Raw genomic sequence first — 144179 nt, 5'->3', positions numbered from 1 at the left:
CTTTTGGTGAACATATGGACTCATTTCTGTTGGCTACATATACCTAGGATTGGTATTGCTGGGACATGGAGTATATATTTGGTTTCTAGTAGATGCCGCCAGTTTTTCAGAATGCCTGAACCAATTTACATTCCCATCAGCAATCTATAAAACTTTCACTTGTTCTACATTCTAATCAACACTAGATACTGTTTATAATTTTAGCTATTCTTTTGCTTGTTTAGTGGTATTATATCAGAGTTTTAATTTGCATTTCTCTGAAACACGTGAAGTTGAGCTCCTTTATATGTACACATTGACCATTTAAATATTCTTTTGTAAATTGTTCAATTATTCTCTATGTTTTTCTACTGGGTTGTGTACCTTTTTCTTATTGAGTTGTAGGAGTTCTTTTCCTTTTTAAACTTTTCTGCATCCATTAAAATAATCATATGTTTTTCTCTCAATATCGATATAACACTCATCCAATCCACAGACTCCACTCAAATTTTACTAAGTATGCAAACTTTCTATTTCAGAATCACGTGTGTGTTGCACTTAGTCATCATATTTTATGAATCTCCTTCAATCTGCAATAGCTCCTCTTTTCCTCTCTTTTACATCTTTGACAGTTTCAAAAAGTCTAGCTCTTTGATTCTTTACGGTGACTTTCAAACTTAGTCCATCCGATATTTCCACAGGACCAATTCTATAACAAGCCACAGAATTGATGCTGTGCTCTTGTGGTAGTCTGAATAATGCCCCCCTCCCTCAAAGATGTCCATGTCCTAGTTCAAAGAACCTGTAAACATGTCACCTTTTATGGTAAAAGGGATTTTGCAAAGGTGATTAAGTTAAGAATAAGAATCTTGAGATGGGGAAATTAACCTGGATTATCTCAGTGGGCCCAATGTCATCACAAGGTCCTTACAAGAGGAAGGCAGGAGGATCAGAATTAGGAGAAGGAGATCTGATGATGGAAGTAAAAGTTTGGAGTGGTGCAAGGAAGGGGTCACGGAAAGCAAGGAGCCTTTAGAAGCTGAAAAAGTCCAGTAATCACTCTTCTCAATGCCTCTGAAAGGAACACAGCCCTGTTGTGACATTCACTTTAGACTTCTGAGAATAAATCTGTGTTGTTTCAGGCACTAAGTTTGTGGTAATTTGTTATAGCAATAGTAGGAAGCTAATAGGTTCTTTTTGGTGAATTATATCAGGAGACACTCTGGTCAGCCCTTCTCACCATTTGTACATATGTATGCAAAATGATTCCTTTTATGGCTATCAGCCAACTTCTTTCCTCAGTGTAATGTTGTATGGAACAAGAAGACAATTAAGATCTCTGTAGAGACCGGGCGCGGTGGCTCATGCCTGTAATCCCAACAGTTTGAGAGGCCAAGGTGAGCAGATCACTTGATATCAGGAGTTCGCGACCAGCTTGGCCAACGTGGTGAAACTCCATCTCTACTACAATATAAAAATTAGCTGGGTGTGGTGGTGTGTACCTGTAGTCCTAGCTACTTGGGAGGCCAAGGTAGAAGAATCGCTTGAACCAGGAGGCAGAGGCTGCAGTGAGCCAAGATCACACCAGCCTGGGCAACAGAGCAAGACTACATCTCAAAAATCAATCAATCAATCAATCAATCAATCAATCAATAAAATCTCCATAGAGTGTATTATGGCAGAAGGCAGTCAAATTGATGTAGTCTTAAGGCAAGATTATGAAGCTTTAGTCATACCAGACAAAAAGAATTTGCTTCTGATGTTTGTTGCAAATTAGTATAAAGAAAAAAATATTTGCCAGCTCAATAGCTGCATGCCACTTATCGGGGAGTTGTGCTGATTTATTTTAGTAAAGTTACTATATCTAGAACAGCAGCTGCAGTTGGAGTTGCTTCCTGATGAAGTTTATAATCTACAGTCATTCTCTAAGATCATTTTGCATAGGCCAACCATGTGACTTAAATTAGAATAAAAGAGCTGTCAACATCTCTACATCTTTTAAGACTTTTATGATGAGGCTAACCTCTACAGTTCTCCCAGAAATCCAGTATTTTTATGATTTACTAACATAGTAGAAAATAGAGATTCCATAGGTTTTCACTTGGCCCTTCCTATAATAATGATCTTTACTCAATTGGTCAGATATCCAATGTCAGTGTCTGCCAGTTGCCAATACAGCTTTTTTCAATTTTTTATTCAGGAACCAGAGAAATAATGACAGACTTACTTGGCCAAAATTCAATATATTACCTCAGGGGTCCCCAACCCCCAGGCTGCCTGATCAGTACCAGTTCATGACCTGTTAGGAACCGGGCCACAGACCAGCAGGTGAGTGGCAGGTGAGTGAGTATTATTGCCTAAATTCCGCCTCCTGTTGGATCAACAGCAGCATTAGATTCTCATAGGAGCATGAACTCTATTGTGAACTGTGCATGCGAGGAATCTAGGTTGCACACTCCTTATGATAATCTAATGCCTGATGATCTGAGGAGGAACAGTTTCATCCCCAAACCGCCAACCCCCCACCCCATTTACATGGAAAAATTGTCTTCCATGAAACCGGTCCCTAGTGCCAAAAAGTTGGGGACCATCATATCACCTGACCTCCATAAGCCACCACCGTGACTGGTGGACCAAAGTGGTGATTGGATTCTCAACAGTCAGTATTTAGTAATTCCTAAAAGGATCTGGGTTCTCCTTTTCTCCATGTATAGATATCTTCTTAAATAGCGACAGGTCCCTTTATGGAAAGCTTAGAAGAATCTTTACAGTGTATACTTGTGACAGAGCAACAGAGAAGATTCTCAAGGAGACCTGACCTCTCAGCACTCAAAGGACTTGGACTGTGAACTGGCTTAGGTGTGGAAACTAGGTTAAAGACAGGGGTTCTTTGTTGAGATGACCGAAGTCAGGTTTCTGACCAACAGAACTGTAGTTTTTCCTGTTATGTAAAGCAAAATTTTAGTGAGCTGCTTCTCTATTTATTTTTTTGTTTTTATTTATTTATATATTTTTTAAGACGGCCTCACTCTGTCACCCAGGCCGTAGTGCAGTGGCATGATCTTGACTCACTGCAACCTCCACCTCCCAGGTGCCTCAGCCTCCCAAGTAGCTGTGATTACAGACGTGCACCACCACATTTGGCTAATTTTTGTATTTTTAATAGAGACGGAGTTTTACCATGTTGGTCAGGCTGGTCTCAAACTCCTGACCTCAGGTGATCCTCCCACCTCGGTCTCTCAAAGTGCTGGGAATACAGACATGAGCCACTGCGCCCAGCCTCTATTGATTGCTTCAAGATTAACTAGCCACTACAAAGTCTTCTGAGTCAGAAGAATTCTGATTACCACTGTATCCCTGTTGCCCATTACAATAAAATCACCCACCTTGTCATATGTGATAAAGCATTGCCAGCTGACCACTTCTATCCTAGGATTCTAACAATCTCAATGAAATCAGAGAGCCCCTCTTAATGGTGGCATCTCCCACTGCAATCACGGGATGATAGGGTACAGATATAGTTCAAGCTGTTAAGGATGCTGCTGCTCCTCCCACTAATGTATTTCTTAATGCCTTGGGGAAGAAGTAATTGCTGTCTGGACCCCATTAAGGGATGAAGTGTAGGGCTTGGTAGGTGTGTAGGGCACAAATGATAAATATTTTTCAGCATTCCTATATCTCCAAACCTTTGGCTTCCTTTCTCTTTAAGCTAGGAAAGATCTAACATCTCACCCTCATTAGACATAGCCCAAGTTTTAATCAATCCACCAAATACCTTTTTAGCACTACTTCTAGCTATACTCTAGAGTATCTGGCAGAAGAACTCATCAATAAATTAGACACAAGCCAAGGTTATATTCCATACTCCTTGATGTACACATTCCACCAATTTGAATTACCTAAATTAGCAAAACCTTGCAATTATCTTAGCGTATAAACTATTTCCTCCCAGGTCAGACTTCATACTTGCCCCCATCCAAATTTGCTGAGATTGGAGTCTATTTATAGGTCTGGGAGCAACATAAGGTCATGGTGGTAAGGCTTTTTGAGTTTTGTTTTGTTTTTAATGAATACATAATAATCGTACATATTTATATGGTATAGTGTAATGTTTTGGTACATGTATATGTTGTGTAATGATCAAATCATGGTAATTAGCATGTCCATCACCTCAGACATTTGTCATTTCCTTGTGGTGAGAACATTCAAAATCCTTTCTTCTAGCTATTTTGAAATATGCAATATATTATTGTTAACTATAGTCACCCTACTGTGCAATAGAACACCAGAACTTGTCCCTCCTATCCAACTGTTAACCATCCTCTTTCCATGCCCTCCTCCTCCCTCCATTCCCCTCCCCAGCCTCCAGTAACCACTGTTCTACTATCCACTTCTATGAGATCAACTTTTCAGATTCCACATGTGTGAGACCATGTGGTATTTGTTTTTCTGTGTTTGGCTTATTTCACTTAACATAATATCCTCTATGTTCATCCATGTTGTTGCAAATGAAAGGAGTTTCTCTTTTTAACTGCTGAATAGTATTCCATTGTGCATATATACCACATTTTTTGTATCCATTCATCTGTTGATGGACACTTACATAGGTTCCATATCTTGGCTGTTACAAATAGTGCTGTAATAAAGATGGGAGTGCAGATATCTCTTCGACATGCTGATTTCATTTCCTTTGGATATATACCCAATAGTGGGATTGCTGAGTCATATGGTAGTTCTATAAAAAGGAACCTCCATACTGTTGTTTGTAATGGCAATACTAATTTACATTTCACCAACAGTGTATAAGAGTTCTCCTTTCTCCATATCCTCACCAGCATTTGTTATTTTTTATTTTTGACAACAGCCATTCTAACTGAAGTGAGGCATTATCTCATTCTGCTTTGATTTGCATTTCCCTGATGATTAGTGATGTAGGACACTTTTTCATATATTCTTTAGCCATTTATATGTCTTCTTTTGAGAAATGTATATTCAGATATTTTGGCCATCAGACTTTTTTTTTGTTATTGAGTTTTTTGAGTTTCTTATATATTCTGGATACTAACCCCTTATCAGATACATAGTTTGTAAATATTTTCTCCCATTCTATAGGTTGTCTCTTCACTCTGTTGATTGCTTTCTTTGCTGTGCAGAAGCTTTTTAGTTTGATGAAATCCTATTTGTCTATTCTTACTTTTGTTGCCTATGCTTTTGAGGTCTTGTTCAAAAAAATCCTTGCTTTGATCAAATAATGAAGTGTTTCCCCTATGTTTTTTTCCTCTATGTTTCATAGTTTCCATTGGGGTGGGTTTTGAGTATAATGAGCATCTAATTAAGGTTATTAAAAGTTCTTCAAGCAAGAGAAGACTAGCTTCCTCAGATACAAAAGGGAAGACTGTTCCCACTGTCAAAGAAGAGTCACAGTGAGTCAGGTTTCAATATGCTGAGATAGCTGAGTCCATCCATATTTACCCATCCTCATGAATCCGTTACTTCCCAATGGATCTATGGGGGCTCAAAGTTTCACATGAGAAACTTGGGGAGGCTATGACACTTCTGCAACATATAGAATTAAGTCTTGTGTTTGGTTTTGAAAATATTGACCTTCTGGCTGCAAAATTAGAGGCTTTTTTAGGGCTCTCTAACCATGATTCAAGCTTAGTGTTTCAACATCTGAGTTTGTCACTCTCTTGAAGTGCTAGAATACACCGACCCACACCCCCTACCCACCCCACACACACTCATATATCACAGTCCTTGCAGGACTTATTATTATGTAACTGCCATAGAGTTAAGTGTATGAGACACTTGATACCCTGAGGCACTTGCTGCACTAGACACACCAGTCCAATCATCACAAATAATAATTTGACTATGAAACCACTGCATTTCATAAATTACCAGCATCTCATTTCCCAAGGCCAGAATCTCAGCACTGAATTCAAGACCAAGGAATTACCAAACCAATGCCAAAATTCCATCTTCAAAGGACTATTTCCTGAGACAATATTGATTCCAATTTCTGATTCAATTCAGTTAGGAGGTCAAAATCACAAGTATTTTTTTTTTTTGAGACAGAGTTTGGCTCTTGTTGCCCAGGGTGGAGTGCAATGGTGCAATCTCGGCTCACTGCAACCTCCACCTCCCGGGTTCAAAGTATTCTCCTGCCTCAGCCTCCCGAGTAGCTGGAATTACAGGCGTGAGCCACTATGCCCAGCTAATTTTGTGTTTTTAGTAGAGATGGGGTTTCTCCATGTTGGTCAGGCTGGTCTCAAACTCCCAACCTCAGGTGATCCGCCCACCTTGGCCTCCCAAAGTGCTGGGATTATAGGCATGAGCCACCACACCCAGCCAGAGGTCAAAATCACAAGTAATTTTAAGAGAAAGGATTTAATATGAAAAACTGTTAATTAGGTATAAAAATTGTTCACTGGGTACATTTAAATGCTTAAAAGTAAACATAAAATTATCACTAGGATAGAAACTGCAGGAAGCAGCTACCACCTCTAGAGTTGGGGGAATGAAGGGATCCAGTTGGAGTTAAACTTAAAAGTTTGAATGAGTGGCCCCACGGACCTGTAGCCCACACCTTTGAGGAGGAAGCACTGCTCAACTGATGCTAGAGTCTCTGGTCTCCAAAAAAGGGCACGTTGGGACTGGGACCAAGACCTCTGAAAAACAAACCTGTTCCATAAATCTATTGTGGTTTTTGAGATGCACCACCACCCTAATAAGTATGCTTAATATATTAGACAAAGAATATGCCAGAACTTGACTTTGTTCAAAAAGCAAACTATGGGTACAAAAAACTAACTAGAGAATTATCTTTTCTAATCAAAAATAGAAGCATGATTACAAATAGGGCTAAGTTTTATGTGATGTGTGAGTCTTTGGAGATGATTGCTATTATATCCAGTGGGAAAAAAGGGTTTCAAGTAATTAGCATTTTATTTTTACCTGTGCTTAACTTCTTTACTCCATAAATACGCTTAAAGACCAAAAGTTGTTTTGCATTTCTCATCCACTTCAGTTTTTAAGGATTATCATTCTAAACATTGGCCATTTTTAAAAATCATATAACAAAATAAGAGGAGTGATAGTCCTAAGTGACAATTAGAAAAAAATACTCTCACAACTTCCAGTGCTTGATAGCATGGCCGAAGATATCACCATCTTTCACTTGAGTTAATGATTTAGCCTCTTAAATGTTTGCCATTCCTACACACTTGTCTTTATTAGTCTATTCTTAATACACTCATCAGAGTGATCATGTTAAGGGAAGAGCTAAGTCACAGTATGGTTACATCTTTGCTCAAAACATACTGATGGCTTTCCATCTTGCTGAATATAAGCTGTATTTGCTGTTCTCATGCTTCTGTGAAGAAATACACAAGAGTGAGTAATTTATTAAGAAAACAGGTTTAATTGACTCACAGTTCCGCATGGTTGGGGAGGCATCAGGAAACTTATAATCATGGCATAAGGCACCTCTTCACAGGGTGGCAGGAGAGAGAATGAGTGCAAGGCAGGGATTGCCAGATGCTTATACAACCATCAGATCTTGTGAGACTTACTCATTATCGTGAGAACAGCATGGGGGAAACCACCCCCATGATTCAATTACCTCTATCTGGTCCCATTCCACCTCCACCCCTCCCAAATCTCATGTCCTCACATTTCAAAACACAATCATGCCCTTCCAACAGTCCCCCAAAGTCTTAACTCATTCTAGCATTCACTCAAAAGTCCAAGTCCAAAGTCTCATCTGAGACAAGGCAAGTCCCTTCCACTTATGAGCCTGTAAAATAAAAAGCAAGTTGTTTAATTCTAAGATACAGTGGGGGTACAGGCATTGGGTAAATGTTCCCACTCCAAATGGGAGAAATAGGCCAAAACAAAGAGGCTACAATCCCCATGTAAGTCCGAAATCCAATAGGGCAGTCATTAAAACTTAAAGTTCTAAAATGATCTCCTTTAATTGTATGTCTCACATCCAGGTCACACTGATGCAAGAGGTGAGCTCCCACAACTTTGGGCAGCTCTGTCCCTGTGGCCATGCAAGGTACAGCCCTGCCCCAGGATGCTTTCACAGGGGGGCATTGAATGCCTGCAGCTTTTCTAGGTGCACAGTGCAAGCTATTGGTGGATCTACCATTCTGGGGTCTGGGATCTGGAGGATGGTGGCCCTCTTCTCACAGCTCTACTAGGCAGTCCCCCTGTGGGACTCTGTGTGGGGTCTGCAACCCCGCATTTCCCATCCTCACTGCCATAGCAGAGGTTCTCCATGATGGCTCTGCCCCTGCAGCAGACTTCTGCCTGTACATCCAGGCATTTCCACACATGCTCTGAAATCTAGGCGGAGGTTCCCAAACCTCAATTCTTAACTTCTATGCATCCACAGGCCCAACATCACATGGAAGCTGCGAAGGCTTGGGGCTTTCGCCCTCTGAAGCAATGGACTGAGCTGTACTCTGACCCCTTTTAGCTATGGTTGGAGTGGCTGGGATGCAGGGCACCAAGTCCCAAGGCTGCACACAGCAAGGGGACCCTGGACCCGGCCCAGCACACCATTTTTCCCTCCTAGGCCTCTGGGCCTGTGATGGAAGGGGCTGCTGTGAAAGTCTCTGACACACCCTGGACACCTTTTCCCCATTGTCTTGGTGATTAACATTTGGCTCCTGATTACTTATGTAAATTTCTGCAGCAGGCTCGAATTTCTCCCCAGAAAATGGGTTTTTCTTTTCTATTGCATCATCAGGCTGCAAATTTTCCAAACTTTCATCCTCTACTTCCCTTTCAATGCTTTGCCACTTACAAATTTCTTCCACCAGATACCCTAAATCATCTGTTTCAAGTTCAAAGTTCCACAGATCTCTAGGGCAAGGGCAAAATGCCACCAGTCTCTTTGCTAAAGCATATCAAGAGCCACCTTTGCCCCCGTTCCCAAGAAGTTCCTCATTTCCATGTGAGACCACCTCAGCCTGGACCTTATCGTCCACATCACTATCAGCATTTTGGCCAAAACCATTCAACAAGTTTCTAGGAAGTTCCAAATTTTCCCATATCTTCCTGTCTTCTTCTGAGTCCTCCAAACTGTTCCAACCTCTGCCTGTTACCCGTTCCAAAGTCATTTCCAAATTTTTTAGTATCTTTACAGCAGTGCCCCATTCTATGGGTACCAATTTACTGTATTAGTCCATTCTCATGCCACTATAAAAAACTGCCCAAGACTGCGTAATATATAAAGGAAAGAGGTTTAATTGACACACAGTTACATATCACTGGGGAGGCCTCAGGAAACTTACAATCATGGTGGAAGGCATCTCTTCACACAGCAGCAGGGGAGAGAATGAGTACAAGCAGGGGAAGTGCCAAACTCTTATTGAACCATCAGATCTCTTGAGACTTACCCATTATCATGAGTACAGCATTGGGGAAGCCTCCCCTGTGATCCAATTACCTCCACCTGGTCCTGCCCTTGACATGTGGGGATTATTACAATTCAAGATGAGATGTGGGTGGGGACACAGAGCCAAACCATATCATCAGGCAAAGTTGGAGTAGTAACATTCAAAGTCTCAAGACTGACATATGTTCCCTCCATCCCTAGGTCCAATGACTGCTACCTCTCTGACTCTGTCTTCTACTCCCCTTCCTCTCACTCTGTCCTTACCACATTGGTTTCTTTGCTGTAACTCAGGGCATTTGCCCTTGCAGTTCCATTTCCCTGGAATGCTCTCCTCAGATAGCTACATGGCTGTCTCTCTCACCTCCTTCAGACTTTTACTCAAATATTGGCTTTTCAGTGAGACTTTTCCTATGGTTCTAATTAAAATTTCAACACATATACAATACTCTCCTTACATCCTTCCTGCTTTATTGTCTGATTACTCCCACTAACATTTGGGTTCCCTAAGGGCAGAGATTTCAATTGCTTTTATTCATTTCTAGATTCCCAGCATCCTCCAGATACCTGGCTCATAGTAGGTCATTAACAAATATTCACCAAATTAATAACTACATGAGTGAATGATATAAATAAAATAAACCCGGGCTTTACATCTAATTGTTGGCTGATTAGAAACAAGCCTCTCTTCATCTCTTTTTACTTGAATTTATTCCTCTGTAAATTAAGGTCATAATACTCCATCAAACTCATGGCTTTCACCATTGATTGTGAATTCGTGACATTTCTTAATCAAAAGCATTGAGAGAGGAGATGTTTATAATTAGAGATAAAATTCAAAATTTTGATCTGGGAGTCAAAAGACCTGGGTTGAAGACATGGAAAAGAGATCTTTGTACTTCATATTAACATAACCATAATTTCCCTCTCTACCTCATAAGATTTTTGTGAACATTGAAAGGAGAGCAGGGAACATAGTAGGTATACAGTCAATATTTTTTTCAATCCTATTTTCTCCCCTATTAGCCAGGCCAAAAAAAGAAAAAAATGTTATAGTGATAATGCTAACATCAATAGGAGCTATTATTACTTTGTCTCTGGGTGGTTACCTTAGTTGTAAGATACTAAGCTTTTGGTGGATTTAGTCCACATAGGCTGATTTGTTTAACTCAATTTCATCTTTATTGACTCTACCCACACCTTGGCCATACCTGACTATTAATGAAGGCTGTGTCAACTCATGCCTTTCTTGTAGTACTTTTAAAAGCAGTCTAAAGTTCAGTATCTGATGACAATTCATTCAGTGATACTATTCTGCCACTAAATTACTTTTACCATTAATTAACTCTGTAAAGGATAAAAGATTTATAACACCTGATGATTAACCTTCAGGAACTCAGAGCATATTGGATTTATATAAAAAGAAGTGCATACTACATTGACTAGTTAGAATAGGGTCCTCTTAAGACAGTTGTCTGGTTACTTGTAACAAGTTTCTATATGCCACATAAGAGGCGTAACAGGATATGTTAATCAGATGTCCTTTTAAAAAAATCCACAAAGACACATTACAAAAAATTCAATCCCATTTGTAGTCACTTTTCCCATTATTGATTATAAGATGGCAACACTAGACTTTAAATGGACTTTGCACAAGTGATTGACATTTGTCTGACTGGCAAAGTCAAGTCAGGCACCATTCTCTGGCCAATACAGCAGAGTGGAGGTGGAGTGAGAGAAACTGCATGCATGTCAGAAGCTGTGGGAGACCAGAGGGACAGGCTAAAAGTACAAAGATAACATTCAGAGAAACTTTTCCCAGATTTTTCTCTTTTTTAAATATTAAATTACAATAAAAAAATGAAAAACATTACCTCTTGGCGGACTCTGACAACTGTAATAATCCTGTGCATTTGCACACATTTATGTACTTAGAGCTGCACAAAACCCATGAAATAACCAGAGCAGTTATTATTCCCATTTTACAGGCAAGAAAATAGAGGCATGGAAATGACAGCTGGCTTGTTAAATTTGTGTATTGGAAAAAGACAAGAGTTTGTGATCATGTTAGGGACTAGGAGAGCAGTATGTTTTGCAGGAGTAACCCAGGAAAACCTTAGCTTTTGCGATCCCCAGAAGTAATCTCCTAGGAAAAACACTTTGCCTGGAGAATTTAACAATAGTAAACTAAACAATGTTCCAGGAATAAACATTGGGTCTATTTTTAGTCCAGTGGTATGCACAAGGCTTGAGTAAGCCTGAAGGAATGTTTTGTGTGATGGAGAATAAACTGAACTTATTTGGTACTGTTGCCTTTTGTCCAAGCCCTTGTCCTAGAGTCCCCAGGACCATTTATGCTTATTAGTCCTCCTTTATCTGGCGTCCTGGGAAGAAACAAGTGGTAAAATTAAAAAAAAAAAAAAAGGCTAAATAGAACATTTTCTTATCTTCAGGGTTAAAATTGTTACTTCATTCAAAGCAATTGGGAAACAGCAGGCCTTCCACCTTTCCTTGTTATCATTATATGTGCAGAAGTAAAGTACTCCTACTACTACAGTAGTTGCTATAACCCAAATAATGTAGTTTCTGTATTTAAGAGTAAAATCAGAGAGGCTGATATGCAAAGAAAATAAAAAAAAACCCAGAAGTTATGAGACCTGGACTCTAGAGCCATTTTTTCCCTGTAATTGTATACCCTTGGGTGATTAATTTACTTTTATTAGGACTCCATTGCTTCGTTTTGTTTTCTTGTGAAATGCAAAGATGGCAGGGGTGGGGAAGGATGGGCACTGAACTAAGTGGTTGCTTATACTTAAGATATAGCACTCTAATTCTTTGATAGTTTTTGCTAGAAGGCTATGGGATGAAGATTTGTCAATTGTCCATTTAAAGTAGAAGCAATTTTCTGAATTGCTTATTTGTGATGAGCAGAGACACACAACCTTAGTGTCTCTTCATTCACTGTTCATACTAAATGAAAGTTTCCTGTGCCTTCTGAAGCAAATAATGCATATCTGATATATTTCTGGTATACTGTTCACCACACTCTTAAAGATAAGTATAAACTTTTTGTAGGAGATGTAGTTATATACACAATAAGTCTGGGTGAAATATTTGCCGTGGTTTGAAGTTTGCATATATATTACTGTAGATTGCTTCTTCAGAGATTAGGAAATCTCTTAAGGAGGAAATGTCTCAAGGAGGAAAGGGAGTCAAGTAACAGGTAGAAATGAATGTCATTAAATAGAAGACATGCCCAGGTACAGAACCCTGTCTCTTCAATCTGTTAATATGCTGTGCCTTCTATTTCATTAACTTACCAGTCAATGTAACAGTGTGTTACATACATTAAATACTATAGGAATCCTGTGGAGGCAGACATGCCTGTCGGCTAGGGTCATCAGAACAGGTTTCAGAAAAGAGAGAATTCTACAAGGAATTTGAAGATCAGCAGAAAATGCATAGATGGAGAAAATAAGAATAATTTTCCAGTATGAAGTATAGCATAGACCCAAATGAAAAAAACAGAGTGTCTCTTTTAAAACCACTGTATATTGATCACATTTAGAAAATTTAACATCGATAAAATCATACTATTTACTATTCAGCCTATGTTCACATTTTATATCTTCTATGTCATTTTTTTCCTCTTATTCAAGACCCAATCCAAGATCAATTTCATTGTTGTCATGACTCTAATTCTTCAACCTTTATGATGTTGACATTTTTGGAGAATAAAGGTCAATTTTTAGAATTTCCTTTAATTTGGATTTTTAAAAAATATTTCTCCATGGTTAGATTTAATTATGAATCTTGAACAGGAGCACTACTTGAGTGATATTTTTTCTTCTCTGTGCATCATATCAGGAGGTACATGATTAATGACATTAACTTTGTGTCACTGTGTGTCTGGTCATTGATGACATTACTTTGACCACCTGATTAAAATGAGATCTATGGGGTTTTCCCAGTTTTCTCTTTGTAATTAATGTGATCTGTAATAAAAGATGTTTTAAAATGATGTAAGCATCCTGTTCCTCATTAAACTTTCCCCAAATAGCTTTCCCATTCATTGAGGAGGCTATTCCTTTGCTTTAAAAATTTCCAGTGGGAGTTTGGAAATTTCAATGTAAACAGCCACATTATTTTAAAATAAATACTTAAATCAATAATCAGTGTCATGCGTGTCCATGTGAAGAGACCATCAAACAGGCTTTGTGTGAGCAATAAAGCTTTTTAATCACCTGGGTGCAGATGGGCTGAGTCCAAAAAGAGAGTCAGCAAAGGGTAGTGGGATTATCATTAGTTCTTATAGGTTTGGGATAGGTGGTGGAGTTAGGAGCAATTTTTGCAGGCAGGGGGTGGATCTTAAAAAGTGCATTCTCAAGGGAGGGAAGAATACTACAAAGTACCTTCTTAAGGGTGGGGAGGGTGTATCGTACAAAGTACATTCACAAGGGTGGGGGACTATCACAAAGTACATTATCGCAAGGGCAGGGAGGGTGTATTTTCACAAAGTCAATTGATCAGTTAGGGTGGGGCAGGAACAGATCACAATGGTGGAATCACAGTTAAGGCAGGAACTGGCTATTTTCACTTCTTTTGTGGATCTTCAGATGCTTCAGGCCATCTGGATGTATACGTGCAGGTCACAGGGGATATGATGGCTTAGCTTGGGCTCAGGGGCCTGACAATCAGTACTTACTCATTTCCACTCCCTGATCCTTTGTTTCTGATTCTTGACCTACTGCTGGCTAGGACTTCAAACACAATGCTGAATAGAAGGGATAAGATCACATATGCTTGCCTTGTTTTTGATTTTAGAGAGAATGCATTCTATTAGCTGTAGAATTTTTATAGATGTTCTTTACCAGATAAAATTCCTCTCTATTTCTATTTTTCTTAGTACTTCTTAATCATCAGTGGGCATTGGATTTTCAAATTTTTACACATCTATTGAGATGATAATATTTTTCCCCTAGAACAACTGTGCATTCTTATAATGCACAGTACCACTTGGTACTGAAATATTTTCCATTTTATATATTGCCTGATTCAATTTTTCAATATTTTCTTAGGAATATTTGTACCTATAATTATGAGGAATAGTGAACTAATGCTTTTTTTCTTATAAGAAATGTACTTGTTCATTATTTACATCACAGTTTTGCTGATATCATAAAACTAGACTTTAAGTGTTCCTTCCTTTTATTTTAGGGAGTGTTCATATGGAATGGTTTTATTCCTCCATAAAGATCATAGAATGTGTTTGTAAAGCCATCTGAGCCAGTTTTCTTTGATGAAAGATTTTTTATAACAAAATCAATCTCTGCTTTTGTTATCTATTATTGTGTAATAAAACACAGAAAAACTTAGTGGCCTAAAACAATAACAATCTATTATCTTTTCTCACTTCTATGAATTGGCTGGTTTTGTCTGGGCTGCATTGACCTGGAGGGTTGGCTGAGCTGTGAACCCCAAGATGGTTCCACTCCCAAGTCTGTCAGTTGGCTCTGACTAATGGCTCAGCCTTTTTCTCCATGTTTTCTTTCATCCTAGGCAGCCTCAGGAAACTGTTCCAAAAGATTGGAGGTAGAAGCTACAAGATATCACTGTGCCAGGCTTCAGAAATTGTACACCATCACTTCTGCCACATTTTGTTGATCAAAGCAAGTCACAGGGACATCCCAGCTTCAGGACAGGGGATAAAAATTCTTTCTCCAAGTAGGAGGAGGGGCATGCAGAATATGCGGAGTTGTTGCAGCCATCTTTGAAAAAAATCTACCACAGCCAATTCAGGCCAGAGTAATTCATATCCCTTCTACATTCTCATTCAATCAGAGCATCAGGCTTAAAATTCTTGATCTCATCATATAAATCCAGTCCAGATACTGATGAGGCACTTTGGATGTAGTTTCTCAAGCACATCTTCTCTGATACCACTCCTCTTAAGCCAGACACCTCTGAACAAAAATGACATCATCTCCTCCAATACATACAATATATAATGTTGAAAAAGTAGTAGGATATTGGCTACAAACACTCCTATTCAAAAGGGGAAGGACAAGAAAATCATGGAATAACTGGTCTATAGAAATTCTTACCTCCAGCCACGGACATGTTGCTAATTTCACCTTCCACAGTAGGGACTATTTCTTGATTAGGGCCCAGTTCTAATCCCTGAAGGTATTAATAGTTCCCTAACCCATGGTTCTTCTCATCTCTTATTTTTCCCCATCTGGGTCTTTCTCGCTCTGGGTCTTGGTTCTACCCTCTGGAACATCTTTTTTCATAAGCAATGGCTGTGTTGGCAGCTGAGTAGCTCTCTCAGCAAACTTTCAGCCTGTAGAAAGTTAGAAGCCAAGAAGTCTCTTTCATTTTGTAGTATCTCTGATGTTTTTAGTCTAATATAATACAACTCTCCTACTTCTTAAAACTTTGTGAGCTTTCTATTATCTATCAGGTTATAGTTCATTTCACAAGACAAAATCCATTCCAACAATTCATTTTTTGGGCAGGTTTCTCTCTACTTTAGACATCATGTCAGGACAATGCCTTTAAAATTCTCAGGAGCTTTTTTGCCAAGCTAAGAGAGTCTAGCAAGCATAGCCATGAATCTTTTCAAGGATTTTAACAAAAGGTTTATAGTCTTGCCCTTGATTTGATCTAGATTCTGAGGCTATCTCTTACTTTGAGAATATTACATCAGTTAGAGAGACAGGAGATGTGAAAAAGTTTCATCTTCCAATCTAGCATAATTGGGGCCCTTCATATTTCTTCTAAATTTTGTTTAGAAACTGAATAGCTACTAATTTAAATTGCCTCTTTCTTCTCATATGTTATACAGCTAAAAGCAAAAAGTACAACAAAATTTCCCAAAACACCTCATTGACACTCTCAACCTTCTGCTTGGATGACCTCTTCTCCTTGCCTCCTCATAGTTAATTATCCACACAAAAGACAAAATAATCCTTATAAAGATCTATGGCAGTGGTCCACCATTATCTCAAGTGGTGTTTCTGAGTGAATTAGAAAAAAAAAATTGTTTCTTTCTTAATATATACTGTTATATCAAGGAAAATTGTAACAAATATATATACCTATGATGACTATAAATGTGAATGGCAGCCCCTAAAATTGCACAGTGCAAATTCTGCATAACTAAACTACCGGCTTTGCCTTGTTCCAAACCTTCTGATGGCTTTCCCTCACAGTTAGAAAATTGTATAACCTATATGAATCTATATAGAATATATAAATACCTCCTACAAACCAGCAATATAATAGGAAAAACCCTTGAACAGACTCTCTACAAAGAATGATATAAAAATGGCCAATGGGCCAGGCGCAGTGGCTCATGCCTGTAATCCCAGCACTTTGGGAGGTCAAGAGGGTGGCTCACGAGGTCAAGAGATCGAGACCATCCTGGCCAACATGGTGAAACCCCGTCTCTACTAAAAATACAAAAATTAGCTGCGCATGGTGGCACATGCCTGTAATCCCAGCTACTTGGGAGGCTGAGGCAGGGGAATCACTTGAACCCGGGAGGCGGAGGTGGCAGTGAGCTGAGATGGCACCACTGCACTTCAGCCTGGGCAGCAGAGTGAGACTGTGTCTCAAAAAAAAAAAAAGATGGCCAATGAACATATGAAAAAGGGTTCAACATTATTAGGTGTCAAAAAAAGGCACATTGAAACCACAATGAGATGGTTCTATGCACTTACAAAAAAAGGTTAAAATTTAAAACAACTGATGACACTAAATGTTGGAGAGGATGTGGAATAACCAGAACTCTGGAACATTGTTGAAGGGGATGAAACATGGATGCGGCATCGGCGGGGTCCCTGTGAGGCTGCTGACGTACTCTCCAGATGCTGAGACCCATGTATCCTGGGCACAGGCTAGCATTGAGCTGTAGTTGGAGTAGGCTGCCTTCCAAAGCAACATCTATTTACAATGAAGTGGCAGTCTCCAGAATTCCAGTCACTTTTCTCAGAAGGATTGATGAGTTTGACAATTTACTTGTGAAAGAGAATCATGAATTAAGAACAGCAGAGGGGGCAGGTGTGGCGGCTCACCCTGTAATCCTGGCACTTTGGGAGGCTGACAAGATGGACAAATTGCTTGAGCTGAGGAGTTCAAGACCAGTCTGGGCAACATGGCGAGACTCCGTCTCTACAAAAAATCCAATAATTAACCAGGCACGGTGGCGTGCACCTGTAGTCCCAGCTACTTGGGAGGCTGAGGCAAGAGAATCACTTGAGCCCAAGAGGCGGAGGTTGCAGTGAGCTGAGATAGCACTACTGCCCTCCAGCCTGGGTGACAGAGACCCTGTCTCAAAGAAGAAGAAAAAAAAAAGAAAAAAGCAGGAGGGCAGGAACAGTGGGGGGTTTATTCAATGGAGTAAAGCCTGGAAATGTAGATTTTGCCAACACTGCCACACCTACTCAGATGAAGACGATGTCTCAGTCAACCAGGATTTGGATAAGAAACAACAAAGGAGAAGAGCACAGAACAATTACTGGCAGGCTTCACAAAGAAAATGTTAAGATTACTACACTACAGATTGATGTTGCCACTGACGGATGATATGCTGAAGTCGAATTCACAACTGACCGGCAGAAAGATGCTGAACACAGGGCTGTCCCTGTAAATTCTATGTTTTTAGATTTTAATGATATCTTATTTAATGACTTTAATGGTTATGGTTTAAAAAATAAGAAAGTTAGATTTGTTGGACATGCCAAACAGAAATAAAAGAGGATTATCTTATAATTTTAAGATATTTCAGGTTTTATAGGAGTACTGGCTTTTTAAAAATACTTGTTACAGATCACAACTGGCTGATAAAATATTCTTACTAATTAAATCTTATAATTATTTACATATATCCTTGCAAATAATAACAGGAACTGCAAATAACATTATTTGGAAAGGTCCAAACACCTTAGAGAATTCAGTGTCAAAATCATATTAATTGCCACAATTTGAATAGGATAAATTAGAACAAAATCCAAATGTTTTCTTTTAACTAAAAATGAAAATTGCTGCAATATTCAAGTTCAAATTTCCAAAATGCTCCAGGAGTTGCAGAAACTCTCAGAGTGTTGATTGCTAAATTAAAATAAGAAACTCATGAGCTTCCACTTAGCACAGTTTGAACTTTCCTCTTAATATTCTTCCCAACTTAGCTAGACCTTCCTACACTTTTATGGGACAATTGTAGAGCAACCTGGTGACCATGGTCCTGAAACTTTGTAAAAACTGCAGAAAATGCAAAACGCTTGGGTGGAATATCAGGAACGAGGATTTGGGTGGAACTGAAAAAATTTTTGTTGGTAACCATGTAAATCATTTGATTCCCCTTATCCATGATCTTGATGTGGCTCCTTACATAGGTTTATCTGCTAATTAAAGTTTAGAAGAGTTTAATAAGGTCAGTAAAAATGTTGAAGGTTTTTCACCAAAGTCAATGACTCTTTTTGCCTCATTATTCAAGTGATAGGACGATGTTGCAAAAGTAGATCTGAGGTCGAAGACTGCACAAAAAAAGAAAAGTCTTGGATTATTTATGTTTAAAAATAGGAAAGATTTAATTAAAGCAACAGATAGTTCAGAACCATTGAAACTCTATCAAGACTTCATTATAGGTTCCAGGGAACATGATGCAACTACTCATGTATGTGAGCTACTGAGGTACCAAGGAGAGCACTGTCTCTGAAAGGAAATGCAGCAACAGTGAATCCCATTTCCTGTAACTGTCATGACATCAGGAAAGTGGGGATCTCTTCAGGGAAAAAAATTGGGGCTCTATTACAACAGCTGGGAGAACAGTGGGAAAAAAGTGGTTTCCGGCTGGGTGCGGTGGCTCACGCCTGTAATCCTAGCACTTTGGGAGCCCAAGGTGGGTGGATCGCCTGAGCTCAGGAGTTCGAGACCAGCCTGGGCAACACAGTGAAACCCTATCCCTACTAAAATCAAAAAAAAAAAAACATTAGCCAGGCGTGGTGGCCTGTGCCTGTAGTCCTAGCTGCTCAGGAGGCTGAGGCAGGAGAATTTCTAGAACCTGGGAGGCGGAGGTTGCAGTGAGCCAAGATTGCACCACTGCACTCCAGCCTGGGTGACAGAGCAAGAATCCGTCTCTTAAAAAAAAAAAAAAAAAAAAAAAGGTTACCAAATGGAAAAAGATTCACTTCTAAATGGCATAAAGAAGACCTAAAACTGGTGTCCATTAAAAGGCAGAACATTTTAAATAAGGCTAGTTTTTTCTTCTCCCTGTTAGTGAGATTTTGGAAATCACAGCAGAATAAAAGCCAGCTTAAAGGACCTCTTAAAGATAAAGGTCTTATTTTGTGAATTATACTTCAGGAAGTAAACTGAAATTCACTTCGTCTTGATCTGATTTATATTACTGAAACAGTTATTTTGAAATAGTTCCAACTGAGAAAAGCATAATTGGCTTCTACAATCTTAATCTATTTAGACGTTTTTTAAAATTTAGTTTTTGCATAACATGGCACTAAGATTGATCTGAAAAAAGTGTTAACTATCTGGAAGCAAAAACGTTTATTAATTTCAATTGAGATAACTGGATTACTTTGTACAATGACTGTCTATGATGTGTTCATTCTTATCTGAATTCCAAAATAAATAAATGAGTGCCTCAAAAGAACTTGAAAAAAGGTACAACTACTTTAGAAAACTGTTTAGCAGGGGGTTTTTTTTTTCATTAAAAGGAAAAAATACACCTGCCCTATGCCTCAGCAATTCCACTCTAAGTATTTACCAAAAGAAATGAAAAGATGTATCAACACAGTGAGTTATATAAAATAATATCTTTATTCATTATAGTCAGAAATTAGAATCCATTCAAATGAATTCCAACAGAAAAATAGATAAATAATTACGGAATGGTCATACATTGGAATATTCACTAATCAGCAGTTAAAAAAAAGAATAATAGTGTATGCAAAAACATAAATAAGTCTCAAAAACATAGTAAACAAACAAAGCCTTACCAAAAGAATGTATACTCTATGGTTTCATTCATATGAAGTTCTAGAATGGGTGGAACTAATTCATGGTGGGGAAAAAAAAAAAACTAGACCATATGCATCAGGAGGCAGAGTGGAGATTGACTGGAAGTGGAAATGAAGGAACTCTTAGGGATAATTGGAAAAAAAAATTTTTAAGAGAGAGATGGAGGGTTTCACTCTCTCACCCAGGCTGCAGTGTTGTGATCACAGCTCACTGCAGCCTCAAACTCTAGGGCTCAAGTGATCCTCCCACCTTAGTCTCTCAAGTAGCTGGGACCACAGGTGCATGCCACTGCACCTGGCTAATTTTTAAATGTTTTGTTGAGACAGAGTCTTGCTATGCTGCCCAGGCTGATCTTGAACTTCTGGACTCAAGTGATCCTCCAGCCTCTGCCTTTCAAAGTGCTGAGGTTACAGGTGTGAGCCACTGCTCCAGGCCAAAATAGAAATACTCTGTATCTTGTTTGAGGTTATGATTACCTGGGTGAATATACTTGTCAAAATGTATCTAAGGCGTGTGATGGCACACGCCTATAGCCCCAGGCACCATGACTTTGTTGGTTGTTCCTCAAACCCGCCAACTACTCTCACCAGTCTTTGTACTTGTTCTCTTTGCCTGAAACACTCTTGCCAAGATCTTTTCATGGCTTGCTTCCTTGCCTCCTTTGGGTTTCTGCTAACTTGTCCTCAGGTAAGAGACCTCTGACCACTCTCTCTGAAATTCTGTTATCTGACTTATCCCCAAAGGCTAGATGTATTTACCCTATTTTACTTTTCTTCTATAATAACTGATATTGTATTATGTGTTCATTTGATTATTTATTTTCTTCTTGGATTAGAATGTAAGTTTAATAATGGCAGATTTTTGTTGTGTTGTTGTTCTTAACTGTATCCCCAGTTCTTAAAATGGTGCTTGGCACAGAGCAGTTCTCGTTAAATGAATGAATGAAGACCCTGTGGCTTATTTGAAATATATTATCTTCTGGTCTGAACATAGCTGGGAGATTCTCTTCCATTGTTCTAAGCTCTTGTTATGTATAGTTGCATTTTGTCTCTCTCTAGAAGGGCCTCCCCTACCTGAAGAAACTTGGAGTAAAATATTTTCTTGCGATGAAATTGTTTTTCCACCCCATGTTGCAGACTATGGTTATTCTGGTTTACGGTTTCCTTCCAGATAGGTATGGATCACACTTATGCAACCCACGGTCGTTTATTCTCACATTATCTGATTTCCAAACCAGTTTAATTCAGATCATTAAGTTGCTGATCCAATTCATTCTTTAAATTAAAATGACTGAAATGATCAGGCTGACCAGACTTTGATATGGCCATTCCATTCTTAAATGTTTAGTTTAAGATAGAGAACAGTGACATACACAAATATTCGTGTATAAAAATAAAATAAAAATATTTAAAATAGAAAAAGACACAATATTTTCACTGGAGACGAAGTGTTGGCCAGTGGCTGTAAGTGATGGAGAGCTGTGGTTGACTTCCTGGGGATATAATCAGTCTTTGTTAGGAAAATGAATGGCTACATAAGCATAGTACTTGTATTAAGTATTCTACGCTCAAGATTGAACTAGATTAATTGTCCGTATTCATCTCAAGCACCTCAGGCTACTTCTTCACATTTCACAGCTAGCACTAGAATAAAGGAAGTGAGACCTTGAATTAAACCTCTTCATTTTATAGAAAGATCTTTCTTGAAAATAATAACTTGTTTTTAAAATTTTTCATTCATGTCTTATAGATGAGATCTATAAAAGTTTTGATGTAAACATCTGAGTTAGTGGCTCCTTGAGGATAGAGAGATAATGGATCAAACACGGCATATTTTTTAAATATGTCAGAAAAATATTTACATTTTGGCCATTTCATAGCATAGGTACATTCTTTGCACTGGTGGAATGAAGTAGTTATAAAAATAAATAACATTGGTGAATATTTGCTTCAAGTTAACCAACATTTTCTGAGCATGTGTTAAGCATTATGCAAGAAACTGTAAATACCAAATAAACCAGGTGTTCTCATGCTTGAAAGGAGCACAGGTGGAAGAGAGTTGTGAGATAAGATAGAAGCATACACAAATGAGTATCATGCTCTAAGGCAAACTTTGAAACACACCATAATCAAATGTAATATTCAATGAGAAAATAAGGCAGATTCTGTTCTTAAGTGTTTTCATCTGGGGCTTAAAAGATATTTAAGACTTAGGACAAGTATTGAATGTCAGGCAGAAGGGACAGCATAAAAAAGGTGCACAGTCAGGAAATTGTGTGTATATTGGTGGGAATGATGGTAGCCTACTATGAGAAGAGCTTAGAATTGGAGGGAAGATGTGATGAAATATAGGATTGGAAAGTTCAGCAGGGGAAATGTTGACAGAGGGCTGAGGAATTTAGGCTTCATTACATTTTCTATAGGGAACCTCTAACGTTTTCTGAGGGCAGTAGTGACGTGATCAGATCTGTTTAAAATAAAGTTACTTCTGCAAAGCAGTATTCGTTAGACTGTGGGAAAGAGAGAATAAAAGGAGTTTCTATAACTGCAACTCACCGTGAGTGGTAATAGTTTTACTATGTGTTTGCAAACATTCTATACTCAGAAGTGCAAAGATACATTTGTATAGGTGTCTTTATACATAGAAGGAGGCATTTACTGCCCATCAATGATAGACTGGATAAAGAAAATGTGGTGCATATACACTATGGAATACTATGCAGCCATAAAAATGAATGAGTTCATGTCCTTTGCAGGGACATGGATGAAGCTGGAAACCATCATCCTCAGCAAACTAACACAGGAACAGAAAACCAAACACCGCATGTTCTCACTCATAAGTGGGAGATGAACAGTGAGAACACACGGACACAGGGAGGGGAACATCACACACTGGGACCTGTCAGGGGTTGGGAGTAAAGGGGAGGGAGAGCATTAGAACAAATACTTAATGCATGCAGGGCTTAAAACCTAGACGACAGGCCGGGCGCGCTGGCTCACATCTGTAATCCCAGCACTTTGGGAGGTCAAGGCGGGCGGATCACGAGATCAGGAGATCGAGACCATCCTGGCTAACACAGTGAAACCCTGTCTCTACTAAAAATACAAAAAATTAGCCGGGCTTGGTGGCGGGCGCCTGTAGTCCCAGCTACTCGGGAGGCTGAGGCAGGAGAATGGCGTGAACCCGGGAGGCGGAGCTTGCAGCCCGAGATCGCGCCACTGCACCCCAGCCTGGGCGACAGTGCAAGACTCCGTCTCAAAAAAAAAAAAAAAAAAAAAACCTAGATGACAAGTTGATAGGTGCAGCAAACCACCATGGCACAGGTACACCTTTGTAACAAACCTGCACATTCAGCATATGTATCCCAGAAATTAAAGTAACATTAAAAAAAAAAAAAAGAAGGAGGAGGCATTTACACACATTCACACAACACACACACACACACACACACACACATACACACATTGGTTTGGCAAAGACTCAGTGAATCTGAGAGAGAGAATATTGTATTGGTTAAGGACATGGGCCTTAGAATCAAACAAAAGACTGGCTCCTTCACTGTGTAACTTTGCTTAAGATAATTAAACTCTAATATAAAATGGAGTTAAAATGTTTACTTTTAAGTTTTGTTAAACATTAAATGTAATAACCTATGAGAAGGATTTAGTATAGTTCTCATCTATTGTATGCACACAATAGCTGAGAGCTAACATTTCTACTATTGCCTTTTTCACTATTGTTGTCAATTTGAGATGTACTTCAAGTCAATGAGTAATTTGGTAATAGCATTAACTGGAAACAGCTTGAGGTCTACAGAGAGAAGAAGATAAAGCCTATCATCTCCAAAGCTATAATTTTGCCATTTTAACAAAAGAAGACCCAGAAACAGAACACAGAATCCTCTAAAGTCTGTTCCAAGTTGCTTTCCCAGAAATTACTTCAATGAGTAAACACTTTCCATCTCTCCTGAAGTTTCACTATATACTTATTAATGCATTATGCTACTCCTGCTCAGGAATGATCTCCAAAGCATTTAACCCAGCAAAGTTTATCAAACACATTGTTCCCAACTGCTTGAAGTTTATCTTACAATAGCTTCTATGACTCGTGAAGAAAACAAGCTACAAGGATTACAAGTGATTTTTTTATTTTTTATCTTGGCAGATGTTAAAAAACAACATTAGCAGAAATAATGACATTTGCAACAAATGAAAAATAAAGTAAATTAAGGGACTCGGAAAAGACAATGAGGGTAATTTGTTCGCAACTCTGGTTGTTGATTCACTGGGTGATTGGTGCCAAAAAGAGTAAACAACCAAATATAGTCACTGAAAACAGTAATACTCCATGAAAGAAGGAAGACTTGTTCTGTGATGAATCACAGAAGTCAGTGTTACACAGAATCATTCAGAGGGTTTAATTAACCAGAAAGCCATCATTATAGAAGCTCATCTATAACAAGTCTAATGGTATGGACATTGAAGACAGCATTGTCCTGGGCTCCATTGTTGGGAAAGGCCTGGTTTCATCCAGAGTTCTACTTTTCAGATAACACCCACTTTTCATATGCCATAAGGGCTCATAGATCTTGGGTTCCCATTCTTCTCCCTGGCTTCCATATTATCTAGATAGATAGGAGGTACTGGAAAGAGAAGGTCTGAGAAATAAAACCTTAGGTCACATTATTGAATATAGTCTGCTGAGTAAATTTCGTCAAACAACAATGAAAAAGATTTTTTCCCACTAAGAAATCCTGAAATACACCAGAATATTCATAGCCTTAAAATTCTTTCTTTTGTGTGTGTTGCAGGATGGGTAGTCTATCGTCTTGCTCTTTTCACTCACTTCTACTTTTCCAGCTTAATCCTCTCCTATATCCCTCATGTACTGCACCATGAACTCTATTCAGCCACCTACCCATGGACATCTGAGCAAAGCTCACATACTTGTAAAAGAACACTTGCCCAGAATTATCTTTTCCCCACCATAACTTGTTGAAAACATTTTCTTTTGAAGTTTCACAGAACTCCAAGAAACCTATCTATATTTTTTCTTTGTAAATATTGCTATAAGATTTTGCTTCTAAAACTTTAGCATTGACATCATTTTGCTTTCATAAATATCTGATTCTCCAAGCATATCATAAGATCTTAAAAATCAGGAACCAAGGTTTTTGTATTGCCTCATCATCTGAAATGCCTGGCATAGTGATTATTGTATCACAGTTGAGAATGCAAAAGCAAATCCTAGTTTTACCACTTAGTACCTGTGTAAATTTAGATGTATTTTTTTACCTCTTTGAATTTCTGATTATGCATCTGTAAAATGGGTATAATAATACCAATTTCAAAGGTTTATGAGGATTACCTATGACAATATACAAAAAGCATCTAAAATGGCACTTGATCCATTGTGTGTGCTCAATAAATAGTAGCTTAAAAATAAACTCGTTTCTGTAACGTTGAGGTATAATAATCTTCTTCAGATACATCACTCAGATTATGCCTTCAAGTTGGCCATCAATTAAAAACAAGCAGCCATTTGTGAGAAAGAATACCAGGCCGGGGGCTGTGGCTCACGCCTGTAATCCCAGCACTTTGGGAGGCCAAGGCGGGCGGATCACGAGGTCAGCAGATCGAGACCATCCTGGCTAACACAGTGAAACCCCGTCTCTACTAAAAAAATAGAAAAAATTAGCCAGGCGTGGTGGCGGGCACCTGCAGTCCCAGCTACTCGGGAGCCTGAGGCAGGAGAATGGCGTAAGTAAACCCAGGAGGCGGAGCTTGCAGTGAGCCAAGATCGCGCCACTGCACTCCAGCCTGGGCGACAGAGCGAGACTCCATCTCAAAAAAAAAAAAAAATTAATTAATTAATTAAATAAATAAAAATAATAACAATAAAAAAGAATACCCAAGCACAGGGCCAGGCGTGGTGCCTCACGCCTGTAATCCCAGCACTTTGGGAGGCTGAGGCGGGCGGATCACGAGGTCAGGAGTTTGAGATCAGCCTGGCCAATATGGTGAAACCCCATCTCTACTAAAAAAATACAAAAAATTAGCCGGGCACGGTGGCGCGCACCTGTAGTCCCAGCTACTCAGGACTCTGAGGCAGGAAAATCGCTTGAACCCAGGAGGTGGAGGTTGCAGTGAGCCTAGATTGTGCCACTGCACTCCAGCCTGGGTGACAAAGTGAAACTCTGTCTGAAAAACAAAAAACAAAACAAAACAAAACAAAAACAAAACAAAACAAAACAAAAAACAAAACAATACCTAAGCACTTTACTACAACTCTAATCATTGGGAAGAACAGTTCTTACAGTGATATATTGTTACAAAACCCACTTGTGTCTGCGAGCAATCTATGATGAGTCTAGATTTACCTGCTGATTCCTCTGGAATTTATTGCAATGATAAACTTTCCAAAAATTAGAAAGTCATTCCAATATCATAAAATAGTCATTTGCATGGAATCATTCTAGATTCTCATCAACAGTGGACCAGATAAAGAAATGTGGTACATATACCCTATGGAGTACTATATAGCCATAAAAAGAATGAAATCATGTCGTTTGCAGCAACATGGATGCAGCTGGGGGCCATTACCCTAAGTTAATTAACGCAGGAACAGAAAGCCAAATACTGCATGTTCTCACTTATAAGTGAGAGCTAAACATTAAGTACACATGGACACAAAGAAGGGAATAATAGACACCAGGGCCTACTAGAGGGTGAAAGGTGGGAGAAGGGTGAGGATTGAAAGCCAACCTATTGGATAGTACTATGCTCATTACCTAGGTGACAAAATAATCTGTATACCAAACTCCAGCAACACACAATTTATCCATGTAACAAATCTGCACATGTCCCCCCTAAACCTAAAATAAAAGCTGGAAAGAAAATAATCACCTGAATAATTATAAGAAAATAACTGATAAGAAAATATGAGTCTTGTTCTAGTCAAATGAATTGTTGAGCTTTCAAGGTTTTTCTCAGCACGGAGATATGGTGCCATTCTTAAGCTGTATGTTACTAACCGTATTATCTGTGACAGGGGTAACCCGCTAATTTAGATCAATTTAATATGTAATCAGTAACTATTAAGATTCACTATCAGGCAAACAAATCCAGCTAAATTGCATTTAACTCTACTAAAAACATTTTTAAATCACCTATATGTACCACTTTAGTTATGGAAATTACATTGCAATTGAACTGGATAGAAGTTGATTTATATATATATATATATATATATATGTATGTATACGTATGACATATATAGGATAGGTATAGGTTTTATATATAACCTTTTTGATATATAATTTATATTACATATAACTTTTTGATAGTGATATTCTGAACCTTTTCTTCTAGAAAAATGGGCACTTCCCCCTCAGTGATTTTGTTGTATCTTTTACAATGTTCTCTCATAGAGCCACCAATATTTTATTGCTCCTAAGGGATGAGAAAGGACTCATATTTATTCATATTTTTAATCCTACTCTTACAGCCTAGCATAACATTGGCCCATGGCGGATGATCAATGAATGTTCTTTCAATCAATTAACACATTTTCTTAGTTTTTCCTACTCCAACTTGCTCTGTAACTTTGAGCATATAATCAATCATTATGGGCCTTGACTCTGTTTCTCCCATGGAAAAGAGACATTAGACACAAAGGGTATCTCATAAATATGTAGTTAGAACAGCTGGTGCTCAGCTTTCCAGATCCCACTCTCTTCTCACCCTTATTACCACCCTTAGTACAGAGAGTGACAGTGTTAGTAAGAGCAAAGATAAAACCACTTTCTTTATTAGATCTGGTAAGGCCAGCAGGCCCAGGAAACATGCAGAGTCAGATCTGCCTAGGTTTTAATAGGGTTAGAGAGCATAACTGGATCTCATCCTCTATTTTTTTAATGGACTGATTACCAGGCCCTGGGATCAAAGACTCCTGTTGTTTATCTTTGCTCTTTTACTTTAATAACTGCTGACACTCCATCAGGGTGTCATGGAGGCCCAGAAGGAGTTTTGATTGCCATTCAAGATGAGATGATATAAAACTCACCAGGCTCTGTACATATCCTCTTATAAGCCTAAGGGGTAGAAAATAGCATTACCCTTGTTTAAAATGATCGATCCTTAATCCTTATTTTACAGATCAGGAATCTAAGGCTCAGAGAGACTAACCTGTTTCCTTGTTCTGGGCACTGATCAAACAGAGAAGAAGAGTTTGCTCAAAATATCAAGAATAACCATTTCCCTGGGGAAAAAAAACAGCTCAGCGAATGTCAACCTTGTATTTCCATCCCCACTGGTGCTTCTTTTGGGTGCTAATAACTTGTCTTCTCCTTAGCACTCTAACAGGTCTAGAAAGATAGAAGGAAGAAAGAGTCAGCTTTATTGATGGCTGTTCAGCAAAACAAAATACAAAGCTTCTTGGTGAAGCTGGATTTGAGATTGTGATTGGAGTTGACCTGTGACCATCTTTATACCTCGCCCTAAATGTGGACATTGGCACCAATGGGTGGGAACATTTGAGCCCAATTTACTCACCCAAAAATGTCGAGGAGGAAGCTGAAGAATAGCCCACCTCAACCAAGTGGGAGAACAACTGTCCCTCTGCCTGCTTCATAATGGGAGGAAGAGGTGAAAAAGCCCTGTTCCTTCTTATAAAACCCAGGGCAGAAAACACAAAAAGCTACAAGAGAAATGTGCTCATATTGCCATTCAACTGAATAAACATTCTTTAAGTGAAGTTACCCTATAGGACATGAGGTGCTCAAATTTCAAGTCATCTACCTCTGCTCCCTGAGCTGGAATAAATATAGGTGTAGATGGAGAAACTGGAAGTATTCACTTCAATATTATCTTCTCTATGAGGAGTACAGTACATTTCCTTTATGGAAATGTAAGGAAGAAAGAATAAGTTCTTCCATATAGAAGCTTTTAGTTTAAGTCTCCATCATCTTCCCACCTGCACTATGGCAATAGTCTCTTAATTAGTATGTTGGTTATCATTCTTTTCATTTATGTTTTTCACAACATGAAAGATGACCTGTCTTTTAGAAGATTAAACTGTGACTCCAACCTTTTGCCAAACCGTTAATATTTCTTTGAGAAAATCACCCACTCTTTCCATGCTGCTATTTCCTTTTTAATAAAATGAGGAAGGTCGGGCGCTGTGGCTCACACCTATAATCCCAGCACTTTGGGAGGCCAAGGTGAGCGGATCACCTGAGGTCAGGAGTTGGAGACCAGCGTGGCCAGCATGGTGAAACCCTGTCTCTACTAAAAATACAAAAATTAGCCGGGCATTGTGGCAGGCGCCTGTAGTCCCAGCTACTTGGGAGGCTGAGGCAGGAGAATCGCTTGAAGCCAGGAGGCAGCGGTTGCAGTGAGCTGAGATCACGCCACCGCACTCCAACCTGAGCAACAGAGCAAGACTCCATCTCAAAATAAATCAATAAAATAAAATAAAGTAAAATAAAATAAGATAAAATGGGGAAGATGGTAATTGCCATGCAAGCTTTTGGTGATAGATGAGTTCACATCATAAAGCACTAAAATTATTGCTAGTTATGATTCTCATCTATTTATCTTTCTCTGCCTTCTCTCAGCTGCCCTAGCTCAGTACGTGGTATTCCTGTTGTTAGGTACATCACTGCCACAGTTCTTAGACTAATATGGGCTTGAGGCTGGAAGTACTCAGCTAATTCATTTAACTTAATACCACCTAATGAATCTGGGCTGACTCAGGACACAAGGCCCCAAAGATGACCATTGGGTTCTCCAGTTGGGCCCTAAGCTTTTCTTAAAACATGGCCTAGGCTATGTTGGTACAGAGCTACTTACTGATTATCCAGAACTGAGCATTAGAGAGAGAGGAGGACTGGGGATACAAGTAGCAGATTTAATCTTTTGGAAGCAATCACTGCAATTATCATAAATGAGTGCAAAGAAAAAAAGAGCCAAAGACAAATATGTAAAGAACATCTGTATTTAGGGCAGTTGCCTTTAACCATCAATATATCTTGAACCCAATTATGAATATTGTCTCAAATGTTCCCACAGCAAAATTATGAGACGTGAAGGTGATGTGGTGATTATGGCATTATAAAATTGAGTCATTACAGCTTTGAGATTAAATGATTTGTCTGCAAACAGAACCCACGTTCCCTAAACCTCTGCTAAAGAAAAGCTACTACAGTCAGGTATGGTGGGAATGGAGAAAGTCTTATATTGGCTGATGCAAATCTTGATGTGAACTTTCAAGATTTGGCCTTCAGAGAGGAAATGCCTTTTACTGCTTACCTCACTACTTTTTTAAGCTCTTGGCAGAAAGACCCCGAAAAAATAGAAAATATTATTAGTGTTAGAAAAGTGCCAGTTTCAGCTAAGCTCTGTTGAGTCAGTAATTCAACATAAGAGGATTGGTAGAGAGGGTAAGAATAAATAACTTCTAGGGTTGTCTGAGCAGTTGGAATTTATGATCTATAAAACTCCATCCATAAAAGGGAAAAAATTTGAACATATAAAAATTATAAGCAAGTTCTGCACAGAGCTCAGTTATAGGAAAAATAGTTTTTCCTAAATGTAGCATTTGGGTTTTGGGGGATTTTAGCAGACATACATGTTTCAAATTTTATGGAACCTTACTAAATGGAAAGCACTGTGCAAAGAACTGGATAGATACTGTTCCTGACCTTATGAAGCTTAGAATCTGGAAGAGGGAAAATTCAACCCCGAAGGTTATCTAGTAATACATTTTATAATTTTTCTTTTTTCCTCAAGTTACATTTATGTAAGACAATGCAAACCTATACAAGATGAACTCGATCCTCTATCATGCCTACTGAATGCCTTAGCTAATGTATTCCTTAAATTAACAATCTTTTTCTCTGTGAAGAATATTGGTTTCTCAGTGGAGTGGAAGTATATAAACAATCCCAAATCAAGACATAGATTTGCTCTGTCTTCAAGGAGTTTACAAACACATCAAAAAAGAGAAGATATATTTAGACCTTTTTAAAATTTTTTAAAGTAATAAAGCCACAGTGAAGAAAATGTAAAGAAAAGAGAAAAATCAACCCCAATCCCACCACTCTAACAGTCTCTGGCCATGTCTTTTAATAACTTATGCTGATCCCTCCTTTTCTTGTGGATTCTTAATGTATCAGAACCCAGGGTTTGGTCCTTGGACTTCTCATCTTTTCTATCATTTCTATCTTCACTTATCCCAAAGTGATCTCATTCAATCTTATGGCTTTAAATGCTATCTGTATGCTGATGATTCCCAGATTTATAACTCCAACCTACATATTGTGCTACTCCTGTGGTTATACGGAGCTGTGTCCTTGGTCTTCAGCAACCACTATCTCTAGCTCTATAATTTTGTCGCTTTGAGAATGTTATATAAATGGAATCATACATACAATCATGTACAGTCTTTTGAGATTGACTTACTTTCACTCAGCATAATTCCTTTGAGATCCATCCATGTTGCTACATGTATCGATTGTTGACTCATTTTCTGTGCTATGTATATACCACCATTTATTTAAACATTCATTCATTGAAAGGCATTTGAGTTGTTTCCAATTCTTGGCTATTACAAATGAAGCTTCTATGAATATTCACATACATGTATTTTTGTGGATGTATGTTTTCATTTTTCTGAGATTAACACCCAGGAACATGATTTCTGGGTTGTATCTTAAATATATATTTAGTTTACTAAGTAACTGCCAAATTATTTTCCAGAGTAGCTGTACCATTTTGCAGCCCCATGAGCAATGTATGAAAGATCTAGTTTCTCCACATCCTTCCCAACACTGGGTATTGCATGTCTCTCTGATTATAGCCATTCTAGTGGGCATGTTGAACATCATTAATAATTTTGCATTCATATATTCTTGATGTAATGCCTTTCTTGTCTTTTGCCCATTTTCCAAATTTTACTGTTGAATTTTGAGAGTTCTTTATATATTCTACATAAAAGTCTTTTGTTAGGTATTTGGTTTGCAAAGATTTTCTCCATCTGATCTTGTTCTTTCATCCTCTTTACAGGGTCTTTTGTGGAGCAAAAGTCTTTAAAAAATTAATTTAACTACATTTCGACATTTCTCAGTTGATTTGACCAAGATTATCTCTTTTTTTGGTCCATAATTCACATGTTATAGATCACAAGTGTTCTGAAAAACACATACTTGAAAATGTTCTAGAAAGTTCTTGACTTTTACTCCCAACATCCAAGTGTTCTCAATTCTCTCAGAGTTCTACTTTCTACTAAGGATCAGAAACTACTCTAAGAACAAAATTTATGGCAATGAATGCTATAAGAATGCACCATTCTCCTGACTTGCATATTGGTACTTTGCTTGGGGCTTTCTGGGGACAAATGTAAAACAAGCAAGAAGTGATTTTAAGGGTGGGAATTTTCGTCTTTATGGGAGTTGTTTGGAAAATGCCATTATATTGCTAACAGATGGCCACTAGACATGGATTCTAGCCTTGGATTTACCATTAATTGTTTGTGTAACTTTGGATAGGCCACTGTATTCTGAGCCCGAATTTCATCATCTGTAAAAATGAAGAATCTGGAGCACATTTAACATCCTGTAATTCTAACCCATATCAGTATTCTATCCAGTTGCAGATGGGAATCTCATCTGTGATGAAAGTGTTGCAGGATACTGATTGGGAACACTAAACAATAGGTATGATTTGAGCACTGGGTGTGTTTAAGTGATCCCTAAAATTTCACTAGGATGAACACATTTTTTGCAACGTCTTCCTAATAAAAACACAAGGTGTTTTCTGCTTTTTCTAGAATCAAAGTGTTGAAGCAGTCCTCCACTGCTCCAGGTTTCCTGTGTCAGAGTACTCTGAAATCTACATACCAGTTGTCTCATCATTTTCTTTCTGATCTCAATCAAAACTGAAAATCAGTGATCATGATCCGAAATAAACTAAGACAGATAAGGCCATTTTTCTTGAGACAGAGTCTCACTCTGTTGCCCAGGCTGAAGAGAAGTGGCACGATCTCAGCTCACTGCACCCTCTGCCTCCCAGCTTCAACCAATTTTCCTGCCTCAGCCTCCCATGTAGTTGGGAATACAGGTACACGCCACCATGCCCAACTTTTTTTTTTTTTTTTTTTTTTTTTTTTAGTAGAGATAAGTTTTTGCCATGTTGGGCAGCCTGGTCTTGAACCCCTGACCTCTGGCAATCCACCCACCTCGGCCTGCCAAAGTTCTGGGTTTACAGGCGTGAGCCACTGCACCTGGCCAAGACCATTTTTCTTTTTATTTATTTATTTATTTATTTTTTAATTTTATTATTATTATACTTTAAGTTTTAGGGTACATGTGCACAATGTGCAGGTTAGTTACATATGTATACATGTGCCATGTTGGTGTGCTGCACCCATTAACTCGTCATTTAGCATTAGGTATATCTCCTAAAGCTATCCCTCCCCCCTCCCCCCACCCCACAACTGTCCCCAGAGTGTGATGTTCCCCTTCCTGTGTCCATGTGTTCTCATTGTTCAATTCCTACCTATGAGTGAGAATATGCAGTGTTTAGTTTTTTGTTCTTGTGATAGTTTACTGAGAATGATGATTTCCAATTTCATCCATGTCCCTAAAAAGCACATGAACTCATCATTTTTTATGGCTGCATAGTATTCCATGGTGTATATGTGCCACATTTTCTTAATCCAGTCTATCATTGTTGGACATTTGGGTTGGTTCCAAGTCTTTGCTATTGTGAATAGTGCTGCAATAAACATATGTGTGCATGTGTCTTTATAGCAGCATGATTTATAGTCCTTTGGGTATATACCCAGTAATGGGATGGCTGGGTCAAATGGTATTTCTAGTTCTAGATCCCTGAGGAATCGCCACACTGACTTCCACAATGGTTGAACTAGTTTACAGTCCCACCAACAGTGTAAAAGTGTTCCTATTTCTCCACATCCTCTCCAGCACCTGTTGTTTCCTGACTTTTTAATGATTGCCATTCTAACTGGTGTGAGATGGTATCTCATTGTGGTTTTGATTTGCATTTCTCTGATGGCCAGAGATGGTGAGCATTTTTTCATGTGTTTTTTGGCTGCATAAATGTCTTCTTTTGAGAAGTGTCTGTTTATGTCCTTCGCCCACTTTTTGATGGGGTTGTTTGTTTTTTTCTTGTAAATTTGTTTGAGTTCATTGTAGATTCTGGATATTAGCCGTTTGTCAGTTGAGTAGGTTGTGAAAATTTTCTCCCATTTTGTAGGTTGCCTGTTCACTCTGATGGTAGTTTCTTTTGCTGTGCAGAAGCTCTTTAGTTTAATTAGATCCCATTTGTCAATTTTGGCTTTTGTTACCATTGCTTTTGGTGTTTTAGACATGAAGTCCTTGCCCATGCCTATGTCCTGAATGGTAATGCCTAGGTTTTCTTCTAGGGTTTTTATGGTTTTAGGTCTAACGTTTAAGTCTTTAATCCATCTCGAATTAATTTTTGTATAAGGTGTAAGGAAGGGATCCAGTTTCAGCTTTCTACATATGGCTAGCCAGTTTTCCCAGCACCATTTATTAAATAGGGAATCCTTTCCCCATTGCTTGTTTTTCTCAGGTTTGTCAAAGATCAGATAGTTGTAGATATGCGGCGTTATTTCTGTGGGCTCTGTTCTGTTCCATTGATCTATATCTCTGTTTTGGTACCAGTACCATGCTGTTTTGGTTACTGTAGCCTTGTAGTATAGTTTGAAGTCAGGTAGCATGATGCCTCCAGCTTTGTTCTTTTAGCTTAGGATTGACTTGGCGATGCGGGCTCTTTTTTGGTTCTATATGAACTTTAAAGTAGTTTTTTCCAATTCTGTGAAGAAAGTCATTGGTAGCTTGATGGGGATAGCATTGAATCTATAAATTATCTTGGGCAGTATGGCCATTTTCATGATATTGATTCTTCCTACCCATGAGCATGGAATGTTCTTCCATTTGTTTGTATCCTCTTTTATTTCGTTGATCAGTGGTTTGTAGTTCTCGTTGAGAAAATCTAGAAGAAATGGGTAAATTCCTCGACACATACATCCTCCCAAGACTAAACCAGGAAGAAGTTGAATCTCTGAATAGACCAATAACAGGCTCTGAAATAGTGGCAATAATCAATAGCTTACCAACCAAAAAGAGTCCAGGACCAGATGGATTCACAGCTGAATTCTACCAGAGGTACAAGGAGGAACTGGTACCATTCCTTCTGAAACTATTCCAATCAATAGAAAAAGAGGGAATCCTCCCTAACTCATTTTATGAGGCCAGCATCATCCTGATACCAAAGCCGGGCAGAGACACAACCAAAAAAGAGAATTTTAGACCAATATCCTTGATGAACATTGATGCAAAAATCCTCAATAAAATACTGGCAAACCGAATCCAGCAGCACATCAAAAAGCTTATCCACCATGATCAAGTGGGCTTCATCCCTGGGATGCAAGGCTGGTTCAATATATGCAAATCAATAAATGTAATCCAGCATATAAACAGAACCAAAGACAAAAACCACATGATTATCTCAAAAGATGCAGAAAAGGCCTTTGACAAAATTCAACAACCCTTCATGCTAAAAACTCTCAATAAATTAGGTATTGATGGGATGTATCTCAAAATAATAAGAGCTATCTATGACAAACCCACAGCCAATATCATACTCAATGGGCAAAAACTGGAAGCATTCCCTTGGAAAACTGGCACAAGACAGGGATGCCCTCTCTCACCACTCCTATTCAACATAGTGTTGGAAGTTCTGGTCAGGGCAATTAGGCAGGAGAAGGAAATAAACGGTATTCAATTAGGAAAAGAGGAAGTCAAATTGTCCCTGTTTGCAGATGACATGATTGTATATCTAGAAAACCCCATCGTCTCAGCCCAGAATCTCCTTAAGCTGATAAGCAACTTCAGCAAAGTCTCAGGATACAAAATCAATGCACAAAAATCACAAGCATTCTTATACACCAGTAACAGACAAACAGAGAGCCAAATCATGAGTGAACTCCCATTCACAGTTGCTTCAAAGAGAATAAAACACCTAGGAATCCAACTTACAAGGGACCATTTTTCTTAAAGTTCAGTGGTGTTTGGAGGTAGAGGGGAGCAGGAATGAGAAAGAAGGAGGAAGAAGCTGATGAATACGCCTGTGATGATTTATTAATCATTTGGCAGATACGCATTCATCCAGTAAGAAGAGTATCATTAAAACTGGGTTATAATTAATTGCAACAGCACCGTTGCTTAAAAGGAACTTCACAAAGAAAAGTACATCTCCTAGGCAATTTGGAAATCAGTTTAAAAGATGCTTTTCTCCTAACCTGTCATCCTACGACTAGGGAACAAGGAATAATCTATAGATACAGAGAGAAGAGAAGGATAAACGTAGTAGTCAGCCAAAGAATGCTGATATCCTGGTGTTGGAGGAGAGAGAGGCAGAAAGGTAAGTGCAAGAAAGAGGTAAGTGTGTCTAAGAACACAGTGATGAGGGTGGGTAAGGAAGAGCATAGTCACAAAATCACACCGATATTTAGAAAACAACTTGTTTAAGTGAATCAACAAAAGTTTAACAATATCAAGTTTGGAAAGGATTTGAAAGGTAATCTATTGCCAACCACCTTTCCCTTTTATCTGTGCTCAAATTTCTTTTTCATCATAATAATTCACTTTCCCATTTACTCAGCACATATATTTTTTGAGGTTTTATTATGGGCCTAGTATTGTCATGGGTCTGGAGAACACCAAGATGATTCAGACAGCATCCTTTTCATCAAGGAGCTGACATTCTTGTCTAGGCTAGTCTAATTAGGACAACTAAAGAAGTAGTTATTAAAGAATAAGATGTGGTTTTTTGGAGATATGTACTAGGGGTGATTTAAAGCAAAAAGGAGGAATGCTTATTTCTATCTGGGCAAGTGAAAAACCCACAGGAGGGGGACCTGGGGTTGGGGAGGGCGAGATCAGAAAAGACTTCATAGCCAAAGAGGATTCTTTAGGGTCCTCTTTGGGTTCTTCATAGTCAAAGACGATTTTTAAGGGTCTCATTTGGGGATCTAACATCACCAGTTTTGTTCTTTCTGAGATACAAAGCTCAGATGTAGGGTGGGAAGTAAGGTGGATAGAGATCCCCAGACTCCCAGCCTGCCATCAAACGCCCAAATTTTTCCCTCTATTTCCATGTTACTACTTTTTTCACACATTTAAAATTAATCTTGTTTTATGTTCTCTTTTGTATCTATTTTGCTTTTAATCCAGGGGACTTTAGTTGAAAACAGCACCATAGAATTTCAACACTAGAAAGTATCTCACAGAATGTAACTAGAAGTGACATTTCCTGGAAGGAAACTGAGGCCTAGACAAAGATACCAACACACACTGGAATATTGTAACACAGCTGGGTCTAAACTTCTAATCCAGTTCTTTTTTCTTTTTTCCATTCTGTCTCCCGCCTACTTCTTTTTCAGGCTATACTTACAATCTCCCTAGGGTGCTAGATAATACTTGTATATTCCAGTTATTTTAATTTTTGCATAATTTTCCCATGAAGATTTTGTCGTTTCCTCTTTCAGACATGACCCAAGAACCTCAGTCTGGCCTAATTAGCTGATCCCTATGGCACCTTAAAAGACAGTGCTCCCTCAGGAGATGAAGGGCTCAGGATTGCTGGGCCCCAGCTGCTGTGTTCCCACCAGCTCAGGCCCTCTCAGCACGGCTAGGATGCAAGCAAGTTTGATCCTACATTGAAAAAAATATGAATGTCTGTAGCTGGTCTGGTTTCTTCCAATGCCATTTACAACGTTTGTGGTTTGAATCTGTTCATAGAAGAATTAGTTGATGGTTTTGAATGTTATTAGTGAAGAACCCCAACTAGTTTCTCAGGGCATTCTTCTGGGAAAACCACAGCTTAATGAAGATAGTATTCCAGATCATCTCAAGGAAACAACTTGTCAAAACAATGCCCTTTTCAGAATTTACTTGTGGGTGGATGGAATATGGATATAAATCTGGAGTAAATAGAAATGCTTAAACGTGGCAAAGCCCTTTCCCCTTCTGTGTCTTTGTACAATGACTCATTCAGGATCCCAAAGCCAAAACTGGTATTGTACACAGAGGCGGAAACATTTATATGTGATTTGGGAAAGCTAAAAGCTAAAAAAAAATCTGCTAAAAAGTTTCTCTCCACTGAAGCTTCCTGTGGTTTGGCCTGATAAGTTTTTCTATTAGCTGTTCACCTTAAGTTATTTAACCAAAACATCCACACCCTTATCTTCAAGAGGAAAATGCTAAAGTAAGTGTGTCTTTGTGTGTGTGTGTGTGTGTGTGTGTGTGTACAATTTTTTTTTGAGCCAGTGTCTCTCTGTTGCCTAGGGTGGAGTGCAGTGGTGCAATGATAGCTCACTGCAGCCTTGATGTACCAAATTCAAGCAATCCTCAATCCTCTTGCTTCAGCCTCCCTAGTAGCTGTGACAACAGGTGTGCCACCATGCTTGGCTAGTTTTTTTTTAACTTTTAGTAAAGACAAGGTCTCATTATGTTGCGCAGGCTGGTCTTGAATTCCTAAGCTCTTGTGATCCTCCCATGTCGGCTTCCCAAAGTGCTGGGATTACAGGCGTGAGCCACCATGCCCTGCCAAAATGAATATTTTAATACATGTAAAATTACTAACATAATGCTAGGCAAAGAGCCAAGGTGTTCCATGTATATAACATGATGATGATGCTAGTTTATTTCTTCATTTTGTCAAACAAGGTACCTGACCTCCCAGTTTACATCAAGCTTGTAGTTAAAAGATAAAATAAGACACAGTCTTAGTATTTTTTTTTTTTAAGACGGAGTCTCACTCTGTTGGCCAGGCTGAAGTGCAGTGGCGTGATCTCGGCTCACTGCAAGCTCCAACTTCCGGGTTCATGCCATTCTCCTGCCTCAGCCTCCCAAGTAGCTGGGACTACAGGCATCTGCCACCAGGCCTGGCTAGTTTTTTTTTTTAATCTTTTTTTTTTTTAGTAGAGACGGGGTTTCACCCGTGTTAGCTGGGATGGTCTCGATCTCCTGACCTCGTGATCCGCCCACCTCTGCTTCCCAAAGTGTTGGGATTACAGGCGTGAGCCACCGCGCCCAGCTACACAGTGTTAGTCTCTAAAGATCTCACAGTCCCTGAGGAAAGACAGATCCATAAACAACTCACAATACAGTATGGTACACAATTTTAATGGAAGGAACCACAGGTATGTTGAAAGAACATCAGTACAGCTGGAGACAGGGAGGGACCATATGATATATAACTCCTAAAAGCCGGAAGGAGTTATTATCACATAATTTCTGGGTGCTACAGAAGTTTTTCATCACTCACTAGTATTACATAATTTGCTAGGAATCTATTAAGAAACTTCGAGTAGCCTGATCAGAAGAAAAGACATTAGGAAAACCAAGTCTCAAGAGTTGGAAAGAGGAAAGAACATGGCATCAGCAAATCCGGAGTGGCTGGCAGCGGGGGCAGAGGGTTGCTAGAGAGGACTGCAGGTGGAGAAGGAGGTACTGAGGTACTGAGGTAACGTACTGACTGTATCCTCTTCCAGGAAGGCAAGGTTCAGAAGTAAGAGCTGGAGAAAGAGGGCCACATGCAAATTCCAAAATAGAACCCTGAGGGCACCCTCTAGATATTCAAAATATCCCCATGCTCCCCTATGATCATAAGCAATGATAATCCATATAAATCATTTCCATTTCCAGTGTTGTATGTAATACAGGGATATAGAATTCAGATTCAAAGCCTATGCTTTTTTCTCATGATGCCGTAACACTGCATGAGCCTTGAGTTTGAAATTAATTTGGATTTGAAGTAATAAAAATAAATTTAGGTCCTGAGTGATTTTTCTTTTTGCTTCTCTTGCTTTACAGTCAATTGATGAGATCTTTGGATGGTTTGCATCATTTTTTAATCCTATATAAATATTTGTTTCTTTCATTTGCCTATTTTGGCTTTCTTTAGAAAATGGTCTTAGTTTACTGAAATTATCGCCAGTGCTTTAAAGAGTATGACTTCCAGTCAATTCAGTTCCACAGTTTTATTGAGCAAATATCATGGATTCAAAATTAGTGCACACTCTAACCCAAGGTCATATAGAGTGGTATAAAGGACTTTACAGACTCAGCAGGGGGAGGGTGCGAGGTAGCATAGAGATAAAAAATTGCATATTAGGTATAATGTACTCATTACCATAATGTAATGGGTGCACTAAAATCTCAGAATTCACCACTATATAATGTATTCATGTAACAAAAAAAAACCACTTGTACCTCAAAAGCTATTGAAATAAAAATGAAAAAAAAACAATATTAGTGAACACTCTAGATATTCCACTTGCTTTGATTCATATTTTTTACTGCACTTAACCACTACCTAACATGTCATGTATTTGTTCTTTTGATTATCGCCTGTTTCCTGTACTAGACTGTGAGCTCCATGAGATCAAGAACAGTCTCGGTTTTCTTCAAAGATGTGTCCTCAAAAACTAAGTAGTCCTGGAAACTTGTAGGTGCTCTACAAGTATCTGTTTAAATGACTGTGTGACCATGAAGTGCTGACAGGAATGAAAGAATGCATAAGACATTTGGTCTCAATGTGTGCATCTAATTGGAAACTCAAGATACAAATGAATGAAGTTGACAATACAGTGGCAGTTAAGCTTGTATAAATCTGAGGCCTCAAATTCAGATGTGATTGAAATTTAACTTTTGTATTTTGACTTAAACTGGATTTCAAGCTCAGATTCTGCTGGGATGGTACAAACTTTGTGTGCTTCCTCTTCTTTCCCCAGTTTGAATCTAAGATTAGTTGGGGAGCTTATATAGGCCAAGACTGGTAGGGATGCTGTCTGGACCTCATGCATCCATCCACACCAGTCATCACTGTGATGCCCATGGTCCTCTCTCAGTGGCTCTTCTAGGTATGGCAGTTTTCTCTACCCCTTCCTTCTCATACATAAAGACACAAGAATTCTTGTGCTACTTTTCAGCCATCTCCTAAAGATTGCCTTTTGTCCTCCCTGCATACATAGTCTAAGCATCTCCATTTAGAAAACTAGGTCCATCCTCTGCTCTTGAGACCACCACAGACCTCAAACCACCTTCCTGGGCTTACATCAGAGAAAAAAAGGAAGACAGTCTTTCTCTTTCTTGGGTCCACAGAACTCTCTGTTCTCAACAACTCCCTTCTAGTACCCTTTCCCTTCCCATACCTGGAGGAATATTTTTCTAGTGTGCAATGGGAAACGCCTCACTCCTCAATCTGTATGTTTCCCAAACATTTTGGATCCCCTCCATTCTTTCCTGAAAGGCCTTTGAAAAACAAACCAGGATCAAGAGGCTCACAAGCTTTTTGTCCTTTCCTAGAATGACAAACACAGATAACTGTTGGCTTATATAGAACTATTAGCTTGTAAAGAAAATGGGAACACATGGTGGAGGGGAAGGATAATATTTCAAAATGTTATTTTATTATATTCTTCTCTTAGTAAATCTTTGCATTCCTATTTTTTTTTAAAGTATTTCTCATTCAGTTTTTCAACCTCTCCTCCCTCCTCAAGGTGGGATGATCTAGGTCTGTGTAACAAATTGGCATCTAGGACAATGATATTCTTGAGCAAAGCAATCCACACAATATCAGATAATCTACTCCATAATGAAGGTAACAATCTAGAGGCGAGGAGGCAGTAGTCAAATGGGCTGACATGGTTAGTACTGGAATTGAGAAGCCAGTCTATGTTCTGGGAGAAGAGCTGATCACACTGAGTTTTGAAACTTTTTACATTACTGTTATTCACATCAAAGTTCTTTCTGACCCTAGGGATCTCCATGGGCTGGCGATTCCTGCATCTATTTGAGTAGTGGTAAATTCTCTACTGGGCATGGAGGTGCAATTAATTTCATAAACTGGTCGGGCAGCATCTGACTGAAGCTCACCTCTCAGCTAAGTCTGCTTCCTACCCACACCCAAACCCACATCTTATGAAATAAAGAACCTCGGGGACTTCATTGCTTGGGCTTTATAGCTTAAACCCTTTTCATGCAGTCTGGGCAGCTGTAACTTGCTTAACATTTTTGCATCTTACAAAAGATCTTCTGTAATTTCTGCAATTTCAATTTTCTCCTGGCTTGCCATCTATGGGCCCACTCTATCTAAACTCATGGTAATACGCCCACTAGGCATTTCCCTAAGAGAGGACCCTTTCCTGAGTGTTTCAAATATTCAGCCCTGTCCATATTCAAGAAGGAGTGTTGCTTCTTCAGATTCTTGAACTAGGTTCTTTTCCCCTTCGAAGCTCTCTGAAAATGTTTTTTTGAGTATTTGAATCTCCCATTGTTGGAATGTTTTCTCTCCTAATGGGCAGTGCCCTCAGTTAATTATTAGGCTAAGTATAACTTAGTTACCATTTGTTAACACCTGCCATATTCTAACCACTATTACTGGGTAGGAAAGGAGCCCCAACAACTCCCAAAGACCAATCCCATTCCTTCACTGTTTTTGTCATGGATGAACTCCAGTGGCAAAAATTATAGGAAAGTGGAAAAGAGGATTAAATCTTTTTTCCTGCCTTAATAGTTATGTTCAATCAAACAGAAGAAAGAAATTACCATAATGTTGTCTAAAGCAGGGACTCTCAGATTCTTGTTCCCAGAAAGATTTGGTGTTTTCAGAATATTTTGTTTAAATTATTATCAGTACTTTTGTCTTTGAGAGGAAATGAGAATCATGAAAGAGATATGAACAATAAGACCTGAACCATCCATTTTTTATGTTGTTTTTAAGTAGGATACTAGATGCTCCATGCCTTATTTCCTGATCCTGTCACCTGACATTTTTGTCCAGGTGTAATTGAGTTAAATTGAATATTAAGAAGCACCTATGGTGTATGGCTGAGGGTTGGTTCTGCTCTTTACCTTGGAGCAGCTGAGGGGGGTTTTGACTGATGTATGTATGTAAGCCTTTCATTTTCTTTGGCACAAACTGGGGGAAATTCCTTTCTTTAATCATTGCCTCAGGGAAAGCACCCCTTACCTAATAAGAGGTCTTAAATTTCACATTTATATTATTGTTTTGTTTGGTTTAAGGCATTATATCTTTAGAGTACCCTCTGCTAAATGTGTGCCCCAAGGGGTACGATTTCATCTCAGCTAAGATAGTATGTTATCCTGGAAAGAACATGAGATCTGAAGTCAGAAAATATGGGCTTGAATTCCAGCTCTGTCACTTACTAACTTGAGTGATGTTTGTTTGGCAAGTCCCAAATTCTATCTCAGTTTCCTTATCTATAAAATTAGACTAATAGTCATATCTACTTGATAGATTGTGAAAATTAAGTGAAATCATATCTGTGAATACCACACTGTAAACTCTAAGTTGAATAAAAGCTCTTTTGTTCATTATTTCCCCTGTATTCTACACCCCACACATTTCATCCTTGAGCATTCTAGTGTGACTCAATTTTTATTTCTGTCCCAACTCCTGCCAAGATCATTCATGATTGTATCATGCACATGCATGACTATCCAACAAACTTATCTTAAACTTTTTGACCTCAAAGTCCTTCTTCCACTTTAATAATTTAAACACATTGCTGAATCTGGACCTTGGAGTACCCTCATCTCTGAAGTGGTAAATTCCAATATTTGAATATCTGATTATGATCTCCTATCCTTAGAGTCATTATATTTCCCTATGTCAACCTGCTCTTTAACCTCATTGAGACTTAGTTCTTTAAATCCTCCTATTTTCTCCCAGTTCATCACTCTCCTGATGACTTCTTTTTCTAACCAATCTTGATCCATGGTGAATCTCCTACTCTCACTAGCACTTCAAAATCCATAGACCCTTACCCCTCTGAATCCACCTTGTGAATTTACCTCCGTAGTAAACCCAGCCACATGCCTTCTCCACTTGTGCACTTGGAATGCTGATCATTGCAAAAGCATATTACATACTTGTGTATATTACTGCCCCTAGAAATTTGTGGACTCCAACTCAGTAGTATGTCCTGTACTGTTTGACAATCCTTTCACCATCACTGCTTCAGTGTCTTTTCTGTGTCTCACAAAGGTTAGTCCATAGTTTCCTTACACTTCGTAAACTCTTCAGTGTAAAGATGGATACCTACTGCATCTCTGCTGCAACTTCAATGACGATCATATCCCTTAAGTTCATAGGGGAAAAAAGGCCAGTAGACAAGAACTTCCTTACCATCTTAACTTTGAGCCTACAATCTTAACATTTACTTAAATATATATTCATCCCCACTATTTTCATTTCTATATCAAAGGAAGAGGTTTCTCTTTTTACTTCAATGCTAATTTATTTCCATATTTCCTACATCTGCTCTCCTAGTCTTGTAAGGCAACTTGTACCTTTATCATCCTCTTCTAACCTGCATTTACTATTCTTTTCTTTTTAAACTCCTTTCAAGTAGGCTATAAATAATAATAGTAGTAATAATACTAATAAATCTTCTTTTTGAACTTTGCATCCTTCTCTAACTAAACCCCTATATCTCTCCTTCCTTTAACTCAACTGTTCAAAAGATTATGTATTCTTTTGTCAATGCATCTCAACCTCTCAATCACTCTTCAGGGTTCTGTTCCCTATCCTTTGGAAACTGTGACTCATTTCAAATTGAAAGGCTCTTTTCAGGTTTCAGTTCACTTATCCTCACTCTTTCTCTAAAACTTTTCCACATAATCATCTTTTTGTTCCTGTTATGGTTGATTTTTCCCTACCTCAATAACCACTTCCTTTTCTGGCTTCTCATCTTCTTGCCTACTTGTTAAAAGTTAGCCATTCCAAGGTTCTCCATCCCTGGCACTCACTTATTTTTATTATTTATGTTTTCTTGGCCTTCAATCAACCCCCAAATAAATACACCTGTGCAGATTACACTTTCAGCCTATACTTGTCCCTGTGCCCTAGAGTTATCAGCCCAACTGCCTACTGGACTCCAGGTGGAGGCTGCAACAGTCTCAACATCCAGGCCAGCAACAGTTCAGTGTTGAACTAATCTCCTACAGCACTGCCACCCCATCAACCTCAGAGGGATCTGCTCCTCTGTTTTTATTACAACCCCAATTTATGGCAAGACCCAGACCCCGGCATCTAAGTTAGAAAAGTAAGGGTCACTCTAATCTCCTCCCTACCACTTATCCCCTCTCACATTCACTCATTCATCAAATCCTATATATGTTCTCTGTTTAATATGTCTCATATTCACTCCCACATTCATTCCACTACTACCTACTTAGTTCGGGCCTCATCATCTCTTTTTTGATTCTTGCAATTGTCACCTAATTTGTCTGTATTACTCTGGATTTGCATCTCTCAAATCACTATAAGAATGATGTTTCTAAAACACCATGTTTTTCTTCAATAGCTCCCTACTTTTTATAGATAAAGTTCTAACCGTTTAGGTCATAAAGGGCTTTTATAATCTATCTCCATGCTTTGCCTCAATGTTTTAATGCCCATACCCCTCAACTCTGCCTATTTAATGCTTATTCATTCTTCAAGATTCAGCTCAAAATTCACTTTTCTCTGTGAATTCATATGTCACTCCATCTACCACAGAGCCTCTCTCAGCTTCCTCAGGTAGAATGAGTCATTTTATTTTTTGTACTAATAGTTTTCCTTGTCTGGACTTATTTCACTACATCTTTGATCCTTCACTGCATTTAGCATTTATCTCCCCCTCTTGATTGCATGGAAAGAGAAAGCAGAGGCATACCTTATATGCTCAATACCCACTATAGTGCCTGGAAAATACCTAGTTCTCAATAAGCATTTTTAAAGAAATGGTAAAGCAGTTGGAAACTTGAAAAGTGGGCCTTGAAAGGTGAGTGAAATAATATCATATTATAAAAAATAGGGTTGAAGGTGCTCCAGAGAGAAAGAGGGAAAGAACAGTTGTAAAAATTGTGCACTCCATAATTCTAGGAAGTGCCATTTATATGGTGTTATGGAGTGAATGTTTGTGTCCCACCCAAATTCATGTGTTGAAGCCCTAACCCTCAATGTAACAGTGTTTGGAGGCAGGGTCTTTGGAAGGTATTGGGATTAGATGAAGTCATGGGGATAGGGCCCTCACAGTGGGATTAGTGTTCTTCTAAATGGAGATGCCAGAGAACTTGAGGGTGTACATGCTCTCACCCTCTCTCTCTTTTTTCCTCTCCATGTGAGAAAACAGAAAACAGCCATATGAAAGCCAAGAAGAGAGTCCTCACCAGGCACCTTGAACTTGCACTTCCCAGACTCCAGAAATGTAAGAAGTAAATGTATGTTGGTTAAGCCACTCAGTCTATAGTGTTTTGTTATGGCAGCACAAGCAGATAAAGACATGTGAGGGTTGTGATTTGAACATTGAGCTTCTTTGGTAATTTTAACTCATAAGTTATTTTTCCATCCTATGCAACCCTCTCATGCCTTTCCCCTCATGTCTATATGTCATCCAAATTGAAAGCATCTGGATGCCCAGGATTGAGTCTGATTATAAATTGTGCCCCCTACAGTTGAGCAGCTCACAATCTATATACCACACATGGCACTCCTATTGTGAGTCTGCTCCAAAGTTGCAATATATACAGACAGGTTAGTGTCATTGGGAGATCATTTGAGTTTTATAAGGGTTAGAGAGTGGGAATACAAATTCAAGGGCATAGGTCATAAATAGAAATCAGAAGTGAAAATGACATTTTCTGAACTTTTTTTTCTGTGTTGTGGATGGTAGTCTGAAAAGAATACTTCTTAAGTTACCTAAGTGATGCCTACCCTTCATAAATTTCATTCATTCACAGATGTGCTTCTAACCATATTTGGCAAATTATTCAAGGAGCTGAATAATAAATTTTCTCCAATTAAAATAATAGCTTGCTCCCAGGTGATTTATAAATAACTATACCTTATCTGACCCAACTGGTTTGCATTCTTTTAGCAAATATGAATGAGATTTGGCTGACATTTCCCCCACCTCCTAAGGTTTCTGTGGCTTTACTAGATAACTCAAACATTTTATCTGCTCAGCTCCTAATAAGGAAAAAAATGTGTAAATGAGACACTAAACATTTTGCTGGTAGGGTTATTAGCCCATCTCCTTTTTAAAATACACAGTTGTTCCAGACACAAACAATACCCTCCTTATTGGGACAAAGCAGTGTTTTAACTATAGCAATTACTTACTGGCATAAGAAGAAGCATGATGCACAGAACCCAGAGCCATGGGATTCTTCCCTATAGCCAGAGACATACATTAGAGGTGACTTCATTCAATATTTTCATTTTGCAGACTAGAAAACAGGTGTGAGAGTTAAAGTGACTTGACTAAAATCTCTGTTGACTATGTCTTATTTTCTGTATTCTTGATGGTCTTGCATTTAAGGCCTTGATCCTGGAGAGACTGTTCCACCGAGGGCTAGCTAATTCCTAGAGAAAGCAAACTCCCCAGCATATGTGCCTTGGATATTTAAACCTACCAATCCAGAACCCACATCCCCAACTCTATGTTTTATCAAACTCTCACATGCCAAACCAATATCCCCCCTGTCCTAAATCACCTCAGGACCACCTACCTGACAGCTAGGCACCACTACTACAGCCCACAACTTACCAAAATTACTCAAACTATCCAATCTTAAAGTGTTTCCTTGCCCATTCATTCCTGAGAAAACACCAATAAAGGCTCTGGGCAATGCTCTTCCCTCTCTTCCTTCTGCCTTCTGACTGGTCTAGGTGTTCTTTCCTGTGGCCCTGCATGGCATGGTGTGTCTCTTATTTTTAGGAATTTGTTAGTATACTTCTTTCTCATGACAATCATTTCCATGTCTGCTGTCTTACCATAATCTGAGGTACATTTTGAATAAGGTCAAATGTGTTAGTTGTAAAAGTTAAATGGGTAGGACCAGAGACTCCAGATCGCTAGACCTCTATGCTGTCGACTACTCCCATGTAGCATCATCTCCTGCAGTCCTGAAAGGAATAAAGACCAGGGATTGTATCTCTGGAGAGAACCAAATTTGCTTACAAAGATAAATTGCTCTTAGAAAATAATTTTTTAAGTTCTATGCAAATATAGTATATTACAACTGTTTGTGGGGCTATCTAAAGAAATCTAGGAAATATTTATGAGTGTACACATATATGAAAAGGGGTTAATAAAAAATTGGGCTGGTACTAGAGAAGGGCACCTCAGTTTGCCCATCTGTATTTATTTCTTAGCTAATGGGTGTCTGTGTAAGGCATGGTGCTAAGCATAGCTGCAAACAGAAGGTCAATGGATCCAGTTACTTTCTATGGGGGCTTTCAGCTTAGATAACACATATGTATCTCTCCAATATAGCAGGGCCAGAGGGGTTTAAGAGAAAAGACACTACAGGATTCAGTGGGGAAAAAAATTCTGGTTGGGACAATCAAAGAAAGTTCTATGTTCATTTTTATGCACTCTAGGGTTGGTTATGGGGCCTGGAGACATGTTATTTGAGATTGGCTACATATTAATTTTCTTATCTTATCATCAAAGTAGGACCATGCAACTATTATGTTATTACTAAATCCATTTAATATATGAAGAGAAAAAGGGAATTAAAGATTTTAAATGCCTAGAATTTAAAAATCACAGTTATTACTAACAAAACAAGCTTCAGTTTTCCGACTTCTGATATACTATTCACTTCATTTGGTTTTGTTTTTAAACTATTATTTGGAAGACAAAAGAATAATCACTAATCTGCATGCATATAAAATTGAATTGACTGTCTTTTCTAGAATGATCTCTTTCCCTCAATAAATTGAATGAATAAACCATTTATTTTGATATTATACAGAATCTGTCAAATCTAACTGGAAAGGCAGACATAAACTTAAACATAGCAATTAAATAGAAGATCTCTATTATTAAACTCTAAAGAATTCACAGCTCCTGTTAACTCATTTTTTTTCCTAAGACTAAGTCTCACTGTCACTCAGGCTAAAGTGCAGTGGCATGATCACAGCTCACTGCAGCCTTGATCTCCTTACATAAGTAGTATATAACTATTTACAACTTCATGAATATAGAGTCGGCATATATGCACTTGGGGTCACTTCCTCTAATCGCTCAGAGATGTTTGAATTCTTGACACAGTTCTTTTTCTTTGCCTGAAGAGTTCATAAGGGGCTGGGCATGGTGGCTCACACCTATAATCCCAGCACTTTGGGAGACTGAAGCAGGAGGCTCGCTTGAGCCCAAGAGTTAGAGACTAACCTGAGCAACATAGGCAGAACTCATCTCTATTGAGAAAAAAAAAAAAAAAAAAAAAGCCAGGCCTGTTGGTGCACATCTATAATCCCAGTTACTTGGGAGGCTGAGGTGGGAGTATTGCTTGAACCCAGAAGGTCAAGGCTGCAATGAGCCACAATTGCACCACTGCAGTCCAGCCTGGGCAAGAGAGAGACCCTCTCTTTAAAAAGGAAAAAATAAAAATAAAAAAGAGTACACACGGACCTTATAACTCTGTAGTTAATTAAATTTGTGGAAGCCAGAAAATGAATTTACCTGTTGAGAAGACAGATTACTGAGAAAATAAATAAAACTACTGACAATCCGTCCTACAAAAGTATTTTTTTAATTCTAAAGTTTTCATTATTAATGAAATTCATACATCTGTTATTTGGATGTTTCTCCTCCAACGATAACAGAAAATTCAAAATCCTCTAGGGAGTTAGGCATCTAAATTTCCCATGAACTTTTCCTTCTGAAAGTAGAATTAATCAAGTCAGACAATGAGGAAGAAAAATAATCACTCTACAGCTCAGTCTAAATATGCAGAGCCAGACCTGACCAGAGGCCTTGGTCTTTCCCATTCCTTGGGGTTTTTTAAAGCTTTTTAAAATAGATACAGCTTTGTTGAGGTATAATTTAAATATTTTATCCACTGTAAGTATACAATGCAATGATTTTTAGTAGAGTTATAGTTTTGCATTATCATTACCATCCAGTTTTAGGACATTTGTTATTGCCTCCAAATTTTCCTAAAGCCCATTTGCAGTGCACCATACCCTCTGTCTCCAGTCAAGCACTTCTTTCTGCCTCTATAAATTTGCCTTTTCTGGCCATTTTATAAAAATGGAACCATAGAATACATAGTCTTTTGCATCTGGCACCCTTGACATAATATTTTTAAGGTTAATTAATTGTTTTGGACTGCATGTTTGTGTTTCCTGCAAACTAACCCCCAATGGAATGGTACTAAAAGGTGGGGCCTTTGGCAGCTACTTAGATTTAGATGATGTTATGAAGGTAGAGCCCCCATGATGGAATCAGTGTTCTTAATAACAAGAAAGAGAAAGAGACTCGGGCTCGCTGTCTCTGCCATGTAAGGATACTAGTTGATGGCCATCTGCAAACCAGTAAGAAGGCCCTCACCAGATAGAGAATCTGCTGGCATCCTGATCTTGAACTTTGCAGCCTACAGAACCATGAGAAATAAATTTCTGTGGTTTAGGCCACCCAGCCTATGGTATCTTATTAAATCAGCCCCAATTGACATCAATGTTGTAGCACGTGTCACTCTTTTACTTTTCATTCCTGAGTAGTATTTTGTTGTTTGGACACACCACATGTTAATCACTCACCAGCTGATGGACATTTGGATTGTTTCTAGTTTTAGCCTATTATGAATACTGCTGCTATGAACATTTGCATTTAAGTCCCTTTGTGGGCATATGTTTTCGTTTGTCTTGCTTAGATTCCTGGGAGTAGAATTGCTGGGTCATATGGTAAATTTATGTTTAATGTTTTTAAGACACTGCCCAACTGTTTTCCAAAGTGACTGCAGCATTTTATATTTTCATCAGCAATGAATGAGAGTTCCATCTGCTCCATTTCCTCAACAATGCTTTGTATTGTCTTTTTTATTTTTTTATTTTCCTACCTTCCTTCCCTTCCTTCCCTTTGTTCCTTCCTTCCTCTCTCTCTGTCTCCCTCTCTCTCTCTTTTTCTTTTTTTCTTAGGTGAAGTCTCACTCTGTCACCCAGGCTGAGGTGTCTGTGTTTTTTATTATAGACATTCTTGTGGGTGTATGGTGGTATCTTGGTGTGGTTTTAATTTTATTTTCCCTAATGACTAATAATGAGGATTACATTTTCTTTCATATATCTTTTTTGGTAAAATGTCTATGCCTACCTTTTGCCTATGTTTTAGATTGTTTACCTTCTTTATATTGAGTTATAAAGATATGTATGCTGGATACAAGTCCTTTTCAGTTTTGTGCTTTGCAAATATCTTCTGCTAGTGTGAAGTTTATCTTTTCCTTTTCTTCATGGTATCCTTTGAGGCACAAAAGTTCTCAATTTTAATGAAATAAAATTCACTAATTTTTTTCTTGTATGGCTTCTGCTTTGGTCATCTTATGTAAGAACTTTTTGGCTAACCCAAAGTCACAAAGATGTCCTCCTATGATTTACTCTTGAATTTTATAGATTTAACTTTTATATTTAGCTCTATGACTCATTTTAGTTAATTTTTGAATAGAACATAAGGTAGGGGCCTAAGTTTTTTTTGTTGTGGTTTATATTTAATTATTCCTTCATCATTTATTAAAAAAGAAGTTATCCTTTCCCCTTTGAATTGTCTTGGCACTGTTGCTGAAAATTAACTAACCATAGATATATGGGTTTATTTCTGGGCTCTCACTTCTGTTCCACTGATCTCAACTCTTTTTCATTTATCTATATACCTATCTTTATGCCAGTACCACACTATTTTTATTACTACAGCTTTATGATAAGTTTTGGAATTTGGTAGTATAAATCACCAATTATTTTTCTTTATAAAAATTGACAGGTCAGGCACAGTGGCTCACACTCGTGGTTTTGTTTCCATTCATTCACAATATTTTAAAATATTCCATTGTGATTTCTTTTTTGAATCATGAGGGGTTTTTTTCATAAGTATGTCATTTGATTTCCATATACTTGACATTTTCCCAGATTTGTTTCTATTATGATCTCCAATTTAATTTTGTTGTGGTCAGAGAACATACTTCATATGATTAATTTTCTTCAAAAAAAAATGCATTGAGACGTATTTAGTGGCCCAGTACATCATCTATCTGCAGAATTTTCCAAATAAACTTGAAAAGAATGTGTATTCTGAACTCTTTGGGTGGAGAGTTCTATAAATGTGAGTTATATTAAGTTGGTTGATAGCATTGCTCAAATTTTCTTTACCCTAGCCAATTTACGGTCTAGGCATTCTATCAATTATTAAGAGTGGGTATTGAAATCTCCAGCTATTATTGTTGTCTATACTTTCAATTCTTAGTTTTTTTGCTTCACATATTCTGGGACACTGTTTTTAGGTGAAATACACTTAAAATTATTATATCTTCCTGATTATTTGATCTTTTATTTTTATGAAATATTCTAGTATATTTTAACTTCAGAACTTCCAGTTGGTTCTTTTATATGATTTTTATCTCTGCTGAAATTTTCTATTCATTCGATCATTGGGGTCATTGCTATCATACTTTCCTTTAATTATTTAAACATCATTTTCATTAGTTCTTTGAATAGTTTCTTTGAAGACTTTTTCTTCTAAATCTAACATATAGGACCACTCAGAGACAGTTTATATAAACTGTTATTTTTCCCAGAGTATGTATCACACTTTCTTGTTTCTTTCTATCTGTCTTGTTTATTGAATATAAGACATTTCAGATAATATATTGTATATCAGTATCTTGGGATCTTTATTTTCTCCTCTGAGATTTGTAGTTAATGTTTTGCTTGTTTAGTAACTTGCCTGGACTAAATTTGGGAAATCTGATTCTCTGGAATGTATGGTTGATAATGTCTTTGGGTTTTTTCTTGTTTTTATAGTTAAGCCTGGCTTACTAAGGTCACCATTGTGCCTGCATAGCTTAATGTTTAGCCAAAGATTGGTCACAGCCAGTAAGGTGTCTAGTCTCTGCTGATGGATTTGTGTGTGAATTGGCGTGGAAATAAAAATACATTTGGTCTTGGCCCCTGGTTCCTTACATAGAGCTCCTAAACCCTTAAAATTTCCTGAGTGATAGGAGTGCCTTTGTTATCATAATGAGCCCATTTTGATAATGACACCTCAGTGTATGCTAATCAGGTGATAGAGTGGGACTACCAGATAGCCTCAGAATAGGGCTGATTACCAGAGAGACAAGAAATTAGAGGGTTGGAACTTTCAGCCCCACCCACTGACCTCCTGGGAAAAGAGAAGGGAGCTGGAGATTGAATCTATAAAACTCTTGAGCAATAAGATACAGAGAGCTTCTACGTTGGTGAATGCATTCATACGCCAAAAGGGTAGCAGACCCCAAGTTTAGGGAAAAGAAGCTCCTGTGCTAGGCTCCTTTTCAGACCTTGTCCTATGTACCTTTTCATCTGCTTATCCATTTGTATCATTTACAACAAACTGGCAGGCAAATATAAGTAGAGTGTTTTCCTGAGCTCTGTGAGCTGTTCTAGCAAATTATTGAACCTGGGGATGGATGTGGGAACTCTCAGTTTATAACTTGTTTGTCAGGATACCTGGCCTGAAACTTGCAACTGGCATTTGAGTTGGGGGCACTCTGTGGGACTGAGCCCTTTAAGTGAGGGAACTGAAGCTAGCTCCAGGTAGATAGTGTCCAAATTGAATTGAATTGTTGGACATCAAGTTGTTGTGAGAATAAGATAATTGAATTGGTTAGTGTTAAAAAACACCTCAGAGCTAGAGATGCATTCAAAGTTAAAGGTGGCCTGGTATCACTTACAAGGTGGCTCACACTTGTAATCCCAACACTTTTGGAGGCCAAGGTGGAAGGATCGCTTGAGCCAACGAGTTCAAGACCAGCCTGGGCAACATAGGGAAACTCCATCTCTACAAAAAATGAAGAGTTAGTGGGGCATGGTAGTGCACACCTGCAGTCCCAGCTACTCAGGAGGCTGAGTTGGGAAGATCCCTTGAGCCTGGGAGGTTGAGGCTGCAGTGAGCTGTGATCATGCCAGTGCACTCCAGCCTGTGAGACAGAGCAAAACCCTGTCTCAAATACAAAAACAAAAAAGTTTAGGCTGTTCTCAAGTCTTCTCTGGTTTTTATTAACCCCTAACTTTTCACACATCTCCTCTGTCTTTGTGCATGGCTCTGTATTCTAGGGATGTATGGTAGGCTTGAGCCCATTCCAGTCCCTGCTACCCATGGTCTCTGATCAACCTAGGACATTCAATAAATCTTCTTAGCGCCCCCAGGTTTAGCTTATGTCCAAGATTTCACTGTTAAATGTCTGGCAAATCTGCTAGTCCATTGCATGGTCCCCAAACAGGGCTGTAACATCAGCCTAGTGAAGATGCTGACTCATCCTGTTCACTCTTAAGCATATGAGATCAACACTTTAAATGACTAAAGTCCAGATTAAGGGGGACACCTTCTAGCAGTGGCAGCTAAGTTGTTGATTTTCACAGCCTGTCCTACTCTGGTTGAATTACTGTGCCAACAAAGCTGATATAGTAATTTTCAAGAATAAATGTCAAGACTAAATGTTATTCAGTTTATTGGAAACTTGGGTTATTTCCAGAGAACTGAAATGGTTATTTTTTTACATCTCTTTTCAGCTTTATAATTGCTTTTTCAGGAGAGGATATGTTAATCTCCCTACATCATGGCAGAAATAGGGCTAATTTGAATAAAGATTAAAGAAAATAGATGCTCAGGATATATAATAAGTAAGGGAGGGAGGAAGAAAGGAAGTAAGGAAAGAAATAAGTAAAATTGTCAAACCATGTATGTGGAAATTGTAAGGGCTGGTTTTGAGGGATAGAATTAGATCAGGCCCTCAGAGCCTCCAAATCCTCCAAATCAAGAATGGGTACACAGATGCTTAAATAGCTCATAAAATAAGAGTCTACCTCCTGCATTATTCTGTGGCACATTCTTTTTTTTTCAGAGTTTCACTCTTGTTGCCCAAGCTGGAGTACAATGGCGTGATCTTGGCTCACTGCAACCTTCACCTTCTGGGTTCAAGCAATTCTCCTACCTCAGCCTCTGGAGTAGCTGGGATTACAGGCATGCACCACTATGCCCAGCTAATTTTGTATTTTTAGTAAAGACGGGGTTTCTCCATGTTGGTCAGGCTGGTCTTGAACTCCCGACCTCAGGTGATCTGCCTGCCTTGGCCTCCCAAAGTGCTGGGATTACAGGCGTGAGCCACCGCACCCAGCTATGTGGCACATTTTAATCCATCCCAACCATAAAGAATTTCCTGCTTCCTGTAGAATTAAAAAAAAATAATTACTGAGAGGATAAAGATACTCATGACAACACTTACTGGGTATAATACTCTCAGTTATGAGTTGTGCAGATAGATATATATTTAAATTTTTTTCATAACGATGCTTATGTTTGTATATCTAATTGCTATAAGTCTGTAACTAAAACCAAGATTATAGTAGATCAACAAATAGAAGCTAAAGATAAGTCAATTTTGTAGATTTGCCTTGACTTTTGTTTGTTGGTTTTTATATTACTTAAACATTTTTAAAGGTTAATGAATGGCTGTCCATGTCCATTATTGTCTGACCTAGAACATTTAAACTGGCTGTCTTTTGACTCTAAGTCTCTTGGCCGTAAGCATCCCAACAAGGGACAAGATGAATCTGAGGCCAGCAGCTATGCCACCCTGGCAATGCTACAGGACAAAATAAAAATTTGGTGGCCATTAATGTTGACTCTGACAAATCTTGGCCAGAAGGGGAAGACTGTAAACCAAAAATAAAATTCCAGCCTTTTGAACCTACCCCTCCTCTCGGCCAAGGGCATTCCAAAATTAACCTGAGAAACTAGTACAGGTCATGACAGGAATTGGGAGTCAGACATGCTTCATTATATCCTCCTCCCTTTTGGACTTCAGAAAAAGCTGACCAGGATTAACATCAACAAAGACCTTTAGTCTGATAAGAAACATTTACAATCTACTCTCTCTGAAGCCTGCTACCAGGAGGCTTCATCTGCATGATAAATTTTGGTCTCCACAACTCCTTACCTTAACACAGACATTCCTTTCTATTGATTCCAGGTCTTTAGATAATAACTTAACTCTTTCAACCAATTGCCAATCAGAAAATCTTTAAATCTACCTATGACCTGGAACCTCCTGCTTTGAGTTGTCCCACCTTTCCAGAGAAAACCAATGTACATTTTACATGTTTTGATTGATGCATTATGTCTCTCTAAAATGCATAAAAGCAAGCAGTGCCCCACCCATCTTGGGCACATGTCAGGACCTCCTGAGGGCTGTGTCATAAGTGCATCCTTAACCTTGCCAAAATAAACTTTCTAAATTGATTGATACTTGTATCAGATACTTTTTGGTTCACACTATTAATGACAACTAAACCCCTGGCTCATCCTTTAAAATGTAGGACATACAGGGGATTAAGGCCTTTTGTTTTGGGTTAAATGGGTGTTGCTAGGTGAAGAAAGCTAAGTGAAAATGTTATATAAACTGGATGATTTTTATAAATGGTAGTGGTTCTTCTGTCCAGCCCATAACCACTGTGCCCTTAATAAAGTCCAATCTAGTAAGTCCTGTGTCTCATTCATTGTCTCTGGGTCTCTTCTTTGGCCTCTGAGACATGGTGCCATCCCTCTTTGAATCAACAGGGGTCCAACATGAGAGGAACACAAATAGATAATTCAAAGAAATCAAGGAAACAATTCATGATCCAAATGAGAAATTCAATGAAAAGATAGATATCACTAAAACACCAATCAGAAATCCTGGAACTGAATAATTCAATGAATGAAATTAAAAATATAATTGATAGCTTCAACAATAGACTAGATCAAGCAATAGAAAGAATTCCTAAAGTTGAAGAGAGATCTTTTGAAATAACCCAGACAAAAAGAAAAAATAAATAAAAATAATAGAGAAAGCCTACATTCTGAAATTTTAAACATTTGCAAAAAAAATGCAAATGTTTAAAATTTCAGAAAAAGAAGAGATGGTAAAGGACATAGAAAACCTATTTAATAAAATAACAGCAGAAAACTTTCTGAGTCTTGCAAAAAATATAGACATCCAGATACAGGAAGCTTAAAAAGTCCCAAATAGATTAAATCCAAAAAGGTCCTGTCTGAGGCACATTATGGTCAAAAGTCAAAGACAAAGATAAAATTCTAAAAACAGCAAGAGAAAAGCATTAAGTTACATATAAGGGGATCTCCATCAGACTAACAGATTTCTCACCTTACAGGCTGTGAAAAGTGCTGAAAGAAAAAACTGCTGGAAAAAAGTACTATACCCAACAAATCTATCCTTCAGAAATGGAGAAATAAAATTTTTCTCAGAAAGTAAAAACTGAGAACAATCATCATTAGACTGGCCACTAAAAATGCTTAAGGGAGATCATTTTCAGGACCTGAAAATAAAAGAATGATCTCTATTATCATGAAAACACAGAAGTATTAACTCACTGGTAGAGCAGATACACAAATGAAAGAAGGGTAAAAAATCAAATGTTATCACTACCAAATCACAAAGACAAAAAATTAGAGTAAGAAAGGAATAAGAAATATATCAAACAATTAGAAACAAGTTAACAAAGTGACAGCAGTAAGTCCTCACCTATCAATAACAACCTGGAATGTAAGTGGTTTAAATTCTCCAATTAAAAGATATAGACTGGCTGAGTGAATTAAAACACAAAACTCAAATATATGCTGCCTACAAGAAACTCACTTCTCTTGTAAATATACACATAGACTGAAAGTGAAGGAATAGAAAAAAACATGTCATGCAAATGGAAACCAAAAGCACCCAGGAGTGGCCATACTTATACCAGATAAAATAAACTTCAGGTTAAAAGGGACAAAGAAGGTCACTATATAATGATAAAGGGGGTAATTCAGCAAGACGCTATAACATTTTAAATACATGCATCCAGAGATATAAAGCAAATATTATTCGAGCTAAAGACAGAGCTAGACCCTAATACAACAATAATTGGGGACTTCAACAGCCCACTTTCAGCATTTGACAGATAATCTAGACAGAAGATCAACAAAGAAACATTAGACTTAAAGTCTACTATAGACCAAATAAATTTAGTAGACATTTACAGAACTCTTCCTCCAACAGCTGCAGAATACACATCCTTCTCATCAGCACATGGAACATTATACAGGATAGACCATGTTAGGCCACCAAACAAATATTAACAAATACAAGAAACTGAAATAATATCAAGTATCTTCTTGGATCACAATGGAATAAAACTAGAAATCAATAAGAAGAGGAACTCTGGAAACTGTACAAATAATAGAAACAGAAAAAAATATGCTCCTGAACAACAATTGAGTCAATTAAGAGATTAAAAAGAAAATTTTAAAAATGTATTGAAACAAATGAAAATAAAAGCACAACATATCAAAACCTATGGGGTATAGCAAAAGCAGTCCTAAGAGGAAAGTTTATAGCACTAAACAACTACATCAAAAAAACTGAAAGATTTCAAATAAACAAGGCACCTCAAGGGATCAGAAAAGCAAGAAGCAGCCAACCCCAAAATTTGTAGAAGAAAAGAAAGAGTAAGTTCAGAGCAGAGCTAAACAAAACAGGGACTTTAAAACACAACACAAAAGATAAATAAAATGAAAAATTGGATTTTTGATAAGATAAAGAAAATTGACAAACCATTAGCTTGACTGAGAAAGAAAAGAGAAGATAGAAATAAAATCAGAAATGAAAAAGGAGGGATTACAACTTGATACCAGAGAAATACAAATGATCATTAGAGAGTATTATGAAAAACCACACCAACAAATAAGAAAACCTAGAAAAAATAAATAAATTCCTGGATACGTATAACCTACCAAGATTGAACCAGGTAGAAATAGAAATTCTGAACAGAACAATAATGAATAACAAAGTTGAATCAGTAATAAAAAATTTCCCTTCTCCCTGCAAAAGTCCAAGACTGGATGGCTTTACTGATGAATTCTACCAAATGTTTAAAGAAGAACTAATACCAATTCTTCTCAAATTATTCCCAAAAATTGAAAAGGAGAGAATACTTCCTAAATCATTTTAGGAGGCCAGCATTATCCTAATACCAAAACCAGACAGGCACAAATTTAAAAAAACAAGCCTACAAGCCAATATTCTTGAGGAACACAGTTGTAAAAATCCTCAACAAGTTGCTAGCAAATGAAACTCAATAACATCAAAAAGATAATACATCAGGGCCAAGTGGAATTTATCCCATGGATGCAAGGATGTTTCAACATATGCAATTCAATGAATGTGATAAATCACATCAACAGGATGAAGGCCAAAACCAATATAATCATCTTAATAGATATGAAAAAAAATTTCATAAAATTCAATAACTTTTCATGTTAAAAACTCTCAAAAATTAGCTATAGAAATCAAAAAAGGAATCTCATTTGTAATAGCTTTAAAAAATACCAAGAAATAGATTTAACTGAAGAAGTGAAAGATCTCTACAAAGAAAACTGTGAAACACTGAGGAAATAAATTAAGAGCACAAAAAAAATAAAAAAAACTTCCCATGATCATGGACTAGATGAATCAACATTGTTAAAATGATCATACTAGCAAAGCAATCTATAGATTCAATGCAATTCCTACCCAAAGTAATCTATAGATTCAATGCATTCTTCACAAAAATAAAAAAAATCCTAAAATTTGTATAGAACTGAAAAAGAGCCTGAATAGCTAAAGCAATATTGAACAAAAAGAACAAAACTGGAAGGATCACACTATCTGACTTTAAAATATACTACAAAACTGGGTTAGTACATTTGCATTAGTATAAAGAAATACCTGAGACTAGGTAATATGGTTTGGTTCTGCATCCCCACCCAAATCTAATCCTGTAGCTCTCATTCCGATGAGTTGCGGGAGGCAGCAGGTAGGAAATGATTGAATCATGGGGGTGGGTCTTTCCTGTGCTGTCCTTGGAATAGTGAATGGGTCTCATGAGATCTGATGGTTTTAAAAATGGGAGTTTCTCTGCACAAGCCCTCTCTTTGCCTGCTGTCATCCATGTAAGATGTGACTTGCTCCTCCTTGCCTTCCAACATGATTGTGAGGCCTCCCCAGCCATATGGAACTGTAAGTCCAATAAACCTCTTTCTTTTGTAAATTGCCCAGTCTCAGGTATGTCTTTATCAGCAGCATGAAAATGGACTAATACATTGGGTAATTTATAAAGAAAAAAAGGTTTATTTTGGCTCCTGGTTCTGCAGGCTGTACAGGAAGCATGATGCTAGCATCTGCTTCTGGTGAGAGCCTCAGGAAGCTTACAAGCATGGTACAAGGCAAACAAGGAGCTGCATATCACATAGCAAGAGCAGGAGCAAGAGAAAAGAGGACGAGGGGGCCAGCCAAACTCCTTTAAACAACCTGCTCTCATGTAAACTAACGTAAGAACTCACCCATCACAAAAGGGATGGCACTAAGCCATTCATGAGGGATCCATCCCCATGAGTCAACACCTCCCACTAGATCCCACCTCCAACATTGGGGATCATGTTTCAACATGAGATTTGCAGGGGGCACACATCCAAACCATATCAAGAACTATAGTAACCAAAAGATCATGGCATTAGTATAAAAACAGATACATTGACTAATGGAACAGCATGGAGAACCCCCAAATAAATCCATGTTTGTACAGTCAACTTATTTTGGACAAAGGTATCATTAACACACATTGGGAAAAGGACAGTGTCTTCAATAAATCATGCTGGGAAAGCTGGATATCCACATGCATAAGAATGAAACTAGACCCCTATTTCTAACCATATACAAAAATCAACTCTCAGAGTGAATTAAAGAATTAAAGACCTGAAACTATAAAACTACTAGAAGAAAACAAAAGGAAAATGCTTTAGAATATTGTTGTAGGCAAAGATATTATGGGTGAGACTTCAGAAGTGCACGCGTGCGCACACACACACACACACACACACAAACAAAAATAGACATATAGGACTATACCACACTAAAAAGCTCTGTACAGCAAAGAAAGCCATCTATGGCATGAAGAGACAACTTGTAGAATTGGAGAAAATATTTGCAAACTATTCATTTGACAAGCGACTATCAATATCCAGAATATACGAACAACTCAACTCAACAGCAAACAAACAAATAAAAATCTGATTTTAAAATAGAAAAAGATTTGAATAAACATTTCTCAAAGGAAGACATATAAATGATCAACAAGTATATTTTAAAATGTTCAACATTACTAATCATCAGGAAATTAAAACCACAATGAGATATCATCTCCCCCCAATTAGGATAACTATCATCAAAAAACAAAAATATGCCAGATGTGGTGGTTCATGACTGTAATCCCAGCACTTTGGGAGGCTGAGGCAGGAGGATTGCTTGAAGCCAGAAGTTTAAAACAAGCATAGGCTAAGTGAGATCCTGTCTCTACGAAAACATTTTTTAAAAATTAGCCAGGCATGTTTGCACTTGCCTGCAGTCTCAGCTACTTAGGAGTCCGAGGTGGGAAAATCACTTGAGCCCAGGAGTTCAAAGCTGCAGTGAGTTATGATGGTGCCACTGCACTCTAGCCTGGGGGACAGAATGTGACCCTCCTGTCTCTAAATAAATAAACAGATAAATAAATAAAAATTGAAATATTATATTTTCCAAGAATCCTACTATTAGATGACTGGGTACATATCCAAAGGAAAGGAAATTAGTATATCAAAGAGATACCTGCACTCCCATGTTTATTGCAGCACTATTCACAATAGACAAGATATGGAACCAACCTAAATGACCATCTACAGATGAACTGAATAAGAAAATGCGGTATATATACATAATGGAATACTATCCAGCCATAAAAAAATGACCTCCTGTCATTCATGGCAACATGGATGAGACTGGAGTACATTATGTTAAGTGAAATAAGCCAGGCACAGAAAGACAAATGCCACATATTTTCACTCATATGTGGCAATTAAAAAAATGAGCTCATAGAACTAGAGAATAGAAATGTGGTTATTAGATCCTGGGAAGGAAAATGGGGAGAAAGGAAAGGGGGAGGTTGGTTAATGGCTAACAAGTTATAGCTAAATGGGAGGAATAAGTTTTAGTGTTCTGTAACACTGCAGGGAGAATATGATTAACTATACTTTAGTGTATGTGTTCAAAATCCTAGAAGACAGGATTTGAATGTTTGAATGTTCACAACACAAAGAAATGATAAATGTTCAAGGTGATAAATATACTAATTATCCTGATTTGATCATTACACATTGTAAACGTGTATCAAAATATCACTCTGCAGCCCATGACTATGTACAATTATGTGTCACCTAAAATGGAATAATAATTATCTCTTTACTTATGATTATGATAATAGTACAGATTCTGTGATGGGCAGCCTCTAAGGTATCTCCCCTATCATTCCTGTATCCTGATTTCATACCTCCATGAAATTTCCACTCCGTGAGTGTATGTAGAATCCAGTGACTTGCTTCTATACAATAAGATATGGCAATGGTGACGGGATGTCACTCTCATAATTACATTACATTATTTAAGACTTGATCTTCCAGCAGGCTCACTCTAGAGACTCTCCTAATTCATCTAGAGCCTTGATGAATTAAGCTGCCATGTTGTGAAAACTCAACATTGCAAGGAACTGAAGACAGCCTTTAGGAGCTGAGGGTAGCCTCCAGCTAAGAGCTAATAAGAAGCCAAAGCCCTATTTTCCATAACTGCAAGGAGATGAAACTCTGTCAATAATGAGTGTATTTGGAGGTATTCTTTTTCCAGGCAAGCTTTCAGATGAGAAAGCAGCCTGGCCAACATCTTGAGTGCAGTCTTTGAGACCCTAAACAGAAAATTCAGCTAAGCCATATCCAGACTCCTGACCAACACAAACTATGAGATCATAAACGTGTTATTTAAGTTGCTGTTTATGGTCACTTGTTATGTAGCAATAAAAAATTAACACAGCATTCCGCAATGGGCTTAAAAAATGTCACGATGAATTTTGGATCTTTTTCTTTATGATTAAATAGTAGCTTGAATTCCTGTTTTAAGAGAATCTGACTTATAACTCTTTTGTTGTTACATAATAAGTGAAATCCTTGGCCCAACATTTCACTTACCGGTTTATTCACCAACTGTGCCCATTAGATTTGTTAGCCCATCTCTTGTTATCATTCAGCAACTATATGCCTCATTCATAAAGTCCCTATCTGATTCTTTTTCATAGCTATCTATTAATGCTCATGGCTACAGAGTCACCTACTCTAAGTCTTAAGATACTGCTCACTTATTTAGATGTGCATTTTAAATGTTTGTTGTTTCAGTTTCACAGTGCAGACACTATTTAAATATCTTTTTCTTCTTACTGTGAGCATATCTTTTCCACTGAGATTACCAGCATATAAAATTCATGAATGCATATAAAATTCTTAAGTCTTCGTTTCTTTCTCTCAGACCCTTTATGGACTGCTACTATGTTCTCATAATGAATAGAGCTTTAGAGAATCCTGGGGCCAACCCTATGCTTTTTGCTTTGTAGGTAACTTTTGTTTCTGCTGTGCAGGTAATCTATGTCTTCTGGATGGGCAAGACATCAAGTATCTCCAATAGGATCTGTCCTCCCTCTTTCCTTTCCTCTTACCCTCTCCAGCTCCCTCTCTTTGTCCCTCCCTCTCTCCTCCCCGCCCTCCCCCTCTTCCCCTCTCTGTTTCATTATTTCTTTCAAGTTCAGGTTATTTCACTAGGATACGTCCCATGGTAAATGTATTAGTCCATTTTTATGCTGCTGATAAAGACATACCCAAGACTGGGTAATTTATAAAGAAAAAGAGGTTTAATGGACTCACAGTTCCACGTGCCTGGGGAGGCCTCACAATCATGGTAGCAGGCAAGAAAGAATGAGAGCCAAGTGAAAGGGGAAACCCCTTATAAAACCACCGGATCTCATGAGACTTACTCACTACCATGAGAACAGTATGGGGGAAACTGCCCTCATAATTCAATCATCTCCCACTGGGTCCCTCCCACAACACATGGGAATTATGAGAATTACAATTCAAGATGAGATTTGGCTGGGGCCACTGCCAAACCATATCAGTAAATTATTCTGTATTAACTTTTCCTTTGACAAGCTCCCAAGGACAATCCCCTTTAAAGTATTGATATGGGCTGGGCACAGTGGCTCATGCCTGTAATCCCAGCACTTTGGGAGACCAAGACAGGTGGATCACTTGAGGTCAGGAGTTCGAAACCAGCCTGGCCAACATGGTGAAACCCTGTCTCTACTAAAATTACAAAAATTAGCTGGGCGTGGTGGCAGGCACTTGTAATCCCAGCTACTCGGGAGGCTGAGGCATTATTTGAACCCTGGAGGTGGAGACTGCACCATAGCACTCCAGTCTGGGTGACAGAGCAAGGCTCTGTCCCAAAACAAAAACAAAAACAAAACAAAACAAAACAACAACAAATCTATATATAAAAATATATAAAAACATGGTTCAGCTCTGTGTCCCCACACAAATCTCATGTGGAATGTCAATTCCCAGTGTTGGAGGAGGGGCCTGGTGGGAGGTGATTGAATCAGGGGAGCGAACTTAACCCTTGCTGTTCTCTTGATAGAGTTCTCAAGGAATCTGGTTGTTTGAAAGTTTGTAGCACCTTCCCCTTCTCTCTCTCTCTCTCTCTCCTGCTCAGGCCATATGAAGACCGTGCCTGCTTCCCCTTTGCCTTTGCCATGGGTAAGTTTCCCAGCGCCTCCCCAGAAGCAGAATCCTGTACAGCCCACAGAACCATGAGCCGATTATATCTCTTCTCTTAATAAATTACCCAGTCTCAGGTATGTCTTTATAGCAGTGTGAGAACAGACTCATACAAGTATTTAATTTATGCACACACACACACACACACACACATGCACACACACACACACCCCATTATATATACATACATATATATACACACATATATATACATATACATATATACACATATATATACATATATACATATATATACACATATATACACATATATACATATATACACATATATACATGTATATACACATATATATACATATATACACATATATATATACACATATATATACATATATACACATATATACGTATGTATACACATATATACATATATACACATATATACACATATACACATATATATACATATATACACATATATATACATATATACACATATATATACATATATACACATATATATACATATATACACATATATACATATATACACATATATATACATATACATATATACACACATATATATACATATACATATATACACATATATATACATATATACACATATATATACATATATATACACATATATACATATATATACACATATATATATATATACACATATATATATATACAGTCAGTCCTCCGTATCCATGTGTTCCACATCTGGGGATTCAACCAACCATGAATCAAAAATATTTGGAAAAAAAACCCAATAAAACAATGACAAAATAATGCAAATAAAAAACCAGTACAACAATTATTTAGACAGCATTTACATTGTATTAGGTGTTATAAGTAATCTAGAGGTGATTTAAAATATATAAGAAGACGTGCATAGGTTATGTGTAAATACTGCCATTTTACATAAGGGACTTGAGCATTAGTAGATTTTAGTATCCTTGGGGAGTAGGGAGTAGGGAGAGTCCTGGAACCAATCTCCCACAGAAACTGAGGATGACCATACACATATGTGTATATATCATGTAATTACATATGTAAATTAATTTATGCACATATAATATACAGTATACATGTATATGTAAAGTCTCATTATTTTTTCCTATTTTATCTTTTTCTTATTATTTATATTTGATGTCATTCATCTATTTTATAAAATGATTATCTCCCTAATCTCATTTTCCTTTTATTGTTTCTTGTTTTATTTTATGGTATTTTATCAAGCATACTCTTTTTATCAATGATCATATTTTCAAAAACAATTTGGATACTTTCTGATGCTTCTTCCCTGACTTTCTTTTTGGTAATGTTTTATTTTTATCTCCCATTTTTTCTGTAATCTCTGCCAGCTCAATACTCATTGTCTTTAACTTCTTATTTTTAGCTCATATTTGCAGTACCATATGCAAATTCTTTGGAACATTTAGAAAAAAAAATTTTAAGTTTTTGTTCCTTTGAGAGGGGATAATGTTATTCTATCCTTTACTTTCATTCCTTTCTTCAGAGTAATTATACATATTCCCTGTGCTGTTTATAGCTTATCTTTGAACAGGAAATATATTTTGTGAAAGCAAAGTGTGTGAAGTGTGGTCAATCTGAGAAAGATAAAAGCTTAAATGTAGGTACTATTTCAGAACACTTTTTCACAAGATCTTCATTGTTCCTCTGCTCTCAGAACATATCTCTCAGTTTTCATTTATTTCCTGTGCAATAAGTAAAAAATTAGTAATATTGTTCATACTGAAACTATGTATGCCAAAGTTTTCCTATGGAGAAATTTTCTGATTTTTGGTCAATAACTGCAAAATTGTTTGTGTTTCCCTTCTTACCTTTACTTTGCCTCAACACTTGACAGTTTCTCTATGTAGAATGCTAGGACAAAGAAAATAGCAGAACAGTTCCCGCTTTGAGCTTTACTCTCCTTATAGCCTTTATCTGGAAACTGGGCTTTGTAGAGATACTCCCAGGCCTTCACCTATTCCCCCACCCCTGCTACTCATGCTCCTTCATGCACTCACACTCCTGGCTCTCACTGGTTCATTAAAGAATCACCATGAGCTTTTAGGACCATGCCATTCACTTCCTAAGTAAATTTATACACTGGCAGATGTCTAAAATAATGGTTATCCACTCTCAGCCTGTGGAATGGACTTGTTTGGCCCATGCCATTGGATTGTATGTTACGACTGGTGGCTAAAAGCATGAAGTTTCTGAGATAAACTTATTAGTCCTTTTGGGCCAAAGGTCCACCTGCCAAATTTCTTCTATATGCTTTCTGGATGGGTAAGACATTATGTTTCTCTTTAATATGACTCCTCCAATACTACCTAAATTAACAGAATATTCATTCAACCTATTTACATCTTTGGGTAATTCTGCTGGTGGTGTCATATTTGGGCAGCCACTTTGCATGAACTTTATTACATTTCACCACAGCTTTCTCATTAATTTGTCCTAATGTTCCAGCATTGAGTGGATTGCCTTTATATTTTAAGGTTTCCTTACAGACTTTTCTTCAGTTATGCTACAATTTAGTTGTAATTTGCACTGCATTCCCTGAAGGGAGACCTTTAGTCTGTCATTGTAACTTGGAAGTCCCAAAACTGATTTTTAATATTTCTAATAATCTTGATAGTTGAGCATATTGTAAAACATACAGCCAGAAAACATATTAATTTTTTTCTAGAAATTAGATAAATTTAAAAGCACACAACAGTTTTTATAAGGCCTTTCTTGACCGTGGTACTTTTCACTTTTTTTTTTTTTCAGGTAATGGATACTGTAGAACCTACAAATTTAGATCCAAAAAAGTACTGAACATAAAGCTCTGAAGTTACATTCAATAATTCTCTATTGTATTTAAACAAAAAGATATAATAATCTGCAAATGGACTTCAGGTAGTTGGGAGAGAGTAGAGAGGGAAGAGTTTAAGACAAAGTTTTGACAATGTGGTATACTGGAAAGAGCTCTGGATTGGGAGTCACTGTCAGTCATCTATTGTTCCACTGTGCAACGTGTTGTGCAGCACATGGTTCTGCAAGATTACCAAACATGCCCCTATGATCAAATCCAACTATGATTTTCAAAATCTTTTTGGACCTCTCCGAAGCATTTGATGTTAACTACTCACTTCTTGAAATTCAATTCTCTCCTTCAGCATAAATACAAATGCTCTATTGATTCTTTTTTTCCTCTCTGATCATTTCTCAATAAGTATGTGTTTGTATATGTTTTACAGGCTTTTAGCAGGGCCAATAGTCTTCATTATTTATATAACCTTTTAGTGATCTCATCCACTCTCATCATTTCAACTAAGTTGCTGACTCCCACATATATCACCCTAGTCTTACTCTATCATGAACTTTAGCCTCACATGTCCTTCCGCACATATCAACTTGGATGCCACACAGGTACCTCAAACTCACTGTGTTCAAATGGAATTTATTGTTTTATTACAAATGCAATCTATTTTGCTCCAATACTTAGGCAACACCATCTGTACTCAATTAGAAACCTAAAAGTAATAATAGACTCCTCTGACAATTCTCATCTTTCTCGAATCTTCCCCTTCTTGGCATTTTTATGTTGGTATATTCCAGTATGACCACTGTTCTAGATCATGGCCTCATCACCTCTTTCCTGGGCTACCCTAGTTACTTCCTAAGCAGTCACCTTTTCTCCATATTGCAACCAGAATATCAAATAAATTCACATTTATATTCTCAGTTTTGAAATCCTTTGAATGTCATATATTACTTTTATGCAAAATAAAACCCAAGTGCCTGTCAATGTTTCCCTGTAAGACTTAGTTCCTACCTAGCAAAGCTCTTGCCACTTCCTGCCTCCACCCTTTTCTGCTTGTTTGTTCATATATACACAATACCCCTACACCTTTGCTCCTGCAGTTATCTTTCTCTGAAATGCCCTTCCTACCTTTCTTGGTGTGTCCAACTCATGTGCCATCTCCTCCAGAAAGGATTTTCAGAAATAGCAAATCAGATACTTTGTATACTCTATCATTGTACTATAATACCATACTAAGTTTTCAAATCTAGAGAACGCATGAAATGAATGGCTGTCTAATGAGACAGTAAGATCAAAGGTAGGATTCACCTTTTTAAATATCTTTGTTCCCTGAATTTCTAAGAACCTGTCACATAGTAAGTGCTCAATATATTTCTGTTCCATTAAACTGAATTGTGATATTGACTATGACCCAAACTAATCTGACTTTGAAAAAGTCAATCTTTCTGAATCTTATATTTTATAGTTTAAAATGCTATGTTTGGGTTAATTTATCTTTCAGGTCCCTTCCTGATATAAAATTCTGATTATATAATTTCATTATCTTCTAGCTCCGTGCAACTATACGCCATCTCATATTGATACAGGAGCTAGAAATTATTTAGGCAGATAGTGAGGGTAAGAGAGCCCTCGGTAAGGCTTCCAATTTATAAAAAGCAGCCCCCAAATAATTTCTTTTCTAACAAAAAGCAGCCTGAAAAATCAAGCTGCAAGCATAGGTAAGCAAGCTAAAAGCCTGCATAGGTAAATGCTGGCAGCTATGCCAATAGAAAAGGGATACTTGGAAGCCAGGTATATTCAACATGGAGGTTCCCTCTTCCCTTTTCTTTGTTGCCACATGTACAGTAAAAAAGCAGGCAACATGAGACCCCTATCTTTATAATAAAAGATTAGGGTGGGATAGCCAACTTCTTTGTACACTATGCAAACAGCACACCTGGTCTGACCAATCTCTCATGCCCTGTGTAAATCAGACACCACCTCCTCAGGCTCCTCTATAAAACCCCATGCATTTCACCACAAAGCAGAAGACACACCTGGGAGCACTTCTCTCACTGCAAGAGAGAGAGCTTTTCTCTTTTCTTTCGCCTATTAAACCTCTGCTCTTAAAGTCACTCCTTGTTTGTGTCCATGTCCTCGATTTCCTTGGTGTGAGGCAATAAACCTTGGGTATTACCCCACACAAATGACGCCTCTTCAATATTTAATCTTACAAACAATATCTGACCATTGTTGCTTTCTGTATAATTCTTGCCAAAACTATTGCATAACATTTCTTCATTGTTTACCAAGGCATCTCAGTGTGTTTATAGAGAAGTTTCTTTAGAATAATCTAATTATGCCTTTATTTGTTGCCAGCAGGGGTTTATTTATTCTCTTATAATAAACCCCACATTAATATCACATTTTCTCTCTCATGGCAACCAGTCCATATTTAGGGATCTTGTCCAGAAGACACATGCAGCTCATACCAAAAAAAAAAAAAAAAATGAATATTTCAAAGATCTCACACTTTAGGGCTTCCATAGTTAGAAGAAAAAAGATCAGATTTCAAATATCAGAAAACGTGCTTCTCTTGATTCCTCTTTCATATCTTCACTAAATAGAGGATACATTTGATATTATATGAGATTAACCAGTCTAAAGTATTTTATTTATAACACAATCCTAAACTTGGTGGTTACAATAAGAAATATTATTTGAAGTAAATTCTTTGGATTTAGCATTAGAGAGAAAAAGGCCAACATTATTTGTAAATGCCAACCACAGGAGTTTAATAATTTAAAATAACAGGACAGTTTAGTCAAACTGTTCTCCTACTACATAGACTTTACTGGTTTAATTAACTGAATCAAAAGATTTTGTTTATATCATGTGAATCCCCAGTACTGCAGATAGTTTCATCATTTCAGGGCATCCATTCTAAGAAAGATACATAAGCCCACTTATTAAAAAAAAAAAGGTTCTCTGTAGAATCATAAAAACTCTATGCTACTTCATGTCAAATCTCTAATGAAGCTTCCTTATTTTATTTAATGTGTTTTGAATTTTTGTGTTTGCAAAAATTATAACAGTGAGAAAATTATGGCGGCGGGCAGGGGGGTATCTATCTAGCCAACCCCATCATGCCTTTACCCTTCAAGCTGTCCTTAAGTATTCCTGGGTTTATGGCAAGCTAACTTTGGGAGCCATTTAGTTTATAGTTTAAGTGGTAATAGTACTTACCCCAAACTCAACCACCTTTGTGAAGTTAATGACAGACTACCAGGCTAGGAGGGGAAAGGAGCCATAATTCTGCTAATGTGTAGATATAAATGACAGCCGGCCATGATTCTAGAGGTCACAAGATATGCAACTTCCCCAATTACTTCAGCAGGTAACATCACTATTATAGAATCTAAGATTGGCCTTTTGAGATAGCATTTCAGTTTTTTTGCATGTCTGACAACGGATAGCTCCATCTGGACGCACCAACCACTCCTGTGGCCCCACCCAGAAGTGGCTCAGTGAAAGAGGCCAGCTTAGACTCCCTATGATTTCATCTCTGACCCAACCAATCAGCACTCCCCATAGCCTAGCCACTTGCTCACCAAGCTGTCTTTGAAAAACTCTCCAAGTCTTTGAGGAGATTGATTTGAGTAATAACTCCATTTCCTGGGTGGTGTGGCCAGCCTTGTGTTAATTAAATTTTTCTTCACTGCAATGACATGATCTCTGTGGCAATTGATTCTGTTTGTGCAGTGGGCAGGAAGAACTCGTTGGGATAAAAGGCATAGATTTGCCAATATAATTACTTTTCAAGCCCAAATAGAAATGATTTTTTTTTTTTCATTTTCAACTTTTAAGTTCAGGGGTACATATGAAGGATGTGCAGCCTTTGTTACACAGGTAAACATGTGCCATGGTGGTTTGCTGCACAGATCATCCCATCACCCAGGTATTAAGCCGAGCATCCATTAGCTATTCTACCTTATCTTCTCTCTCTTCTACCCCCCACCCTCTGACAGGCCCCAGTGTGTATTGTTCTCCAACATATATCCATGTGTTCTCATCATTTAGCTCCCATTTATAAGTGAGAACATGCGGTATTTGGTTTTCTGTTCTTGCATTAGTTTACTAAGAATAATGGCCTCCAACTCCATCCATGTCCCTGCAAAAGACATGATCTCATTCCTTTTCATGGCTACATAGTATTCCGTGGTGTGTATGTACCACATTTTCTTTATCCAGTCTATCATTGATGGGCATTTAGGTTGATTCCATGTTTTTGCTATTGTGAAGAGTGATGCAATGAACACACACATGCATGCATCTTTATAATAGAATGATTTATATTCCTTTGGGTATATACCAGTAATGGGATTGCTGGGTCAAATGGTATTTATGCCTCTAGGTCTTTAAGAAGTCACCACACTGTTTTCTACCATGGTTGAACTAATTTACACTCCCAAGAAGAATGTAAAAGCATTTGTTTTTCCTCCACAACCTCACCAGCATCTGTTATTTTTTGGCTTTTTAGTAATAGCCATCCTGACTGTTGTGAGATGGTATCTCAATGTGCTTTTGATTGGCATTTCTCTAATGATCAGTGGTGTTGAGCTTTTCTTCATATGTTTGTCGGCTGCATATATGTCTTCTTTTGAGATGTTTTTGTTCATGTCCTTTGCCCACTTTTTAATGGGGTTTTTTGGTTTTCTAGTAAATTTGTTTAAGTTCCTTATGGATGCTGGATATTAGACCTTTGTCAAATGGATAGATTGCAAAAATTTTCTCCCATTCTGTAGGTTGTCTGTTTACTCTATTGATAGTTTCCTTTGCTGTGCAGAAGCTCTTTAGTTTAATTAGATCCCATTTGTCAATTTTTGCTTTGTTGTAATTGCTTTTGGTGTCTTCATCAAGAAATCTTTGCCACTGTCTATGCCTGAATGGTATTGCCTGGGTTGTCTTCTATGGTTTTTATAGTTTGGAGTTTTACATTTAAGTCTTTAATCCATCTCGAGTTGAGTTTTGTATGTGGTGTAAGCAAGGTGTATTTGTTCATTTTCACACTGCTATAAAGAACTACCTAAGACTGGGTATTTATAAATAAAAGAGGCTTAATTGACTCACAGTTCCACATGACTGGGAAGTCCTCAGGAAACTTACAATCATTCCAGAAGGTGAAGGAAAAGCAAGGCACATCTCACATGGTGGCAGGAGAAAGAGCGAGGGGAGGAAGTGCCACACTTTTAAACTATCAGATCTTGTGAGAACTCACTATCATGATAACAGCAAAGGGGAAACTGTCCCCATGATCCAGTAACCTCCCACCAGGTCCCTTCCTTGACACTTAGGGATTAAAATTTGAATTACAATTCGAGATGAGATTTGGGTGGGGACACAGAGACAAACCATATCATTCTGCCCCTGGCCTTTCCCAAATCTCATGTCCTTTTCACATTTCAAAACACAATTATGCCTTCCCAACAGTCTGCCAAAGTCTTAACTCATTCCAGCATTAACCCAAAAGTCTAAGTCCAAAGTCTCATCAGAGATAAGGGAAGTCCCTTCCAACTACGAGCCTGTAAAATAAAAAACAAATTAGTTACTTCCAAGATACAATGGAGGTACAGACATTGGGTAAATGTTTCTGTTCCAAATAGGTAAAACTGGCCAAAATAAAGGGGCCACAGGCACTTTGTTTTCAAGTCTGAAACATGGCAGGGCACTCATTAAAGCTTAAAGCTCCAAAATAATCTCCTTTGGCTCCATGTCTCACATCCAGGGCACAGTGATACAAGGAGTGGTCTCCCAAGGCCTTGGGCAGCTCTGCCTCTGTGGCTCTGCAGGGCATAGCCCCCACAGCTGCTTTCATGGGCTGGCATTGAGTGCCTGTGGCTTTTTCAGGTGTACGGGGCAAGATGTCAGTGGATCTACCATTCTGGGGGCTGGAGGATGGTGGCCTTCTTTTCACAGCTCCACTAGGCAGTGCCCCAGTGGGGACTCTGTGTGGGGACTCCAACCCCCCATTTCCTTTCTGCATTGCCCTAGTAGAGGTTCTCCATGAGGGTTCTGCCCCTGCAGCAGACTTCTGCCAGGACATCCAGGTGTTTCCATACATCCTTTGAAATCTAGGCAGAGGCTCCCAAAGCTCAGCTCTTGTCTTCTGTGTACCCACAGGCCCAACACCACATGGGAGCTGCCAAAGTTTGGGGCTTACGTCTGAAACATGGCCCAAACTGTACCTTGGTCCATTTTAGTCATGACTGGAGCTGGAGCAGCTGGGATGCAGGGCACCAAGTCCTGAGACTGCACAGAGCAGCAGGGCTCTGGGCCTGGCCCACGAAACCATTTTTCTCTCTTAGACTTCTGGGTCTGTGATGGGAGGGGCTTCCATGAAGCTCTCTGACGTGCCCTGGAGACATTTTCCCATTTGTCTTGGCTATTAACATTTGGCTCCTGATTACTTATGCAAATTTCTGTAATAGGCTTGAATTTCTCCCCAGAAAATGGGGTTTTCTTTTCTATTGCATGGTCAGGCTGCAAATTTTCCAAACCTTTATGCTCTCTGTTTCCTTTTTAAACATAAGTTCTAATTTCAAACCATCTCTTTGTGAGCACATGTAACTGCACACTTTCAGAAAAAAATGGGTCACCTCTTGAATGCTTTGCTGCTTAGAAATTTCTTCCTCCAGATACCCTAAATCATCTCTTTCAAGTTCAAAGTTCCACAGATCTCTAGGGCAGGGGCAAAACACTGCCAGACTCTTTGCTAAAGCATAGCAAGAGTCACCTTTGCTCCAGCTCCCAATAAGTTCCTAATCTTTATCTGAGACCACCTCAGCCTGGACTTTACTGTCCACATCACTATTAGCATTTTGGTCAAAGTGATTCAACAAGTCTTTAGGAAGTTCCAAACTTTGCCACATTGTCCTATTTTCTTCTGAGCCCTCCAAACTCCTCCAGTCTCTGCATTTTACCTAGTTCCAAAGTCACTTCCACATTCTCGGGTATCTTTATAGGAGCACCCCAGTCTACCAGTACCAATTAACTGTATTAGTCTGTTCTCACACTGCTAATAAAATAAATCTTTATTAGCAGTGGAGGTATTCAAACTGAAAAAGATGCTTTAAGGCAAACATTTAGAAACCTTCTTGACTGGCTGCCCTCCAAACTAAAAAAACTAGTTTATAATTTATACTAACTATTAACCTTTTCCTTTTGTTTTCATAAAAATGGCCTAGGTCATGGGATAATTCACCAACTCAGTTTCTGGATTGTGAAACTTCTTGGGAAAGTTTATACCCTTAAAATAATTATTTGATGTTATGACTATTATATTCCTCATTTAACAAGGTGGCTGATTTTAACCTTGGCCATCTGATTCCAGAGAAGCTGACATTAACCACTACACGATATTGGTTCCCAGATGAGTACATGCAAATTGTTCTCTCTCCCTACGGTCTTCCTCTCTCTTTCCAAGATTCTTTATACTTTTTCTACCATCTGTTTATCCCCACACCCAATGCCAAGTACTTGAATCCATCCTGAACTGGAATCTTCAAAGGCATCAAGGTTTTAAGCAAATATCCTGGCTTCAGTTTGTTGGGTGACATCAGATTGATATTGTGAATCTTCAAGTGAGGCTTTGAAGCCTTAATTTCCTCAAAACATGGTATTTATAAGACCAAAATCCCTTACTCTTGCTAATACTGACTGCCTGTTATTATGCTAAGTATCAATCTTTTTTTTTCAATCAACTCTCTGTTTTCACAGAAATGGGCAGAGCACAGACAAAGGAGTGAGAGGAAAAAAAATTTATCCTGCTACAATATCTGATGACAAGTTCTTAGGTTGGCATCTTAGCCTTATGATGCTTTAAAAAGTCCAATCTGATATTTCTTATTAAAGTTCCAGTGAAGCCAACTTAAAAAGAGCCTTTATGGTTAATCACTACTCTTGCTACACTTATGTAAATAATCAGGACATGATGACAGTAGACTTATTTTGTAAACTATTCTTACTGCAACTATCTTTGGCAGAAGTAGGGGTGGCTGTAGAGAGAAAAATTATGTTCCAATAGAAAACTATAGTACACCTGTTATTAGACTCTACTCCTGTTTATTGTCTTTGAGGTTTTGCTGTCTACCTGTAAACTTTAACTGACCCCGAATTTTTCTAGTATTTGGCTAAGACTTTGCAAACCTCTTAAAACTAACATTTCAAATTTTCTTCCACCTTTCTGACATGGAATCACTAAAAATAAAGACTGCCCCTTTACTAAAGCCCTGTGAGCTAAAACTGGACTACTTGATATAAACTGCGGATAGATCATAACAGCTCATGTATGGACAACCTTCATGCTTGTTGCTGTGGGCCACTCAGCCATCACTGGAGGTATTCAAACTACAAAAGATGCTTTAAGGCAAACATTTAGAAACCTTCTTGACTGCATTCCAAACTAAAAAACTAGGTTATAGTTTATTCTAACTATCAACCTTTTCCTTTTGTTTTCATTAAAAAGCCCTAGGTCATGGGATAATCTACCAACAGTTTCTGGATTGTGAAACTTCTTGGGAAAGTTTTAAACAGGAATATGGCAGTGCTCAAGGTACACTACCCCAAAATATGACTGTAGAAGAACAGAATATGCCACCCTAAATCTTTGACATATTATTTTGAATGAGTTATTTTGAGAAACACCAGACACAGGATTGGCCCTAAAAAGTTACTTTTTTAGAGAGAGAAATTTACATCTGTAAAAGGAATCTTTATTTGCAAGAGTCTTTCTCCCTGCATCAGGAAGAAAAGGACACTAAATCACTAATGACTCTTGAACAAAATGGAAAAGGTATTGACTTAAATTTGCATAATCATCCTTATCTGTTGCAGATGGTGACTATCTGGGGCCGGTGTCAGATGGGTGGTTAAAATAATTTACCAAGACAGTTGGAGGTAAAGAAAGGCAGATTTATTAGAGAAGGTAGGAAAATGCATCCTAAGAAAGCCACGGGCAAATCAGCAAAAGAGGAGCTGACTACAAAGAGACAAAGACTTGTTGGTGATTTTATAGCATGGTGCTTGTGCTGTGTGCTGAAGAGGGCTTTGTGCAATACAGATAATGCGTCAAGGTTTCAGTGAGCTAACTTGCATTTTTTGATCAGTAAAGAGTCCGGTGATAGCTGGACACACGAAGATTGTGAGTTATTTGTGTAGGAGAGCTATGTTTCCTGGACCATGAAGAAAGGTAGACTTATACCTTATCTGCTTTTTCTTTTTGCTTTCCCTTGGTCCCACCAGCCTGACTCCCTTTCCCCAATTAGGATTCCCCATTACCTTTGTTTAAGATACTTTTCCTAGCCATCTCCTCTTAGCTGGGTCTTTCCCTACATCCTTCTTTCTTGTTTCAAAAAACAATGGCATTTATCCTAAAGTTTAAACTTTCTTTGAGATTTGCTCCACAGTTGTACTCATTTCTCTGTTATCTTCTCTCATGTAACATGTAACATGAAGTATACATTTTAATAAACTTCTGCTTGTTAACCTGTCTTTTGTTACAAGGAATTTCAGTTAAGAACTACAGAGTAGAGAGAAAATTAGTTTTTCTTCTCTACAAGAACAAGAAACAAAATGAAATATATTCCCAATAGTTTCACAAAACAATTAAATCATAACTAAATTTATAACAAACAAATTATTTTTGAAGACATTCGTAACAATAAAGGTAATGTATTGTTTTATCTTTTTAAATTTTTTGAGCTGGGAATTGTTGACTGCCAAGTCATTAGGGAATATCTCCAAGACTGCTTTTGTTTGAAAACTGTTGACTTGTTTCTCTGAAAGAAAAGTACAGCCACTATTGTTTACTATTGATAGGTTTGTAGGACTTTTCATTCTTTAATTTCCTTGTTTGATATAACAAATATTTATTTGAACACTAACAATACACAAGGCAAAATGCAAGGGATGGAGGGAAAACAGGACATAGAAATATGAAATATGTATTTTATATATATATGTGCATATCACTTCATTTGGAGTGATAGAGAAGACATATGCATGTATACAAATAAAGATAACTAATCATATAAAACAAGTTAAATTCCAAATTACTCTTGTAATTGTGTAGGGGAGAGAAAATTTTCTATCCTCTGAAGGTTCAATAATTGAATCTATGAAATAAACTGACAGTAGACAGTTTAGTAGGAGAAAAGCTATTTTAATTACACACAGGAGTCCCACAAAGTAGAGGACTTGAAGAGGGGCCAGATGATAGAAGTTTTTATAGCATCCTGAGCTAAAGAAAGGAGTAGGGGTTGGTGGTTTATGGGGGGTGGTGTCTATACAAGTTGCAGGGGAGTAAGAGGAGGGAATGCATGGAGAACAAAGGTTGTCTTGTTATACAGATAACATCTCTCAGGTAATAAAAGTTGTCTCCAAGGATCTCATCAGAAGAAGAGGTAATGGATAGTTTGTGACAAAGTCTTTCTGGAGTATGGTGTCTCCTGTGAGTTAATCTTCCTTCACTGATGAGATTCCCAGGGAGGATACCTATGACAATTGTGTTACTTTTTGGGGGCTCTATCTTCAGCCACTTAAGGGAGTTCAGAGAGAGCCCTTTCTTGTATTTGCTGTTTCCCAAGTGCCCTCAGTTTGAAATAATTAGCATACCAAAATGCTACATTTTGAGGTTTTCTGAGTCCCAACAACTACTACTATGCAGGTTAGGTAGATAATTACCTTGAAGATGCTGGAAATAAAATAAAATCCATGCTTGCCTTTAGAGAACAATCAAATTTCTGTGATAGAAGCACATACATGAGAGGATGGCCATTTGTGTTTCTCACAGCCCTGCCTCTTAAATTCAAACACTGTTTCATGGGAATTGTTAAGCCAGTAGTATGTTGGGGGTAGGCACTGCAGAGATGAGAAAAGGAGCTGAATAGTATAGACATGTGAAACACGCAATTTAAGTATGCAGTGCAGTTTTACAACCTTATAAGAACAAATTATACTATTATACAGGAGGAGTAAATTTGAGCAACAGTTCAGTGTTTAAAATGTTAGTCTTCTGTCCTTTATTGCTGTATTTTATATATTGGGAGGAAAAGGCTGTGGAGAAGCCAGTTGAGGAATGACAATCTAAGTGCCTACCTTGTACTTGCTTGTCTTTTCCAAATTTGGAGGGCTTCAGCTATACCACAAAAGAGCAACAATGAAAAACTCAGGGAGTCCATTGAAGACAAATGGAGGTAGTCTTTGGCAAGGACTTTTGGTTTTGCCTTCGTTCTGCCACCATAAGCTAAGTATATTGTGAAGGTCCCTTAATGTCTGAATCTGAGCTGTCTCATTTGTGAAATGAAGATAATAATGTCAACACAGGGTTATTATTGTAACAAACAATTGAGAAACAAGTGAAAATGCTTTGAAAAGCTGGAAACACATTATATGTGAACGTGCTGCTGCTTTGTGTTGTTGACAACTCGAAAACAAACACTGGGATATTTTCTCATGGAGGGAAACTATCTTTGGGTCATGGAGATAAAACATTCTGAGAAATAATAGTTTAAATTCTCTGTTTTCTAGTAGCCAGTACTACAGTTTCTGAGGAAAAAAATCATTTCGATCAAGTAGATATTATTCTTTCCTGACTGAAAGACAAGAATATACAGTTTTCTTTCACCAGTGGTGCCCCCAGTGTTTTGTCACAATTTTTCTCTCCAATTATTCTGAGAATATTTTGGAAAGGTACCAGAAATTAACCTTTCTAAAATGACTCGTGTGTTTTCTTTTAAAAAGGAGTACACATTACTACAGGGTATTAGGTCCTACTTTCAACTTTATAGCTTTCAATGCTTGCTTCATCTATCATTTACATTTATCATTAACTTTCATGTTTCCCGAGGTAAACAGTGAAATTATCTCTTTTCCAGAGAGGCAGAAAGATGAGCAGAAAAGAGGGGCTCACTCTGATATATCATTCCTGAAGTGTGAATGATGTTAGTGAATCCCATGATGGTCTGAGGCTTGGAGAAAAGATGAGATAGAGGGCAGTGGTCTTGTGATTCTCACCTCAGTCTCACTGGGACGGAAGAGTGTCCTCTTGCAGGTGGAGGTCACCAAAACAAATGAGAGCTAAGTTCTAAAGCAGCCTAATCTTCTCATTGTTCCCAGACATTGAGCCCAAGATGTTTCTGTTCTGAATAGGATTGATTGTATTTCTATCCTCTGTGATTTAGCTTCCATCACTTTCTCCATCTTACTTTAAATTCAAAATATCTTTCAGTGCTCAAGTACTAACCAGGTTATCAAGTCCTAAACCAAATCATTTGATAAAAACGTGTGATATGCCTGACCATTTTGTTCTTCTTTCATGTTGCAGCCTTAATTTTCTAGCGGCTCTTTTAAGACTGAAGGTACTCCAATAGTTAACAAGTGATAGCTGTAATTGGCCTCAAGAGGATTCATGAGTCTCATGGGAGATTCTGCTTGGCGAAGGGGAAGGTCACCTTCATCTAATCTGAAATAAATCTGAGAGTCTCACAAACATGAATCCAGAATATTAATAAAAACAAAGAAAGAAGCACTGCCAAAAATGTTACCCAAGCAAATCTCTCAAGGGCTAGTCTTCTGGGACTGATAAAATCACGTACATTTGCTTAAAGCCTGTAGGAATCCTAGTGTGTCACAGCTGTGCACTTACCAAGTGTATTGACTCTGAATACAAAGTGAGAATAAATCTAAGATACAGCTCACGTTGTGTTGTGCATAGGAATAAGTCTGAAAGCAGGCTACAGGTCTGGTATGGGAAGACAAGGGAATGAGTAGTTCTTCAGCTGCAAATCTATTTTAGATACTCAGCAATGAGGTTGAGGAGAAAATATATGAATAAAGGCGGGTACTGGTGATAATTCATTTTTGAAAGAAAAATGTCAAAATAGGGAGGCATTATCTATAAACACATAATTTCAGCAATGGTGGTTATTTCAGCCTTTCACAGGGCACAGGACACTTTGGATAACTGTTCCTCTAGGTGCTATCTCAGAGAACAAATTTATCATCAATCATTGTGGCCTATTTTAATGGACAAAGACACAACCTGAGATAGAGGAAAAAATCAGAATTCTAGAGGAAAAAAATCAGAAACGGGCAATTATCCAGAATGAGTCTTTTTTTTTTTTGAGACAGGGTCTCACTCAGTCACTGAGGCTGGAGTGCAGTGGCACCATCTTAGCTCATTGCAGCCCAGGCCTCTTGGGTTCAAGTGGTCATCCCACTTCAGCTTCTTGAGTATCTGGAACTACGGGTGCGTGCCACCACACCCAGTTAAGTTTTGTATTTTTGCAGTGATAGGGTTTTACCATGTTTTCCAGGCTGTTCTCAAATTCCTGAGCTCAACCGATCCTCCCGCCTTGGCCTCCAAAAGTGCTGGGATTAAAGGCGTGAGACACCACGCCAGGCCCAGAATGAGTCTTTATAAAGAAAAAAAATGAGCCTATTACTGCTCAATTCTCCCCTTCACTCTGGCTTTCACAGGCCATAAGCCCCCATGCTTTGTTATTCCTTTAAGTACACAGGATCCGTGAGACTCCCTGGTTCACCTGCTGAGCTAAATTCTATACTATTTGGTCAGGGTGTAAATAATTAAATAGAAATTCTTGTTTTCACTTCATAATTATCAAAAGATACCCCAGCTTTTCCCAGGGTTCCTGGTTTAACCATGTGATATTTCAATTAGGAAGAAAATCTAACTTTCTCTAGTATTGAAGAAATCAAGTTAAAGTGAGTATTTGGACCAAATTTTCCAAATATTGGCTTTTTAATTTTTCCTGTTTTTTTTTTTTTTAGTTCAGATAGATATGCTGTTTTTTATTTTAAGAAAAAGATTTTTTTCATAAAAAAAATATTTTGAAAAACATTTTTTTGAATCTCTTGGGAACATCTTCACCTGCTACAATAAAATAAGATACTCTGAAGACTAGAGAAGAATAAGTAATAAGTAAACAATAACTCATGTAGCAATTAGTCTTTAGTGAGCTCCCAATATATGCCAGGTATACAGTGGTACTTATAACTTCCAAGCATAATGAGAGCATTTGTAGTCTTTTGTATATGCAAGGAAACTGAGTTTCAGATAGGAAATAACTGAAGATCATACAGAAGGAGAATGTGGATTTGAACCCAGAATCTTTTCATACCTAAGCTTGTGATTTTCCCACTTACCTGTATTTCCTTTTCACCTAATATGTTTCTTAAGCTATGTGTTAAAAACAACACTAATAGCCCAAGTTTTTCTTGGAAGTCATTTGTTTGGGATGATTCTTTACACTCTCCCTTGTTGCTACTGGTATGCATTGTCACCCTGGATCAGAAACCTTCAAGCATCAAATCAAATTCTTTTGCTTATTCAGATTTCTAGCCTTCTTCCCTCCTACCTCTGGCTCCCTTGGTATGGTCCTGCCTTCCCTTTCTAATATTTTCTGCTTTAATTTCCCTTTACCCAATCAAACCACAGTCAAACCAAATGACTAGCTGTCCTCTCTTCCTCTGTGCTTTCCCATCTCCATGCTTTTACTCAAGCCATTCACTCTACTGGAAATGACCTTACCCCTTCCTGGCACCAAATTCAGAAGCCTTGATCCTGCCATCTTTCTCAGGCCAGCTCAAGTTCTTCTCTTGCTTTTGTGGCTGGAAGTAATTTCTCCCTCCTGCAAACCTTTATAGCACTCTCTTAGTATATTTCTCATGAACTCATCACTTTTTACTTTGTAATATCATTATTAATATTTGACTCTCATTTGCCCCTCTAGACTGAGTGAAGGATCTATGACTGATTCACCATTTTGTCTTCCACAGAGCCTAGTTTCTATATTGAAGCTAACATAGATGTAAGAATGCTAGATTTTGAAAGAACACATAGTTAAATTTTAATTTCAAATGGATAACAAATAATTTTTAAGTATATTTGGATATTTTTACATATTCAAATATTATATGGAACATACTTACATTAAAAAATCTTCATTCTTTATGTAAAATTCAAATTTAACTAAGTGTCCCATATTTTATCTAGCAATCCTCCCAACAAACCCTTATCAAGTAGTTTTTAAATAAGTGAATTGCATCTCAGTGGTTCAAATCTGCAACTATGGTATCATTAGCACTGGCTGAAGTAACTTCAAATAGTAGTAAATTAAGATAGCTTTGAAAAGAATCATAGTGGTAATTTAGTCCAATCTTCTAGCTTGTGGATTATTTTTTTAAAAAGAGATCTCTCAGAGTCTTGCTCCAAATCACACAACTAACACTCAATTAATTACACACCTCTTTAAAATTGGAACTTAAAAATACAAAGTAGAATCATCAAAACGTCAGAGAGCTATAAGGATGAAGAGAGCTTCTGTATTTGCTTAAACTGTATTTCTTAAACTGTACTTCTGTATTTGCTCATTCACTCATTTGAGACTGGCATTAGCAGCTCTATCAGTCCTTGTTTTACTGGTATACAATCAGGGGTTCCCAAACCCCCAGCTGCAGACAGGTACCGGTCTGTGGCCTGTTAGGAACCACGCCACACAGCACGAAGTGAGTGGCGGTGAGTGAGCATTACCACCTGCCTGAGCTCCATCTCCCATGAGATCAGCCGCACATTTGATTCTCAAAGGAGTGTGAACCCTATTGCAAACTGCTCATGCGAGGGATCTAGGTTGCACACTACTTATGAGAATCTAATTAATGCCTGATGATCTGAGGTGGAACAGTTTCATCCCGAAACCAATCCCCCCACATATCCAACACCCTTGACATCCAACTCCTGCTCCCCCAACCCATCCCATGGAAAAATTGTCTTCCAAAAATGAGTCCCTGGTGCCGAAAAGGTTGGAAACCCGCTGGTCTACATGTCTCTCTATACATTTGTACACATTGTTTCAAATTGCAAAGTCTTAAGAGTCAGTGACTGTCTTATCTGGTCACTGATTAATCTTGCCTGGTTAATGAAATGTGATTATAAAAGGACCCCCAAGATATATTCATAGAACCAGGGAAGACATAAGTAAAATGATCTAGGTCAGAATTTGTATTTCCTGCACTTCTGGCAGCAATTTTCTTCCCTAAATCGCTGGTACTTCTCCTTAGGATACTCAGGGGCTCCTGCCTGTCAGGCTTCTTTCCTTGCAAGGCCTTCTCTCTCTGGCACTTCTTCCTTTCATCAGAACTTTCCTGTCCTGCTCTTATCTGCTCACCAGGTGGGAAAACAGCTCGAGAAACTAATCTGAGCAAAGGTGTTAAAGGCTGACATGGATTTAATAGGTTTAATATGCATCTCCTCCAAGAAGCAGGTCAAATGTCATACTTTCTGTGAAGATTACTCATTTCCAAGGAGGCTAACTGCTTCCTCCTGCGAGCTACCACCACACTTCTATCAACCTTCTAGTAAAGTACTTCTCTGGCTGAAGTTTAATTCACTGTATATTAATATGCACACACAATGTCTCTCTTCATGTTTATACTGCCAGCACCTACTATAGCATCTACTTCATAATAGGCAATCAATATATATTTGTTAAATAAGTGTTTTGTTAACTTGATTTAAACAGGTGATCCCTAGATGTTTAATAGTCAATACAATGATTCTTCAATGATTACCAGGGCCACACATTGGGAATAATCAGTAAAGAAGTTTTTAAGGTCTTGGTCTAACAAGTAGTCTTCAATTGTGTGCAGCATTTCAGTAATAGCATTATTATTGGTTCAACAGTGTTTATAAGACAGAGCGTTATAAAACTTGAACTACTTGGTTTCTTCTACTTATTGTCTCCAACCATGCTATCTTAAACTTTTCTCTCTCATTTTCTTTAATGCCATCCTGGCCAGACCATATAACTTTCTGGTTACTTATAATAATTAAAATATAGATTTGTCTAGTTTAAAACAGAAGGGGAGAAGGTAAAGTATGGCACGCTTTTTCACTCCTTCCTTCCCTCTTTCTAGGTCTGTTTCTCTGAAGTTAGGGGCAGGAAGGAGGAACAGAAAAATCATAGGTCATCTTACAAAACCATCCATATACTGGACTGAGATGTAAGGCTTTTCTGGAATGATCCTGGTCTGGAATTTTGGAATGGCTGTGTGCTGTCCTGGTGGCTTCTGTTGGTTTGGTGGTCTCTGTAAGGACAGAGTGCTCACTTTCAGAAGTGTCTAGTCATCCTAAAGCTACTAGCTCTCCATCCCTGCTGCAATCTTTTTTTCCGTGTGGGGGTTCCCTCTCTTTGCCCTGTGGCTGTATGAGCTGCTCTAGAGATTCCGCACCCCACCCAACCACTGTATCTTTTCACACAGAGCTTCAGAAACTATTGGTTCTTTTTCAAGTAGTCATTACTTTGGTGGCTTGCAGCCCTACACACTACACTAGGAAGCTTTCTGCCTGCGGAACATCTAAATGATTAATAAGTACTTTCCCCCATGTTTGCAAACACACTCCTCCCCCAAATTCCTTGACAAGCTCTCCTAAGGATTCTCTCTTCATGCTCCACTGTACTCCAATGGGAGCTCTACAGTGGGCCTGCAGGTTCTACAGATCAGAAAGGAACAAGAAGAAAGACTCTCCCTTTTGTTGGCATCTCTATCTACTATGATTCTTTTGTAGCACATTCCTCTCACTTGACTATCCTCTTAGCCAACTGTTCTTAAGTAGGGTCACTAGTCCTCAGCTGGTCAGCTTGGAGAACTGCTACAAAACTGTGCTCCAGGGTGCACCTTCTGCTGCTGGTATATAGCTACCTTCAGATCTGCTATGGAGTCTATAACACAGATTATTAAAAGTTGGCTATACATCTGTTTCTTATTTTTTTAATCTTTTTTATGACTATACATCTTAAAGTTTCACCATTAGAAAACTATCATGTTATCTGAAAACTTGGGGCTTAGGCACATTTTAATCATTTCTACACTGCTATTCTGTTATTCTCATTTCAATTTTATCTTGTATATTCACTACATGCACAGCTTTAGAATTCACAAACACTGTCAGTCCTGGGTAAATGAGGATAATCCTCTATGTGCTGTTGACTGAAACCTTACCTTCCTCTGTGAGAGACCCGAAGTGTCACCAATTCAATTAACTTTCTCCTTTTTCCCTCTGAAGATATCCAGACAGTGCTTTTTAAGCACTCTGTTTCTAAGAAAAATAAAATGAATCACATGTACTCAGCATGTTGCACTCAAAGAGCATTGGTAATATAAAAATAAGTAATTAGTACTCAGTTTTCAAAGGAGGTAAAAATCCAGGAATTGCATTTTGTTCTGAGGCAAGCTGGTATATTTGTCCTGGTTTGAGCCATCAGGTTATTTATATAGATCCTGCCCAGGAAGGCCTCTGGCTCATGATGCTGTGAGCCATGTTTTATGGGTTGAATTATGTCCTCCAAAAGAGATATGTTGAAATCCCAATCCCGAATACTTCAGAATGTGACCTTATTTGTAAATAGGGTCTTTGTAAAGGAAATCAAGTTAAACTGAGGTCATTAGGTTGGGTCTTACTCTAATATAATATGACCAATGTCCTTATTAAAAAAAGGAAATTTGGACACAAAAATACACACAAGAATGCCATGTGAAGATAAAGGATATTGGGGTGATAAATCTACAAGCCAAGGAATGCCAAAGATTGCCAGCAAACCACCAGAAGCCAGGGAGAGGCATGTAACCGATTCATCCTCACAGCCCTCAGAAGGCATCAACCTTGCTGATATCTTGATCTAGTACTTCTAGGCTCCAGGACTGCGAGACAATGAATTTCTGTTGTTTAAGCTACCTAGTTGGTGATACTTGTTATGGCAGCCCTAGCAAACTGATGCATTATACCTTAATTCTAATCTCCTAATTTCTGAATTATATATATTCTGAATATATAAAAAGGGCTCCCCTCCCACTTGGGAACAACTCCTATAAGAGGTGAGGGCTGAAACAGAGGGAAGACATACTGAGATTCTGATATGGGATGAGGTTCCTCAAAACATGGTTTTCCTGCCCTTAGATCTCTAGCTGCTATCTCTCTCTACCACATCCCTCTTCTAAGTCAAAGAGATGACAATGTCAAGTAAAAATTGATTCTAGTAGATCCTCTACTTATTTTCTTCTCTGAAATGAAATAATTTTCTTCCACATAAATCTAGGGGTCTACATTGCCAAGTGGTAAAACAGTTGGAGAACTTAACAATGTCTTCTCAATTTTGTGTGACATGAAAGTGAGAACTTTTTTTTTTTTAACAGAAAGGAAATATCAAATCATGTAGAAAAAGTCCCTCATTTTACTAAGCAGGAATCAATACCCAGAAGATTTCTAGTCCATTAATCCTTCCACTGGGTCCCATGCCGGTTAAGGATGGGAGACACAGAAGCGTGGGGATTAGGAAAGTACTGTACTTCTGCAACTTAATGGCAAGTGAGATAACTTTGGCTTTAAGAGTAATTAAAAAAAAAGGAGCTTTAGTAACACATGATTGGTTCAGTGATGAGATCTGCAGCCAAAAGCAATGTCTAGTACATGAATCAGAAATTCTTGATACTACTCATCACTGAAGTACAACCGAATTTCAAAGGAAAGAAAAGAAGTAAATTAATATTTATTGACCACCTTCATTGTAACACTACTTTATATCCATTATCTCATTTAAACTTCACCACAGCAGCCTTATTAGTAACCTTATTTTATAGAAGAATAAACTGAGACTTAAAGATGTTTAGAAACCTTATCCAGAAAACAATGAGCAGTAACTGGCAGAAATGAGATAGAAACTTACATCTGTATCAGCCTGCTAGGATAGCAGTTGTTCTTAACTCCATGAACAATCTGCATCCTAATCACTTGCAGAACTACTTTAAAGTGTGAGTTTAAAGTTCCTAAACCCAGAGATCCTGATTCAGTTGGTCTGTGGGTGGGGTCCAAAAATTTGAGTTTCAAACAAGTTCAGCATCACATTTAATTTTTACACAAGTCAGCAGTGTGCTACATTTAAAAAAGTTATTCTTTGAAAATGATTCTCAAGTGATTCTTAATCTTTTACATATTAGTTCAGATTAGTCACTATACCATAGAAACTGTGCCATTCTAAAATAGAATGAAAATAACCCCTCCCCATTTCAGTGTTTACCAGCATATTGTGTGACACAATAAGTAATAAGTTCCAACTATGAGATTATTTGAATAAGTACAAGGAAAAGTTAGACATTGACACAGGATGGACAATGCTGTACTTTGACAAATAGAAACATTTAAAAATTATCATCTATTATAATCATCTAGAAAAAGAGATAACTTGACACAAAAAATATAGGAAAGGCATAATATTAAACTGTTTTATAAGCCAAATAAATTTAGTTTTATAAAAAACTTACTTCACTGTCCTTATTTTTCTCATTTAAATTAACAAAACTTCATCAGGAACCAAAACAGGTCAATGGATTGAGCCATGCCAATAGTTCACTGTCACGAGAATAAAAAGTCCAAAGAAGACTCAGTCTTTGACTTTAAAGGTATTGCAATTTAATTGAGATAATCAAATTTACCTGCATGAAATGACTCAAAACCAATATAAAATAGTATATAATTATGTACAGGCATACCTCAGAGATATTGCAGGTTCAGTTCCACACCACTGCAATAAAGTGAGTATCACAATAAATGGAATGACACAAATTTTTTGGTTTCTTAGTGCATATAAAGAGTTATGTTTACACTACAGTCTGTTAAATGTACAATAATATTATGTCTAAAAATACACAAATCCTAAGTTAAAAATACTTTATTGCTAAAAAATGCTAATGCTCATATGAGTCTTTAGTGAGTCATCATCTTTTTGCTTATAGAGGGTCTTGCCTTGGTATTGATGACTACTGACTGATCAGGGTGGTGACTGATAGGCTGGGTGCAGTGGCTCATGCCTGTAATCCCAGCACTTTGGGAGGCTGAGGCAGGAGGATCACTTGAGCTGGGGAGATAGAGGTTACAGTGAGCTATGGTAGTGACACTGCACTCCCACTTGGGTGACAGAAAAAAAAGCGGGGGTGGTGGTTGCTGAAGGTTTAGGTGGCTGCAGCAATTTCTTAAAATAAGACAACAAATGAAGTTGGCCACATCAGTTGACTTTTCCTTTCATGAAAGATTTCTCTGTAGAATGTGATGGTGTTTGATAGCATTGTACCCATAGAACTTCTTACAAAATTGGAGTCAGTACTCTCAAACCCTGCCATTGCTTTATCAACAAAGTTTTGTAATATTCTAAATCCTTTGCTGTCATTTCAACAATGTTTAGAGAATCTTTACCAGCAATAGATTCCATCTAAGGAAACCTTTTTTTTTCCTTATCCAAAAGAAACAACTCCTCATCCATTCAAGTTTTATTATAATATTGCAGCAATTTAGTCACATCTTCAGGTGCCACTTCTAATTCTAGTTCTCTTGCTATTTCCATCACATCTTCAGGTGCTTCCTCCACTAAAGTCATGAAGTCATTCATAAGGCCTGGAATTAACTTCTTCCAAATTCCTATTATAATAAATTGACATTTTGACCTCCTCCCATGAATCACAAATGATCTTAATGGCATCTAGAATGGTGAATCCTTTCCAGAAGGTTTTCAGTTTACTTTGCCATATCTATAAGAGGAATCACTGAAGCAGGTCTAGCCTTATGAAATATATTTCTCAAATAATAAGACTTGAAGTTTGAAATTATTACTTGATCCATGGGCTGCAGAACAGATGTTGTATTAGCAGGCAAGAAGCAATATTAATCTCCTTGTAAATCTCAATCAGGGCTCTTGGGTGACTAGGAACATTATTAATGAGCAGTAATATGAAATAAATCTTTTTTTTCCAGTCTCAATAGGGAGCTTAAAATATTCAGTAAACCATGCTTTAAATAGATGTGCTGTCATCCAGGATTTGTTGTTCCATTGACAGAGTAGAGGCCGAGTAGATTCAGCAACATTCTTAAGGGCTGTAGAATTTTCAGAATGGTCAGTAAGCATTGGCCTCAACTTAAAGTCACCAGTTGCATTATCCCCTAACAAGAGTCATTCTGTCCTTTGAAGCTTTGCAGCCAGGCATTGACTTCTCTTCTCTAGCTATGAAAGTCCTTAGATGGGCCGGGTGCGGTGGCTCACGCCTGTAATCCCAGCACTTTGGGAGGCCGAAGCGGGCAGATCACAAGGTCAGGAGATCGAGACCACGGTGAAACCCCATCTCTACTAGAAAATACAAAAAATTAGCCGGGCGCAGTGGTGGGGGCCTGTAGTCTCAGCTATTCGGGAGGCTGAGGCAGGAGAATGGCATGAACCCGGGAGGTGGAGCTTGCAGTGAGCAGAGATTGCGCGACTGCACTCCAGCCTGGGCGACAGGGCAAGACTCCGTCTCAAAAAAAAAAAAAAAAAAAAGGCCTTAGATGACATCTTCTTTCAAAAGGTGTTTTGTCTACATTGAAAATCTGTTGTTTAGTTGTTTAGCGTAGTCACTTTCATCATCTTAGCAAGATTTTCTGCATAATCTGTTGCAGCTTCTGCCTTAGCACTTGCTGCTTCACTTTACACTTTGTATTAGTCCATTTTCATACTCCTATAAAGAACTGCCTGAGACTGGGTAATTTATAAACAAAGAGGTTTAATTGACTTACAGTTCAGCTTGGCTGAGGAGGCCTCAGGAAACTTACAATCATGGTGGAAAGCAAAGGGGAAGCAAGGCACCTTCTTCACAAGGCAGCAGGAAAGAGAAATGCTGAGCAAAGGCGGAAGAGCCCCTTATAAAACCGTCAGATCTCATGACAACTCAATATCACAAGAACAGAAGGGGGGAAATCACCCCATAATCCAATTACCTTCACCTGATCTCTCCCTTGACACGTGGGGATTATGAGGATTATAATTCAAGATGAGATTTGTGTGGAGACACAAAGCCTAACCATAACACACTTGTATGTTATAAAGATGGCTTCTTTCCTTAAGCCTCATAAACCAACCTCTGCTAGCTTCAAACTTTTCTTCTTCCTCCTGTCTGTCTGCCTTCATATAATTAAAGAGAGCGAGTGCCTTGCTCTGGATTAGGCTTTGGTTTAAGAAAATGTTGTGGCTGATTTGATCTATCCAGACCACTCAAACTTTCTCCATATCAGCAATACGGCTGTTCTGCTTTCTTATCATTTGTGTGTTCACTGGAAAAGCACTTTTAATTTCCTCCAAGAACTTTTCCTTTGCATTCACAAATTGGCTGTCTGGCACAAGAGGCCTAGCTTTTGGCCTATCTTAGCTTTTGATATGCTTTTCTCACTAAGTTTAATCATTTCTAGTTTTTATTTTAAGTGAGACATTTGACTCTTTCTTTCACTTGAAGGCTTGGAGGACATTATATGGTTATTAATTGGCCTAATTCAAATATTGCTGTGTCTCAGGAAATAGGGAGGCCCAAGGAGAGGGAGAGAGATGGGAAAATGGCTGGTCAATGAAGCAGTTTGAACACGCTCAATATTTACTTATTAAGTTTGTTCTCTTATATGGGTGTGGTTCTTGGTGCCCCAAAACAATTATAATAGTAACATCAAAGATTACTGATTGCAGATCACCATAATAGATATATAATTAAAAAGTTTAAAATATTGAGAAAATTACCAAAATGTGACAAAGACACAAACTGAGCACATGCCACTGTTAACAATGGCACTGACAGACTTGCTCAATGTAGGGTTGCCACATACCTTTAATTTGTCAAAAATGCAGTATCTGCAAATCATAATAAAGTGAAGTGCAATAAAACGAGATATGCTTATATATAATTGATATGGTTTGGCTTTGTGTCTCCACTCAAATCTCATCTTGAACTGTAATCCCCAGGTGTTGAGGGAGGGACCTGGTGGGAGGTGGCTGGATCATGGGGGTGGTTTCCCCCATGCTGTTCTCACGATAGTGAGTGAGTTCTCATGAGATCTGATGGTTTTATAAGGGGCTCTTCCCCCTTGGCTTCCTTCACTTGCTCTCTCACCTGCTGCCATGTAAGACATGCCTGCTTCCTCTTCCACCATGATTGTAAGTTTCCAGAGGCCTCCCCAGCCATGCCGAACTGCGAGTCAACTAAACCGCTTTTCTTTATAAATTACTCAGTCTTGGGCAGTTCTTTATAGGAGTGTGAGAACGGACTAATACAATAATTATGTGGGACAGATAGTAGTTATATGTAATGGGAGACTAAATAAAAGAAAGATCTGTATGAAGTGAAGTGGAAACTAAAGGATTGGTGAAAGAAGTGGTAGCTGAACTAAATTTGGCTAGGTTGAAAAGAGGGCAAAGGGAATCCTAAATGGAAAAGGAGCAAGGCGCACAGGGTAGAAGTAAGCTACTGAAAACGACAGTGATATGAACCAGGATTGTTTAAGGAAACTAGCCTGATTAAAGCAGAGAATACATTTTAAACAGTACTGGATGATTAGGTTAGATAAAAAAGGTAGATTGTGATGATGTGAAAAATGGATTAGTAGACAGGAATCTGGACTCCAGCAGACATAAGAGCATTATAGTTTCTCACACAGGGAAGAATCCAAAGTGAAAACATTATTTTGTACTGGTAAGTAATCTGTCCTAACTTTTGGTTGTAAAAACACAGGGTCTGACAAGTGCATGTATTCAATGAATTCTGGTTGATGGCATGATGGCTATTGTATTTGTAATCCACACAAAACCTCTGCAATACCTGCCAAGTCTGATTTATCTTGAGATTAGAATCTTAGTTTAAACTTCTACTTTCTACTTAGCTAACCACCTGCATGGTTTACCATTCTACTTTCTGTCTTTCAACCTAAAATAAAAATATAACAGGGTGAAATAAAATATACTAATTCCCCATATAACGTTACACCTGAGCTGTGGTAAGGGGATAAACAGTGACTTCAGATAAATAGTTCAATATCAATTGGGGTAGAAATGTCTCTTAACACAATATAGTCTGGTTTATTCTAAAGAAATAATGTCAAAATTATGTTATTATAAATTCCTCATGCAGAAAAAGTTATTTTCTTTAAAAAATTAATCCTCAGGGTAGAATATGTGGTTAAATGTGTTTTGTTTTAGTTAATACTAACTCTAGGAGAAAATCTTCAGAAAAGCCCTAGCCAATGAACAGAACTAGAGGCAACTAGCAATCAACAAATCACTAAGCTGTGAAATATTTAACACAAAGGAAGAAAACTGAGAGAGAACTTTATTCTTTGGAGTGATAGGAGATTTCTAGGAAAGAAAGGGATGGGAGAGACCCTAGAGGCTTCCAGAGGAATAAAATAGAGTCAGGAATGAGACAATACATATGTAGGACATCTCTGAAGGCCTAGAAGGTCTGTGTGAGACTGCCAACCCACCCAAAGGCTTATGGAGGGAGAGAGACACATAATCCCTTGAACAACAAAGCATAGCAAAGAAATTCAAAGTATCCAACCAACTAAATCCTTCCCCACAGAACTGAGGAACCCTTCATAGGTCTATGTATTTTGTGTTGTACTGTAGGGAAGTGGTAGAATAGTAGGTATCTAAGGATACAATCCTTTCTAGAAGGATTCAGGGATAAAATCTGTAGAACATAAAAAGGGTCTGCTGCACAGGTTACAAAAATTAACACTGCCTCCACCAGTGTAAGGGTTTGAGATTAGGAAGCACAGTAGAGGAGCTAGGGACAGAGCTTCTAACATTAATTACTTGGGTTCAACTTTTGTCTTCCTGGTTTCCTAGATATGTGACCTTGAGCTAGTTGTTCCAGTTTTCTTAAAGTAAATAAGATATATGTGTGTCTGTGTGTGTGTGTGTGTTTATAAATGGAATATGAAGAGAAACTACTTCATGCAGTTGTTGTGATAATTAAATGAGGTAATACATGTAGAAGACCTGGCATCTGGTACATCTTCTGCAAATATGCACTATCATTATTATAAAATATTGTATAAAGGTGTATAAATGGAAATTATCTTAATGGATTGTCCTAGGAACAATATTCAGGTATTAATTTTGAATATATATGGTCAAACTGTGTTTACCAGGTTGAATTTGCTTAATAAAGAGTAAAGAAAAACTGGCAGTTGATTTTTCCAAAGACTAAAGATGAAATGAGATAATATTACTTGGTACTTAATATAGAAATGCATAGACTTAGACCCCTTTTTGAGAAAACAGGATTAGAAAAAGATATAGAGAACTTAGAAGTGATTTTCTCCCAGGGGTCCATATTAGAAAATGTACTCTAGACAATATAAATCACTATCATAAAGAATTCATAAGAATGATAACATGGCACCAGAACTGTGACAAAACACCAACAAAACAACAACAACAAAAAAAAAAACTTACTTATCCCCAAATTTTTCCGATTTATGATAGCTATTATGAGTTTCATTTTTTAAAAATTCCCCTTCTGCTATGGCATATTTGTGTCTCCCCAAAATTCATATTTTGAAATTCCAACTCCCAAGGTGATATTAGGAGGTGGGGCCTCTGAGAAATGATTAACTCATGACAGGGGAGCCTTCATGAATGGGACTAGTGCCCTTAAAAAAGAGATCCAACAAAGCTCATTCATGCCTTCCATTATGCGAGGGCACAGCTAGAAGATGCCATGTATGAACCAGAAAGCAAGCCCTCACCAGACATCAAAGCTGCCACAGCCTTGATCTTTCCAGCCTCCAGAACTGTGAGAAATACATTTCTGTTGCTTGTAAGGTACCCAGTTTGTGGTAGCTTGTTACAGCAGCCTGAACGAACTAAGACACCCTTCTAAAATGTGTTATAACTGACTAATTAAAAATTAGAGTACAATCACTGCTCGGGTGACAGATGTACTAGTATCTCAGAAATCACTAATAAAGTATTCAATCATGTAACCAAAAATGACCTGTGCCCCAAAAACTATTCAAATAAAATTAGACTGCATTAAGATCAGTATTTTTCCTGAGAATCTTATTAACTCATTTGAAATAACTGAAAAATAGCACTGGATATTATAATACTAATATTGAAAATATACAGAATATAAAAATTGAAGTTAGGCCGGGTATGTTGGCTCATTCCTGTAATTCCAGCACTTTGGGAGGCCAAGACAGTAGGACTGCCTGATGCCAGGAGTTCGAGATCAGCCTGGCCAACATACTGAGACCCCATCTCTACAAAAGAAAATTGAATTTTAAAAAGTCGCATTGAACAAAAAATTTTAAGAATATCTAATTTGTTTCAGCTGATAATTCCTAAGGTTCTCTATACTAACTATATTAAAATAATAGAGCTTGCTGTGAAAGTTGGGGAAATGATACTAGAGAGGTTAGAGTTTAATATAGCAACTTTTTGCTTTCTTGGATCTTGTTTAGAGCTCATCACAAATTAGCAAAGAATAGGTACTTTATAGTTCCAAACTAAGAATTCCATGCGAGTCCTTAACAAAGATACTGTATTGCAAATGTACAGCTCAGTTCTGAAATCCACTAATAAAGATGAACACAGCTGAGAAGTCAAGTGGATTAACAGGCTTGTAATGATGAAAGGGTAATAAAAAGCAGATAGCTATTTTGAATTCAATGCTATTTTTCTTCTTAACCCTGGGCTCTAAACACGTATTCTAAGGCCAATAAATTTAGAATCTAATTTTTTTCATCCAGAACATTGTGTTCAATGTTTATCACTCTAATTTACTTTTATGAATGAAAATGAAATAAAACTTTCAAAATATGTAAGGTTAACACTAATGCAACAGCGCCACCCAGTGAATATGCTGTATATTCAAAAGTGTTACTAAAATTTACCATTTTCTTTAAATACTAGCGTACTTTCAAAATATCTATGGCCTCAACCATTTATATAAAATTATACACTACAATACTAACTCAAAAATATATAAAAGCATTATGCATTTTTACTTACCCATTTATAACTACAGTTAAGATGTGCTTTCTGATATTTGTGATTAAAGGGTTTTGCATATTAAATGCTACCTATGTCAGCAAGCTAGAAATGTTGGCTGATATGAGAGATGTATCATTATTTCCTCTCATATGAAACATTAGGCAGGTATAAAACAATGACACTTGTTTGCTTTTGTAGATTTTGTATATATCACATAATACAGTACATAGTTTCAAAGATATTGTCTCATGCCCTTAATATAAAATGTGTGTTCATAATTTCACTTCATCTTGCTATTACTATTCATAATTCATATAAGTGAATTGAATGATGGTATCAATAATACAACCATAGAATTTGTAAACCAATCAATAATGTAATGTGGTGCTTCAGCACAGGAGTTTGAGGCTGCAGTAAGCTATGATGACACCAGCCTGGGCAACACAGTGAGACCCTATCTCAAAAAAAAAAAAAGCTAATATGATATAATATCAGATAGCATTTTAATATTCCACTCTATAGTGACTAGAACATAGTTGGAATATTGCTTTCGGTATTAAGTCCACAAAAATCTAATAGAACACTTTTTATGTCATCTTTTTATTTCTCAGGAAATAGAAATACATTGGAGGAAAAGGCAAAAAGAACTAAAATATATTCAACAAAAAGAAAATTTCTTTTTCACTCTGACCTGCTAGTTTCCCTCCTCAGAGGCTACTACTATTACTTTGTTAGATGCATCATGTCTGAAAAGGAGTTCAGTTCAACAACAAATACTAATTGAGTGTGCAGTTTGTACCAGGCATGGTGTTAGGTGTTAGAACATCAAAGGTCATTAAGAACCAGCCCTGTGTAATAGTGGAGACAGGCACAAAACAGATCATTTCAATATAACATAAACTTTTTTTTTGTAAGTATGCAAAGAATCCATCTCAGACCTCTCTTTTTGAGTTTCAGAATCATTCATCCAATTGCCATGTATCTGGACATTGTCATGTGTATGTTTCACAGGCATGTTGAGCTAGACATGTTTAAAACTGAATCACCAGTTACCTCCCAAGTGAGTCTGCCTCTGTGTTACCTAAATCAGAGACTGGCATCCCATTTATCTGGGTACTCAAGCCAGAAAATTTCACTCGTACTTATCAAGCATCTCCAGCATATAAAGATTTGTGCTAAGCTGTGGATACATGACAGCAAATAGGGTAGTCCCTGTCTTCACTAAAGCTTGTTTAAGAAACTCTATCCTTGATTTCTCCCACTTCTGCCCTCACAATTCAGTCACCAAGTTTTGCCACTTCTACTTCCTAAAATTCTTCTGAGATCTATTTCTATCCACACTGGCAATGCCCCAGTATAAACTGCCATCTTTCTTTCCCTGGATTACTACAATTACCTCCTAACTGGTTTCCTTCTTGCTGGTATTGCTGCCCTTTGAGTTCTTTTTCTCAGAGTAGTGATTCATCATCTAAATACTAACCTAATCATGTTGAAACCATTCAAAGTTACTATTAGCCTTAAGAAGGAGTCCAAACTTTGTGACATCATCACTAATGTTCTTCATGATCTGGTCCCTGTTTACCTCTCCACCCCTGTCTAGAATCTCTCAGTTCCTAGACTGTGTTCTTCTTCATAAACATTGTTAGCCTCTATCTAGAATACTTGTTTTTTACCCTCTCAATTCCTAGCTATTATCAAGTGTGGAGCCAATAAGACTGAACTGCCTTTTTTTTTTTCTTTTTTCCCTATGAGAATGTAAACTCTGTCAGGAAATTATTAGATTGGTTATTGCCATATTTGCTTGTTCATTATTATATTTCTAGTATCTAGCTCAGTGTCTGGCACAAAATAAGGGTTCAATGAATATTTTCTGAACGAACCCACAAATGTCAAGAAAGCAGAGAGAAAAGTCAACTAACTCAGACTATGGAACAAGGAAAGGCTTCTTGCAAGAGCCCTAAAAAATTAGTAAGGATAAGGAAGAGTCAGCCAAAGAAAATAAAGACAGTCCAGACAAAGTCAACAAGAATGCAAAAGGTCTCAGGTGTAAAGCAGCCTCATGAATGCGAAGTGGGTAGGATGGGAGATGGTACTGGAAAGGGAAACAAGACTGGGAAGGAAAACAGTGGCAAGATAATGAAGACCCTAGCACACCAGGCCATGGAGTTGGACTATCTTGAAGGTGACTGCAGAGGAAGATTAGAAATTTAAGGAGGCAAGTGAAATAGATTTACATTTGAGACTGGTCATTCTGGCTGCTACTTACAAGATGGATTTGGCGGTGTAGGTGGGGGTGGTAGTAGTTACAGCTGAAAGCAGTGAGATGAGATAGAATTGAGAGTACAAATGAAAGCAAAGGACAAATTAGAGTTTGAAGGGCTCGTGAGCCTCCCAAAAGTCAGAACTTCAAGGAACAGGTCAGGAATAGCAGTAGTTTTAGAATCCATGAGCAAATAGGTTAAAACAATGAGTGGACAGTGCTCACAGGGAAGATACAGACAGAAAACAACTCAAGGTTGGAATTTTGGGAAATACTATTTAATGGGTAGGCAGAGAAAAAAAGACCCCCAAGAAGCATGAGACAGGTAGAAAAAGATGGGAGAAATGCAAAACGAGTTTCAAGGAGGGTTTGATCAATGATACCAAATGCAGAAGAGAGGTCTAGAACAAGAAACAGTGGTCATACATTGGTGGAGGAAGTACATTTCATTTTCTGAGACAGACAAATAAGACAGGTGGATATATGTGGCATTGACAGAAGTGGAGAGGGAGGAAGTTATATATTGTATGATGGCTTTAATTTTCTCAATCAACTGGGAAAAAAGTACTGGGATTGTGTGTGGCCCCTATGGAATCTCTATTCATAAGAATGGGTGCCTGATGGGAAGTAGAGTGTAGGATCCAGTCTTAGTATTTCACCTATTCCTACCACATTAGACCAAGTGAATCAACTTTTTGTCCCTATTGATCTGTTAAAGTAGAAATAACAATTTGGAAACCCTGTCACTTAAAAAAAGAGATTTGTTTAAAGCACTAGATATCACAGCATCACCACTTGCATTAAAGTCCTAGCTACAGGCTGCCATGGTCTCTTTGGAACACCCCCATCTTGTCACTCAAAGGTCCACTCAGTCCTGATAGGTCTGTCATCCAGAATTTAAAGTGCAGTCTAGAAAAGGAACATGAAATTAAAATTAGAAAGGCAATAGACACAACAAATTGCAGATGCATACGAATGTGTTATGTGCTTGAAACACACCTTTAAGACCACTCTGGTCACTTTCTATTAAAGAGAGGAATTTAGGTTGGGAAGAGGAATGAAGAAAGGGTAAAGTTTGTGAGAAATCACTGAAAGTTACAGGACAGGGAAATTACTGATGATAAATTAAAGGATTGTCAGGAATCAGGGAAAGAGCTGAAGATGGAGACTGACAATCTGTCATATGTCACTTTGTGTCATTTTCTCCAGTGTTTCCAGCTAAGGATTTATAGACAAGATTCAGGGATAAGATTTTGACAGGCACCTGGGTCAGAGGAATCAGACACAGGAAGTTTGGATGCTGATAAACCATGCAGTCTAGGCTGTGAAGGGAGGTATTAGCAGGAGGGCTGTCAGGGAAAATGAAATAGTAGGGCAAATGTAGCACATGTGAGGGTATAAAATTATGATGCTACAATCAGAAAGAATACTAAAGTTTTCTGTAATAGTCTGTGTTTTTATGGGTGATAACAAAACTCTTAGACTAATGTCTAGGGTGAGAATTCTGATGTTCCACCTTCTACCTTACACTGACCAGTATCAGGCAACTAAAAGTTTTAAAAAGTCAGATTTAACCTTCTAATTAAGGTAATTTGAATAAACACTCATTTTTTAAATAAATAATTTACTTCTAATATAACTCAATTTATCACATCAATAGTGATATTAACCCCCAAATAAACAATATTTATTGTTGATACAACAAAATGGTTGTCTTGCTCTTTTCTTCCTTTGCCTCATTTTTCTCTTTCTCCATGGTCCATTCTAATCTTGGCTTTCACATAAATCGCTTGGTTTTTTTTCTAGATTCTCAACAACAATTTAGACATTTGTTGAGCACTTGCCACTTGCAAGGTATTTTCCTAGGGACCTTGTATAAATAATAATAGTCAAAATAACAGCTAATACTTTTCAAGTACTCACAATTTTGCCAGGCACTTAATTAAGCACTCTACAGGAACTAATTCACTTAATCTTCATGATACCCTATAAAGCAGATAGAACTGTCACCCTATTTTAAAGATGCAGAAACGAGCTCGGTTAGGTTAAATAGCTCGCCTAAGTCCACCTAGGTAGTAAATGGTGTGATCAGGGATTTCAATCCAACTCCCTTTGACCGTAGAGATGTGCTCTCAGTCACTACGCTATGGTTCCCTTCCCTGCCTCTAAGGACATATAATTTGGTGGAAATTATGCACGTATCAGTAATCAATTTGATTTGGCAAGTGTCAATGAGACAGGTCTCTTTTTTCTGCTTTCCTCACTGACTCTAATATTTTTTTAAAATCTATTTTCTTAATCTCCTTTTGGGTCTTACTAGATTCCGACTTTGAGACTTACATCAGTAAATAGACATTGAAAGGAAAGACAAAAGCCCTGAACTAATGATATGAAATGTATTTTTATTTAGAATTGGTATAGACTTCACTATCAATAGGTTTAGTTCTTCAGGACAGGACAAAGCACCGGAATTTGTGTCTACATTCAATAGCCTCTTTAGCACTTTTTTCACATAATTCAGTTCAGGTTCCCCATCCAACACACGACTGTAACCAGATGATGCTCTACTCTGTGACCAGATATAAGTCCTATTACGTCTTCTCGTGTCCCAAACCTCAATAAAACTTAATGGCTTTCTCCCCTGACAACTAGGCCTGCCATGGCTTCCTAACTTGTGTTAAATGCAGTGTTTCCACTCTTGCCAAAACAAACAAACAAAATACCATGTAAAAAAAATACAGATTTCAGGGCCCCTTATCTGAAGAATGCAACTCACTCAGGAATGTGCAAATTTGGGGAACAGTTCAGAGGTGGAAAGCACTGATCGAAGAGGGAGAAGCTAAAATCAGGAGACCTGGTTTCTACTTTACAGTCCCACTTACTGTATAACTTCTAACAAATCACTTCTCTCTGAGTCCAGTTTTCATATCTGTAAAAGCGAGAGGATTTTACCAGATGAACTGTTATGTTCCTTCTACCTCTTGAAGTCGTGCTTATGAGCACAGTCAGAGGATGTGTGTTCATATCCAAGCTATGCTACTTGTGAACTACTGTGCGCAGAGAACTGCATTCTCTGATTCAGAGCCCTCACCTGAGGGGATGATAGTATCTCTCCACTCTCCCTTTTCTCCCCTTTAATGAAGTCTAAATGAGATGATGCTTATAAGCATCTAACAAAACCCGGCACATAATCAATGTTCAACAAGTTATTATTACTCTGGAATTCTATAAATTACCTCTGTACTTCCTCCCTTGTCACCCTGAACTTAGTGAAGTTTCCTTCACTTGGTTTTGCTCTTCAACTCGGACCCCGAAAACGCTCTAAACGCTGGCGGAAATCACGCTGAGCTAGGCTAGACGCTCAACCCCGGTCTCTTCCCCGAAACCGCGGTGCTCCCACTTCCTGCAGTCCGAGGTTCCGACTCGACGCCAGCTCCGCGAGCAATGGTTCCGCCCTGCGCCCTGCCCCTTCCATGACAACTCCAGTCCCACCTGCCTGGCGTCTCTTGAGCCCAACCGGCATCCGTTGTGGTTGGACGTGGGCTTGGCGGAATGGGGCGGGACTTCCAGTAGGAGGCGGCAAGTTTGAAAAGTGACGACGGTTGACGTTTGCTGATTTTTGACTTTGCTTGTAGCTGCTCCCCGAACTCGCCGTCTTCCTGTCGGCGGCCGGCACTGTAGGTGAGCGCGAGAGGACGGAGGAAGGAAGCCTGCAGACAGACGCCTTCTCCATCCCAAGGCGCGGGCAGGTGCCGGGACGCTGGGCCTGGCGGTGTTTTCGTCGTGCTCAGCGGTGGGAGGAGGCGGAAGAAACCAGAGCCTGGGAGGTGAGGGGCGGGCCCATCGTTACTTTTTATTTGATTTTCGTCCCAGAAACAACCAGAGCTCAGTTCCTACTAAACTAACGGGTGTTTTCTGGTGCAGCATAGACCGAAGAAGACGAGCTTGAGATGAAATTGTTCAATTTAGGCATACATTTATGTGTGATTTTTGGAAAGGCGGTGGTAATGTGGTTTATTTGGCTGCAGGTGCTTGTCAGCTTTTTACACATCTCCGTTGCCAAACGTCTTAACCAAATCCAAAACCATGAATGAAAAGGCAAAAATATCACACCTAATCCAAAATTCAAAGGAAAAGAGCAGCGCATATATAGCACTACGCATGCGTAACGCCATCGTTGTTCCCTTTAAAAGTTCAAGGAACGTTTTACTTAATTCATTGAAGTTGGGAGCCATTTCTGTTTATTTTTGTTTAATCTCTGCCTCGTGGAACTGTGATGTCCACAAATAGTTTATTTTAACAAAACGAAGTGTGTAAAATTTAACAGAGTACTTTTAGTACCTACTTACTCTGCTCAGCATCGTGGTGCTGCAAATAAATGAGAAACCAGATGAGTAATTAGCGGTTAATCTTTGCTACCCGTTAGACAGAGTATTACTGCATATATATTAAGTCATTTATATACTTTATCCCACCTAGGAGCTCAAACTATGTAGTTGGAAAGTGTCTTTCTTCATCTCTCGTTAATGAATAAATTGTAACTGAAATTGTACTTCGAAAGAATGATAGAATTTGGATATTGGAGGAGGTTCCAAAAGGAAATACTGGAAGTTTGGGAAAGTTAGGAGACTAACTTGGAGCAGAAATTTCATTCAATTATTAAAGGGTTTAGAAGCCTAGCAGAAAAATTTGAATTTGATGTGGTGGGTAAGGTGAGTAATTGAAGTATTTTCATACAAATATTATATGATGCGTTAAGTGTTTTTATAAGGATTAATCTGATAGCAGAGTGCCAAACATTAGAGAAGAGAGGAACAAGTGATAATAATTATGAAGATACTTTACACCTACGCTTTCTATTGCAATACTCTCTAATTCAGATGCAGCTTTTTTGGAAAAGTGACTTTTTCTGAAGTCTTTCTTTGGTCCAGTCCTTTTATGAACAGTTTTTAAGGCTGTGACTTAGATGAAAATGTAGAATGCATATTTATGCTGAAGGGAGCATCTGATATGTGATGCATCAGAATCTGGATTCCAAAAGATCCCAGCTCTGTGGCCTGGCAAGGTGGTTCATGCTTGTATCCCAGCACTTTGGGAGGTTGAGGTGGGAGGATCACTTGAGCCCAGAAGTTCAAGACCAGACTGGGCAACATAGTGAGACCCCATCTCCACACACACACAAATTAACAGGGCGTGGTAGTGTGTGCCTGCTGTCGTCGTGGCTACTTGAGAGGCTGAGGCAGGAGGATAGCTTGAGCCTGGGAGGTCGAGGCTGCAGTGAGCTGTGATTGTGCCACACTGCACTCCAGCCTGGATGACAAACTGAGACCCTGCCTCAAAGAAAAAAAAAATAGACAAAACGTCCTAGCTCTAAAAGGAAAGCTTGCAATCATGAAATTTAATGGTAGAAAGTACAAATCCTTGCTTAAGGTTCAAATAATCAATTTATACAACAAGAACACAAGTGACACAGCAGATGTGACCAAAAAAAAAGAGAGGAAAAGGGGGAAAAAAAGAACAGGGAGAAGCCGCCTTGATACAAGACGGTCATGATGAAGTTCTTGGAGTTTCAGTTGATCAGTAAGTGCTACAGCAGAGGCCATTAATACTGTGCCCTAGACCAACCATATCTGGAATGTCGTGTTCAGTTTGGGCACTACATTTTAAGAAGACATTTACAAAATAGTGTGTGTTAGAGGAAGATGAATAGGATGGTAGTTTCTAAAACAATGTCATATAAGGAGTATTTTGAAGTTACATATAGCCATACATAAAGAAATTATACTTACTTTAAAGAAGGGAGGGCTTAGCAGAGGTGTAATAGCTTTCTTCATGTTTTTGAAAATGGTGTCATGTAAACAGAGATTAATATATTCTATTTAGTTGCAGTGACTGTACATAGGACCAGGAGGTAAAATTACCACAAAACATATTTCCACACACTATGAGGAAGAGTTATTTAATTTGGAACCATAATAAAGTGGGAAAAAGTTGCATTGAGAGTGAATTCTGTGATGTTGTCACATGTTCAAGTTGAATTGGGAAGTTATTTGTTAATGGTTGTTTAGAATTGCTTCCATTTATTAGAGGTTAGGCAAGTTGCCAAAGCTCCCCTTTTTAACCCTAAAATTCTAAAAAAAATTAGGAGCCTAAAGAAATAGATTATCAGAATTGTGGCCCATTTCAATTTGTTTGCAAAATTGAATATATGCACATTGGGTCTCCGAGATCATTTTGCTTCACTGGAGAGTAGGGGATCTGAAGGTAACACAACAGGTATTTAAGGGAGTGGCTGAGAGCAGTAGCAGTGGCTGCTATTGCTGCTCATTTCTCTCTTGCTGTTACTACTGCTATTTTTGTGGTTACAGGGAGAGATATGAAGAAAATGAAAAGATCCTTACTTACCGGAATCTCACAATGTGGTGTCAGAGTTCTTTAAACATAATTCCAGTACATTGCAACAAGTATTATAACAGGGGTAAATGCAAGGCTCTAGGACAAGGTTTCTTTTCTCTTCTTTCTTTCTTTTTTTTTTTGACACAGGGTCTCTGTCACCCAGGCTGGAGTGCAGTGGTGCGATCTCAGTTCACTGCAACCTCTGCTTCCCAGGCTCAAGTGATCCTCCCACCTCAGCCTCCCAAGTGGCTGGGACTACAGGCATAGGCCACCATGCCTGGCTAATTTTATGTGTTTTGTAGAGATGGGGTTTCATCATGTTGCCCAGGCTGGTCTTAAACTCCTGGGCTCAAGCGATCCACATGCTTTGGCCTCCCAAAGTGCTGAGATTACAGGTACAAGGTTTTTTAACATCAGCATTTATTGACCTTTTGAACTGGATAATTCTTTGCTGTGGGAGGCCACCCTATACATCGTAAGATGTTTGGCAGCATCCCTGGTCTTTATCCACTAGATTCTAGTTGCACCCACACTCCTGTGCTGACAACCAAAATGTCTTCAGCCATTGCCAGATGTGCCCTTGGTGATAAGGTTAGAGAACTACTACGCTAGGGGGACACAGGTAGGAATAACTCACTAGGTGAAGACATTAGGAGAAATGGTTTTTTGTTTTCTTAAAATTCTCACTCTGGTGATAGGATTTCCTATCAATTATATCATCTCTTCTTACTCAGTTTTTTTTCTCTCTTCTATTTGCATCTACAACCTTATTAGCCATCTCACTATATATGTAATGAATAGGATGTCAAAACTGAATACAATTTTTTATGCCCTATATTACTGTTGTTTATATATAGCTTCTGCTGATGATGTTGCCTATATGCCTTGCTTTGAGAATTAATTATTAGGATTGGTCTTGTTAAGCTCCGTGGCCCTCAAATGTAAAAGAGAAGCACATGGTTTCTCATCTATCTAGTCAACCAAAGTCCTCCTTCCCAAAGGTGTTGTTCTCTTCCTACAAAAGAGAACGACACTAGAAAATTAGCAGAAAATAACTGTGTCACCTTAGAATAAAAGTAATTTTAGGATACATATATAAATACTTGTCTTTATCTTACTAAGATATGTGATGATAGTTAACACTACTATGAATAGTTCAACTTTGGCTCGTTCATTTTGTCATTATGTTTATTAGTTTCCAGATAATGAGAACTACTGATCATGTGGTATTTCTCATTGTTTTTTCTTCCTTCAGATTAACAGGAAACTTCCAAGATGGAAACTTTGTCTTTCCCCAGATATAATGTAGCTGAGATTGTGATTCATATTCGCAATAAGATCTTAACAGGAGCTGATGGTAAAAACCTCACCAAGAATGATCTTTATCCAAATCCAAAGGTAAAAGGTGGTTATGTTTGCATGTGGATAATGGTATTTAGGGAAAAAGTAAGCTACTAGGTCTATTGTGTGGCAAGAAAGGGATATGGCCTCCTATTTGATGGAGACCAGTCATTTTCATTGAGAGAGTATCTCTCACCTAGCATAATTTAAAAATAACACCAAGTTTATATGTGTGGTGACTTCTGCATTCCCATTAGGATCCAATTCTTTAATATAGTCGTTTTCTTAAAAAAAAAAGCTTCTAAACCATATTAAAGTATATTAAATTTTTTATTATTATTATTGGAATGGTGGTCTGAGAGTATCATTTATTGATAGGGCTTGAAGGAACTTATTCCAAGTGGTTTTCAACCACAAAAAATGCTTAGAAATAATCCTCTTTGGAAGCCTACAGATTAATTTTCATGCATTATGCCCCAGGGGGAATTGACTTGTTTTGACAGGTATTGTTTTTTATATCTTTAGTTATTAAATACAAAATGAACTATTTGTGTGTCACAGAAAATCCCAAAGTCTCCTTCCAGTTTCTTGTGTTGGACTTGAAGTGATAACGTAGTAAAACCTGCTGTAATGGTGTAGAACTCAAACTTTCTGATGTCACTACCCTCTTTGATTCTTGAAAATGGAAGAAATACCTTAGAATAACTGATGTCTTCAAACTGAGTAAATTCAGCTTTCTTAAAAGATTACCACGTTTTCCCTATATTTCCCGTCTTAATGCTCACCCAATAAACTTGTATTAATATATGGATCAGAACAGATTCACAGGTCAGCATTTAGGAACTGCTGTTTTAGAAGATCCGGTTTTTAAAATTCTATATAACCCTATTACATTTATACCTCCTGATCAAGTGTTCCCTTAAACTTCAAATCTAAGGAAACCTTAATATCTATGGCAGCAAACAAGGTTTCCTGTGTTCTTTAAAACACACACACACACACACACACACACACACACATTTTCCATGTGCCATTATTTCTGCCACATGCCTGACAGCCTGTTCTGAAAGATTAACTCTTCTTCTTCCATTTCCTAAGGTGGATGGGTTGCTTGGATTGGATTTGGATATACTTGCTCTCATTCTTAAACAGCTGATCCCATTGACCACTTATATATGAGCAAACTAAGCATCATAAGTTGTTTTAAAATTTGGAAAAATTAAGGAATATTTCAAGGGAAATGGAATAATTTTGTTGCCTTTTTCTTCTTTGCTTTCATCGATTATAATATTGTATGGTAATGATGATAGTGACATAGCTTTAGATATGCATCGGAGTATTCAAAGTTGTTTTTTGCTGTAGCCTGAAGTCTTGCACATGATCTACATGAGAGCCTTACAAATAGTATATGGAATTCGACTGGAACATTTTTACATGGTGAGTTTAAGATGAGGCAAAATTATGGGGTTTTTTTTGTTTGTTTGTTTGTTTGGTTTTGCTGCAGTTCTGCTTACAATGCATACTGGCTTTTAGGATAGGAAGTTCTTGACTTTATTTTTAACAAATTCAAAGACATATAAAATTAGTGTCACTTACAGTGGGATCTTATGCATAATAATGGTTTATATCCATAGCTTTAGTAAGATGAAAACCATAGTAAAAGACTTAAATGACACAGATCATTGATGCTATGCAATTGTTATAGATTTATAGGTTTGTTTTCAGAGACTACAATAAACAATAGCTAAGTCTTCATATTGTTCTCTTTTCAGGAAGAACTCCCAAATTAGAGTAGAAGATATGCAGTAAGATTGAAACAATTGAAATGAGGCAACTGAGCTTTTAGCAAATTATTTGCATAGTACCTGATATTTAGTAAATGCTAACCTTATTCCATTTTTAAAATTCATTTAAAAATCTTTATTAAGCACCTACTGTGAACCTAGCATTAATAATGATGAAAACTCTGTATTTATACTAGGATATGTATTAAGGTTTTTAATTTAATGATAGTGAGTTAATATATTTTGATCTTGGTTGAAGATTTTTCTCATTTTGTCTAATCAATGTGTAATGTCGATTTTGTGGTTTATTGCATTTAGATGCCAGTGAACTCTGAAGTCATGTATCCACATTTAATGGAAGGCTTCTTACCATTCAGCAATTTAGTTACTCATCTGTGAGTAAAGAGTGATTTTATTGTCTTCGTCTACATTCGTATTTATATTACATTAAGTTTTCTTAATGACATGGTTTTCTTTGGTAAGGAATACCTACTATGTTCCTTTTCATTTCATCCCATATACATTCATTCAAACTTTCAAAATTGTAGACTGTCATCAAACAGAACTGCCTCCAACTGTGCCACTTTCTCAGCATATTTTCAATTGAACTTCTAAGATACTGTAAGTCTAAAATTGTTTACCGTCTTTGTGAAGAGGTTTGAGTTCTTAAAAGAGTCTTAGTGTCACCAAGTTTATGTACTATTTATTAGAATCTGTAACTATACTTTAGTATTGCATGCCTACATGATTAATACACAGAAAAAGTAGATTTCAGTGCTATAGGGTTATACATTATAGTAGAATTCTGGCTTCGTCCACTGACCTTAAGAAATATATCCAGAAATCTCTTTCTGAAAATAAGATGTTTACATCCTATAGCTTAGCATTTAATGTGCAAAATACTTTTCAATAGTCTTTTTGTACTTCATCTTCAAGGGACTCATTTTTGCCTATCTGCCGGGTGAATGACTTTGAGACTGCTGATATTCTATGTCCAAGTAAGTGAGAATTTAAAACAGTTTTAATATCTGGCTTCGATCTACCATTTCACCTTTCCATCAGTAAATGTAAAAAAAAAAAAAAAAAAAAAAAAGGAAAAAAACAACTTCAAGGAAATTGGCTTTAAAAAGTATATCCCATTTTTAAGTATGAATTTTTAATATCTTGTTGAATTTCTTTTTTTCCTTTTGAGAGCCACAGAGAAGCTGTTTTTCTGATGTTTTTTTAAAACTCCTTCCATTTAAAAAGTGGTCCATAAATTTGGGAATATGAGTACAAATAATATGTAAGTATGGTTTTGCATAGTGGATTCATCATACCAATTTTATCAAATGTAACAATTACTATTTACCATATAGAAATTATCTTTTATCATTAAAAGAATAGTCATAATGTTATATTAGAATGTAAAATTCTAGCTTTAATTGTCCTTTAATTCGACTTTGATATTTATCCATCAAGTTACTGTAAGTTAAGAGATTTGGTGTGTATATTAGGCTATTCTTGTATTGCTATAAAGAAATAACCTGAGACTGGGTAATTTATAAAGAAAAGGGATTAATTGGCTCACAGTTGTGCAGGCTATACAGGAAGCATGATGCTGGCATTTGCTTGCTTTTGGGGAGGCCTCTGGAAGCTTAGTCATGACAGAAGGCAAATGGGAGCAGACATGTCACATAGCCAGAGCGAGCAAAAGCACAAGGGGGAAGGTGCCACACACCTTTAAGTGACCAGATCTTGTGAGAACTCACTCACTATAAACAGGACAGCATCAACCATACTCTTAACTTTACAATCCAGCAAACATGCTCCTTTGTATTTACCCAAATGAATTGAAAGCTGATATTCACACAAAAACTTACACACAGATGTTTAGAGCAACTTTATTCATAATTACCAGAACTTGAAAGTAGCCTTGGTGAATGAATAAACTGTAGTACATCTAGAGAATAGAAGTTATTCAACACTACAAGGAAATTAGCTAGCAAGCTATGAGAAGACATAGAGGAACATTAAATGCATATTATTAAGTGAAAGAAGCCAGTCTGCAAAGCCTACACAGCTATATATCATTCTGGAAAGGGCAATATTGTGGAGACAGTGAAAAGATCAGTGGAAACCACTGGTTAGGGGTGAGGGAGGGATGAATAGGATCCCTTTAGCACTAAGGATTTTTAGGGCAGTAACAATACTCTGTATGCTACTCTAATGGTAGATACTTGTCATTATGCATGTGTCGAAACTCAGAATGTACAGTACCGGGAGTGAACTCTAATGTAAACTGAATTTGGGATGATAATGATGTGTCAGTGCAAGTTCATCAGTTGTAACAAATATACCACTCAGGTGAAGGAAGTTGGTGGAGAGGAGTTTTGTACATGTGTGGGGACCCAAGATATGTGGGAACTATCTACTTCCTGTTTAGATTTACTTTGAACTTAAAACTCCTTTCAAAAAGGAAGTCTATTAAAAATTAATTGACTGTATATTTGTCTATTTTTGAGCTCGCTATTCTACCCCATTGATCTGTATGTCTATGTTTATGTCAAGCGGTACTTTGATTATTTAGCTTTACAGTAAGTTTTGAAATCAGTGTTACTCCTCTTTCTTCAACTTTTTCAAGATTATTTTGGCTATTCTGGTCCTTTGCATCTCTATATGTATTTTAGTATTTCCAGCTTGTCATTTTCTACCCTTCTTCCCCTGAAAAAGCCATTTTGATTGAGATTACTTTTAATGTATTGTTCATTTGGGGGATATTTGACAATTTAATAATATTGGGTCTTCTGACCCATATGCATGCTGTATCTCTGCATTTATTAAGGCTGTTAAATTTCTCGTAATGATGTTCTATAAATTTCAGAGTGCAGGCCTTGTATAATAAATTTTGTTAAATTTATGCCTAAATCAAATTTTTAGTGGTTCTGTAAATTTAGTTTAAATTTTCTGATTAGTCATTGTTAGTGTAGACAAGTACAATTGATTTTTATATATTGACTTTGCTAAAATCACTTATTATTTGAGTAGATTTTTTTTTTGTAGATTCCTTAGGATTTTCCTTATTGACAATTCTCAATTTTTGTTTGAGGACAAAATTTTTTTCTAATCGAGATGCCTTTTATTCTTTTTTTTTTTTTTTACGTTTCTGCACTGGCTAGGACTTTTAGTATAATACCGAATTGAAATGATGAGAGCAGTCATCATTACCTTGTTTCTGATCTTGGGGGAAACCATTTAGTCTTTCATTATTAAGTATTCGTTGTAGGATTTTTCTTAGATGTTTTTTATCAGAATGTACAACTTTTACTTCATTTCACTGAGAGTTTTTATCATGAAGGGTATTAAATGCCTTTTCGGCCTCTAGTGAGATAATCATGGGTTTTCTCTTTTTTAATCTACCAAATTACATTACTTGATTTTTGAATATCAAGCCAACCTTGCATTCAGGATGTGTCCTGATTGGTTATGATATATTTTTAATATATTGCTAGATCTGAATTAAGTTTTTTTGTCTGTGTTCATGATGGATATTGTTCTGTAGTTTTTTTGCAATGTCACTGCAGTGACTGATCTGAGTATCAGGATATACCAGTCTCATACAATACATTTGGAAAGATTCCCACTTCCATTTTTGGGAATTGTTTTATAAAATTTGTATTATTTATTTCTTTTTTGAATATTTGGTAGAATTTACCAGTGGATCTATCTTGGATTGCAGTTTTCTCTCTGGGATAAGAATTCAAAGTCTTTAATAGATTAAGGGCTATTCTGGTTGTTTATTGTCAAAACTCCTGAGTGAGCTTTGGTGATTTATTTTTTTAAAGGAATTTTTGGGTTGGCAAATTTGTTAACATAAAATTGTTCATTATATTCCCATATTGTTTTAATGTCATTGGGGTAGGTAATAACATCTTCTCTATCATTTCTGTCATTAATAATTTGTTTATTCTTTTTTTTCCCTAACCAGTCTGGTTATCAGCTTATCACTTTTCAAAGAACTAGCTTTTGACTTAATTGACTTTTCTATATTTCTGGTTTTTGATTATTATTGAATTTTGAGCTTATTGTTATTCTTTCTTCATGGTTATTTTGGGTTTCATTTACTCTTTTTTTCTAGTTTTTTTTTTTTAAGGCAGTAAGCCAAGTCCATTAATTAGATACCTTTCTTCTTTCCTAATATAGGTATTTATTGCTGTAAATTTCCCTCTAGCACTGCTTTAGCTGCATCCCCCAAACCTTGATATGTTGTATTTTCATTTTTATTGGGTTCAAGATATTTTCTAATTTCCCTTTTGATTTCTTTTTTCTTGTATGGGTTATTTATAAGTGTGTTGTCTGCTTTCCAAATATTTGGGGATTTTCCCACAATTTTTTCTGCTACTGATTTGTAAGTTATTTCTTTTGTGATCAGAGAATATACTTTGTATCATTTGAATCCATTTAAATGTATTCACACTTATTTTATGGCCCAGAATATGGTCTATATTTGTTCACTATGGTGGCTGTAATAAATCACCACAAACTTGGTGACTTAAGATAACATACATTTATTCTCCTATAGTTCTAGTGGTCAGAAGTTCAAAATTGGTTTCACTGAGCCAAAACCAAGGTGTTACTAAGGTTGCACTCCTTCAGATGGCTCTAGGAGAGTCAGTTTCTTTGCCTTTTCTAGCTTCTAGGGTTGCATTTCTCAGCTCATGACCTTTCTGTCTTTGAAGCCAGCAGTATAGCATATTTAAAACTGTTTCTACTTTCATGATCACATTGCTTTCTATTTTCTGTGTATAGTCCAATCTTTCTCTACTTTCCTCTTATAAGGACACTTGTGATTGCATTTAGGGCCCACCTAGATATTCTAGAATAATTTTCTCATTTCAAGATCTTCAATTATACTTATAAAGCCACTTTGCAAATAAGATAACATGCACAAATTCCAAGGAGTAGGACCTGAACATCTTTGGGTGCTATTATTCAGCCCACCACGTGGTCTACCCTTGTAAAAGTTCCATGAGGACTGTTGTTGATGAGTGGAGTGTTTTAAACATGTTAATTGGATCCAGTTGGTTAATAGCGTTGTTCAAGCCTACTGGGTCCTTACAGACTTTTTTCCTGGTTGTTCTTTGAACTGTTGATAGAGAGATGTTAAAATCTTCAGCTGTGATTGTGAGTTTGTCTGTTTTGTCTGTTCTTTTAATTTTTGTTTTATGTACCTTGAAGCTCTAGTTTTAGAAGCGTACACATTTAGAATTGCTATATCCTCTTGATGACATAGTCTTTGTTCTGAAATATACTTGATTTTATATTAACATAGCTACTTCAGGTTTCTTTTCATTAGTATTACCATGCCATATTATCCTTGTAACTTGTGCCTTTGGATTCAAAACGGGTTTCTTGTAGACAGCATATGGTTGGGTCTTGCTTTTTAAATTCAACATCACTATCTCTGTCTTTTAATCAGAGTCTTAGACCATTTACATTTAATGTTATTATTGATATGATTGGGCTTAAGTCCACCTTTATACTATTTGTTTTCTCTTTGTCCTGTTCTTTAGTCCTGTTTTCTCCATTTCTTGCCTTAGTTTGGTCTATTAAAATAAATTTTATTTTATATAATACTATATATGAAAAAGATATTCTACCTTGTCTGTTATTGGCTTATCAGCTATTTGTCTTTTTAAAATGGTATTTGCTCCAAGTTTCAGTATGCATGTATATATCTTTAACATACCATTGTCTATCTTCAAATATATTATACCTTACAATAATATACTTTTATTTTCTCCACTACTGGTCTTTGTGCTATTGTGTCATAAATTTTACTTTTACAGATATCATAAACACCTTAATCGATATTAGATTTGTGTGAAACAGTTATCTTTTAAAGGATTTTCTATTTTGACATTTAAAAAATAGATGTAGTGGGTACAAGTCCACATTTCTTACATACATATATTGTGTAGTGGTGAAATCTCGGCTTTTAGTGCACCCATCACTAAAGTAGTGAACATTGTACCAAATCAGTAATTTTCCAACCCTTGTCCCTCTCCTACCCTCCCACATTTTGTAGTCTCCAGTGTCTGTTCTACTTTGTATGTCCATTGTACCCATTGTTTATTTCCCACTTATAAGTGACAATGTGCAGTATTTGACTTTCTGTTTCTGAGTTATTTCACTTAGGATAATGGCCTCAAGTTCCAACCATATTGCTGCAGAAGACATTATTTCTTCTTTTTTAGTGGTTGAGTAGTGTTCTCTGGTATATGCATACCACATTTTTAAAATCCAATCCTCCACTGATTGACGCAGGTTCATTTTATATGTTTGCTATTGTGAATAGTGCTACAATAAACATACAAGTGCATTAATCTTTTTGATATAATGATTTCTTTCTTAAAGGGATTTTTTATATGAGGAAAAATGTCTTCTATATTAACTCACATTCTTGTAAGTACACCAAATTTCCATCTGGTATGATTTTTCTTAGACATGAAGGATTTTATTTAACACTTATTGTAGTGCTGTTAAAAAGCCTTTATTTCACTTTAATTTTTGAAAGGTATTTTTCTTGAGGCCAGGTGCAGTGACTCTCACCTGTAATCTTATCACTTTGAGAGGCCAAGGTGAGAGAATTGCTTGAGTCCAGGAGTTTGAGACCAGCCTGGGCAATATATAGCAAGATCCTTTTTCTACAAAAAAATGTTAAAAATGAGCCAGATGTGGTGATGCATACCTGTAATCCTAGCTATTCCAGCAGCTTAGATGGGAGAATCACTGGAGAACAGGAGTTCAAGGCTGCAAGGAGCTATGATCGTGCCACTGCATCCCAGCCTGAGCAACAGAGTGAGACCTGCTTCTTTTTGAGAAGGAAAGAAAGAAAAATGGATAAATAAAAGGTATTTTTCTTGAGCACTCGGTGGATATGAAAAGTCAACTTTTCAATCCACAGTTGGTTAAATCTGCAGATGCAGAATGCACAGATATAGAGGGCTGACTGTACTATGCCATTTTTTTGTGTGTTTGTCTTGTTTTGTTTTTTGTGTTTTTTTTGTTTTTGTTTTTGAGATGGAGTCTCGCTCTGTCACCAGGCTGGAGTGCAGTGGCACAGTCTCGGCTCACTGCAACCTCCGCCTCCCAGGTTCAAGTGATTCTCCTGCCTCAGCCTCCTGAGTAGCTGGGACTACAGGTGCGTGTAACCACACCTGGCTAATTTTTGTATTTTTAGTAGAGAAGGGGTTTCATCATGTTGGCCAGGATGGTCTCAATCTCTTGACCTTGTGATCCGCCCACCTCGGCCTCCCAAAGTGCTAGGATTACAGGTGTGAGCCACCACACCCAGCCACTATGCCGGGTGTAAGGGACTGGTGCATCCACAGACTTGGGTTCTCTAGGCATCTTGGAACCAATATCTAGCAAATACTGAGGGACTACAGTATAGAATTCTTAGTTGACAGTTTTTTCAGTGCTTTAAATATATTGCTCCATTGTCTTCTGGCTTACATTGTTTCTGATGAGAAGTCTATTGCTTTTCTTATTTTTGTTTCTCTCTATATAATGTGTTTTGTTTTCCTCTGGCTGCTTCTAAGATTTTTTTTGCCTTCTAAGCTAGTTGTTAGCAGTTTGAATATAATGTGACTTTTAGGTGTTTGTTTTTGTTTTTGTTTTGTTTGTTTGTTTTTCTGTTCTTTCTTCCCTCCCCCTACACCCCTGCCCGCCATTTACGTTTGTTCACTTCCTTGGATATGGTTATTGTTTTTATACAATTTGGAAAATATTCAACTATTCTGTAAAAGTCTTTTTGTCCCTTTTTGTAGGATTCCAATTACACATTAGTTATGCTGTTTGATATTGTCTCTCAGCTCACAGATATTGTATTCATTTTTTTCTCTCTGGACTTCATTTTAGATAACTTCTATTATGTCTTCAATTTCATGAATCCTTTTTATTTTAGGTCTGAACTACTGTTATTCCCATCAGTGTAATTTTTATTTCAGGTATTTTTCAACTCTAAAAGCTTAATTCAGATCTTTTTTAAAAAATCTTTGCTTTTATTTCTTCATATTGCTGATTCTTTTCTCTGCCCCCTTTATTTATTTATAAAGGCTGTTTTCACATTCTTATCTACTAAATCTACCATGTATGTTATTTGTGTTATATTTTAATATGTTTCTGTTGATTGATCATATTTTCTTATTATGGATCATGTCCTTTTTCTTGGCATGTCTGGTTATTTTTAGCAGATGCCAGACATTGTGAATTTTACCTTGTTGGTTGCTGGATTTTTTTTTTTATTCCTTCAAATATTTTTGATTGTTTTCCTGGCCTTAGTAGTTTCTTCATATTCATGAACTAATTAGTACTTAACTGAGAACCTGAGGGGATTCCTCTACAGATTTCCAGAACTCTTTCTCTTTACAGCTTCCTCATCTTAATACTCAGTTCCATAAATCCTAGTTGCTTTGGCTTCTGCAAACTCTAAACTCTGTCTTCTTGACCCAGCAAGATGTACAGGTTTTATTTGTGTTCTCTTTCTCTGGAGTACAGCCTGAAAACTCTTCAGTCATGGGCTGGTGCAGTAATGGAATTCACCTCATTTGTTTCTCTTGGAGATTGCTGTCCTATATTGCCTGTTATCCAGCATCTAAAATTTGTTGCTTCGTGTGTTTTTGTTTTTCTAGTTTTTTAATATGGGAGGGTAATTCTGGTTTCTGTTATTCCTTCATGACCAAAAGTGGTTTGCCTTTTTTTTTAAAGTTATTAATACAAAGATAATTTTTACCTTTAAGTTAGAGCAGATTTTCTACACTTTGTTATATCCTATACAGTTTTATTTTATATATTATGAGCAGAATATATAGTAGAAGAGGATGAATTTTCATTTTCATATTATGTTAGTTCAAAGGTTTATTTAAAGAGTCTTGCTTTCTATTTTAGAAGCAAAACGGACAAGTCGGTTTTTAAGTGGCATTATCAACTTTATTCACTTCAGAGAAGCATGCCGTGAGACGTATATGGAATTTCTTTGGCAATATGTAAGATTTAAATATGTTTTGGGGTTACATGCCAGATCAGTAACATTATTTATGAACTTATAATCTGTTTTGAAATGATTGTCATAGACAGCAAATTGCTGTATTGTCTTTAGAATTGAACTCATTTTTATATTTATATTAACTTGCAGATTTTAGTTACTGGATAGCATATCTCAGAATCAGATTTTCTTTGAAATTTGGTAACACTATGGAGAGGCTGAGTTGTGTTTGTTTTAAAATCTTGTAGCTGAGGCTTGTTTTCCTATATTAGGAAATGTTAGAGAATATTGATATGTTTACATTTTTTTCTTTGAAGTTTGCGTAGATAGTGTAGCTTTTATTAAATAACGGACATATTTGAGGTTTATATTTGCCTTTTAAATAATGGCATAATTGGACTGTTTGTGGTGGTGTTTATCATGCTTGCCCAGATTCAGTCCAAGGCAATCTCTTTAACAGACAGAAACTCATTTTCCTTTCATCAACAATTTAGAGAATTGGGGGAGATTATGGGTCATCTGTGTGATTTTTCCCATTTGCCTTCAGTAATGGGGTACCATACTCTTAGAAAAACACCAGAGTAACTCCAAACACTTAGACCCTAGGCTTCAGCTTTACTGAGCTATGTAGATCCGTACTTCTTTGCACAAATCATGCTAACCTTATAACTCCTAAACATCATATAATCTTCAAAGCTTACCACATTCATGTGCCAACATACACACACTCTCATAATTTTGCTTGGTTAATTACTATCTTTAAGACACACCTCAGACATCTATCACCTCTACGATGTCGTATCACCCTTCTTCCCAGCCATTACCCAAGTTGGGTTAGATGTCACTCTTGTTGGTTCCCATTATATTAAAAATAACAAGCTATTTTGTGGGGTTTTATTCTTGTATCTGGCTCCTCAAGGAGGCTTAGCTACTTAAGGTCAAGACCTATAAGTTAGTCTTCTTGAGAATTCTCAGTACCGAGCTCAGTGCCTATGATGAGAGTCCAGCATTTGTGTTGAGTAAAGAAATTCCTAATTCATTTGTCATGAAGGCCTAACTCTATCTTAAATTTTTTATTTCTGATGGTTCAAACTATAGTATGAGTAAGCATTTTGGACACAGTGATTGTGTTGAAATGCACTAATATGAGATGATTAAAATTGCTTTAATAGAAATCCTCTGCGGACAAAATGCAACAGTTAAACGCCGCACACCAGGAGGCATTAATGAAACTGGAGAGACTTGAGTAAGTGGGAGATTTACAAGTAAAATAAATGCAATTTCAAAATGCAAAATGAATTGTAAATAGTATTTTACAACCCTATATTCCACCTTAAGTCTCTTTTATCTCCCTTAATAGATACCAGAGTATTTGAGTTTGCCTTTTCTTAAAAAAAAAAAAAAAAAAAAGGAAAAACTAGTTTTTCTTCTAACTCTTAATTATGTAATACATCCTTTGGCTTTTTTTGTTGTTGTTGTTAGTGTGTTAGCCTGATTTGTTTAAAGCCATTAGCTTACTGTCCTGATTTATGTCTGGAATATTGTCTTATGTAGGTAAGCAGTAACTGCCTGGACTATCTTCCTTCAGATCAGTTGATTCCATCAAATGTTTACTCCTACAACAGAGTTTTCATTTATTTGTTTTGTTTTTGACTTATAGGTAGTGTAGGGAAAAGAATCACTCAACAGTTGTGATTTCTTCGCCTTCCTTATATATATATATTGATTTTGAGCAGGATTTTTTAAATCTCTTCTAATTTATAGATGTCTTTGAGGTTATCTGTTTTAGATGAGAAATTTTCTAACCTGCCCCTGGTTAAAATTGCCTTTACAGGCAGACATTAGAATATAACAGGGTAAAAGATGCCACCAACTAAATCAAAACAAGAATGACAAAGTGGAGAGAATATTTGCAGCACATGCCACAAAGCCTTACCAACTCTAATAACAAAACCCATGTAATATTCGTAATATACAAATATAATATACAGAACTACAAAGCAGCCCTGTAAACTGACAGGAAAAATGATAACTTCAAAAAAATAGACAAAGGCTTTAAACAGGGAGTTTATATAAAAATAGCTAATATATCAGATAGGCAAAAACTAAATTTGAAAACGTTCTTATAGAAGAGACTTGAACATGTGTAAGTGTTGTAAGGAAGGACTAGTAGCGGAAGAATGGATGGTATGGGAGTAAGAGTTGTGAGGCAATGATAGCCAGTGCAGAGGTAGAGAAATCAGCATTACCAGAAGGTATACAATATTCATGTTATTAGGAGTGAAGTTAGAAAGGATAAGTATGTGTGTGGATGGATTCTACTTTCAAATCCATAGATTTGATAGTAGAAAACTGAAGGAGCTCATTTGATTTTTATTTTCTGCCTGTAGTAGAGGCCAGATCATTCATTTCAAATGATTGCCACATGAAAGGGTGTAATTCAGAAACATAAAAGTAGACAATTTCTTCATCTCAGTTATTTGAGGACAGGTATTTCATTTTAGCCTTTCAAAAGTGAAGAGCAGTATTTTAATCTATTTTGCTGTGTTAAGTTCTGTTCCAGTTGAAGAGCAAGAAGAGTTCAAGCAGCTTTCAGATGGTATTCAGGAGCTACAACAATCACTAAATCAGGATTTTCATCAAAAAACGGTATCTGTTGTGAGGCACCTTAAACTTTAAAAAATAAAATTTGTTTGTAGATGTGGTGGGACATATAGTGGAGGTAACAGCACATTGCTTTCTCTATTACCAAAGAAACAGAATATATTTCTGTGCCCATTTGTGCCCCTTATAATGGATACATACTTCTCTCAACCATCTAGAACCGTGATGGTTTTTGTTGGCAAAGTTTTTTGTTGTCTTATTGAATAGAATTTTTTAGGGTTTTCCTAGGTTTAATTTCACTGCTTCCAAACCATGCACTGTGGCACCCTGGATACTGCAGTAAACCCTCAAGAATGCCTCAAAATATCTTAAATTTTCAAGGGAACCACTGTAGTACTCAGCATCTGTCATATCCTTTTTGAATTCAAGGTAGTTCACAGTTTCAGTTTTTGGTCACATTCCTTTCATATCCTTGTGCAGCTGGGATTTTGGCATTTGCTGTGATAAAAGCAAGTACAATGTAAAAATCACTGTGACACAGGAAATGAGAATGTCTATATCCAATCTGAAATATACGCTCCAAGGTACGTGAATTTATGCAGTGCCCGATAGGTACATACATCTAATTAGGAAGTACTCGAGGTTATTTAAGAACAAAATAAAAATTTTTTCTTTCGACTTATATGTATTATTTTTCAAAGGGCTACAATGTTAGGACATAAATACTAGGCCATTATTTGGAGTTAACTACTTAGTAAAGGAACTCTTAGATATTTCTTTTGGCTTAGGAGCATCATGAACAGAGAAAGTTTGAAGAATATCTGATCTAACACATTTAACTCCTTTCTTACCTTAATTTTATGAGACAGCAGTGAGTGGCTAAATCTAAATGTTTTGAATCATTATAAAATGTGTTTGCTTTTTCCCTTAGATAGTGCTGCAAGAGGGAAATTCCCAAAAGAAGTCAAATATTTCAGAGAAAACCAAGCGTTTGGTAAACATCTTTTCTTTTCACTAGCATTTAAAGTTTGAATATATTGTGTGGAGGAGTATTTTAGCTGTGTGTGTTATTATGGTCAAATGTTTCTCCCTTTTTCCCTTCAAAATGAAACAATCTTTTTCAACTTAAATATAATAGATGACTATTGTTTTAAAAAATATCGAAACACAGAAATGTATGAAGAAAGTAAACATCACCTGAAAGCTCACTATACAATCTGATTTATATCAAAGATTGTATTTGCTATGCAAATGTAAATATGCATGTGTAATTTTACATAAATGATATTAGGCTCAATACATCTTACCTGCTTTTTTCTCCACTTAGCAATATAATACAGTTATGAATTTTAAATAGATCCTCATTATATTAATGCTTGCATCTAGTTGAGCATTATATGTATGTGCTGTCTTGTAGATCCTTTTAATCCCCTTCTGATAGACTTTTACATAGATTCTAATTTTTTGCTATTAAACAGAAATATATGTATGTGTGTATCATATGCATACATATGTACATACATACATTTCTGCAACAGGCTGCTTTTATTTAAAATAAATTTTTTTGTTTAGGATTTCTGGGTCATAGGAAATACACATGTAAAATTGACCACTGCAGCCAAGCTGATTTCTAGAAAGATACCAATTTATATTCCTACCAGTAGAACAAGAGACTGTCCCTTTCCCTATACCCTGGCCAAAATTGGATGTTTTCAGGCTTTTAAAATCTTTGTTACTGTTACATTGAAAAAAAAATCTCATTTTATTTGTATTTATTTTATTTTTTAGTTTTTTTGAGACAGAGTCTCACTCTGTCACCCAGGCTGGAGTGCAGTGGCGTGATCTTGGCTCACCGCAACCTCCACCTCCTGGGTTCAAGCAATTCTTCTGCCTCAGCCTCCTGACCAGCTGGGACTACAAGCGTGTGCCACCACACCCAGCTAATTTTTGTGTTTTTAGTAGAGGCGGGGTTTTACCACATTATGCAAGCTGGTCTCAAACTCTTCACCTCGTGATCCACCCGCCTTGGCCTCTCAAAGTGCTGGGATTACAGGCATGAGCGACCACACCAGGCCAAAAAAATCTCATTTTAATTTAATTGCTTTAATTCTAGTGATTTTGTCCATCTTGCTTAGTGATTTCTTGTTATTTCTTATTTTGTATATTGTTTGTGTACCTTGTTTATTTATTTTATTTATTTATTTATTTTTTGAGATGGAGTCTCACTCTTTTGCCAAGGTTGGAGTGCAGTGACATGATGTCAGCTCACTGCAACCTCTGCCTCCCGGGTTCAAGGGATTCTCTTGCCTCAGCCTCCCAAGTAGCTGGTATTACAGGCATCCACCACCACTCCCGGCTAATTTTTTTGTATTTTTAGTAGAGATGGGGTTTTACCATGTTGGCCAGGCTGGTTTTGAACTCCTGACCTCAGGGGACCTGCCCACCTCGGCCTCTGAAAGTGCCAGGATTACAGGTGTGAGCCACCACACCCGGCCACTTATTTATTTTTCAAGAAACTCCATGAATTAGGGATTTTAGCTCTCCATTTATTTGTCTGTCAAATTTATATATTTTTTGCCCATTAAAAGGTTTATGTTTTTATGTAGTAAAATTTATAGATACGGCCTTTATGGTTTTTGGCTTTAATTGTGCACATAGAAAGGACCGTCCTATTCATCAGATTATTTTTTAATGCTATATTTCCTCATTGTACTTTTATAGTTTCCTTATTGTTTTAACATGTATACTTTAGATCCTTGAGAAACTTACTCTGGTGTTATATTTCCCTTATTTTTCTATCTTTTTTTTACTGGGAAATGCTTTCATCTGAGTAGTACTTACTATGGCTCAATTTTATTATTTATTTATTTCTGTCTCATTTAAATCCAAGTTAAAACAAGCACTTTGTAGTTACTAAGTTTAGACCTTTTATAAAGAGGAGAAAAGTGATGAAAGTTAACACTATTGTAAGGAAAATAACCTCTAATCTTGTAGAGCATTAAAAGAGTAGATAATGTGGTGGTTTGCAGAACTCTTAAGAATGAAATAACAAAATATACAGAAATTACAGGAATGCATTATATCTAACATTCAGTTTTGGCCTCTGAGTTAGCTGATCAAAAAGTAAGAATCTTTTCTTTTAAGTTAAAAATATTTAGACAAATTACACAACACAGTAATACATTCCTGTTATGAAATATTCTCTCTTTACATACACACACCCACACATACATATATATATATGTATGTATATAGAGAGAGGGGAGTATACACACATATAGAGAGAGACAGAGAAGGGTACGAAATGTGAAAGGCCTTCTCTCAGCTCATTTTACCTTGAGGTAATACTATTCCCTTCCTTTTTCCAACACCACATGCATACACATATAGAGGCACATAATCATGTGTCACTGTTTTGTTGTTCTGTTTTTATAGAAATGTATTTATGTGTTATATGTTGATCTGTGAATTGGTTCTTTCACTTAATATATCTGGAAAATCTTTCCTGTCAGTACATAGAGTCATAGAGGGTCCCCAAACAATGTAAATACAACTTATCAACAAATATCTGAGAAGAAAATTCATAGGAATTTTTTTGACATAATTTCAGACTTACAACAAACTTTCAAGAGAATTTCCAGCTACCCTTCACTTTGATTCTTCAAATAGTTACATTCATTTTTGAAATTCAGGAGAAGGGAATTTGTTTTCATTCAGCAAGCATGTAGTGAGCACCTTCTCAGTGCTATAGCTTTGTTTGGGTACTGGGAAAACCAGGATACATTTTCACAACTCCAATTTGCTCAGTCTTATGAAACACATATTAAGTACATAATTATAGTATAGAGTTGCATGTACAAAAATTGTACTATTTAAAGAAGAAATGTAGAGAAAATGGGAGCAGGATTTTCAGGGATCAGTACAAATTTAGCAGACAGGAGTGGGATAATGATATTCTAGGAGGACCCTACTGGTCAAAGAAAGATCACTTACACTTGTCTAAACATAAGATCAGAATTACCAGATTGTAGGGTGCAGTAGGGAACTGGTGGGAGATGAGACTAGACAGGAAGAGAGTTAAGAGCCATGTAATGAAAGGCTTTGAATGTCCTGCTAAGGAGCTTGATCTTTGGCCTATAGACAAATGTGAGCAATTAAGTAGGTAAGTGATGTGTTCAGAATTTAATTTTACCCCCATTACAGAGAACGTGGACCTAATTTCTTTGTTCTTTCCCATTACTAGAATGGTAAATCACCAAGTTTATTATATCTAATATATAAAAATGTTTTCTCAACAGAATGAACTAAAATTGTCGGTGGTTTCTTTGAAAGAAATACAAGAGAGTTTGAAAACAAAAATTGTGGATTCTCCAGAGAAGTTAAAGAATTATAAAGAAAAAATGAAAGATACGGTCCAGAAGCTTAAAAATGCCAGAGTGAGTTTTCTTTTTATTTTAATGCTTTTGTATCTAAAAAAAAAAAAAATTAGCAAATTCTTGTTTAATTATGTGTTAATTTTTGGATTTCTGAATTATCTATACTTCTCTTCCTCTTAAACTTTTTTGACCTTATTTCTAATCTGTAGCTTTTCTCTAGAGTGAATATGGGGAAAATAAATATAATTTCAAGACATTTGTTCAATTATGCAACAATTTTTAGAGGCTTTTCTCTGGGAGATCAAAACAGAAATGCTGGGTCGTGAGATTTAATTACTTTATTACAAGGGAGGAAAGTATTAAGTAATTTTACAAACAATTGTAATTATAAATTACAATATATACTATAACAAAGTATAAGGTATGCATGTGTGTCGATAGGGGTATATGAGAAATCTCTGTACCTTCTGATTAATTTTGCTGTGAATGTCTAACTGCTTGAAAAATTAAAATCTATTAATGGTATCAGAAAGAGGAAAGAAAGTATAGAGTGCTTTGAAATAATGTAATAAGGGGAGCCCAGTTTAGTATTGGGCTGGAAGTACAGGTGGAAGAGGGAAGGAAGAATGCTACCATTCTTCAGATGGTAGCATAAAAAAAAAAGACGCTTTTCATTTTAAATATAGGAGTACCAAGGCCCAATTCATTGTGTATGGAAGAACATTAAAGGCAGAGGGAGCAGCGTATGTGAATTCTGTGGGGTAGTGGGGAGTAAGGTGTGTTCAAGATTATGGGTTACTGTGGGAGATGGATTGACGTGGTGCAATACAAACTTAGAAGTGGGTAGACAATTTACCATCTTTTGTGAAGCAGTGTTTTTAAACTATTAATTTAAAAAACATATGTGGTTTGTCTTTGAATTTGTTATCCAGTTCATTCTTGACAATTAAGATTATCACACTAGACTAGACAAAGATCACCAGAACAGAAATGAGAACCCAGAAATAGATTTGAGTATTAATGAGAAAAGGATGATTTATTTAAGAAACAGTTCTGGCTCAATTAGCTCTTCATCTGGAAGAAAAGGGTGTTGGGCCTACCCTTTGCTCTTTTACAAAAATAAATTTTGTATGTATTGAAAATTTACCTTAAAAAATTTAAGTTTTACAGATTTTAGGAGAACACTTATATAATCTTGGACTGGGATAGATTTTTGAAATTAAGATTGGAAACAGAAAATCTATAGAGAAAAGTAGACACATTAGAACGTAATTACAGTGCATATGACAGGTAGAGGGATTATATCCATGATTTGCAAAGAGTATTTACCAATTAGTAAGAAAAAGAAAAAAATAAGGTAGAACAAGGGGTAGGCTAGTGAGGACAAGGGAAGGAATCTTTGTATTGTTACCATGGTTGTAGTAAATGTAGTAAATATCTTCTAAAATTTTGTAATTTTAGAAGATGAGTTAATCTTTTTAAAAGAATTAGCTGTAGTAGTCGTTATTATACAAATGAATGGGAAGATTATAAATGAGTAATACGATTGATTGCCCAGGAGTAATCAGAAATAGTTTGAGTATTAGCAGAATGAACTATTTTAATATCATCATTATTAACTTTTGGAAGGTATTTCATTGAGTAGTAAAATTATGGCACTTTTCCTTTGTTTGAAGATACTTGGCAATTAAAAAACAATTATTTGTGCTTAAACACATGTCAGTAATAGTGCTGTATTACTGACCTAGAAATTTAATTGTTCCCTGCTCTTAAGGTTTCAGTATTAAATGCGGAAATTATTTAAGAGCAAACAAATTGATATTACTGCAGCTTCATAAAGAAGAATATCAAACTGTGGTCTTTGTTTTTTGTCTTTCAAAGCAAGAAGTGGTGGAGAAATATGAAATCTATGGAGACTCAGTTGACTGCCTGCCTTCATGTCAGTTGGAAGTGCAGTTATATCAAAAGAAAATACAGGACCTTTCAGATAATAGGGAAAAATTAGCCAGTATCTTAAAGGAGGTTTGTATTGTATGGAATTTTGATGTCTTTATTATATAACAGCTTACTATAGTTCCTTATATTTTGCTTTCACTTTTCATTATGTTTTCCTAAAGAAAAACAGGGTCATTCTACAGTGTAATAGATGTGGCAGTGTATGCTATGAAAAAGACACTTTTCTTTTTAAACATAGCAGTAGCAAGACCCAATTTTTAACCTTCCGATGAAATTAATAATAACTAACCCAGCACATTGCTGTGTATATTTTGGAAAATAGTACAGTAGCTCCCCCTTATCCTTAGGGGATTCATTTCAGGACCCCCAGGGGATGCCTGAAACTGTGGATAGTAACAAACCTTATATATATATATATATATATATATGTTTTTTCCTTTATGTACATACCTATGATAAAGTTTAATTTAAAACTTAGACACAGTAAGAGATTAACAATAATTACTAATAAAAGAACATTTATAGCAATATACTGTAATAAAAGTTATGTGGTCTCTCTCTCAAAATATCTTATTGTACTAAAGTCAATAAGTTTAGTACAATGATGTGAGATGATAAAATGCCTACATAAAAAATTGAAGTGAGATATTGCTAGGCTACTGTTAATCTTCTGACCATACATCAGAGTAAGGATCATCTGCTTCAGGTGATCCTAGATCCTCAAGGCACTATGATGTCGACAGTTGGATGTTAATGACTAAAGAGCAAGTGGTGTATACAGCATGAATCTGCTGGGCAAAGGGATGATTCACTTCCAGGGTCAGGGCTGGGCATGGTGGCTCAAGCCTGTAATACCAGCACTTTGGAAGGCTGAGGCAGGAGGACCATTGAGACCAAGAGTTGGAGACCAGCTTGAACAACATAGCAAGATGCTATCTCTACAGAAAATTTAAAAAATTAGCCAGCTATAATGGTGTATGTCTGTAGTCCCAGCCACTTGGGAGTCTGAGGTGGGAGGATCACTTGAGTCAAGACTGCAGTGAGCTATGATCATGCCGCCGCACTTCCAGTCTGAGTGATAGAGTGAAGCCCCATCTGAAAAGCACACACACACACAAACATCCAGGGTGGAATGGAGTAGGATGGCTCAAGATTTAATCACACTACTTAGAACAGCACACAATTTAAAACTGATGAATTGTTTATTTCTGATACTTTCCATTTAATATTTTTAGACCACAGTTGATCAGGGGTAACTGTAACCATGGAAAGTGAAGCCATGGATAAGGGGAACTACTGTCATGGGATTTTAAATTTGTTCTACCAGTTGGAAATGATCTTAGCATCAGAAAGTTCCAACTTAGTGCCCAACACTGTATCTACGACCTATAGAGAGATTTAAAGTTTATTACATAGTCTGCCCTGAAGAAATGAGAGCTAATGGCGGTTTCTCGGGCTACAGTCTTGAAAATCCTTTTTTGCTTCTTAACTTGATCATCTTCATCCAGGCTGCGCCTCCAGGATAACTAACATTACATTTGATAAACAATTTCTTTTTTGAGATAAGTAGAGATTAGAAGGTGAGATTGCCCCAGGTATTCTTTCCCAACTACATAGTCCCCTCATCTGCCATCGTGTTACCCAAAAAAGATGTGTATCTACTGCTTTGAATTGTTTCTAGCACCTACCCTTTTCCCTTTATTTTTACTACTTTAGTTCAGATCCTAACCCCCTCAACTCTAGTCTCTTAGCTAATCTTCTTAACATGTCTCCCTTTCAGTCTGTGCTGATAGAAAACACCTCTCTAGTTGTCATGTCCTTTCTCAGTATCTCTGATGCCTCCTTGTTGTCTCTTCTGGTTCATCTGCATTTTTCTGCTGGACTTTCAGGCTTTAAAGAGTTTTGTCTCTTTTTAAATTTGTGTTTAATTATAGTTCATCCTAGAAAATATTCTTTCATTTTATTTGTAAATCCTAATTGGTTATGTTGACTTTAAATACTTCTTATAAAATACAGAGCCTGAACTTGGAGGACCAAATTGAGAGTGATGAGTCAGAACTGAAGAAATTGAAGACTGAAGAAAATTCGTTCAAAAGACTGATGATTGTGAAGAAGGAAAAACTTGCCACAGCACAATTCAAAATAAATAAGAAGCATGAAGATGTTAAGCAATACAAACGCACAGTAATTGAGTATGGAGTTGTTTTCAATTTTAGTGTATTAGAAAGCAATTATGAAAAACAAATACATTTTTCCCCCAGGATTTCAAAACCTCGGTATTTTCCAAAAGAGTTTAAACAGTTTTATCTTTATTTCACCTTTAGTTGACTAAAACAGATGAGTTAATTATAAAACTTATACTGCTAGTTCTAGATTTAGAGATGTCTTAGCTACTCTTTTCCTGGGTATACAGTTCCAATTCCTTTGCATCATTCTTCAGAAGGGTTCTGATGCTACTGATTATTTCATTGCACTTTAGAGATAGTGGTCTAGCTTGCATCAGAATTAACTAAATGGCCTATCTTATAGTCCAGCTTGTCTGTAGAGTTACAGCATTTGTGTTTTGAGAAAAAGTCATATATTCAGGTAAGAAGTAATACTTTCCTAAGTATGTAAGTATGTTTTTAGCCGGTACGTTAGGGTACTTTATTGGTAAAATACCCATCAGTTCTAAGAATGTGTTTTTAAAATACCTGCCCCAGATATGTCTATAATCTCATTCCTTCAGTTCCTAAAAGGTGCGTCAGAGATCATCTGAGTATTTCCTTCATACTTCCTCTTGCAGATGAAAAAGGGCAGAACCTAAGGATTTTATATTTGTTGCCAAACTGCCTTGTAGAAAAGTTAAACTGATTCACATTCCCACCAACAGTACCTAAGTGTGTACAACTGGGGAAATGTAACTTAAAAAATCTTCATTTTAAAAATTTATTTATTGATTGATTTACTCATTCACTAACCCACCAATGAGGGAAAAAAAATCTCATTAATATATTGAGAGAAAGAGTTCACACTATGTTATGATGTGATTATAGTACCACACTTTGGGGTTTTCATTCCTTTGCTTTTATATCTTGAGAAGAGTTTTAGGTTTGTCAAATACTGACACATGGTCACTTTGGAATCAAAACTAGAATTGTGTTTGCCTTTTTAGTTGCTGAAGAGGATTAAATATTAGCTGTCTCGATTTTCTTTCAGGGATTGCAATAAAGTTCAAGAAAAAAGAGGTGCTGTCTATGAACGAGTAACCACAATTAATCAAGAAATCCAAAAAATTAAACTTGGAATTCAACAACTAAAAGATGCTGCTGAAAGGGAGAAACTGAAGTCCCAGGTGAATATGTGTTCATAAGAAGTTAATTTCAGATAATCTGTCATGTATTTGAGTTGTTAACTGAAACAAAACAGCTTACTTGGTCTCTGTGTGTAATGAGACTTTTAATGATACCTAAAATTATTTACTCTTTATTCTTTTTTTGAATATATTTACTGTAAAGCTTCATAAACAGTCCTAAGTTTAATGAGAACAGGCGTCTTGTCTCCTACATTTTTATCTTTAAAAATGCTAGTACAGTGCTAAACATAAAATGTTTACCTGTTTCTATTCTTTTAACTGCCAATGTCTCTAACAAGTAGTCTATTCCTAATATATTTATTAAATATTTATTGTCTCCTTATCTTTTGAAGTTTGATTTATATCTTCAAGAGTGTTCTACCAGAACAATAGTTCAAACTGCTCTGCCAGAAATCACAAAAAATTGCTATTTATTATGCAAAATCCCTTAGCCTCTTTTTTTTTCATTCTTCACCTTGTCTACATTGACAACTTAGATCGTGGTTTCTAAAACCGCTGATACCTGATAAATATTTAAACATTTGCTGCCATTACTTTCCGTCATCAACACCCAATTTGTAAAAATTCTTAATACTAACAGAGCCACAGTAGACAATTCCCTTATCTGTTCTCAGTACCTTATCCCCCAGAAAGATTATGTTGTTAGCACTTGCACATGTGAGCATTATCTTAAGGCTACTTTAAAAGGAAGGAAAGGAAAGGTAGTGGAGTGAGGAAAGGAAGAGGGAAACTGGAAGGAAAAGAAATAAAATGGTTGGGATTTCACGTCGATGGTCTTCCCAATACCTGGCCTGCTCTTTGCTGTTTTGTTTTGTTTTGTTTCTATACCTCAACTACTTTTATTTTTCCTGCCTCTTAACTTGATATTCACCAAGAGTCAGTCTCTCTAGTATGGCAATTAGAAAGACTTAGCAGATATTGGCTGGGCGCGGTGGCTCATGCCTGTAATCCCAGCACTTTGGGAGACCGAGGCGGGCGGATCACGAGGTCAGGAGATCGAGACCATCCTGGCTAACACCGTGAAACCCCGTCTCTACTAAAAATACAGAAAAATTAGCCGGGCATGGTGGCGGGTGCCTGTAGTCCCAGCTACTCAGGAGGCTGAGGCAGGAGAATGGCGTGAACCCGGGAGGCAGAGCTTGCAGTGAGCTGAGATCGCGCCACTGCACTCCAGCCTGGGCGACAGAGCAAGACTCCGTCTCAAAAAAAAAAAAAAAAAGAAAGACTTAGCAGATATTTAATCCTGCTTCTTAACCGAATCAAATCAATAAATATTTATGTGTTACTACATGGTCTAGGAACAGTTAGTGAACCAGTTACTAACAATTTAGTAACTAGTTACTAACTCAAATTCGAGGCACCTTTGTCTATCAGTCATAAGAGATACCCATGCCTACCTTATATTACTTTGAGTTTTATGCATATATGTCTTGCCAGTTACATTTTCCATTTCTTAACAGTAGCAATTGTCTATTGTTAACCTTAGCATATCATGTCAAACCATGCCTAGAATGGTGCCTTATGTGTAGTATGCTTTCCATAAATATTTATAAAATTAAAAGGTCATCTAGCATGGTGCTTCTTAAAACTAGCTGTGTATTCGAATTCAGTGAGGAATTTTAAGATGAACAAATCCTCACCCAAACACATTGATTAGCATCTCCAGCAATGGGGCCCATGAAATTGTGTTTTTTAATGTGGCATTTGAGAACCACTAATAGGCTTGGCTTAATTGTGTTCAGTGGTATAGAGTTTTCAATAGATATGGCCACCCAAGCTGTTCTACTAGGGCAGCTTTAATTGTTAAAATTCTGTCTCTTATTTTGAGTTTAAAATATTTATTTCTGTACTCTATAGTCAGCCCAGATCTTCTCTGTGGAGCAAATGTGTACCCTTTTCTGCTTAATAACCCTTCAGACATTTGAGGATAATGATCACGGTTTCTTTCAGCCTTCTCATATTCAGGATAATTAGTCCTAGTTTTCCACCATTCTTTATATAGCTTCATTTTCAGATTTATTACTATCCTATTTACTGTCATCTCTATTTCCTATTTGTCATTATTCTGCTTAAGATTTAGAACCCAGTGCTAAACACAGTCTTCCAAAATAATGATGTGACCAGCCAGACCCAAAACACATTTTTAATGAAGCATAATATTGGGGTAGATTTTTAGCAGCAGCATCTTGCCCTTGACTTATATTGACCTTGTGATCAGTTAAAGGACTCCTGTCTTTTCCACATACAGTTCTGCCTTGTTAAGAGTTTTTCACCATACTTTAGCGCAACTGTTACTTTTAATTCAGAATTTTACTATTTTAGGTTTTATTTCAACCTAGATTTCAAAATGTCAAGGTTAGTTTAAATCTATCATTCTGTCTTCCACCTTAACTATTTCTCATTGCTTAGTGTCACCTGCAGATTTGATCAGCATGCCTTTTTCTTCAAAATAAAAATGTTTACTAGAACAAGGTCCTTTGCTGCATTATAATTTTTTCATCCTAGAGGCGTAGAACTATTGATCAAAACTTTGGGTACAATTGTTCAACTTGCTAAGTTGTTCTTACCTACCTTGATTCAGGCTACGTTGTGATATCTATTTGTTACACAAATGGGAAGGTCTCTAAATACTTTGGTAAAATCAAATACTTTTTGTCAAAGAACTCTTCTTAGCTTACTTTATAATCATCCTTCATGAAAAGAAAAAAGGATATGTTATGATTGCCAAATTGTTCTTTGTGCAGTTCTGTTGCATTTTGTGATCATCGTAGTCTTTTTTCTTTAAATGTTCTTTCCCATAGATAATTTATCTTCTAGTTTCAATTATTATCTTCATTTGGATAGCTTTCAAAAATCTATGTTTCTTGTTCTGTCCACTCACAACAAAAATAATATTTTAAAATTACATTCAACATTTTCCCACATCTGACCTTTTCTTCACTTTCTTTCCCTTTTCTTTTTCTCTCTTTTGCTCAACTTCTTCATAAATTTCTTTGTATTTCTCAATTGCATCATCATTTTCTATCACAAAGCATTGAAATTTTGGACTTGCTTTAGATAATCCTGACATCCAGATAATCTCCAAGTTAATTTCATGATTGCTTTTACATGGTGGTACTCTTCATACATGTACATAGCCCTTCATACATACAGCACTCTTACTATTATACGTCTATCACATAATTTTGTAGTAGTCATGGATTGCAGCAACATTTGCTAAGTTTCTTTGATTTTAGATTCTTCTGCATCAAATATGCCTTGAATACTAAGTACTACCACATTTATCCTGCTAAAATATTATTCTCAATACTACACTTTCTTGTTTAAAACAAGGGCCATTTTCCTTCAGTTCATTCATTCACCCAGTCAGTATTTCAACAAATGGCCAATGTATCTGCTAGGTGTCAGGCTTCACACTTGATTCAGAGAGTAAGTTGTGAACAAGGCAGGAATGATTTCCACCTCTAGGACTTTCAAAATTTTCTATCTGGCTGGGCGCGGTGGCTCACGCCTGTAATCCCAGCACTTTGGGAGGCCGAGGCGGGCGGATCACGAGGTCAGGAGATCGAGACCGTCCTGGCTAACACAGTGAAACCACATCTCTACTAAAAATACAAAAAATTAGCCGGGCATGGTGGCGGGCGCCTGTAGTCCCAGCTACTCGGGAAGCTGAGGCAGGAGAATGTCGTGAACCTGGGAGGCGGAGCTTGCAGCGAGCTGAGATTGCACCACTGCACTCCAGCCTGGGCAACAGAGCAAGACTCCGTCTCAAAAAAAAAAAAAAAAAAATGTTCTATCTAAGCTAATCATTTCCATTATTTAAGGTCCAGTAGAAACTATGTCTTCCACATAACTTTCTTTTACTTCTTTGAAGTATCTTTCTGTCCTCTCTCAAATACTATAGCACTCTCAGTCTATTCCAAATAATCTGAATGTGTGCCATCCAGTGGGGAGCATTAGTAATATGTGGCTATTTACATTTAAATTAATTGCAGTGAAATAAAATAAAAAATTTTGTTCTTTATTTGCACTAGCTATATTTCAGGTGCTCGATATCCAATCTGGTCTGGTTAGATGTTCATTTAGGAAAGAAAACATAATTGGTGTCTTTCATTGTACTATTGTACTATTTACAGTGCTACTTATACAAAGTACCCAATAATATATTAGGTTGACTAATTTATACGTATGTGATAAATGGCTACACTGGCTGTAAGACTCCATGGATAGTGTATAGTCTTAAATATTTCTGATTTGAAAAGTGAGATAGTTATCTAGACTGACACTGTCCAACAGAACTTTCTGCTGTAATGAGAATGTTCTTCTGTATTGCTCAATACTGTAGCCAGTAGGCACATGTGGCTATTGAGTCCTTGATGTGTGGCTGGTGCAACTGAGGAACTGAATTTTTAATTTCATTTGATTAAATTAAATTTTATTAAATTTAAATAGTAGCCACATGTGTCTAGTGGTTGCTATATTCGACAGTACAGAACTAGCCTTTGACTTTAAAAATATTTAACTTCAACGAGGCCGTCACGGTAAAACTTATTATATGTGAATTAGGGTGGATTAATATAGTAAAATTCCACTTGGATGTAGAATTTAATCGAAAATGCTAAAATACATAGTATTTGTCAGGGATACGATCTGTCACCATTAAACATCTTGTGAGGGTTGGCTTAGAACTTCAAATGTTTTTGTCTCTGTGCCTGTGCCACTGGAATTGGGCCTTAATGTTTCATTCACTTGTGGCTCTACTAGCAAGATTTTGCTCCTCCTTGAGAGTGTTATTTGTTCTCGGAAGGAAAGTATTCCTTTGGGTATTTTGAAATGGTTGGTTCAGTTACATACAGATTGTATATCTTAATTTAGTCACACTTAGTTCTGATAGTTTCTCATAAGGAATATCTTTCTACCAAATTTATTCAGCTTTCTTTTTTGGAATGAATAAACATATACCCCTATAGAGCTAGAAAGTTAAATTGATTTATAGCTGCTGAATGTGCTGTTTTTTTGTAATGGTGTTCACACAAGCTAGCAACTAATTCACCTTATTTTTCCTACAAGATTTAAGAAATAAAGCCTTCAAAAATTTTGATTTATTTTCCTATTGGTTCATATTCTATCATAGTTGTAGTAATTTGATACCTGCTTAGATCTCAGAAATCTAAACACACTCTTCTATTTTTGTGTTAGGATTTAATAACTATGTTTGGATTTTTGGAGAATGTTTAGTCTTAAGCATATATTTACATTCACTTAATCTGTAGTAATAGTTCTCAAACTTGCATAGATGGCAGAGTTGCTGGAAATAGGGTTCTTTTTCGGAATACTGTGAATTTATACTATATCAAATTATAATCTATGTAATTTATTCAAAATCAGATCATATCTCTGCTAGAATTTAAACTAAGGTAAGTAGTAGCCAAAATTTTAGGCTTAAGAAAAATTTAGTGGGAGAGACACTTAAAATTGAGAACATTGTATTCATTTACTGCTTTTCTTCCCCCATTGGAAAAAGATGACTGTTTTATTTCAGTGGCAAAACACATCCTGTAACCTTGTAAAATACCAATTTCTTGTGGTATTATGTATCTTATAGTTTAAGAATTGTTTTGTCTAAGAGAAGTAAATAATGGAAGGAGGATCAATATTATATTTGACAAGTATGAAATAGAAGAAAATGTGTACAGGCTAATTTTTTTCTTATTTAATCTATAAAAATTGTTCTTTTATTTTTTAAAATTCTTAGCACATCCATATAGGCTTGAACTATCTGATCAGTTTATTCAAACAACTCTAAAAGGTATTAATATATTTTTCAGTCCTATAGATTGCTTATTAAATCTGTTTGCATACCTTTTAAATGATAATCAGGGTCAAATGCAGAGAGTATAGTTATCCACAGTAATGTAGTTATTTTCCGTGTTTAACATGGAAAGCTCTAAAGTAAAATTTTTCCTTGATAATTATAAATATGTTTGTTCTTATTGTATTAGAATCCTAACCATTGTCTCATGTCGCTCCTTTGTTCCTTAAGTAGCAAACTTTTTTGATGTGTTTGTACAACTTACAGAATGAATTTTTAATTAAAGCAGACATAGACATGCACATTTGTGTGTGTGCATAAGAATTTAGGCTTTAAAATATTAATAAATGTGAATAAACTTGGAATTCTTATAACTCATTTGTAGTTTAGGTTGTTGCATGGAATAATTATTATTCTGTTTCATTTTCTACTTAGGAAATATTTCTAAACTTGAAAACTGCTTTGGAGAAATACCACGATGGTATTGAAAAGGCAGCAGAGGACTCCTATGCTAAGATAGATGAGAAGACAGCTGAACTGAAGAGGAAGATGTTCAAAATGTCAACCTGATTAACAAAATTACATGTCTTTTTGTAAATGGCTTGCCATCTTTTAATTTTCTATTTAGAAAGAAAAGTTGAAGCGAATGGAAGTATTAGAAGTACCAAATAATGTTGGCTTCATCAGTTTTTATACACTCTCATAAGTAGTTAATAAGATGAATTTAATGTAGGCTTTTATTAATTTATAATTAAAATAACTTGTGCAGCTATTCATGTCTCTACTCTGCCCCTTGTTGTAAATAGTTTGAGTAAAACAAAACTAGTTACCTTTGAAATATATATATTTTTTTCTGTTACTATCATGGCTGTTGTTTTGTTTATTGACATAGAGTTGTGTGGCATTATTGAGTCCGGACTGTGCCCTCAGCATTGTGGTTGAGATCTCATTTGATCCTTACTTAAGCAATTCTAGGTAGATATTTTTATTACTACATAGATAAAGTAATTATAAAGGTCCTAAAAGATCAGATAGCTGAAGCAAAATTTGAACTGTACTGTCTATGATACTGAAGTCTAGAATGTTTCAGTGTACCACAGTTTTCAATGTAGTTAATTTAAAGAGAAAGTTTGAGTTTAGTAGTCGATTTCTTCATTGATGCAACTGGCATTTTTTTTCAAGAAAAATGAGTTAATATGTGTAAAGTGACTAAAACAGTGCCTGGCACATGGTAAACACTCGATAACTCTTACCTATTAGTATTTAAGGTCATGGAAGCTCCAGGTACTTTCCTCTTTGTCAGAGATAATAAAATGTTATTTTAGGGAGTGACCAGGCTTTCAATGAAAGGCAAAGCCCTGGAATGGAAGTAGCAGCAAAAGCTGGGTGTGCAGGGAAGAACAGATGAGGATACACAAATTGCGCTATTGCCTTGTCCCTTCCTAGCTTCTCTTTAAATATTCATGAGTTTTCATTCAGAGAAAAGGCTGCCTCTAAGGCAAGGTAACAGGTATAAACATCACCAAATCTTTCTCATATTTTAAAAAGTTTGACCCCTTGGACCTATCTCCACCTTTACTGCACTTTTTTTCACAACCAGATTTCTAGAAAGCCTAATCTATACTTGTGAATTAGTTTCATTCCTTGTTCATCACAGAATTGTTATTTCTATCCATACTAATCTTCTGAACTTTCTAAGGTCACCAAAAAATTCCTAGTTACCAAAATTTCGTGCATACTTTTTAATCTTTCCTCAAATTCTACCTATCCAGTGCTTTTTTCATTTTGTCTCAGTAACACCACTCTGTTGGTTCTCCTAATTCCCTGTTTTCTTGTTAATTTTTCCACCCTAGAGCCTCATTCTGTTTTCACCTCTTATGTTTTTGTTCTCTGTGCTTCCACCCTTGCCTCTCCTTATTGTAACCTCTATATTTCTCCTTGAAAACTTTTATCTATACCCACAGCTTCCAGCACAAGTTAAACACCTGTAAAACTTAACTACATTTATGTTTTTTTAATTAGATTTATCATATCCCCTGATTTTCAGACTTGCATATCCATTGGCCAGTAGGTGTATTTAACTTATTGGCATTCTGATGAAGCCTAATAATGGACCCTTTCAGAATAATGGGTTTAATACATGATATAAAATACAGGATAAAAAGGGAAACCAATTAGATTCAAATATGATTATCAAATATTTAAAAACATTATGGTTACTAGTATCACTAACTACACTTGTGCCGTGTTGGAAAAAGGACTCAACCACTTTCTTATGCCTCACTCCCTTATATCCATTTAGTTAGCAAGAACTACAGATTAATGTACCCAAATCTCCCTCTCACATCTCCTTTGCTTATGTTGCAATTTGCATCCTCATCATTACTGTACTTGCAATAATCTTACCAGGCTCCCAGTCTCTAACCCACTTCTACAGAGGCATTCGAGTATTCTATCAAGCAAATTAGATAGTGTCTGTGATCTGTGCAGTTTTTTAGCTTTTCAAACTGTCCTGCCAGGGTGTATTAGTGAACTCACAGGGGAATCATGGAATGTTTTAAATTTCCAAAGGAAACAACAATATTTGATATTTGTGGGACACCGTCACAAACTACTAGTTCAAGGTCATTCAGAATTCCAATGTTAAAGCATACTACATTCCTTTCAATGACATCATATCTTTGTGGAGCTGGGTTTGGCATTTGCTGAGATAAGAATCAAGTATCACATGAAAATCATAGAATAGGAAATGAAGATGACAATGTTCAATCTGATTCCAAGGTTTGAGTAGTTGTACAGTGCCCAATAGGCACAGATACCCAATTAGTAACTGGTTAAGAGTAAAATAAAGTAATAAAAATATTCTTTCAGTTTGTGTTTTATTTTAAAACATTCATTGTTAGGACATAAATGCTTATTATGTTTTCTGGACCTAACTACTTAATAAACAGAACATTAAATATTTTTCTTGGGACCATTCCCTTATAGGATAAAGTAAACCTGCAGGAATTTCAAAACCCTTCATAATCTAGACTTTCTCACTTTTTCTCTTGCCACTTCTCACTTGAACTTTGTCCTTGAGCAATACTGAGCTATTTGGCATTCATAGCACTTCACACTTAATGTGTTTACACGTGTTTTTTTTTTTCCTCCATAGTTTATAATGTCTTTCCTTTGTTCAACTGGAAAATACTCATTTTTCAAGTCTAAGACTTTTGTGTGTGTGTGTGTGTGTGAGACAGGGTCTTGCTCTGTCGCCCAGGCTGGAGTGCAGTGGGACAATCTCGGCTCACTGCAACCTCTGCCTCCCAGGTTCAAATGATTCTCGTGCCTCAGCCTTCGGAGTAGCTGGGACTACAGGTGCATGCCACCACACTCAGCTTATTTTTGTATTTTTTTTGTAGAGACAGGGTTTTGCCATGTTGGCTAGGCTGGGGTCGAACTCCTAACCTCAAGTGATTCGCCCGCCTCGGCCTCCCAAGGTTCTGGGATTGCAGGCATGAGCCACCGCTCCTAGCGAAATCTAATGCTTTTTTAACTGTCAGCTTTCCCTTTTTTCTTTTATTTTTACTGTAATTTGTATCATTATATTGTATTTTTTTTTACACGTTACACCTTGCTGGACTTAAGGTTTTTCAAGGCCAGTAACTAATCTGTTTTAGTATTTCTACTCTAGCATGGAACCAAGCACCTGGTAGTCACTTAAATGTTTACTTAAGGAATAGCCATCACTCTCCTATGACCAAAGCATATAACCTTGAGGCCAGGTTTATCCCAGCAAGAAACGTTATCTTTTATGCATTTTTTATGCCAAATAACAACATATGTTTCAGCAGTTTGATATTTTCACTTTCTATTTTTGCCCCCAAAGAGGTAAAAAGCCTTATTTAAGAGGCCTTCAGTATAATCCACATTTGGCTGTTTTGACTAAAGAATAACTGAGTAAATTTAGGATTTTCCCCAGCGCCTTCTTGAAAATGACTACTTGGATCATGTAATCTTTTAAAATTTATTAATATGGGGAAATTAATACTCTGCAGAAGCAAATGGCCTCATGGTATGTGGCATGTGGTGAAGCCTGACCTTAAAGGAAATACTGTGCAGACACAGACTTTAGTTATCACTTATGAGTTCAGGTACTTAGCTATATGTAGAGAAAATATTTAATTTCAAGTTCAACTGACATATTTCAAGGAGCTAATCCATTTTATGACAAAGCAAGGGAAATTGAAATATGCACCTTGCAGGCTGAAGTTAATACATCTGATTTTAGTTTAACGGGATGTTTCCTATTTTTAGTAAGACCAGAAAAGTTTTATATGAAATTCCATTTCAAATTCTGGGCCTGCCACTTATATCAATTAAGTTGGCACTCTCCCTTTGATTGAAATATGCTTCTCATCTTCCTATCCATATTGCCACCAGGGGGCATAACATAACTTGCATAACCAATGCTAAAATAGCTGTGGATTTTAAGGTTTGAAACGTAAAAGCTGAAAATTTTTAAATAATAGTAACAACTCAAAAAAAAGAAAAGTGTCAGAATTTAGAGATAATCTGTTTAAAGTTGAAATAGGTTCTAAATAATATCATAAGATTATTTTAAAATTTTGCTAAAAGGATGACTCATCTCAAGTCTCCAATTCTGACCTTATGTACATTATCTTTTAAAAATTGTTTGTTGGCCAGGTGCGGTGGCTCACGCCTGTAATCCCAACACTTTGGGAAGCCGAGGCGGGTGGATCACGAGGTCAGGAGATCGAGACCATCCTGACTAACATGGTGAAATCCCATCTCTACTAAAAATACAAAAAATTAGCAGGGCATGGTGGCACTCACCTGTAGTATACATGTATATGTATACACATATATATATACATATATATACACGTATATAAGTAATCTTTAAAAGATGTGTGTATATATATATATATATATTTGTCTAAATCATCCTCTTAGTAATTGGTTCAGGATTTCTAGTTCAGATTCCATGCAACTCTTAAAATTGAATTTTTCTGAGACAAGAATTTGAGATTTCATAAAACAAGCAAGTCTTTTAGGAAATGAACCTAGAATATCACCTGGGATTCTCAGTGTAACATTCTTTTCTTCTGGTAATCTTATAAAGTAAGTTCCTACCACCACCAACCTCTAATCCATTCTTACTGCCATGACATAGAACTTTCTAAAATACAAACTTGATCGTCTCTCCCCACTGCTCTACAAATCTTTGATGCTAACCCATAATACTTTAAAGGGCAATATTTTGATGGAGACCATATAGTGTGGTATGGCAGTTCTCAAAGTGTGTAAAATTTTCCTGGGAAACTTGTTAAATATGCCACACCCCCCAGAGATTTGATTTGGTGGGTTTCTGGGGTTCTACACATGAAACAAGCATACTAAATGATTCCAATAACAATAATCCTAGGCGATTATTTTAAGAACTGCTGTGTAACTAGGAACATACACTAGAATAAGTCCTCACACTACTTCTAGTATAACAAATACAGGAATAACAAATACAGTTGAGGGCTGAACAATGTGAGAGATAAGGGCACCAACCCTCCTTACAGTGGAAAATCCACGTATAACACTTGACTCTCCCGAAAATTACTTAAAGCCTACTATTGACTGAGCAATAACCTAAACAGTCAATTAACACATATTTTGTATATTTATCATATAGTATATTCTTACAATAAAACTAGAGAACTGAAAATGTTAAAAAATCTTAAGGAAGAGAAAATACATTTATTATTTATTAAGTGGAATTGGATCATCACAAAGGTCTTCATCCTCATCTTCATGTTGAGCGGGCTGAGGAAGAGGAGGAAGAGAAGGAATTGGTATGGCTGTCTCAGGGGAGGCAGAGGCAGAAGAGGTGGATGGGGTGAAAAGGGAGGCAGGCAATCTTGGTGTAACTTTTATTGAAAGAGATCCATGTATAAATGGTCCTGTGAAGTTTGGCCCCACGTTGTTCAATGGTCAAGTGTGTATCTCAAGCATGAAAACACTGAGTGAATTCTGGAGAACAATTAGCAAAGTGCCTGCCACACATCAAACACTCAAATGGTAGCTGATGCTGTTAAAGACAGATATATCTGTTAGACTGCTCTGGGGCCAATTTGATATGTTTTATATCTTCTGCACTACTTCTGTCATAATTCTTTATACCTACTTAGCAGTGAATAAATATTTGCTGAATTAAAGAATATATCTGCATATCCAAAATGGGCACAAGACCCTAAAGCAAGGAGTTTTCAGGAAAAGAAGTCAGCCTTGTATTTTTAGTGCAAAGAACAAGGATCATGACAGTTTTATCCTACCAGGGGAAAAAAGAATCAGGTATGCTCATTTTTAAAAGTTGCAAATTTCGCTTGGCTCCACTGGGTGTCACTGCTAACTCGTCTTTCCTGTTTGAGCATAGGTGTAAGGATTGCAGGACATCATTAGAAGGAGGATTTTCAAACCTCAGTATTTATCAGAATCACCTGGAGGACTAAAATGGATTATTGCCCCAGAGATTCTGATTCTGCTGGTCTAGGGTGGGGCTCTATAATTTGCATTTCAATCAAGTTCCCAGGTGAAGCTGATGCTGTTGGTTCAGGGATCAACATTTAGAGAAGCACTGCATTAGAGAAATCTAACCACAACTGGGGTCAGGTTCTTCACAGGTCTTCTATAGCAATGCTTTTTACATTTTGACATGCTTACAAGTCACCTGGAAATCTTGTTAAAATAAAGAGTCTGATTCAGTAAGTTGGAGTGGAGCCTGCAATCCTGCATTTCTAAAAATCTCATAGGTGGCGCTGAGGCTGCTGGACCACAAACCACACTTTGAATAGCCTTCCTGCTTCTCATCATTAATTCTACCTTCATGTCACCAAGTTCTCTACCCTTCAAGACTGAGGTGATGAGAGATATAAAATGCTTGGCACAGCACCCAGTGCATGGTCAAGCACATTATATGTGTTAGCAATTATTATGTGGAAGTATTTAGTACAATTGTTCAGAATGTGGAGTTTTGAGAGACAGACATTTGAATTCCATGTTTGCAACTTACCAGCTTTGTAAACTGGGGCATGAAACAGAATGGCATTGAGGCTTAGGCTCCTTATCTTCAAATTGAGGAGTTTAGTAGTCTTTACTTCACAAGACTGTTGTAAGGATTAAATCAGATAATAAATGTAAACTACTTGGCACGCTTTGGAAATGGCTATTATTGCTAGTAAAACCGAAGATATAAAGTGACAAAAATGGCTGCAACAGGTGTTATGTGAGCTTTTACTGTTTGAAAGAGGTAGACTCTACCCAGAAGAAAAAAATCACATGGCACCCATTAGAATACTAATGTTCGTTTATTGCTAACAGTTGTATCACCCGTCAAAGGAGAAAGGACTCAGAAAGTACTGAGAAATTTACAGCCATCATTTAAAACTAGATTTGTAGAAAAAAAAGAGTTACAGAAACAATATCTTTTCAAAAGTTTTTAGAAAGAAATTGCATTTTACCAGGGAGGGCAAATGTATTCTTATATAATCAGGACAACTTTATATCTGTGCTCTTTCAAGCCAGAGATTATAATTCATTTTGTACCTACAGAACTTAGCATATAATAGAATCAAAATAATATGTGCTGAACAAACGCATGAAGAAACCCTACCATATTCAAAGAAATAATAGGCTGTCTTTCGTTAGTTTATCCCTTTAACTTACTCTGTTTTTCTTAGATGAGTTCCTTTTGTCCTCTTACTTCCCAGTTTTAGCACTAAACAACCCACATTTAAGGAAACCCCTCAGTTCAGGGCAAACCAGGATGGTTGATCTCTCTGGACATGTGCTCTACATGAAGCTCCTATTTGGCCCAACCCTCCTCTTATACCCATGGTTAGGCTTCTTTTACTTTCACGGTATTTACGGCTGGTCTTCTTCCCTCAATAACTCAGTAGATATTTACTAAGAGTGCACTACACACAGGCCCAATCCGAGTGGGTTGGAAGAAGTCAAGGTGAAGAAGAAACTCCTACTCTCAAGAAGTATCCATGGACAATGTAAACTATTAATGACTCTCTCTTCATCCAGGTGTTATTAGTCTTTCTTTTGGCCAAAATCCCTGTATATATTGCTATGTAACAAATTACTCCAACTCTTAGCAACTTAAAACAAGAAGTGTTCATTATCTCACACAATTTCTGAGGGTCAAGGAATATAGGAGTAGCTTGGCTGGCTGGTCCTGGCTTAGGGACTTTCTTGAGGTTGCAGTTAATCTGGCCTCCAGGGCTGCAGTCATCTGAAGTGTTGATTAGGGATAGAAGATCTGCTTCCAAGATGGCTCAATCCAATGACTTTTGGCAAGGGCCTCAGTTCCTGCTGCCTCTTATCAGGAGCCTCAGTTCTTTACCACAAAGGCTTCATACAGCTGTTTGATATGGTAGCTGGCTTCCCCAATCATCAGCTAAAGCAAATGATTGCAGATAGAGATAGGAGAGAGAGAGAGAGAGAGAGAGAGAGAGAGAAAATGAGAGAGTGCAACCAAGATGGAAGCCACAATGTCTTTTATAACCTTATCTTGGAAATGACATACCATCACTTCTTCCATGTTCTACTCTTCACATAGACCAACTATGGTACAATGTGTATGTTTTGGGGAACTTCATAAAAGCATATATACCAAGAGGCAGTGCTCTTTGGCAGCCATCTTGTGGAGTTGGCTACCACACTCCCCAATCCCTGTACTAGAGACTGGGACTTCTATACCCTTACCACCAGCATGTAGACAATGTTTTAAGGTAGTATAAAATTAGGGAATTATTCCTTTGATTGGTCTGCTCACACTGCTGAATATATCTTCTCAACACACTAGTGCATCTCTTACAACATACCTTTTTCTTGACTGGAACGTTATACTTGCCTAATGTGATCACAGCACGACTTAGTAGATGAGGCACTCATTATCTCCTGTGAAACAGATGGGAAACTTTGGCTCATAGAGGTTCTTAGTGGCAACCAGTTGATTCACTTGCCCAAAAACCTAAAACGGCTGCCAATGTCGTCATTAGTTCAAGTCTGAACTACTTAGTTGGCATTCAAGTCCTCTTTAAACTGGGCCTATATTTTTTTCATCAGATGTTTCCTCATTGACTTCAACATACATTAGAACAATATCATGAGTTGCTTGCTTCCAAATAGGATCTGACCTTCTTCCAACTTTTAATAAAAGAAATCAGACATTTATTAGCCACATTTCCAGAATTCAGGGACCCATATTCTAAACTCTACAAGCCAGGTGCAATTCCCAA

The 144179-nt window shown here is 37.1% G+C and overlaps 1 protein-coding gene, 1 long non-coding RNA gene and 1 pseudogene across 4 annotated transcripts; 2 read left to right on the top strand and 1 right to left on the bottom strand.

Moving 5' to 3' along the window:
* The first annotated feature begins 17256 nt into the window (after window positions 1–17256).
* Window positions 17257–19604, top strand: LOC101140959 (CCA tRNA nucleotidyltransferase 1, mitochondrial-like; annotated as a pseudogene).
* A 62293-nt stretch (window positions 19605–81897) lies between these two features.
* LOC134756457 (uncharacterized) lies at window positions 81898–101614 on the bottom strand. Its single transcript, XR_010129151.1, has 3 exons — window positions 101462–101614; window positions 86130–86226; window positions 81898–85214 (listed from the first exon to the last, which is right to left on the bottom strand). It is a non-coding gene; the product is annotated as an uncharacterized lncRNA (long non-coding RNA).
* Window positions 101615–101652: 38 nt separating this feature from the next.
* On the top strand, window positions 101653–135737 carry NUF2 (NUF2 component of NDC80 kinetochore complex). Of its 3 annotated transcripts, none has more exons than XM_004027802.5 (14): window positions 101653–102052; window positions 105877–106019; window positions 107325–107399; window positions 108065–108141; window positions 108683–108744; window positions 116678–116775; window positions 117947–118020; window positions 119327–119423; window positions 120310–120372; window positions 123677–123814; window positions 125636–125776; window positions 127727–127902; window positions 128909–129044; window positions 135313–135737. In XM_004027802.5, exons 2-14 carry the CDS (start codon window positions 105897–105899, stop codon window positions 135445–135447), a joined length of 1395 nt encoding a protein of 464 aa, XP_004027851.1. In that variant the 5' UTR covers window positions 101653–102052; window positions 105877–105896; the 3' UTR covers window positions 135448–135737. The 3 variants fall into 3 exon arrangements, with proteins under 3 accessions (XP_004027851.1, XP_018881592.1, XP_004027852.1); XM_019026047.4 differs by having other exon boundaries at window positions 101756–101906; window positions 105920–106019; XM_004027803.5 differs by having other exon boundaries at window positions 101768–101906.
* The last annotated feature ends 8442 nt before the right edge of the window (window positions 135738–144179 follow it).

Source organism: Gorilla gorilla, chromosome 1, assembly GCF_029281585.2.
Source record: "Gorilla gorilla gorilla isolate KB3781 chromosome 1, NHGRI_mGorGor1-v2.1_pri, whole genome shotgun sequence".
In the NCBI taxonomy this organism is placed as follows: Eukaryota; Metazoa; Chordata; class Mammalia; order Primates; family Hominidae; genus Gorilla; species Gorilla gorilla.
Note: the sequence above shows the minus strand (reverse complement) of the source record. Positions and strands in the feature narration are given on the sequence as shown.

Bases quoted from the DNA above. Each gene is read 5' to 3' on its own strand.
- NUF2 (XM_004027802.5), top strand. From the start codon at position 105,897: ATGGAAACTTTGTCTTTCCCCAGATATAATGTAGCTGAGATTGTGATT. The intron at 118,021-119,326 runs GTAAGTGGGAGA...TGCTGTGTTAAG, and splicing joins ATGAAACTGGAGAGACTTGA to TTCTGTTCCAGTTGAAGAGC. The intron at 123,815-125,635 runs GTGAGTTTTCTT...TGTCTTTCAAAG, and splicing joins AGAAGCTTAAAAATGCCAGA to CAAGAAGTGGTGGAGAAATA.